The following is a 144,179-nucleotide window of genomic DNA, read 5'->3' as shown; positions in this document are numbered from 1 at the left end:
GGTACGCACGACTTTTACAACCTAACAAGTTGGCAGTGGCAGAGCATTGTATTGACACTGGTCATATTATGTTGTATGACAACGTCGAAATTCTGGCAACTACATCATCTTTTTGGGACTCGATAGTGAAGGAGGCAATTGAGATTCGCTTGACGTCGAATTTAATTGATAGTGGTTTCAACCTTGATAAATCATGGAATCCGGCACTTGGTGTATTAAACTCACAAAGACGTCGTCACAGTGCAGCTCACAATAACATACCGACATGCCATCACAGATCGACTGCGGAGTCATAGATGTAACTCGCGCATTGTGCACGTCTCTGCCGCCGACCAACGTCTCTGGCGCATTTGCATCTGTGGCCGCATGCGCAGTAGCGCGGTACACGAGTATAAGGGACGAAGCGAGCACTGGAGCGGCAGTCTTGCGGCTCACTTTGAAGATGACTGAACGTTATACTTCCGAAATCTTGGAAGAAGAAGAAGGAGGAGGAGGATTCTTGCGGCTGCACACCCTAAACTTAACAGAATTGTCTTTGCGCCGCCAAAACCTGAAGATTCACAGTTATTTAGGGTGGTCAAGATAAATGGGACACCCTGTATAAGAAATGTACGCTTGGTTTGTCCGTACATGCCATTATAAGTCCCCCACCAGCTCCAAGCGGGTTAAATGGTATGGTAACACTTCATCACTCATCCATGAAGGAGGTTTCCGTATGTAGCTGTAAGACCTATGTCCGAAGATATTGGTGTCGATAGAGGGCACTGCACAAGTGGACAACTTGTTGGAAGCCAGTGGAGAAGATTGTAATCGAGTGCCAGAGTGCCCGTGAGTGACCAAAATGTTTCTCAGTTCCATATAGAATGTTCTATAATGTCTGAGGTTGGTGGAGAACATTATAGAATGTTCAAGAATGCTATAGAATCATCCAGTAAATTATAAAATATTCTGTACACCTCCAGAACGTTATGGTATTTTCCAAAATATTCAAGAATGTCTAATGATCCACTATCCTATTGGTATCCATTGGGAAATCGATTTGGACAGTTCAAAGAAAAGTTAGAGCGATAGAGTGTGAAGTAAGTCTTATGGACCGTCCAGGATGTTGTAGATTGTCGCAGAACGTTTGAGAATATTCTCAGATATTTCACTTTTCTATTGTGGGAGACATACGTTCCACCACAAAAGAACCGCGAGATCTTCTTCTTCTTCTTCTTGCATTACGGCCTCTGTAGGACTACGGGTATCCCCTTCGTGGACTGCATTTTCCTCTTATTCTCCCAGAACCTCTTCATTCTTTCTCTTCTTCTCTCCCGCTCTTCTTCCGAGATCTTCAGCTTCCGTTTCTCCTATCGGCTCCACTGGTGACACTCTAATATCTTCCTGTGTTCTTGTCATTGAGCTCCGGCATATTGGTCGGTGTATATTTGTTCTTCCGATTTTCCTTTCCTTCGACCTTGATCCCCAATTCCAACCAGTCCTTCCGAAGTTCAGCCACGCACATGGTTCCTGTCTTTCCCCTTGTCCTCCTTGTTGTTTCCCACACTCTCTTCGTCATTCTGTCCATACTCATCCTAACTACATGTCCAGCAAACCTTGTCCTTTTGATCCTTTTGAGTCTGATTTCCCCGGATATTGTTCTGATGTTCCAGTACAATTCTTCCCTGGATCTTTGCATCCACCTCTCTCCACCTCTTTTGGGGCGTAGTATTTTTCTCAGTACTTTTCTCTCTTCTTTCTCTGGTTGTTCTGCCACATTTCTTCCTAGTGTCATCGTGTCAGCAGCATATAATACTGCATTCCTCACCGTTGCCTTGTAGTGGCTTATCTCTGCCTCTGTGGGTATATTCTTTTTATTGTATATCTTTCGCGTCATGCAGAAGGCTGACCTCTTCTTCTTTATCTTCTCTGTTATTCCCTCCTTGCTCCTGTTCCTTCCTGTTATAAATTATCCCAGATATTTAAATTTGTCCACAATTTTCACAGTGCCTTCCGGTGTTTCCCAGTCTGCAGTGGTATTTAATGTCTTTGTCTTGTTATAGGCAATCCTCAGTCCCACACACAACAGCAGATACATGCACAGGTCTACCTTGAAAATCGATTAGAGCAGTTCAGGGATATGTAGACTGACAGAAATTGAAATAAATTTAAGTAAAAGTAAATTTCTTAAGATAATTACCCGTGTATAAGGAAGTTTAATTTTAAATGAGGAGGAAATCCTCGCAGCGGTGAACTGAAAAGAAGAAAACAGAACAGCAAAGAAACAGATGGAGAACAGGAAGTGTTTAAAGTGAAACTCCCTGACAGATTAAAACTGTGTGCTGGGCCGAGACTTGAACATGTGACCTTTGCATTTCACGGGCAAGTGCTCTACCAAGTGAATTACCCAAAAACGACTCACGACAATTCCTCACAGCTTACTTTATTGCACACAAGTGAACTCAGCAATTTTTTACAATTGCTAAAAGTGTGTGGGAATTGGATATACATCCTAATATGAGGAATCCCTCGGAATTGTATCAGACCCAAATTTCGGATCCTTATTGCAACTTTGCCAACATCGAAGATATGGAACCCGAAACTATAGTAAATTACATAGAATATGAATGAAAAATATTCCTTTGTTCCTGTATTTCGATTTTATTCCTTTTCAAGCTTTTTAATTCTTTGTGCACAATATAATTACAAAATTTCAGATTATATTATAATTTTTTCTTTCGTATACTGTGTAGTAAGAGTTTGAACTGGTTTTTCTAAATTACCAGTGAAAGGGCATATGCAACTGAGCAAGGTAAAAACAGTGTGATCGTAAAACAGTTCTAGTGTATTTGAATGTACGATCTTGAGCCTTCTTTATCGTTACTGCAAATTAAACCTTCATTCGCTTAAACTGAATACGTAAACTGGTTAAGATTATTGGTATACAGTATATGACAGAGCTCTGGCGACATGCTGGATCTGTAAGTATAGCAGCTTCAGTGACAGTATTTCACGTAATTTTAATCTGCAAATGGGTAGCATTACGATGTTTCAGACGATTCAAGTTGTGTAGTATTATTCTAATCATAAACGATAAGCCATAAATACAACTTTCTTAACAGACAGGCTTTTTGTTATAACTGTCTAAGGAAGGAAGCAAAACAATCACTGTTGTGTATAAAATTTTGTTTAAAATTGTATGTACAGAGGAAGTTTCAGCTGCCCCTACCGGGTTTTATGCAACCCGCAAAGCCTTCGAAAACTATTCATATTCTCTCACTTGCTATGTACAAACTATTAATCATAAACAAAAAATGAATTAGGCCTCTTTTTTATGAAATTTAATGCAGTTAAATTTTGTTCTTGTATACGTTTTTTCTGAAGGCCAGGGATTTCGATGCGCTCAAGAAAAACGCATTTGAAGGTCTCTTTTCTACATTTTTCTTGAATAATTTGAAAAGTACGGCCTCTATTGAAAATGTACCCGCTAAAAAATTTAACTACATTACATTTCCTACAAAAATGACCTGGTATTATTTTCTGTGGGACGAATTTTTACTCCTAGCGAAGGAGGAAATACGAAAATTTTGTGCATGGTTTTGTTGCTGGTGTTGTTGGTTGCATAAAACCCGTTGATAGATGCAGCAGAATCACGCTGCATAAGGGCGCAACAATTTATGTATTATTATAAATGCGCTACTATCATATTCAAAACCGACTGATAGAAAATGTACAAAACTACACATTTACGCAGCATAGCATTGTCTTTCTCACTGTCGATTTTTTTACAGAAAACCTCTTTGTTGCTGTTTAACTTCCTACACTGATTCTCCCAAGATAATTCAGGCTAAACCGTTTTGCTAAGAAACAGTATCTCGAGAAAACCTGGACTTCCAAGTTTCAGGTATCCCTGCACAAACATCTACACTATAAACGTTGTAGTTTCCTTCATCAGTATCCAGGTTGTAATCTTTGTACTTACGTCTGTTGTCACTGGTTAGCGTGTTTTGCAGTTTCGTGTTTTGTTGAAGTGTATTGCTACTGGCTTGTGCTCGTGAAGTTGTTGCAACAATACTGTGCTGTTTCGTAGCGTTTTAGTGCAGTTGTTACTGTATGCTTGGAATCTTCTAAAATGAATAGTAATTATTCCAGTAAGGAAGAACAGTGGGAAGACGTCACTCTTTCGAAATCTGGTGATACCTCTTTTGAACTCTCGCCAAGTGAGGAGGAGTATGAGAAAGACACGTGTATACACTTCTGGAAATGGAAAAAAGAACACAATGACACCGGTGTGTCAGACCCACCATACTTGCTCCGGACACTGCGAGAGGGCTGTACAAGCAATGATCACACGCACGGCACAGCGGACACACCAGGACCCGCGGTGTTGGCCGTCGAATGGCGCTAGCTGCGCAGCATTTGTGCACCGCCGCCGTCAGCCAGTTTGCCGTGGCATACGGAGCTCCATCGCAGTCTTTAACACTGGTAGCATGCCGCGACAGCGTGGACGTGAACCGTATGTGCAGTTGACGGACTTTGAGCGAGGGCGTATAGTGGGCATGCGGGAGGCCGGGTGGACGTACCGCCGAATTGCTCAACACGTGGGGCGTGAGGTCTCCACAGCACATCGATGTTGTCGCCAGTGGTCGGCGGAAGGTGCACGTGCCCGTCGACCTGGGACCGGACCGCAGCGACGCACGGATGCACGCCAAGACCGTAGGATCCTACGCAGTGCCGTAGGGGACCGCACCGCCACTTCCCAGCAAATTAGGGACACTGTTGCTCCTGGGGTATCGGCGAGGACCATTCGCAACCGTCTCCATGAAGCTGGGCTACGGCCCCACACACCGTTAGGCCGTCTTCCGCTCACGCCCCAACATCGTGCAGCCCGCCTCCAGTGGTGTCGCGACAGGCGTGAATGGAGGGACGAATGGAGACGTGCCGTCTTCAGCGATGAGAGTCGCTTCTGCCTTGGTGCCAATGATGGTCGTATGCGTGTTTGGCGCCGTGCAGGTGAGCGCCACAATCAGGACTGCATACGACCGAGGCACACAGGGCCAACACCCGGCATCATGGTGTGGGGAGCGATCTCCTGCACTGGCCGTACACCACTGGTGATCGTCGAGGGGACACTGAATAGTGCACGGTACATCCAAACCGTCATCGAACCCATCGTTCTACCATTCCTAGACCGGCAAGGGAACTTGCTGTTCCAACAGGACAATGCACGTCCGCATGTATCCCGTGCCACCCAACGTGCTCTAGAAGGTGTAAGTCAACTACCCTGGCCAGCAAGATCTCCGGATCTGTCCCCCATTGAGCATGTTTGGGACTGGATGAAGCGTCGTCTCACGCGGTCTGCACGTCCAGCACGAACGCTGGTCCAACTGAGGCGCCAGGTGGAAATGGCATGGCAAGCCGTTCCACAGGACTACATCCAGCATCTCTACGATCGTCTCCATGGGAGAATAGCAGCCTGCATTGCTGCGAAAGGTGGATATACACTGTACTAGTGCCGGCATTGTGCATGCTCTGTTGCCTGTGTCTATGTGCCTGTGGTTCTGTCAGTGTGATCATGTGATGTATCTGACCCCAGGAATGTGTCAATAAAGTTTCCCCTTCCTGGGACAATGAATTCACGGTGTTCTTATTTCAATTTCCAGGAGTGTAGATTGGTCATAGGTAATACAGTGGTACGTCGTTCGTCGAAATACTGATTCTGCTGCACCAACTTGTTCGTTAACTGCTAATCCCAGCTGTACGATTCCTTTTGCTGATGATGAGATATTTCAACAGTTTTTTGGTAGGATTTTAATGAAAATGAGACTGCTGGAACAGCTAAATACATCAGCCAATGTGTTTCAGCACGGGATGTAATGTTTTGCCACCATCATGTGAAGAATTTCGAATTTTCCTTGCTCTAACCATTCTGCAAAGTGTTGTTCAGAAGCTTGACTTACAGTTGGACTGGACGATGCGAGAAAGCGTATCGACTCCATTTTTAATGACGTAATGTCTTACAAGAGGTTTTGTCCAATTAAAAAGTATAGAAGAATAAGAAGTGTATTATGTGGTAAATCATCCAAATCCTAAGCCAAACAAGATTTGGCCAGTTGGCCAGCACCTTCAAAATAAATTCAGAACTTCTTATGTTTCTCAACGGGACATGACGGTGGATGAATCTCTACATTTATAGAAGCGCCGACTGGGTTGGGTACAGTACATACCGATTAAAACGGTAAAATTTGGAAAAAATTCTGCATGGTGTGTGAATCATCTAGTCGATTTGTATGATCCCTGGACAAAGGGACAAAGCTGGATTCAGACTTAACGGATTTTCCAGTTTCCTCACAATTTGTTTTGACACTTGTGAATTCACTCCTGAATCGAAGTTACTCTTAGTGTCAAAAAGACAGATAGCTTTTACACAAACCCATAGTTAGCAGATTTCCTAATTTTGGAGTCCGCTGATAGCTATGGTACATTAAAAATAACCCAGAAAGAGATGCCACAATCTCTCTGAAATATAAAGAAGACGAGACAATGCTACAACACTGCGCTGGAACGGAAACAAGAAAGTGCTGCTTCTGTCAACTATCCACACTATGGGTGCGGTAGAGACTGCGAATAGGTCAAAGAAAATGACTAAGCTAAACGTCTGTGCTTTATTACAATGACACAATGAGAGGAGTTTACAGGGTCGATCAGAGAATGGCATTGTATCGAATACGCAGAAAGCAAGGCAAGAAGTAGATCAAGAAAATTTTCGACCGTTTACTGGAAATTTCTGTGTGGAATTAAAAATGGTTCAAATGGCTCTGAGCACTATGGGACTCAACTGCTGAGGTCATTAGTCCCCTAGAACTTAGAACTAGTTAAACCTAACTAACCTAAGGACATCACACACATCCATGCCCGAGGCAGGATTCGAACCTGCGACCGTAGCGGTCTCGCGGGTCCAGACTGCAGCGCCAGAACCGCGCGGCCACTTCGGCCGGCCTCTGTGTGGAATTCTTTAATTTTGTATAGGAATCCTGGAGGGAAATCGGATTACCTGGAGTTTATGTTGAAACTCTCATAAAAAATAGTTGAGAAATCCAAAGCGATCGTTACGTCTCCTAAACCCGACCGACCAAGATAAACGTCCTATCCTCGGGGGTTGACAGGATTACATTTCCAAAAAGTCATTGAACCAATAGAGAAGAAGAACAATCCGACACGAATATTGACAGTTTGCTCTAAGAAGCAGGCTGCACGTGGGAAGCGCTCTAGACGCAAACACGATACTACTGCCACGGCGCCAGATCCCCTGGTACGCCACACCGTACTTCAGAATCTCTCTCTCTCTCTCTCTCTCTTTTTTTTTTAAGTCGTCAGTCTTCTGAATGATTTCGTGCGGCCCGCCATGAATTCCAGTCGAATGCCAACCTCTTTACCTCAGAGTAGCACTTGCAACTTATGTCCTCAATTATTTGTCCGTATGGTGTTAGTATTCGACGGGACCGCTGTCGGAGAAAGCGGGCTGCCGTTGGTCGTTTGCTCGGCCGGTCGTCCTAGCCGACGACGTCTTGGACCATCAGAATCAACACCATTTTCCGAGTCTGGATGTGGTTGGACCTTGTTGGTTCGTTGGAACTGAGCAGCGACGTAGTCTCCACAGCACGAAGCCATGCCGGAGCTTTTGGCGGCGGGCACGCGCTGTTGCATTTGGAGGCGCTATGTGCGAGAGCGACTTTTCGCTTTCCTCCAAAGCAGGATCTTCAAGTTGAGTAATTAGTTACGTCTTTTTAAATTTCGACTGTTGCGATTTGTTCGGTATTTGTGAATTGTTGTTTCCTCAGCCGTTCACGCGTGTGATAACAAGTGGTGTGTGTTGTTGTCTAGAACCCGCAGACTTCTTCCGTAGTGATTTAACAGTTGTCACTTGTGTTTTCTGTATTCTGTTAAACTGGTCTTGAGTGGTGTTCGATGCCTTGATCTTGGTGAGGCCGAGTTAGAAGGTGTAGGTATCTTGGTTTACCCGACATTGGCCGATATTCTCTGTTGTTTGTGCAAATGGATCTGACGGTTGGAAATCGGTCAGATTGTCGGTCGGAGTGTTAGTATGTCTGTCGTTCGGAAATGCCTGTGTCATGTTTGTCGGATTTGGTGTGTTAACTAATATATTGCTTGGAGCGTAACGGCCTAATTCCTGAAATGTGTTTTGATCTTGCCTATCATCTTGAGAGGCGGTATCTGTGTACTGTAGAGCATGTTAACTTGTTTGGCCACACTTGTATAATTTAATATAAGATAGCATTTCATGGGATTTTATTTAAATGGTCATTTTAGTATATAGAGTTGCCACCCTTTCACCATAAGAATTTTCTTAGAAGTTAAAATCAAGTTGCACCTTCGGTGGCAAAGTTGATATTTAAATTTTAGTGTTTTGTACTTGTACCATTTACATCCCTCCTACGGGGTGCATAGTTTGTGTGCTTGTGTGAATTGTTAAAACTTTTAGTTTAAAGTAATATGGTGTGTTGCAGATTTGCACCAGTGTAGTCTTTCAGAGGTTGCTGTGCGCGGTCGTAACTACGACCGTGTCAAAAGGGAACGGCAAAGTTCACAGCCCGAAAGCTCATACAGTCAAAAATTGGTTTCTTTCTGCCACTCAATAATTTGTAACTTGATATTTAGAGTGTTCTTCCTGATTATAAATTTTAAATCTGTTTCTTCCAAAAAAAAAATGCTTTAGGCACAATTAAAGAGAATAAATTACCATTTGTTAAAAAGGAATTCGCTTATAATTTCATCAGTTACTCCCTGGCAACTACTTCCACGCTCACATAATGTGACTAAATGTGATAATTTTCTTTATGAACCGCTAGTAAATAAAAGAAATTCTTAAGAATATTCTTTGAAAATAAATCACAACTCATTAACAAATTTCTCTTCTTCAGAAACGCTTTCCTTGCCATTGCCAGTCTACATTTCATATCCTCTCTACTTCGGCCATCATCAGTTACTTTTCTCTCCAAGTAGCAAACCTCAGTTATTACTTTAAGATTCTCATTTCCTAATCTAATTCCCGCAGCGTCACCCGATTTAATTCGACTACATTCTGTTATCCTAGTATTCCTTTTTCTGATGTTCATCTTATATCCTCCTTTCAAGACACTGTCCATTCCGTTGAGCTGCTCTTCCAGGTCCTTTGCTGTCTCTGACAGAATTACAATGTCATCAAGTGGTTCAAATGGCTATGAGCACTACGGGTTTTAACATCTGAGGTCATCAGTCCCCCAGAACTTGGAACTACTTAAACCTGACTAACCTAAGGACATCACACTCATCCATACCCGAGGCAGGTTTCTAACCTGCGACCGTAGCAGTCGTACGGTTCCGGACTGAAGCGCCTAGAACCGCTCGGCCACCGCAGCCGACTACAATGTCATCGGCGAACTTCAAAGTTTTTATTTCTTCTCTATGGATTTTATATTCGAACTCCGAAATTTTCTTTTGTTTCTGCTTTCTCAATATTCAGATTAAATATCGTAGGGGATAGGCTACAGCCCTGTCTCAAACCCTTTCCAACCACTGCTTCCCTTCCATGCCCCTCGACTTTTATAACTGCCATCTCGTTTCTGCACAAATTGTAAATAGCCTTTCGCTCCCTGTATTTTACCCCTGTCGCCTTCAGAATTTGAAAGAGAGTATTCCAGTCAACATTGTCAAAAGCTTTCTCTAAGTCTACAAATGTTAGAAAAGTGGGTTTCCCTTTCCTATATCTATTTTTCAAGATAAGTCGTAGGGTCAGTATTGCCTCACGTGTTCCGACAATTCTACGGAATCCAAACAGATCTTCCCCGAGGTCGTCTTCTACCAGTTTTTCCATTCGTCTGTACAGAATAAGTGTTAGTATTTTGCAGCTGTGACTTATTAAACTGATAGTTCAGTAATTTTCACATCTGCCAACACCTGCTTTCTTTGGGGTTGAAGTCTGAAGGTATTTCGTCTGTCTCATACATCTTGCTCACCAAATGGTAGAGATATGTCAGGGCTGGCTCTTCCAAGGCTATCAGTAGCTCCAATGGGATGTTGTCTATTCCCGGGTCCTTGTTTCGACTCAGGTCTTTCAGTGCTCTATCAAATTCTTCACGCAGTATCATATCTCCCATTTCATCTTCATCTACATCCTCTTCCATTTCCATAATATTGTCCTCAAGAACATCGCCGTTGTATAGACCCTCTATATACTCCTTCAACCTTTCTGCTTTCCCTTCTTTAATTAGAACTGTGTTTCCATCTGAGCTCTTGATATTCATGCAAGTGGTTCTATTTTCTCCAAAGGTATCCTTAATTTTCTTGTAGGCAGTATCTATCTTACCCCTAGTGATATACGCCTCTACAGCCTTACATTTGTCCTCCTGCCCTCCCTGCTTAGCCATTTTGCACTTCCTGTCGATCTCATTTTTGAGACGTTTGTATTCCTTTTCCTGCTTCGTTAGCTGCATTTTTGTATTTTCTCCTTTCATCAATTAAATTCCATCTCTCTTCTGTTACCCAAGGATTTCTATTAGCCCTCGTCTTTTTACCTGCTTGATCCTCTGCTGCCTTCACTATTTCATCTCTCAAAGCTACCCATTCTTCTTCTACTGTATTTCTTTCCCCCATTCTTGTCAATCGTTCCCCAATGCTCTCCCTGAAACTCTCTACAAGCTCTGCTTCTGTAAGTTTATCCAGGTCCCCTCTCCTTAAATTCCCATCTTTTTTCAGTTTCCTCAGTTTTAATCTGCAGTTCATAACCAATAGAGTGTGGTCAAAGTCCACATCTGCCCCTGGAAATGGCTTACAATTTAAAACCTGATTCCTAAATCTCTGTTTTACCATATTATTATCTATCTGAAACTTTCCTGTATCTCCAGGCTTCTTCCATGTATACAACCTTGTTTCATGATTCTTGAACCAATTGTTAGCTATGATTATGAACCAATTGTTAGCTATGATTATGTTATGCTCTGTGCAAAATTCTACCAGGCGGCTTCCTCATGTAAGACATGTATACAGAAAGGGAGTTACGTGGAGCTACAGCTACTATTGTGTCGTTCTGTGGGTATATACTGTGTAGTCCCACTGTGTGAGAGGTGATAACGACCACTAGTTTCATGACAAGATTGCTGTGCCGTAACGTTGTTTCAATTTATTTGAATAATGTTAAATATGTAGCTGTGTTCAGAGCATTAACCATTTATTTGTTTATCTACAAGGTACTCTATGGCCTTGTTTCTAATTGAGACTTTCTCAAGCTTACAGATTTTTTCGTAACACTAACATTAATGATATTTGCAATTCAATAAATGTAATAAAATACATTAACGTTTGTCAGTGAAAGTAATTTACACCATATCACTCCTACTAAAGAAATAAATAATTCCAGCCACTGCATGTTTTAAGACTTAATACCTCATATTCAAGAACAAAATACTATGTACGTGTATCCAATCCAAAGAACAGAGAACCGGTCAAAATTTATCGCTGCGGGCCACACATTGTCTTGACACCCTCTGCGTATGACGATAAGAGGCGGAAGCTTTAAACTCTGCCACAATTTCGTGTAATCCTTATAGCAAACAGCGGAGCTTTAGTTCTGCTCCTGACAGCAAAACTTTTGAATGGCTGCTTTACACGGAATACTGTCTTTAAAGACGGGTAGTTACAATAGATCTTGGACCTTTGTAAAGTCCAAGTCTTGCACCTCTCGTAACATTCTCAGGGAGGCCTCTGACGTTTTGTCGTTCCTCTTCACCTTCCCGTCTTACATTCTGCTCCCCAGGGGGTAGTGTGCGTCTAATACGGTAGCTGTAAATTACGGCGGCTTTGGTTTCCGCCAGCTGCGAAATAAAGTCAGGGTTTTGAAACAGAGAGCAGGGAGGAAGCAAAGCAGGCCTTTTCAATCGGCCGTATATCACACCAGGATCTCCGTTAACGTCTGGCCCGGGCACAAAGCTGTCAGCCGAGATCTGCACACTAGCGCCGCCCGGCGCGCCTTTCTGCAGCTTCGGTAGGCGCAAGGCGGAGGAAACAACGCCTCGCAAGGAACACTGTCTGGAAAGCCACTGTTGTACCTTGATTTATTGTCATTGCATTCAGTTTACGCTACTTTTAAGCACCAAAGCCTGAACAATACGGCAAAGACGGACATAGATCATTCTCAGCCTGTGAAGTAGACAATTTTTTTATGTCCGCTGTTGCTGTTGTTCCGGTCTTCATTCTGTCTAGTCTGACTAATCTGATGCAGCTCTCCATGCTCACCTTGCCTGTGCAACCCTCTTCAACTCCTAATAACTAGTGCTATCCACCTTCCTCCGAACCTGCTTACTTTATTCATCTCATGGTTTCACTCTACAACTTTCACACCTCACACACAACTTATTACGAAACTGGCGATTCCTTAAAGACTGAGGATGTGTTCGATAGAACACATAGATACGCTATGTGATCAAAAATATCCTGACACCTGTCTGAAAATGACTTACAAGTTCGTGGCGCCCTCCATCGGTAATGCTGGAAGTCAGTATGTTGTTGGCCCACCCTTAGCCTTGATGACAGCTTACAGTCTCGTAGGCAAACGTTCAATCTGGTGCTGGAAGGTTTCTTGGGGAATTGCGTTCATTCTCCACGAAGTGCTGCACTGAGGAGAGGTATTGATGTCGGTCGGTGAGGCCTGGCGCCAAATCGGCGTTGAAAAACATCCCAAAGGTGTTCTGTAGGATTCAGGTCAGTACTCTGTGTAGAAAAGTCCATTACAGGGATGTTACTGACGTGTAACCACTCCGCCAATGGTTATGCATTATGATCGTGTTGAAAAATGCAATCGCCATCTCCGAATTGCTCTTCAACAGTGGGAAGCAAGAAGGTACTTCAAACATTAATGTAGGCCTGTCCTGTGATAGTGCCATGCGAAACAACAAAGGGTGCAAGCCCTCTCCTTGAAAAACACGAGTACACCATAACACCACCGCCTCCGAATTTTATTGTTGGCACTACACACGCTGGCAGATGACGTCTGCCGGGTTATTCGCCTTACCCACACCCTGCCATCGGATCGCCACATTGTGTACTGTGATTCGTCACTCCACACAACGTTTCTCCACATGTTCAGTCGCTTAATGCTTGCGCATCTTACACCAAGCGAGGTGTCGTTTGGCATTTACCGGCGTGATGTGTGGCTTATGGGCAGCCTCTCAACCGTGAAATCCAAGTTTTCTCACCTCCCGCCTAACAGCCGTAGTACTTGCAGGAGATGCTGATGCAGTTTGGAATTCCTGTGTGATGGTCTGGATAGATATCTGTCTATGACGCTTACGACCCCCTTCAACTGTCGGCGGTCTCTGACAGTCAACACACGAGGTCTGCCTGTAGGCTTTTGTGCAGCATGTGTCCCTTCACGTTTCCACATCACTTTCACATCGGAAATAGTGGACCTAGGGATGTTTAGGAGTGTGGAAGTCTCGCGTACAGACGTATGACACAAGTGACACCCAATCACCCGACTCCGTTCGAAGTCCGTTAAGTTCCGCGGAGCGCCCCATTCTGCTCTCTCACGATGTCTAATGACTACTGAGGTCGCTGATATGGAGTACCTGGCAGTAGGTGGCAGCAGAATGCACCTAATATGAAAAACGTATGTTTTTGGAGGTGTCCAGATACTTTTGCGGTCGTAGGGTAATTATGTTACTGCTTTCGGTTTAGCCCAGTTTGATCAGTGCCTTCTCAGTTTCTCAATCTACCCATCTACATGTAACCTTCAACATTTTTCAGTAGCATCAGTTTTCAATAGCCTCTACTCTCTTCTTGTTTTAATGGCTTGTTTTCCATGTTTCACATCTACATAAGCAAATGCTCGAACCACCATCAGAAAAGGCATTTTAACATTTAGATTTACACTGCTGCGAATAAACATTGCGACCACTGTCCGCCGCGACGTTGGATGCCGCCTGGCGGCGTTGCGGACACGTGACGCCGTAACGGAAGTATGTAAGTAGAGCGGACACGGACGAGGGATCACTCTAGAGAAGTTATGGGCTAGGTGTGTGGAAATTCATTGAGACAAGTGATTTTGACAAAGGTCTTATTATTATTACGCAGAGCCTGTGAACAAGTATCTCGAAAACGGCGAAAGTGATCCAATGTTCACTTGCTACTGCGCTGAGAATCAATCATTAGGCGATAAATGATTGGAAATCTACGACTCTTAACAGACTAATTTACTATGTGACGGTATGAAGCAACTATTAAGGTGTTTTCACGATTTTGGTGTTGTTCACTATGCATGTGAATCTACAGGGTGTTCCAAAAAGGTACTGGCAAACTTTCAGGAAACATTCCTCACACACATATAAAGAAAACATGTTATGCGGACATGTGTCCGGAAACGCTTAATTTCCATGTTAGAGCTCATTTTAGTTTCGTCAGTATGTACTGTACTTCCTCGACTCACCGCCAGTTGGCCCAATTGAAGGAAGGTAATGTTGATTTCGGTGCTCGTGTTGACATGCGACTCATTGCTCTACAGTATTATCATCAAGCCCATCGGTACGTAGCATCAACAGGTTAGTGTTCATCACGAAGGTTTTGCAGTCAGTGCTATGTTTGCAAATGCGGACTTGGCAGTTGCCCATTTCATGTATGGATTAGCACGCGGCAATAGCCGTGGCGCGGTACGTTTGTATCGAGACAGATTTCCAGAACGAAGTTGTCTCGTCAGGAAGTTCGAAGCAATTGATCGGCGTCTTAGGGAGCACGGAACATTCCAGCCTATGACTCGCGACTGGGGAAGACCTAGAACGACGAGGACACCTGCAATGGACGAGGCAATTCTTCGTGCAGTTGACGATAACCCTAATGTCAGCGTCAGAGAAGTTGCTGCTGTACAAGGTAACGTTGACCACGTCACTATATGGAGAGTGCTACGAGAGAACCAGTTGTTTCCCTACCATGTACAGCGTGTGCAGGCACTATCAGCAGCTGATTGGCCTCCAGGGGTACACTTCTGCGAATGGTTTATCCAACAATGTGTCAATCCTCATTTCAGTGCCAATGTTCTCTTTACGGATGAGGCTTCATTCCAACGTGATCAAATTGTAAATTTTCACAATCAACATGTGTGGGCTGACGAAAATCCGCACGCAATTGTGCAATCACGTCATCAACACAGATTTTACGTGAACGTTTGGGCAGGCATTGTTGGTGATATCTTGATTGGGCCCCATTTTCTTCCACCTACGCTCAATGGAGCACGTTATGTATTCATACTGGCCGCTCTACCTGTGCTGCTAGAACATGTGCCTTTACAAGTACGACACAACATGTGGTTCATGCACGATGGAGCTCCTGCACAACAGATTCGGTGACCGATGGATTGGTAGAGGCGGACCAATTCCATGGCCTCCACGCTCTCCTGACCTCAACCCTCTTGAATTTCATTTATGGGGGCATTTGAAAGCTCTTGTCTACGCAACCCCGGTGCCAAATGTAGAGACACTTCGTGCTCGTATTGTGGACGGCTGTGATACAATACGCCTTTGTCCAGGGCTGCATCAGCGCATCAGGGATTCCATGCGACGGAGGGTAGATGCATGTATCCTCGCTAACGGAGGACATTTTGAACATTTCCTGTAACAAAGTGTTTGAAGTCACGCTGGTACGTTCTGTTGCTGTGTGTTTCCATTCCATGATTAATGTGATTTGAAGAGAAGTAATAAAATGAGCTCCAACATGGAAAGTAAACGTTTCCGGACACATGTCCACATAACATATTTTCTTTCTTTGTGTGTGGGGAATGTTTCATGAAAGTTTGGCAGTAACTTTTTGTAACACCCTGTATACATCACGTCGAAAATGTTGATTAATTATTGCATATATAAAGTGCAATAATATGATGAAACCGGTAAAGCGAGTGTTTGCAGTAATTAGGTAATCCTGACATAATAAATTACTCGTATTTTATGAACATTTAGCCTTGGGACAGCTGTTGCTGCTTTGAACTGCATAGCAGTGAAGATTGTTGAGGCCTGCGGTGAAATTTCAGTCGGAAATAGCAATTGTTTATTTTATAGCAATCGTTTATTTTTCAGACCTTGTTGCATAATAATGATTGATGTTTGGTTTGTGGGGCGCTCAACTGAGCGGTCATCGGGGCCCCTACAGAGTCCCAAGTTTTAAACAGTCCAATTTTTTTACACCATCCAATTTAGTCTCTGTCAGGAATGACGACGATGATGATGATGATGATGAAAATGAGCACAACACAAACACGGAGTCCCCGACAGAGAAAATCCCCAACCCGGCCGAGAAGCAGACCCGGGAGCCCCTGATCCAGAGGCAGTAACTCTGGCCGCTAGACCACGAGATGCGGACTTGTCGCACAATGTTACACTGCATATCTACACTACTGGCCATTAAAATTGCTACAGCTCGAAGATGACGTGCTACAGACGCTAAATTTAACCGATAGGATGAAGATGCTGTGATATGCAAATGATTAGCTTTCCAGAGCATTCACACAAGGTTGGCGCCGGTGGCGACACCTACAATGTGCTGACATGAGGAAAGTTTCCAACCGATTTCTCATACACAAACAGCAGCTGACCGTGGTGGCCTGGTGAAACGTTGTCGTGATGACTCGTGTAAGGAGGAGAAATGCGTACAATCTCATTTCCGACTTTGATAAAGGACGGATTATTGCCTATTGCGATTGCAGTTTATCGTATCGCCACATTGCTGCTCGCGTTGGTCGAGATCCAATGACTGTTAGCAAAATATGGAATCGGTGGTTTCAGGAGGATAATACGGAACGCCGCGCTGGATCGCAACGGCCTCGCATCACTAGCAGTCGAGGTGACAGGCATATTATCCGCATGGCTGTAACGGATCGTGCAGCCACGTCTCGATCCCTGAGTCGGAGACGTTTGCAAGACAACAACCATCTGCACGAACAGTTAGACGACGTTTGCAGCAGAATGGGCTATCCGCTCGGGGACCATGGCTGCGGTTACCCATGACGCTGCATCACAGACAGGAGCGCATCCGATGGTGTACTCAACGACGAATCTGGGCGCACGAATGGCAAAACGTCATTTTTTCGGATGAATCCCGGTTCTGTTTACAGCATCATGGTGGTCGTATCCGTGTTTGGCGACATCGCGGTGAACGCACATTGGAAGCGCGTATTCGTCATCGCCATACTGGCGTATCACCAGGCATGATGGTATGGGGTGACATTGGTCACACGTCTCGGTCACCACTTGTTCGCATTGACGGCACTTTGAACAGTGGACGTTATGTTTCAGATGTGTTACGTCCCGTGGCTCTACCCTTCATTCGATCCCTGCGAAACCCTACATTTCAGCAGGATAATGCACGACCGCATGTTGCAGGTCCTGTACGGGCCTTTCTGGATACAGAAAATGTTCGACTTCTGCCCTGGCCAGCACCTTCTCCAGATCTCTCACCAATTGAAAACGTCTGGTCAATGGTGGCCGAGCAACTGGCTCTTCACAATACGCCAGTCGCTACTCTTGATGAACTGTGGTAACGTGTTGACACTGCATGGACAGCTGTAGCTGTACACGCCATCCAAGCTCTGTTTGACTCAATGCCCAGGCATATGAAGGCCGTTATTACGGCCAGAGGTGGTTGATCTGGGTACTGATTTCTCAGGATCTGTGCATCCAAATTGCATGAAAATGTAATCGTATGTCAATTCTAGTATAACATATTTGTACAATGAATACCCGTTTATCATCTGCATTTATTCTTGGTGTAGCAATTATAATGGCCAGTAGTGTAGTTCCGATCTGCCTGAATAATCTACAGATATGTGTCCTGTACTTGCGTCAGAACCCGTGCCATGTATTCAAAAATACATTGCACTACGAGTTGTTGACGCAAGTACAAGGATATGAAGGTGATCTAGTTAGGTCAAAAGCAGTCATGCCACGTAATAAATTGTGAAACTGTAACAGGAAAATAAGCGGTATATAAATTTCTTTTTAAACATCAATACACTTCTCTCGTGATGAACATGTCAGCTATAGTGAACAGCAACTGAAGTTGACATGTAGAGTTGACCCGGTGGACACACCGCCTGCAGACGGACGGCACGAGCGCCTGCTGGTGTGGCAGCGACGGCGGCTCACCTGAGCCCCGCCGTCTCCGGCTGCCTGCCCCGGGACCGGACTCCTGGGGGACCCTCCGTCGTCGCAGCAGCAGCCACAGCCGCACTCGTCGGAGTGGCTTTTAGTGCCGCTGTCTCCCGCGACCCGCGGGGCCAACATTACACACACACACACACAGCGGGGTTCACATTTCCTCTCCCAGAATAGAGCCACGGCCCAGCTGTCTGTGTCTCAAAGGTAACATGCACATTTCTGTCCGTGAGATACTGGTGAAAGGGATCACGATCACGGTAATTTCTTAATGCAGATATGTGGCATAAAGGTCTAAAGTATCCAGTCATATCTTGGTAAAGCTTCGAGCGATTCAAATATTGGGATCCCCTTTAAACGCTTGTTGTTGCTCTGGTGGTCTTCCTTGCCACGACTGGTTTGATGCAGCTCTGCGTGCCGGTCCACTATCCAGCCTACATCCCTTCTGACCTCCTCACAGCACTGACACCTTACTCTTCCGAAACAGTTTTTACCAAATTGGTGATTATTTTATGCACGGGAATACGACCTATCAACTGATCTCTTATTTTAATCACATTGTCGTGTAAATGTCTTTCTCTCCATTTATATTCGGTAGCTTTCCATTAACTATCCCATCTGTTCATCTAATTGAGCTTTATCACATTTAGAAAGCTATTATGTTCTACTTCGCTGAATGGTTAGTCATGGCAGTTTCATTTCTGTACAAGCCTACACTCAAATTACCTTCAGAAGAGACTTCCCAATATTATTGTTTACACTTGATATTAAGAAGTTCCTCTTTTCCACAACAGGTTTTTGTACAGTCAGGCCGCACTTTGTATCTCTTCTACGGTGGCCATCGTCACATTCTTTCCTGCCCAAGTAACAAAGCTAATTTATCGATTTTACTGTTGTATAGTCCAGTACCGCAAGGAAGGAAGGGAGAGGATGTTGTTATGGGAGGCAAGTATTCTCTTCCTACAACAAAAATGCACGTGTAGATTAATCCAGTTCTTTATTTATATGATCTGGAAATATTTGTATAACTTGCATAGAGGCCATGTGTTATGGTACAATCTCATCAGCAATAGTTCCGCTATAGTCACTAATCTGGTCACTATATACTGTTGTAGCCTGTGATAAACTAAACCCAGTCTGGGAGTAAACTGACAGACGCTAAACTGGATGACTGGGTGAGTAAGCGAGCCCTCCGGTCAGCGGTGGTGGCCTGAATGCATGCTGTCGAGAGGGCGTTGACGGCGTGCTGCTTGTAGATGTGTCTCTGGGCTCTCTTGTGACAGGTGTGTGTGATCCAGCGACTCCTAATAAATCATCGCGCTTAATCTTTGCCAACCGGTGTGCTGTCACACTTCCTAATTCCCTCAAAATAGCCTGATTTAAACGACTACATTGCATCTCCATTCTTTTGGTTTCTTATGTTCATCATATACCCTCTTTTTAAGACACTATTCAGTTTGTTCAATTGCTCTTCAAAACCCTTTGCTGTCTCTGCCAGGATCATGGTGTCATGGGCATACTTCAGAGTTTCAGTTTCCCCTCTTTAAACTTTAATTCGATATCAGAATTTCTCCAAGGTGTCCTTCACGGCTTGCTCTCTAGTCAGATTGAATAATATCAGGAACTTTTTCTCACTCCACTCTCAATCACTGCTTCTGTTTCATGCCGTTGACCATTATAACTGCTGTCTCGTTTCTATAAAAGTTGTAGATAAGCTTTCGCTTCCTGTAATTTATCCCTGCTACCTTAGAATTTCAAAATGCATATTCCAGTCGACATAGCCAAAATATTTTCCTGAATGTACAACTTCCCTCCCATGTCCTTAGACTCTTATTACTACATAGTTTCTGAACCAGTTGAAGATAATCTTTCCCTCCCTGTATTTTACCTCTGGTATCTCCAGAATTTCATTCTACTCAACATTTGCCTGTAAATCTACGAAGGCTATAAAACGTAATTTAGCATTTCTTCACTCTGCCTTCTAAGGTAAGTCGTAGGGTCAAGGTTGCAGCGCGTGTTCCTTCTTTTCTACGGAACCCAAACTGATGTTCCCCAACGTCGGCGTCTTTGAATTTCTGCAAATAACTCGAGTAAGTATTTCACAGTCGTAATTATATTGCGGTCCAGTAATTGGCACACTTGTCAGGACCCGCTCCTTTGGAAATGGAGTTATTGCAGTCTTCTTGAGTGAAACTCCACATTTCAGAAAATGCAAAAACGTTGTGCGCTCTGACTAAATTATTGCAACTGGAGTCAGATATACGAATACATGGGTGTACCACTCCTTTGGGACATGAAGTAGAACGATCACATAGGTTCTGTCGTACGTAAAGCAGATGGCCGCTCTCGGTTTTTTGGTAATGTACTGGTAAAACGTAGTCAATCTATAAATGAGATCGCTTACGTAACATTCGAGTGACCCATACTATAATACTACTCATATACGTGATTCCTATGCGAGGTATGACCAGTAGGAGATATTCAGCGCTTACGGAGGACGAGAGCACGAACGCTCACAGGTTAATTTGACTGATAGGCAGTCGCTTGAAGAAAGACCTGTGGTATTTCGCACAAGCCAGTTCACGACATTTCAAAAATGAATAATGAAAATCGAAAAGTGGCAGAATCAATTGGCAGGTTATTTAATTGCTGGTAGAGAAATTTGAATGAAGTGGAAATAAAACTTAACACGATTGATTCGCAATAAGGTAAGAGACATTTGATTTCTGAATGATATACCAGAGGTGGAAATAAATGACCAATGGGAAAGCGAAGCGTGAAACCAAACAACAGTAGCGTGCGTTTTAAGGACGGTGAAGGGGAAGTGGTGGTGGTCGAGGGAGGAATACCAACTCGTACTTCAAGACTTAACAGCAATTAGCGATTTTGAATCTACGATGGAATTTAAGAATCTTCGAGATGAGAAAGAGAGCAAAATGAACCTTCGTAAGAAATTTTAAAATATGTGTAATGTCATATAATTTCATATCTCCTTTTGTCAATGAAATATACAATTTTCTCCGACACAGTTGCACAATTCACAGGTAGCAATGTTTCATGCAAGTATCAGTAATCTTTCCAAAGCAAATATCTGTGAGAAACTGCATGAAGACTTAAGGTAAGTAATTAATTTCTTCCTCTAAACTCTCCATGTTACAACACTTGTTAACTTGGTTTATATAGTCCAATGGTAAAATGAAGGTTACGCAGATAGGTTGATACTGAGAAAGAGCGGAACGGTGCGCAATGTAAACAGCCGCTACGGTGGTCAGGTTTATCTGCCGAGCTGTCACACCTTTCTAGAGGAACGTACAACTGTATACCCAGGTTTAGTTTGTGCAAACATGAAATGATTGTCATGGATTCATATTTGCTTCTGTTTCTTTTTTCCTTCTGCTCATTACTCCTGTAAATGATGAGTCGTATAACAACGTCTGTTAAGGGACACAGAATATACACGTGTCCCTGAAGAAGTTTCACAGTTGTTTAAGTGTTTAAATCGTCAGCTGACGGTACTGCAGGTGTAATATTTCAAGCAATCTTACGTACATATTTACGCAGCAGATGAAATTCGGTTATCCAAATACAGCAACATTTTTAAAAAATGCTGTCCATAATCAAAATATCTTATAATTACAGTGCACAATTTAATGAATATGTAAATGCTAGCGAACCCAGCAATGCTTCGCAATTGCGATACACATCCTAATCTCCTTATCCCTCCCTCTCTCTATCCCTGTCCTTCTCCCTTCCTCTGCCATTGACCTGCCAGCCGCGCCTCCCTGTATATCTCTTATCACACAGTCACTCGATCCATCTCGTCCCCCCATATCTCTCGGCCCATAAACTCCTCCGCTTTCTTTACATACACTTCCTCCCCCTTTCTCTGTCATTCTCCTCCTTCCCCTCTAACGTTATTTATCGTTATTACAAACGGAACGTGGATTGGGAATAGAAGTCAGTATGAATGGGTAAATCGGTTGGTATCACTAGTACACGGGATATAAAATTGGCCTTAGCAGCTGCTACATCTGTAGCTTTAATCACGATATTTCGCATGGTTTTAATCTAAGAATTTTCACGTTTGGCAAACTGTTTTGACCAAGTTACAAATTACTTTATGCGTAAACTCCAATTGAATCGAACGCGACTATCCGTTGTTAAGAAGTCGTAATGTATGGCGCAAGACAATTTTTTATTCTGTTTGCCTCTAGACGCTGTCTCGTTGACTTGCGGATCGTTTAGCTGGCTGCGTTGCACGTACAAAGAAAGATATTTCCAGGCCTCACTGGTGGCATTTTTTCCAAAGAAACAAATCGCGAAATGAAATCAACTGAGTGTTTAAAGCATATAAAATTACCACGAACCAACATCAGTTCAGTCTTTGCAATACCTCAAAGATATGATCATCACCGATGATGACACACTGAAATAACTGTATACTTTTTCACAAAATGTCAAAATTGAATGCGGATTTTGTTGTTGTTACGAAAACAACCGACCGTCATATATATTTTAATTGAGATTTTCATACAAAAATGCCATCCAAATTTCCTACTTTACGGTAGATTTTCTAAAAATTTTCATTTTCTGACAATTACAAACACAACAACAACAAAAATCACCTGAATCGGCCGAACTATTCTCAAGTGATGATCATGCATACATGCGGCAATTGATTTTATTTATATAGATAGTCCGATGTCTCACTGTATCCATAATTTAATTGATACCACATATGGCTGCGGTTTTCCACTGATACTTAGCGTTTGATGACCTAATACTTATTTCAGCAGCCCTGTTAACTTGAATGCATCAGATCAAAAAATATGGCAGTTCTGCTCATCAACGGGGTTGTAAGGGATCGTTTTCGGAGACTCAAAAATCTTTGTTAACCAGTACGTGAATGACATACATAAACCAGTTGTAAAGGATAAATGAACAGTATGTCAAAGGGCAAAGCCATTCAGTTTTTTATTTGGTGAAAGAGACTAATCTCAAAGAACATCACTGTCTTACAGCAAATATAACATATGCATATTGGAAATAAAGTTGAAAATATGAACGGCCTCAAAGATGAAATTCACTGGAGGCTTCACATTAGGTGAGCACTTCCGCCGTCGCTACATAATTTCTACAAGTACCAACATAATGTCCGGAAGAGGTAGGAGTCAGAACCAGACGAAATGATCAAGCTAGACGTTAATGATGAATTCGATGTATGGTAATGACAGAAAAAAAAACACATACAAACTGAAATTGAGAAATAAGTTCTTGGGTGAATTAAAACGAATGTATGTTTCAGCTCTCCACCTCGGTAGTTGAGTGCTGAAGTCTGCATTAGGCAGGGACCTATTGTCCCGGCCGCGGGCGCGAGTGCAAAAGGGAGTGTTTACACGGCTGATAAGCGCGCTTGCTGTTCTCTAAATACACCGCCATGGCGCATAATTTCAGAAAGAATATACGCTCCAATTTACGTTTGACCACGACTATGCCAGACCCAAGTCTTCTGAAATAGAGCGTTTTTTGAGGGAAGAATTTCGTTTACCTGCTACAAATGTAGTTGGGATACACCTATCCATTGTAAGTAGCCGAATGTACGTCAAGATGACCGATGAAGCTGATTTTCAAAGAATTATCAGCACTGCTCAAAGGGGCTTTAAATTTCGATACTCTGATAGTAATATCAGCGATGTAACAGTAACTCCTTCAGGCTTGGGAGTGAGGATCTTTCGGATCCTTGGACTGCCGTTTGAGGTACCAGAATCGATGGTTATTGAATCATTGCAACCATATGGAACAGTACTCAGTCATACGCGTGAATGCTGGGCTTATTTTAGCACCTGTCCGGTGCTAAACGGCGTTCGACAGGTGCGGGTCGTTCTTAACAAATTTATACCTTCATGTACTGGAGGATGTCGAGCTATTGTGATTTACGATAGCCAGCCGCGGACATGTTCTGGCTATGGTGGAAAGGGCATTTGCCCTCCGAGTGCATACAACGCCGTGTCATGCAACTGCCACATGGAGAAGCATCACAGCGAGAAGTTCCCACGCAACTGCCGATGACGTACGTGTCGGTAACCCGCCGGGAGGTGTTGCCGAGTTCGGAGCGTGACACGGACTTGTTGGTGCAAGAGCAGACCGAGTTAGGGGAGCAGATGGTGACATGGAGGATGCTGCTACACCCACATGAGGGAGGAAGTTCTTGAATCTTCACAAGTAGCACGCGGTTGGAAGTGTAGGATGAAACTGTGGCGGCAGCAACGGACCAACGAACGTCCGATCAACAATGTTTGGCGTCGCCTACGGCGGCAGAGGGCAGAGCGCGCAAACAACGATTACCGAAGCGTCGCAAAAAGCGTCGCCATAGTTAAAGTGACAAGTCCTCCCCTAGCGTAGTGGACACAGAAGTTATCCGAGCCGAAGAGACGTCTGACATGGAACACGTGCCTTTAGAGGACATGGAAAGTATTCCTCCCGACGGTGACCGGATGTTCTCTGTTTCAGACGGTCCCTCTTCATTGACAATGACTGACTCGGTACGCCCGATGGAGGTCAGCGACATTGTCCCGGCAATCACATCAAAATGCAGCAGGGAGTGTTTCTGGTATCGATGACCAATGTGACTCGGCAAAACCAGTCGAAGGGATACCGGCATTGGTATCCCAACTTGATGACGACTCACTTACAGGAAGCACACCACGGAACGAAGATACCGGAGGGCAGCCCGTTGGCAGGCAACCCTCTGCGCATGCGTAGTGGACTAAACACTATGGAGTTTATAATGATATGCCTCGAGTGTGACGATGACAACAGATCAAGCATATGAGTTGGGAAAAGCGAACATTAACACCGTAATATCGTTTGCCAAGATGTAACTTTTTTGGGACATGATTTATGCCACGGACGTGGATATTTTGCTGACGCATGAGATCTGCAATGCTGCCTTTCTCGACGTAAGTGGTTACAACACGTACCTAACGACGACTCCAGACGTAGGACGTGGCACGGAGATATTCCCGTGTGTGACCCCGATCATCTCCCTTCGGCCCGGGGTTTGGCCATGACAGTGAACGGCATTCGGATTGTCAACATCTACACATCCTCCGGATCTGACAATCGACAGCGCTCGCGCATTTCTGCTCGGAGGAGACTGCACCCTTATTCGGTGGCAGATATGATCACCTCTTGGTAGGAGGAAATTTTATTTGTGTTCTCACACCGAAGTATTAGACCCGAATTTTAACTCCTGCTACGCATTACACACTATCTGCCGAGACATGACCCTGATCGATGCGTGAAAAAAGGTCCACGGGCAGCGTGAGGACTACACGTCTCTTACTAGCCACTCGGCGAGCAGACTGGATCAGATTTATGATTTGATGGATTAAGCTTTCACTTATTGGTTACTGAACTATGACCCACAGCTTTTAAGGATCACCTTAATACTTATGCACGTTAATCCTCCCACCGCAGCGGATGTGGCGGGCCAGACCAACGTCTTACTAGAAACATTAAACACAGTGCGTCGTAGTTTACCCCTTCTGATGCTGTAGGACACACTTTCTAGAACGCATTAGAACGTAGGTCTCAGCCACCACGGGTTAAAATCTCTTCCGCAGAGAGAGCAGCCATTCGTTCCCTTAGGAATGATGATGAAGTAGTAGTTTTACCACTTGACTAAGGGAATGTCACGGTTATAATGGCATGGCATGATAACGTCCTTTTAATGGATTACTACTCAACGACCCAGCTTCCAGAAGACTATTTGTGATCCCACAGAAAGGGTTAAGCCCAAGACATTTTCACTTTTTAAAAAGAGCTCATTATTCAAAGTTTTACGTAAGGAACTTTATCCTGGTGTTGCCGTTCCGCCTAGACTGTATGGTCTGCCTAAGTTACATAAGAAAGGGGTTCCTCTATGCCCTATTGTTAGCAATTTGGGTGCACCCACTTGTAACCCGGCAAAATATTTAATATCTCTTCTCAGTCCAAATGTTGGCAAGTGTGAACATCATACCTCCAATTTTATTCGACGACTGAGGCTGGGTCCATCGGATTTATTTGTGAGTTTTGATGTATCTCTGTTTACATGAGTACCTCTGGAAGAGTCCCTGAGTTTGGTTAGAGATAAGCTGGATCAAGTGCTGGTGAAGTACTGTCGTCATGTGCTGACATAGACATATTTCTCATTTAACGGCAACATTTTTGAACAGAATAACCGAGTGCTATGGGTAATCCTTTATCACCTATAATCGCTAATTTATTTATGGAGGACTATGGCACGGAGCACTTCTGCTTTGCTGCCAACGTGTTTCCGAAGGAATCTAGATGGTACCATTTTTATCTGCTTCATCCCAGCATTAAGGAGGTTGAAAGTGATAGGATGCTTAAAAAAATGAAAAAAAAAAAAATAAAAAGAACATATGGTACTCTGGCACAGAATGTTCACCAAACGCAACGCACACTGATAGGTATCTGTATGCTAAGAGCTGCCATCCACCATACCAACGCAGTGTCGCCCTCAGAATCCTGATACGCAGAGCATATGCCTTTTCCGAAGCGAACAGTTTGAAGTAAGAACTTCAAAATTTGATGGGTGTTTTTAAGGAAAATGGGTACTCTGATAAGCAGATTCGTCGGGTATGGAGCTTAGACCATCTCAGGAGGTGCATGAAGAGTATCATAAGTCTGTGGCCTTTATTCCTTATACTGGGGACATATCGGTTAATATTGAAAGTATTTTAAGTAGTGTGTTCCGTCCATCTTTCAAGATTAGGGAATTACAAGGCTCTGTGAATGATGATTTGTGGCTTAGGAAGCCTGGCTTATAAAAAATTCCGTGTCAGTGTGGAAAAGCATACATCGGCCGTTCGATTCGTACAGTTCAAGGCACGTGCATGGAAAATCGCGTTCACACGAGGCTACAACAGCCATAAAAATCGGTGGTAGCGACACATTGCTTAAACGATGGGATGAAATTTGACGAAACTGTGAGAGCGGCCACACTTCTGGTTTTTGAAACAGTGTTTACAAAGAGGGCCTTAAAATTAGAGTGGCATATAGTTTGATTAATAGAGACAAAATGTTTCCTCTTAGCAGGACGGAGAACCCTGTACTATCCCGCATCAAAACAGAACGTTCTTCGGTACGGCCAGACCGAAATTTCGAAAATAGTCTCTGAGTGCGCTATATCCTTACTGCCAATGTTCTACTAAGGGAGGTTCCATCTGTCCAGTCTTGCAGGGCAGCAACTGTGTTGGGAGGCTCATGCAGCGTGTACATCACGGAGTCTTATATAGGACACCGATTTGCAGCCTTGGCGTCAGTTCTCATCGGGACGCAGCAGCAGCAGCGTTCTCCTGAAGATGGCGAACAGCTGGGTCGCCGAAACATTGAACCGAGTTGATTTTAGGATTCGTCAGCAAAGACGAAGAGACTTCCAAAGCTGTGGGTATCTTACCAAAAACGTTATGTTTTCATCATTACACTGACGGGAAAGACAATTGCAAAGTCAACACCAGTGACCGAAATCTACCCAACGTCTGCTCCAGTTTCTCCATGTGTTTGTAATATGTTGATTGGAACTCCATCCTTATGGGAACTTATTTTCAGTATTTTCGGTACATATATTCCTACAAAGTTAGTACCGGATGGCTATTGGATGAGCCCAATCTTATTGTAATTTCTAAGATCGAAATATAAATACAGCAGCTCAGAATACTTTTCACCATCGTTCGTAATATGAGACTGGCGGAATCAGTGGCATGAGGGTCACGGAAGTATCATACCTACAGATTTATAAGGAGGTTGCGTGTTGTCCAAGGGCTGCAGAGAGAGGTAACGAGGTGGACTAAAGACAACAGTATAGCAAGAGGATAGCTCCGATCCATCCAGAACGAATACAAGAGAAGAAGATAATAGGATAGATCGATTGGCTGACGACTAGACGAATGACAAGCTCTGAAATCCGGGCAGTGTGTCATAAAGAGCAGTTAGGTACAGTATACTAGAAGCCTTGTCCATATCTCGAGCTGTCATGCGTCTACAGCTGACATAATACCAGAGGCAAAAGAGACTTGTATGGTGTAAGGGTAGCGTCATATGGGATATTAAATGACATTCTGTGCTATTCAGAAATGATTTCTGATTCTGTACGTGCTGGTCAGATGGACACAAACGTGATGACCTATCCCCCTGCGGGTCCGGGGATTAGAATAGGCCCGAGGTATTCCTGCCTGTCGTAAGAGGCGACTAAAAGGAGTCCCTCCCCCTCAAGGGGGTAGTTAGCGCCTGCGTCCGGAGACGGACGGTTCCACGACCTCTATTTGCGGTCATTTTGCTTTTTCACTTCTCGTTTCTTCCTTCCTTTGGTTGGTTCCTTTCTTTGCTCTTCTCCACCTCACCGTCTTCCTTATTCTTTCCCCTGCAAAATCTCCTTGCCTTCTTCTCCTTGCCTTCTCATTGCCTTCTTCTCCTTGCCTTCTCTGGTCTCCGCCTCGGCGTTTGAGACAGTCTGTCCTCTCTCTCTCTCTCTCTCCCCCTCCCCCTCTCTCTCTCTCTCTCTCTCCTTTTTCCTCTTCTTCCTTCCTCCCTGTGCGCGCCTGAAGGCCGACCCACGCGTTCGCACGCGTAGCCGGTGACGGGGTAACGCGTAATTCCCCGCCCTGGGTAGACATGTAAGGCACGCGCGTACCCCCTGGTAAAGGCCAGGCCCGGGGAGGGGTGATTGCCTGAGCTGATACCTTCTGACCATGCCGATTGGTCCCTCCGTCTGTTTCTCGGGAGGTGTGACCTGAGGTGTAAACATTCACCTAAGGCGGGAGTGCCCTCTGAGAGGGTCCCCACAAGGAAGGAGCGCGCCATCGGAGACGCTGGCAATCATGGGGGATTCCTCCGCAATGGATTTCACTCCATCTCTCTCGACTTCTGCCCAAAAACGGAAACTTGACCAGCTACCAGTGACAAAAGCCTGCCCCACAGTTCCTCGTCGTTTCTCGATCTGAGGACAGAAAGGATTTTTCCTCTGTCAACCCTTTCGTTATCCAGAAGGGCGTCGATGCCATAGCCGGATCTGTCAAATCTTGTACCAGGGTGCGTAACGGTACCTTATTACTCGAAACTGAGAGCGCCTTTCAGGCACAAAAACTGTTTCGGGCCACACTCCTGTACACATTCCCTGTCAGGGTGGAGGCTCACCGAACTTTGAATTCATCTCGTGGTGTGGTCTATACTAGATCCCTCGACGGCTTGACTGACGAGGAGATTCAATCTTTCCTCGCTGAGCAGGGCGTGACGGCTGTCCATAGGGTCATGAAAAAGGTCAACAATGACCTTGTACCGACCCGGACACTTTTCTTGACCTTCGATAGTGTTAAGCTGCCATCGCGCATCAAGGCGGGCTACGAGGTCATTTCAGTTCGCCCCTATGTCCCGACACCTACGCGCTGCTACCAATGCGGCTAAATGTGTCACTTGTGGCAGGGATGCCCATGAGGGTGACTGTCCACCTCCGTCTCCTCGTTGTGTGAACTGTCAGGGTGACCATGCCGCATCCTCCCGCGACTGTCGTGTCTATAAGGAAGAACGCTGTATCCAAGAAATTCGGGTCAAAGAGAAAGTGTCCACCTCGGCTGCTCGCAAGCTATTGGCTAGTAGGAAGCCCACGCTGCTCCCAGCGGGGAAATACAGTACTGTCCTCGCCTCTCCTCCGACTACCAGGGAGGTGGCAACCCAGACATGCGATCTGACCTTCAGCACCACGGTCGTCCGTTCGGCCAGTGCTAAGATCGCGCGGTCGACGTCTCCTCTTCCTCCCATCACCCCACAGACACCAGCCCCTTCATCAGCTTCTGCTAAGACGAAGACCCTGAAGTCAGATGCACGGGCCTTCAAGAAGGAACCGTCCCGTGCAGACTTCCTACGTACCTCGACCTCCCAGCCATCGACCAGTACTTCCAACAAACGACCTTCCAAGAAGGCTCATAGGAAGCACAGTTCTCCTTCTCCGCCACGGCGCATTTCTTCTCCTGCGCCACCCAGCGGTTGCCGCCCCAGGCCGTCCTCCGTTTCGCCTGGCCGCACCGCTGGTAGCCGAACATCTGGCCGTTCACCGGCGGAGGAAGCTCCCCCTCCCGGCCATCCTCCCAAGATGGCCGATGAACCTATAGAACCAATGGACGATGACTGTCCGCCTACTGATAGCGGCGGCAGTGCTCGCTCGAAGCCAGGCCCTCAGCGGCCTTCGAGGTGACCCCTTCTTTCATCTTCTTTTTTTTCTTACGATGGCACTTATTCACTGGAATATTCGCAGCATTCGCTCCAACCGGGAGGACTTGAAGTTGCTGCTCCGCTTGCACCGTCCGCTCGTCGTAGCCCTCCAGGAAACGAAGCTACGCCCATGCGATCAAATTGCCTTGGCACACTACACCTCTGTGCGTTTTGACCTACCCCCTGTGGTAGGTATCCCGGCTCATGGAGGGGTTATGTTGCTGGTCCGGGATGATATTTACTACGATCCCATCACGTTGCACACTGGCCTGCAGGCAGTTGCCATTCGCATTACTCTCCCCACTTTTACATTTTCCATTTGTACCGTTTACACTCCATCGTCGTCTGCCGTTACCAGGGCAGACATGATGCAACTTATTGCTCAGCTACCTGCACCATTTTTGTTCGCTGGAGACTTCAATGCCCACCATCCCCTTTGGGGCTCTCCAGCATCCTGCCCGAGGGGCTCCCTGTTAGCAGACCTTTTCAACCAGCTCAATCTTGTCTGCCTCAATACTGGCGCCCCTACTTTTCTTTCGGACTCATCTCACACCTACTCCCATTTAGATCTCTCTATATGTACTCCCCAACTTGCACGCCGGTTCGAGTGGTATGCACTTTCTGATACATATTCGAGCGACCACTTCCCGTGTGTTATCCATCTCCTGCAGCATACCCCCTCTCCGTGCTCATCTCGATGGAACATCTCCAAAGCAGACTGGGGGCTCTTCTCTTCCAGGGCGACCTTTCAGGATCAAACCTTCACAAGCTGCGATAGTCAGGTCTCACACCTCACGGAAGTCATTCTCACTGCTGCTGAATATTCCATCCCTCACCATACTTCTTCTCCACGTCGCGTACCGGTCCCCTGGTGGACCGCAGCATGTAGAGACGCTTTACGTGCTAGTCGACGTGCTTTACGCACCTTTCACCGCCACCCTACAGTGCCGAATTGTATCAATTATAAACGATTAAGTGCACAGTGTCGTCGTATTATTAAAGAAAGCAAGAAAGCCAGCTGGGCTGCTTTCACAAGCACCTTCAACAGTTTTACTCCTTCTTCTGTTGTCTGGGGTAGCCTGCGCCGGCTATCTGGCACTACGGTTCACTCACCAGTTTCTGGCTTGACGGTCGCGAATGACGTCCTTGTGGCTCCTGAGGCTGTCTCCAATGCCTTCAGCCGCTTTTTCGCAGAGGTTTCGAGCTCCGCTCATTACCACCCTGCCTTCCTCCCCCGCAAACAGGCAGAGGAGGCTAGGCCACCTAATTTCCGCTCCTCGAATCGTGAAAGTTATAATGCCCCATTCACCATGCGGGAACTCGAAAACGCACTTGGCCGATCACGGTCCTCCGCTCCAGGGCCTGATTCTATTCATATTCAGATGCTGAAGAACCTTTCTCCTGCGGGTAAAGGTTTTCTTCTTCGTACTTACAATCGCATCTGGATTGAGGGACATGTTCCCGCATCCTGGCGCGAGTCTATTGTTGTCCCGATTCCTAAGCCGGGGAAGGACAAGCACTTGCCCTCCAGTTATCGACCCATCTCGCTTACCAGCTGTGTCTGTAAAGTGATGGAGCGAATGGTTAACTCTCGATTGGTTTGGCTGCTCGAGTCTCAACGCCTACTTACCAATGTACAATGTGGATTTCGTAGGCGCCGCTCTGCTGTTGACCATCTGGTTACCTTGTCGACCTTCGTTATGAATAACTTCTTGCGGAAGCGCCCGACCGCGGCTGTGTTCTTTGATTTGGAGAAGGCTTACGACACCTGTTGGAGGGCGGGCATTCTCCGCACCATGCATACATGGGGCCTTCGCGGTCGCCTCCCTCTTTTTATTCGTTCCTTTTTAATGGATCGACAGTTCAGGGTACGTGTGGGTTCTGTCCTGTCAGACACCTTTCACCAGGAGAATGGGGTGCCACAGGGCTCAGTTTAGAGCGTCGCTCTCTTCGCCATAGCGATCAATCCAATAATGGATTGCCTCCCAGCTGATGTATCAGGCTCCCTTTTCGTGGACGATTTTACCATCTATTGCAGCGCGCAGCGTACGTGTTTCCTGGAGCGCTGTATTCAGCGTTCTCTTGACCGTCTTTACTCCTGGAGTGTCGCCAATGGCTTCCGTTTTTCTGCCGAGAAGACGGTCTGTATTAACTTCTGGCGCTACAAAGAGTTTCTCCCACCGTCCTTACGCCTCGGTCCCGTTGCTCTCCCATTCGTGGAGACAACAAAATTTTTAGGTCTTACATTTGACAGGAAACTTAGTTGGTCTCCACATGTGTCATATTTGGCTGCCCGTTGTACCCGTTCTCTAAATGTCCTCCGTGTTCTCAGTGGTATGTCGTGGGGAGCGGATCGAACCGTCCTACTTCGCCTATATCGGTCGATCGTCCGCTCCAAGCTGGATTATGGGAGCTTCGTATACTCCTCTGCACGGCCATCCATCTTACGCCGCCTCAACTCCATACAACATCGGGGTTTACGACTTGCGATCGGAGCGTTTTATACTAGTCCCGTCGAGTTTCATGCTGACGCTGGTGAGTTGCCACTCACCTAACGGCGCGATATACTGCTTTGTCGGTATGCCTGTCGGCTACTGGCAATGCCCGACCACCCGTCTTATCGTTCCTTTTTTGATGACTCTCTTGACAGTCAATACGGGTTGTATGTCTCTGCCCTGCTACCCCCTGGAGTTCGCTTTCGTCGCCTCCTTCAACGCCTTAATTTTTCACTCCCTGCAACCTTTCGAGTGGGCGAGAGCCACACGCCACCTTGGCTCCAGGCTCAGGTTCGCGTCCACCTTGACCTCTGCTCGCTCCCGAAGGAGGTTACCCCCGGTTCAGTCTACCACTCCCGTTTTATCGAACTTCGTTCGAAGTTCATTAATAGGACCTTCATTTATACAGATGGCTCTAACACCACTGACGGGGTCGGGTGTTCTTTTATTGTCGGGGCACAAAGTTTCAAATACCGGCTCCATGGCCTTTGTTCGGTCTTCACAGCTGAGCTCTTTGCCCTCTACCAGGCTGTCCTTTACATCTGCCGCCACCGACATTCTGCATATGTCATCTGCTCCGATTCCCTGAGCGCTATCCAGAGCCTCAGTGATCCGTACCCGGTTCACCCTTTCGTGCACCGGATCCAACGCTCTCTTCAGCAGCTGGTGGACGTCGGTTCTCCGGTTAGCTTTATGTGGGTTCCTGGCCATGTCGGTATCCCTGGGAACGAAGCTGCAGATGCCGCGGCCAAGGCTGCGGTCCTCCAGCCTCGGACAGCTTCTTGTTGTGTCCCTTCGTCAGATTGTAGCAGGGTAATTTGTCGGCGCATTTTATCGCAGTGGCATGCCGATTGGGCTGCACTTACAGACAACAAACTTAGGGCCCTGAAACCTCTTCCCGTGGCTTGGACGTCCTCCTCACGCCCTTCTCGGCTGGAGGAGGTCGTTTTGGCCCGGTTGCGAATTGGCCACTGCCGGTTCAGCCATCGCCATCTGCTGACGGCTGCGCCGGCGCCGTTCTGCCCATGTGGGCAACTGCTGACGGTCCGCCACATTTTAACGGTCTGTCCGGATTTTAACACCCTGCGTCTTGATCTTGGCCTGCCATGTACTGTAGAAGCGATTTTAGCGGATGACCCACGAGCAGCTGCTCGCGTTCTTCATTTTATCAATTTGACAACCCTCTCAAAGAACATTTGATTCTGCTGTTTTCCTTTTTTACTCCTATGCCTGTCAGTCTGTCTTTTATCGTGTTTTCCGTTTCGTTGCTGTTTTAAACTTGTGACTCGCGGTGCATTCCTCACGTAGTCTGGGCGCTAATGACCGTTGAAGTTGTGCGCCCTAAAACCACAAAAAAAAAAAGTGACGACCTGATGAAGGTTCACAAGAGGCAGCGATTCTCTTAGCTCTCCAGTTCCTGGATTAATGTTGTGGGGACCTATCAGATATGACAACAGGACTGATTTGGCAGACTGAAAGCAAATATTTCGCAGCGACGACAAACCGTCGTGTAATACCGTTTACGGTCGGGGTATCAAATGGCGTATTTCAGCAGGATAATGGAAGATCCCGCACTCCCGTTCACACGGCTTACAGTCTGTTCTTGCGTACAGCAAGTTATATTTAACAGATGTGATTGATCTAGAGGCGATACATGATTGCTTTTTGTATAAATCCATGATCAATTTTGAGTTCCATTTAAAGAAAGTAAGTGTAAATGTAAATTTTTAGAATGCGATTAATCTATAATACAGTCACACAAACCAGAATCCTTTCCGATCGCTATTTTCAGACGGGAACTTCGATCAGTTAATTTAATGAATAAATCAAACGAGAGGCTAGCCTCCATACTTAGAATTTATATCAGGACAATTATAAGATTGCGTTACACGTCTTGTGAAGATTCAGTACACGCCCACTTGGGAGTGATTTGCGTAATGTCGTGATTCCCCCGCCTAACTTGCATATTATTTAAGAGCCCCAGTATAGCAAACACAAAGATAGTTTCCAGCCATAACAATTCAAACTTTTTCGTCTTAGTTAGTCATGAGCGCTCTCTATACATCTTTATTGTTGAACAATGCATGTTCAAGTTAGGAGTGAGTTGTTCATGGTGCACATAATTTAAAAAAGAATTAATTATTGTCTGAATGTATTTGTGTGTAGGTAACTTGTTAATGAAATCATAAGCGAGAAACCGTTTGTTAAGACAGATAGATACCGCACAACCGTCACAATATCTTTTTCTTTTTGTCGAGATTCGAGACCCAAGTTACTTAAGTTCTCAAGTCCTCGAATCCTAACAATTAATACTGACATGCTTCTCATGAAGTTTACTATTATGAACGTCTTTTCCCTCTCGTTCGAGGAGGTATTTCATACTACTGGCGGATGTATACTATTACACCTACACCGCTAAATTAAATTTTCTGTATTAACAGTTCTCCATGCAAAGCAGTACACTTCACTTTCATTTCTCTTCTGTAGAGGTCAAATTGCTCTTACGAAACGTAGTTAACAAGCTACTCACAACCATTCCGTATCTCTTGCTTCACACTGCCACCGTAAGGTCGCAAGAGTTGCCCAGCAGCGTCATTCCTCTTCATTACTTCATATTTTCTTGGAGGGTTGAGGAAGTTGCGCTAACGTCAAACTTTCGCTAACTTTACAGGCTTCAGGAGTCTCTCCATTGAGAGGGTGGTCTTGCCGAAGAACTCTCTGCCTCTATGGCAGTTCCCGCTATAAAATTTCCGCACGTCAAGTTCTTTGATAACCAGCGCATCAATCAAAAATACTCAGTCCTGAACCTTCGTATGGCCTGCTGTGTCGAATACGGTATGGAAAAATTTGGTAACATCTTGAACATCGTTAGGATTCTCGTTTTATTTACGTTACCATCAATGAAAAGTTTCTATCTATGCATTATCAAACTGATTCTTGCTTGGGAAATCCTGTTTTAGTATACAAGGTAAAATATAAAAATCAACTGTGTTTTTAGACATAAGTAATTTCTTTAACTAGATGAAACATAACTCTTGGAACCAGAAATAGAACTAGGAAAGTATTTAGTAGACGTGTCTGTGAATAAAGAAATTATGCCTGGAGTTCAAATTGTTGCCAAAAAAAAGCATCACTTCATTTAACATAAAAGCTAATAGAGAGCTTGAGGATTGACAGGTCACGTTAGCTCAGGTGCGAATAACGTAGTTGAATGTTATGGAAATATGCGTGTTGCATCGTGAAAATTATTGATCACATGGCTTAGTGGAATTACCTGTTTATTACTTTAGGCAGTACATTCATTTAGTTTACTAATTTTGAGAAACAAGGGGCGATCTGTAATAGTACATTAGTGAAGATGAACTTTTTTGCGAAGTTCATTAATAACAAACTTTATTCTCTATAACATGTTTCGGTAAATATGACTTTAGAGCTTTTCAATTGCAGTGTCATTAACACTGCAATGTTATTACGGTGGACGTAACCACCACTTGCACTACTTATGCTACATGGTAGAAGCCCACTTTAACCAAATGACTGTGTAAGCCCAGCAGTTATCTTTCCACATTTTATAATAAAATTTTTAACTGTGTTCCCATTTCAGTACATTGTCATTACTTTGAATGCAGTCACAACTTACACTACTACTTTAATGACACTGGAGAAGCTCAGCCTGCAATTTTTGACTCTTGTGTTTTAAGATTTGTAAGCATTTCAAATTTATTGTAACTGGTATTGGAGTAGCGTCTTTGATTCATAGTCAGAACTTCTTCGGTTTCGGGTTCGAATCCCGCGCTGCTTAAATTTTGATTGACAATCAGTACTGGCGACCGAAGACTTCCCGCATAAGAAATCACCCTCATCTGCCGACAGCCTTGTGAAAGAGGGCAGAGGAACGGACAGAGGTTCAGGGCACTCTCTTATCCTAGAGGTGTGAGACTGCTCCAGAATGTGGAAGAATCAACAGACGTCAACGGCATGATGATGCAGAAGGCAATGGAAACCACTGCATTAAAGACACGTAGCGTGTATCCACACGCTATGTGGCCTGTAAACGAAGAAGTTTCATGATGATCTCTCCTTTAGCAAAAAATTCCGGAATACTTCCCCATTCGGATCTCCGGGAGGGGACTACCAAGGGGAGGTTACCATGAGAAAGAGTGAATAATCTACGAAATACCAACCTTTGGCTGTGCATGTACGAGCAGCCCATAGTGGCTAGCCTTCACGCATTCCTTTGTATATACTTTGTGACTAAAGCCCTTCTGGCTCTTATATGTGACATGTAAGTACTGCCTCCGTCTTTTATTGTTAGCCAGTACTTACACTTTTTATATAAAAAAATGTCTTTTCCTGTGAATTTGTAGCTATGTTATAGGCCATTTTAATTGTTTTAATTCTGAGAAAGGCGCTCTTAGATGTGCTGAAACCTGGTAACTAAGAGTAAAAATAATAGTGACCGAGGGCTCATTTGTTTTAATTTTCATTTAGAAACGGTCACTTAACCCAGTTGCCACGTTTAAAACTTTGCAAACAAGGTATATGTGACTTGGCGTACGTGGCACTAAGACATATAATGCTTGAGATTTTGTTATTGGAACGTCGGTGCTATGACTCATCTATTTGTGAGAAATTTGGGGATTTTGGTTGCTTCGGGAGTACATCATCAGATAAGAGAGACAAGTGGCATGTATGGACGAGCGTTGTCCTGTTGGAAAATGGCATCATGATACTGTCGCATTAGAGGCAACAAACAGGACGCAGGATGTCCGTGACGTATTATTGTGCCGTCAGAGTTCCCTTAATCACTACCAGCTGTGACCTGACACCATACCCGCTGGCTTTCCACTCCATAATTCTAGGAGTAACACTGTCGTGCCTCTCCAAAATATTGGAAAAATTGGGTCTGTCCCCAGGTCACCACCATACTCGCCAATGACTTCTATCTGAGGCGTGCAGGGATGCAGTTGATCGCTGAACACAGTGCGACGACATTCATCAGCAGTCGATGCCCCCTAGCAACAGAACATCTCTAAACGTAGCCGTTTGTGTTTCGTCAGCGGCAGCCTACACCTGTGACCCAAATTCCAACTGTTGGTGCGGGGCGACACTAAATGCTGTAGGGAAGCGTTACTTGTTTTCGAATGGTAGATGTGATGGAGTTACCACGTGTTTGGTGCGCATTACTGGGATCCTCCCTAATGCTGGCCCAGAACCTTGGAAATTAGTCGTAGTATATCTCTTGTCACGGTCACGTGCACTCCAACATCGGTCCTCTGTCACATCCGAACGCCTAACATATCTGGCTGTTGCACGATTCGACCGGCCGGCAAAACAGAGACCCACAGCGAGGCCCCTTTCAAACTCTGTCAGAGGCTGATAACGATGCCTCACACGATTACGCGACGTATCCGTTTCTTTCACAGTGAGCACTCAAAACATGACGGCGTTCACGCCCTTTGCATACCCTACCGGGTCTGGTAAAAAAAGTAGACAAGAAAAGGTCAGTGCACTCTGTTGTCCTTCTACCTGTCGCCGAGCACTGCAACTCTATAATCATTTACGTATCTACAATTGAACGAAAACAGCCCTCGGTCACTATTCTTAACGAATTAACGGGTTTCAACACTGCTATGAGTATAATGTTACTTATAATCCGTCTTGATTGCAAAATTTTTTGTTCATATGACCGGTTTCGGTTCATTCAGAACCATCTTCAGATCTGATATTTCAGTTACAGGAGTAACCCGTCCAAATCCAGCAGCTTTCACATACTGCGTGAGATGTGACGCTGATTGCTGCTATCCCATCATACATTATGTCTGTTTTTGCACTGCTATGAGTGTCTTCCTCAGAATTTAAATCAAAGAATGGTCTATAACATGGTCACAGAATTATGACTAAAAACGTATGATACAGAGTATAAGTACAGAATCATCGTGAAAGACTGGGGAGCCACTAAAGGCTGCTCGTTACTTGCGCGGTTGCAGGTTGCAAACGGAGCAGCTCTTAGTGGCTCGCCATCACAATTTTTTTTTTTAACTTTGTGACTAATGCCCATTTGGCATTTTTATTATATTATAGATGACATATACGTACTGTCAGTCTTTCACGATGATTCTGTACTTATACTCAGTATCATACGTTTTTAGTCATAATTCTGTGACCATGTTATAGACCATTCTTTGATTTAAATTCTGAGGAAGACACTCATAGCAGTGTTGAAACCCGGTTAATTCGTTAAAAATAGTGACCGAGGGCTGTTTTCTTTCAATTGTAACTATTCACGGTCTCTGAACCTACAGCTATGTACAAAATTTTGTGATTTACGTAGCTGCCGGTTATGTGAACGTCTACGAAGTTACAGTGTCGTATGTCCAATTGTTTTTGGTACTCCACTTTTCCTGTCAGCTGGTGTACTTCTGGAAAGTTCTAAATGAGAGTGAATTTTATTAGAAGAACTGGCACACAGACTATTGGTCCTACATCCCTTATTCTACTTCTGGAAAGTAGATAAGTGAGTAACTCGTAAGAACTTACTCAGATTTGCCGGTTTTATAAGCTATATTGTATTTTCCCAGAAAAGTAGAATATACCAAGGCACCATGTGTATTTAGTCAATTTCGCTCCGAAAGAAACAGAACTACTGCACGTTCGTATAAGACAGAAAATCACGAATAACTGAATCATCGTTAGTAAATTTGTAGCTATAAGCATCAGTTAATCGAAAACTTGGCTGATTAGCGGGTATGTTTCCGGGATACATTATCAGGCGACGATATTATAGCTTATAGTGTACATAGACACTGAGTCTTTTGCGTGGGCAATCTAAAGATGGTCGTTCAGCAACTTAAACTAGTAATCAGTTGTGAAGTGATGTAGTGTAACAACCCCACTTCTCAGGGGTTGTGATATGTCAGAACGACCGAGAGGTATGTTTTGGGACAGAGGAATGACTCATCAGAACATGCAGAGAAACACAGGCAAGTGTGACATTGACTTCATTACATCGAAAGTACACAGCCGGCCTTGTGGTGAACTCGGCGATGGTTCCACGCAGCGTTCGTGGGTCAGCGACAAAGCAAATTCCGGAATATGCACCGTCGGCGTCCAGCTGCCCAGCCTTGCAGGCGAAGCGATCCTACTCGTGCCACTTATAAGGGGCCGCCACATGCGTTAATTATGCCAGTGGCCCGGAACATGGCTGACTGCTCCCTCAAGCGCGACTCGTGGACTCCATTTAGAGCGCCAAAGGGAAGCAGCTGACCGCTGTCTTCCTAGGGAGCCTTAGCAGTCTGACCGTCAGTCCGGGGCAGCCTGTTCAGTGCCTACAGCCAGCTCTGCACCTGAGAGGCTGCGACTTCTCTCCCTGGCCCCGCCCCTGTAGACGGCAGCTTGCGGTCCGCCGGACGATGTCACCCAGACATCACAGGCCAGCAGCTCTCTCGCACCTCTCGCCGGTGTAGCTCTCAGATGCGATGCGCCCCGCCACAGCAATGACGCGTCCATGCAGCGAAGGTTGAAGATAGGTTCAGCGGGCCGGCTGTCCATCGATATCTATCACCAGAAGGTGATCGTGGTTGGCCTGCAACTTAAACAATCGTCATTCTTTCCGGTTCTAGACGCAAACAAAATGACGACATGACTGCCCGATTTGAGCTTCCGGGCTCGCTTATTTATACGTCTTTTCCCTAAGGCTCTTACGTAGTTCCTCTGGAGGAAACAAGTGGAGTGCACTTTAAGAATTACGTCAGCTCTCTTCGCCCGCTTCGGCCCCTACACACAAGTCAGTAAGCGCGTTTGGGTTCTTCACAGCACGTCAGTGCCCTGTGCTGCCCTGATTTCCTCACAGTTGTAGACAGCGCCCGTCGGGATGTGCCTTTCCCCCTTCGAGTGGTGTCGTAAACTTGCCTCGCAGAATCTTTTTCAGAATAGCAACACTGCCCGCGCCTGTCATCTCATGTGCCAATCAGTGGACCCTGAACTATTACCTTTCAGAAACTTCTGCGCGAAATATACAAAAATTCCCCAAATCCGCGACTGTACTTATTCGTGGTGCAGCAGTATTACGACAATTACGTGGTTTTACATGGAAAATTTTTAAAGGTTTCAGTAAAACGTTTTTCAGTTTTGTAGAAACGTAGTCATCGTGTAACACTTGGTGTCACCGTGGTTAAATGTATCCGTTCTAGCCCTCAAATATGTCAGCTTTATTTTGCAGGGTATTCATGTCCTTCCTTTTTCCAGATATTCACAAAACTGTAGATTGTTATACACAAAGTTGGTTTCGGTGTATGAGACGTAGTTTTACTCACACAGGCCTGCTGCCAGTTAACCGAGACAGTTGAATACTAAATACATAGAATAAGGGCACATATAGTTAGGATGGGCCCACTGGCTTTGGTAATTGTAGGTTACCCTCTCTTCTTTTCCAAGGTGACGATATGTGGTTCAACCCATAAACCATCGATAATAGACACACCAATTAGGTAGTGATTCATATGAGCAACCTACCCTTGGTCTTTGATTAGTTATCAAAAAGTCCTGTGTCCCGGCTTCGAAATCAGCTTAAATTTTGATTAATAATCACCATTGGCGGCCGAAGACTTCCGGAATAAGAAATCACCCTCATTATGCCAACGGCCTTGTCGAAGAAGGCGGAAGAGAGGAGAGATGCTCAGGACACTGTTGTTCTAGGGATGGAGAACTGCCCCTGAAAGAGAAAGAATCAGCAATGAACAACGCCATAAGAATCCAGAAGGCAATGTAAAAGACACAAAAGACGTATGTACAGAACATGTGGTCCGTAATAGAAATTGTTTTAGGATGATCTCCCCACTGCCAAAATATTCCGGATTTGTCCCCAATTCGGACGTCCGGGAGGAGACTGCAAGGAAGAGGTGACCATGAGAAAAGACTAAATAACCAACGAAAAGATAACGTCCTACATGTCGGGGCGTGGAATGTCAGAAGCTTGAAAGCGGTATGGAAGCTAGAAAATCCGGATAGGGAAATGTAGTCTAGTTATGTTAGGGGTCAGTTACGTGAAATGGAAAGAGGACAAGGATTTCTGGTGAGTTGAGTATAGGGTAATATTAACAGCTTAAGAAAACGAGAGTAGGATTCGTTACGAGTAGGCATGTAGGGCAGAGAGTGTGTTACTGTGAGCAGCTCTGTGGTAGGGGTTGTTCTTATCAGAACCGACAGCAAACCAACACCGACAACGATAGCTCAGGTGTACACGCAGACCTTCGCAAGACGCTTGAAGTCCTCTGAGGCTATATATACAGCAATAAGGAATAGCTCAGCAGGCAGTACGTTGAAGAAGAATGGATACCTCTAAAAAGGGCAATGATAGAATTTGTTAAGAAAAACATAAGTACAAAGAATGTAACTGAGAATCCAGGGGGGTGGGGGGTCCAGTATTAGAATCAGAATTTAAGACAGCTTTGAAGAACTTAAGATTAAACAAGGCAAAAGGGATAGATAACATTATATCAAAATTTCTAAGAACATTGGTGGAAGTGGCAACAAGACTACTATACACCTCGGTGTGTAGAATGTATGAGTCTAGCGACATACCATCGGACTTTGGGAAAAATACCATCCACACAATTTCGGACAGTGCAAGAGCTGAAAAGTGCGAGAGTTATCGCGCAATCAGCTTAACAGCTCATGCATCCCAGTTGCAGAAAAGCATAATACACAAAGGAATGAAAAAGAAAAATAAGGAGGTGCTATATGACGACTAAAGAACAATCAAGACATGTTCATAGGATTTGTCGACCTGGGGAAAGCGTTCGATAATTTGAAATGGTGCAAGATGTTCGAAATTCTGACAAATATAGGAGTGAGCTGTAGCGAGCGACGGGTAGTATACAATATGTACAAGAACCAAGAGGAAATAATGTGAGTGGACGACCAAGAATTCATTGCTCCAATTAAAAAGGATGTAACACAGGTATGTAGTCTTTCGCGCCTAATGTGCATTCTGTACATCGAAGAAGCAATGATGGAAATAAAAAAAGGTTCAGGAATGGAATTAAAATTCAAGGTGATAGGATATCAGTGATACTATTCGCGGATCACATTGCTATCCTAAGTGAAAATGAAGAAAAATTACATGATCTGGTGAATGGAATGAACAGTCTAATGAGTACAGAATGCGGATTGAGAATAAATCGAAGAAAGACGAAAGTAATAAGAAGTAGCAGAAATGAGAACAGCGAGAAACTTAATATGAGGATTGATAGTCATGAGATGGATCAAGTTAAGGAAATCTACTGCCTAGGCAGCAAAATAACCAATGACGGACGGAGCACGTAAGACATCAAAAGCAGACTGGCACTAGCAGAAAGGGGAAATCCTGGCTGAGAAAAGTCCACTAATATCAGAAAAAGGCCTTAATTTGAGGACGAAATATCCGAGAACGTACGTTTGGTGCACAGTTTTGTTTGCTAGTGAAACATGGATTGTGGGAAAACCGGAACAGAAGAGAATCGAAGCAACTAAGATGTGTTGCTGCGCAGACTCGGAAAGGAAAGAATATCTGGAAAATACTGTCGATGAGAATCAACAAGATAATCGGATATTCGTTAAGACATCAGGGAATGACTTCCATGCTACGAGAGGGAGCTGTAGAGAGTCAAAACCGTAGAGCAAGACACAGATTGGTATACATCCAGCAAGTAACTGGCGACATAGGTTGCAAGTGCTACTCAGATGAAGAGGTTGGCGCAGGAGAAGAATTCATGGCGGGCCGCGTCAGCCCAGCCACAACACCGATGACTCAAAAAAATAATGTGATTCCTACATGCAGTAGATCTGTGTCATAATTTTAAAATAGACAATATAGGAAACAACCGATGTGACCAGTAACGCCAGAATATGAAAATTTCTCTCTGTAATAAAAAAGTGAGGCGATTGTTTGGTTAAATAGTATGTTGTTCTAGGGGTCACACTGCTTTCGTCACAGTATCCGTTGTGCTCAACGTACAGAGTATACCGTCAATTGTAATAGAAGTCTACTGATTTTTATCCAAATTCAATTTTAACATCTTGTTCCAAAGAGTTTTCTGAGACTTTTCAATTCTACTTTTTCTATCAATTTCATTTCGGACATATCACCAGTTATCATGGAGAGTGAACAACTTCTGTTCCAACAATTGCAATACAACGTCGCAGTATGAAATTTTGTTGTATATATTCGAGGTAAGTCTGCATGGGTTTTGTAGTTTTTGAGTTCTTTATTTCTTAGCTTCTCGATTTAAAACTGCTGGTTCAATAATGTCTGATAGTGAATTTTACTTGCGAGATTTTGACGTATTTTATGGTTAAAATTTGATTGCTGAATCGTAACTAGTCCCTTCCATATAGCGCGTCTTCTCACATGAAATTTGGAGCTCAGGTTCTCTCGCTATTTCATTGTTCTTCTCTATAAGTTGGACTGCCTGTGATCTGTTATTGGAGAGATCTGCTATATCATCAGCAAATGCTGTAAATGAGTCTGAGAATATTGAAGATATATCCTTTTCTGTAAAGCCCTGCTTACGTTAACAGCGCTATCTATTTTCAAGCAATATTATCCATTTCCGAGCGGCCTTGTGACAATGCCTGAGTCACCTAGCTAAAGTATGAATATACCCACGTTGTCTTGGTTATGCTTCTTAGGGAGACAAACTTAATGTTTTTCTAGTCATTGTTTAACGCGGTGTTTGCATTATAGTACACTTTCATGTCTAGAGTTTAGTTCTCTGATTATGTGTTTAATGGATCTGTCCGCAGATCACAAAACTATGGTACTTCTACAGCTTGGAGAAGACTACCGCTGATGAGATGAACTGATGACTTCACAGCGTCTGCTGCCGACGTTCAAAAATGTTCAAATGTGTGTGAAATCTTATGGGACTTAACTGCTAAGGTCATCAGTCCCTAAGCTTACACACTACTTAACCTAAATTATCCTAAGGACAAACACACACACACACACACACACCCATGCCCGAGGACTCGAACCTCCGCCGGGACCAGCCGCACAGTCCATGACTGCAGTGCCTGAGACCGCTCGCTAATCCTGCGCGGCAGCTGCCGTCATTCTTTGACACATTACGGAAAGGTATATAATCTTGTGGTTAGAAACGTTACATGTTAAAAGCCGGAGATTAAAATAATCTACTAAGACCCGGATTCGATGTATCTACCTCAGGACTAACATAGCAGTACAAGCGTCCGCTAGAGTTCTCAACTACACGTTCTGGTGCAAAACGTTGCAAGCTTGTTATCAGCATGTTTTTCTCAACTTCTGTTTATTCGACACAACTAACTCAAGTAATAGTAAATAAAATTAGAATTTTTTCGGCTGAATCTTTTACTAAGTAGCTGACTGTAAGCTTCGCTCTCCACTCGCAATTTGATGTTACATTGCGACTAATTTTCTGTTCGGGGAATTTAGGATTGGTTCGTTTTTGGAAAATACTTTAATCTCTTATGGGATGTTCATTATCATTAGTTTTCTAGACATTCATGAAATATTTTCATTACAACTTTAGAAGATAATAAACACAATCTACAATTCACACTAACTCTGTCGACTTCACTAACGTGTTTAAGACTTCTTTAAACAGTTGTTTTCACTGTACCGAGAAAGCATCAAATTTTTGTTTGTTTTCCAAATCATGATGCGAGATACTGAAACACCCTCTAACACGAAACGGCGATTAGAAATTAACTTATTCGACGGGAAATTGCGAGAATAGCTCGTGCGAATTTCACGGACACTTGCAGTGACTCGTCACAATGACGTTCACAGCGGATTCAAATCAATGGCGCCCGGTGTGATGGCGAACAGGCCTTGCCGATAAACGTGCGTCGATAGACTGGGAGCGTTTCCGATCAAAACGGGTCAGTGTTGTTTGCTGCAAAGCGTGTGCGTGGCGCTGCCGTGAATCTGCCGCCAGTCCACTGTGAATTCGCGCTGCCAGTGTTGACGTTCAGTTTATTACTCCATTTCCTGTGCTGTACAGCACTTCTGTTTCGCTCTATAAACAATATGATCTGCCTAATTCCCACGTTATTAAATTTTAATTGCATCTCTCTATACGCTGACTCCTCGTTTTTCCAGCTGGCACGTGGATGTAATGTATTTTCAGTTAAAATTGTTACAAAACTGGAATAGTTGATTGCGACGTAACCGTGTAACGTAACTGCGTGGATATAAGACGGTTGTGGCAAATAATGATGGGGAATATATGAATAGTTTTAATAAATTACATACATCGCATTCTGATAATAAAAAAACACGTGAAAACTGTCGCAAACAACCTCTCGAATTACATTTTTAAAATCTAGTATTTGTCTCATCTTTCGTTTCTGCTGAAAAGCGACTGCATTTCGAACATCTACAGTACCACATACCTTCCTATAAAATCGTTGACTAATATTACGCGATCTAAAATAATTTTTCTAACCAGTGTGGATTTTAAGTTAATGCTGCAGAAATGTACGTTGGAGTGAACATTTCCAATCACTGAACACATATGGAAATAAGACGCGTGGGCGACAGTCGGAATTGCGATATTTTCTCCATTTGTCACCATAAGTATTTTGATCGCCTCTTTCCGACTTAAGAATATTTTACATGAATCCATTGTACTGCCTCAGTTTATGACACCATAAGACATATGAAAGTAAACATGAAAATAAGCAAACTCTATATAATAGGAGTCACTGTGCATACTATTATTTAGCATTCAGATTCTGCGAAAGCTACTAAAAATTATATTTTCGAGATGTATTTTGATCTTCATCATCTGTAACAATCTAAAATTTTCAGATTCTTCGATTGATAACTTTGTGAGGATAAAATGTCTTAACAGTTATGTTTCATTACCAGTGTGTCCTCTGTTTTATTGCAGTCATGGTATAATCGTAATTGCCGGCCGGTGTGGCCGAGCGGTTCTAGGCGTTACAGTCTGGAACAGCGCGACCGCTACGGTCGCAGGGTCGAATCCTGCCTCGGGCATGGATGTTTGTGATGCCCTTAGGTTAGTTAGGTTTAAGTAGTTTTAAGTTCTAGGGGACTGATGACCTCAGATGTTAAGTCCCATAGTGCTAAGAGCCATTTGATCCTTTATAATCGTAATTCCGTAATCCACGGTATGTTGTTGTTGTGGTCTTCAGTCCTGAGACTGGTTTGATGCAGCTCTCCATGCTACTCTATCCTATGCAAGCTTCTTCATCTCCCAGTACCTACTGCAACCTACATCATTCTGAATCTGCTTAGTGTATTGATCTCTTGGTCTCCCTCTACGATTTTTACCCTCCACGCTGCCCTCCAATGCTATATTTGTGATCCCTTGATGCCTCAATACATGTCCTACCTACCGATCCCTTCTTCTAGTCAAGTTCTGCCACAAACTTCTCCCCAATCCTATTCAATACCTACTCATTAGTTACGTGATCTACCCACCTTATCTTCAGCACTCTTCTGTAGCACCACATTTCAAAAGCTTCTATTCTCTTCTTGTCCAAACTGGTTATCGTCCATGTTTCACTTCCATACATGGCTACACTCCATACAAATACTTTCAGAAACGACTTCCTGACAAATCTATACTCGATGTTGACAAATTTCTCTTCTTCAGAAACCATTTCCTTGCCATTGCCAGTCTACATTTTATATCCTCTCTACTTCGACCATCATCAGTTATTTTACTCCCTAAATAGCAAAACTCCTTTACTACTTTAAGTGTCTCATTTCCTAATCTAATCCCCTCAGCATCACCCGATTTAATTTGACTACATTCCATTATCCTCGTTTTGCTTTTGTTGATGTTCATCTTATATACTCCTTTCAAGACACTGTCCATTCCGTTCAACTGCTCTTCCAAGTCCTTTGCCGTCTCTGACAGAATTACAATGTCATCGGCGAACCTCAAAGTTTTTACTTCTTCTCTATGAATTTTAATACCTACTCCGAATTTTTCTTTTGTTTCCTTTACTGCTTGCTCAATATACAGATTGAATAATATCGGGGAGAGGCTACAACCCTGTCTCACTCCTTTCCCAACCACTGCTTCCCTTTCATGCCCCTCGACTCTTATAACTGCCATCTGGTTTCTGTACAAATTGTAAATAGCCTTTCGCTCCCTGTATTTTACCCCTGCCACCTTCAGAATTTGAAAGAGAGTATTCCAGTTAACGTTGTCAAAAGCTTTCTCTATGTCTAAAAATGCTAGAAACTTGGGTTTGCCTCATCTTAATCTTTCTTCTAAGATAAGTCGTAAGGTCAGTATTGCCTCACGTGTTCCAACATTTCTACGGAATCCAAACTGATCTTCCCCGAGGTCCGCTTCTATCAGTTTTTCCATTCGTCTGTAAAGAATTCGCGTTAGTATTTTGCAGCTGTGACTTATTAAACTGATAGTTCGGTAATTTTCAGATCTGTCAACACCTGCTTTCTTTGGGATTGGAATTATTATATTCTTCTTGATGTCTGAGGGTATTTCGCCTGTCTCATACACAAACAGTCGTATCTGCATCATCACTTAGATTTCACAGTGAAGTATCATCTGCAAACAGGAAAATTCTAACGAATTGTTGACATCATTTCAGTGAATTTCCAAGAAACTACCTAATAAAAAATAGGCGCGTAGGTTTTCAGAAGAACTGTGTGATTTGGATTGCGTATCACATTCTTCATAAGTCATATTTACAAGGTAAAACATTAGCAGGATTGCAGATTACTATGAAACTCAGGAACTTTCTTAAAGACAAATGCATTGAGCAAGCATAGACGAAGAAAACACAAAGAAAATTAATTCCGTTCTGTCTCCATTGTTAGCACCTTGCGATACTGCAAAAGCAAGTGCTAATGATAGTGAATATTAAATGTGTTCAAATTCGAGCAAATGGTAGCGGTGAACAACTGTATCAGAGGAATTATCAAAGGAGACTGATGGTTCAAATGGCTCTGAGCACTATGGGACTTAACATTTTATGTCATCAGTCCCCTAGAACTTAGAACTACTTAAACCTAACTAACCTAAGGACATCACACACATCCATGCCCAAGACAGGATTCGAAACTGCGACCGTAGCGGTCGCGCGGTTCCGGACTGAAGCGCCTAGAACTGCTCGGACACAGCGACACTTAGCGATGTGCCGTCAAACAAGACAATGTGTCTGCCGTGTTGCGCGTACTCTGTCTGTTACAAGTACGGAAGGGCTGTACATTTCTCCAGCCGCATGGTGCTCTATGGAATTAGCAGTTGTCAATTCGCTTTTTAAATGCTTGCAGTGTGTCTTAGCTGATAAAACTTTGAAATTGTATTTCTTTCGTTGTATTCTTCCGTAATTAAAAAAAAATTGTAAGCCATGTTTCGACGCCTCGGACTGGACCGTTCCAGTGTGAGAGTTCTTAAACAACGATTGGCAGTAATCTGCTTGGCCGGAAGAAAAGAGGAGGGTGCAAGATTCAGGCAGCGATGAACGCAGGTCTTGTCTCTGAATGGATCTCTGTTGGCTCCTGCCTTCGCTCATGCAGCCTACCGGATGTCCGGAGTTGTGTCTGCTGAAGCACAACCCTCGCCCTGTACTTAAGAGAGGCAGTCGGGAAGGCAACACGCTGCACGTCTCATGCTTATAATTTACAGTGAGAGTTATTATCAACACCGATACCGTACCAAAATCTTTGGTCAGAATTTAGTTAGATCACTGCAGTTATCTGTCCTAGGTCCACAAGCGCATTGATAGATCCATGGTTTTATCAGTCTAACAGTCAGGCAAACAGTCACTGAATACTTTTAGTTAGAAACTTACGTGTATTTAAGAATGCCAGTTTCGTCTACAAGGCGTATTTCCAAACCGTTCAACTAACCGTGGGAACCAGTATGTTCAGTTGGTGTAAGTTATGTATTGCAGCTTGATGAATTTAATTTAGTACTGTCAGATACCTGCATTTCACGTCCTTGTTCATCCGCTTGCGTGCATTAATTCAGCTTGATTGTTAAAGGTGTGCCGTCCGGTGTGGCCGAGCGGTTCTAGGGGCTTCAGCCTGGAACCGCGCCACCCTTACGGTCACAGGTTCGAATCCGGCCTCGGGCATGGATGTGTGTGATGTCCTTAGGTTAGTTAAGTTTAAGTAGTTCTAAGTTCTAGGGGACTGATGACCTCAGATGTTGAGTCCCATAGAGCTCAGAACCATTTGAACCATTTGTTAAAGGTGTGTCTGTCTCCTAATTAACTTCCTGAGTCTGTTTAACAATTCCACACACAGGTGGAGTTTTATAAGTATTGCACTCTGGATTGAAGTATTCAAATGGTTCAAATGGCTCTGAGCACTATGGGACTCAACTGCTGAGGTCATTAGTCCCCTAGAACTTAGAACTAGTTAAACCTAACTAACCTAAGGACATCACACACATCCATGCCCGAGGCAGGATTCGAACCTGCGACCATAGCCGTCTCGCGGTTCCAGACTGCAGCGCCAGAACCGCGCGGCCACTTCGGCCGGCTTGAAGTATTCACCTGGGAGCTGAGAAGGAACTTTGCTTTGGGTTACTGAGATGGGGGGACGTTTTGTTCTGGCCAGTGGTGACTAGCCCGCTCCACTGACTTTCCATTTGTTTGTATGTGCTGTTTCTTGTCAACAAACGACGCACAATGCCGCGTGCAGCAAGTAAATCCATGGATTTATCAATCGGAGGCGTGCCCTAAGATTGCCTTTAGACGTGCGAGAGTTGCGGAGCTCGCCGGGGCGAGCCTTCCCCAGAGGCCCACCATCCATCCGCCTGGCGGCCTCTGCGGGACACTTTATACGGCCGCTCGGCCAACGGCGCCGCCCCTCGCAAACTCTGCTGATTCCGCTGGCGCCCGCTGGTAGGTCGGAAGGGCACGGACCGAGGCGTAAACTGCACCAGATATCCGATCTCGCAGACAGCAGTAGCGGCGCAACTAAGCCTTAAGTCTGGTTCAGCTCACCTAAATTGCCATCTTGCTACACTTTGCGCCGCGAGGAGCCAACAGCTATTCCTTCGCCTCGATCCCACCAGCTCGCACCATTACCGGGACGAAATATCGTCGCAGACAAAAGAGCTACAGCTAAATGTATGTTTTTGCTGCTGGCGACATTATTTTCCATTCGTATAAACTAACATTTTCTTTGTTGATTACCCTATGTGCAAATGTCAGTTTTCTGTTGAATCGTAACATATTATATAAGAGACAGTCGTATAAACTCGATAAAAATGGGAAAAATATTAGGCTGGTGCATAATTTTGTAGTGTTTTTGTTATGCATGTTGGTATTTCTGTTACGGGTTTCTTTATCGACAGTCATTTTTTATCTGTGGTTCACTGTTGCTACTTGTGTTTAGATGTCATTTTGTCATTTGGACATAGTGAGTGGAGCTGCGGACGCTAAAAAATGGAGCGCCAAGTAGAGAAATCGGAACATTTATGACGTATTCTTCTGTTTGAGTTCAATAGAGGGGTGACAGCAGCTCAGGCAGCTAGAAACATTTGCCCCGTGTGTGGACATAAATTCAGTGGACAGAGCACGACAAGAAAATGGTTTTCTCGTTTTAAGGAGGACAGTTTTGACATCAGGGACTTTCCATGGTCGCCAAGAACTTCGGGGTTTGATGAAGATCGTTTAAACGCGTTAATCAACAACGACCCACGTCAGTGTTGAGAATTCGAAAATATGATGAACTGTGATCATTCCATCACAGTGCGACATTTGCTAGCTATAGGGAAGGTTCAAAAATCGGTTATATGGGTACCGTACGCTCAAGGCCAGAATCACAAAAATCAACAGGAGACCGCATGCGCAAATCTGCTTGCACGTCATCAGTTGGCTCTTGAATAACACCGACCACTCCTGTCGTGTATCGTTACTGGTGACGAGAAACGCTGTCTTTCTTCTAACATAAGGAAAGGGAATAGTTGACCGGTAACAAAGCATCAGCTCCCATTACAAAGACCTACGCGCAGCCAGAAAAGATAATGTTATACATCTGGTGGAACAGTGAAGGCGTGATGTACTCCATCATCAGGTGAGAAAAGCTACGCTGCTCTCGCCGATAACTGATTCCACTAGAAAAAGACTGCGCCTATACATGCATCGGAAGTACAGCAGCGCATGCGCTAAATTGAGGGCGTGAATGATGCTGCTCCATAATGATGCCAGCCCGCGTTCTGCTAGAATGACTAAACTTTTACGGGAATTGTGACGGTAAGTCAGTCCGAACCCAACTTATTCAATTGATCTTATGTCCTCAGATTTTCACATTTTCCGCTCTCTATCGAACTAACTCAAGAAACTTTCTTTCTGGATAGAAATGTGACATGGCTCGACGTGTTCTTCTCGTCAAAACCACTTGATTTTACAGTCGTGGAACCCGAAAGTTTCCTCAGCGTTGGCAGACTGTTGCAAATAATGAAGGAGAATATACAGGGTGAGTCACCTAACATTACCGCTTGATATATTTCGTAAACCACATCAAATACTGACGAATCGATTCCACAGAACGAACGTGAGGAGAGGGGCTAGTGTAATTGGTTAATACAAACCATAAAAAATGCACGGTAGTATGTTTTTTAACACAAACCTAGTGTTTTTTAAATAGAACCCCGTTTGTTTTGTTAGCACATCTGAACATATAAACAAATACGTAATCAGTGCCGTTTGTTGCATTGTAAAATGTTAATTACATACGGAGATATTGTAACCTAAATTTGACGCTTGAGTACCACTCCTCCGCTGTTCGATCATGTGTATCGGAGAGCACCGAATTACGTAGGGATCCAAAGGGAACGGTGATGGACCTTACGTACAGAAGAGACTGGAACAGCACATTACGTCCACATGCTAACACCTTTTCATTGGTCTTTTTCACTGACGCACATGTACATTACCATGAGGGGTGAGGTACACGTACACACGTGGTTTCCGTTTTCAATTACGGAGTGGAATAGAGTGTGTCCCGACATGTCAGGCCAATAGATGTTCAATGTGGTGGCCAGCATTTGGTGCACACAATTGCAATCTCTGGCGTAATGAATGTCGTACACGCCGCAGTATATCTGGTGTAACGTCGCCGCAGGCTGCCACAATACGTTGTTTCATATACTCTGGGGTTGTAGGCACATCACGGTACATATTCTCCTTTAACGTACCCCACAGAAAGAAGTCCGGAGGTGTAAGATCAGGAGAACGGGCTGGCCAATTTATGCGTCCTCCACGTCCTATGAAACGCATAAATTTGAAAAAACGTAGGTTTGTGTTAAAAAACATACTACCGTGCATTTTTTATGGTTTGTATTAAACAATTACACTAGCCCCTCTCCTCACGTTCGGTCTGTGGAATCGGTTCGTCAATATTTGATGTGGTTTACGAAATATATCCAGCGGTAACGTTAGGTGACTCACCCTGTATATTGATTACTGAAGTCTGTGTTATGTGTATTTGTTGTGTTTATTAACCTTATGGAGAAACGCCATGAACTTATACACCAACCGAACAAGTAAACTGTTTATTATTTGAAAAGTAATAGCCACACCTGTGAATACATTTATTCCACTCTGAGACATGATGGTCGTTGCATTCATGAGAAAATGCTGGCAGTTGCCTACGGAACCATAATTGTAACCAGAAGTGCAAAGTCGTCTGAAGTAAATTAAAGTCCACCAATCTCTTCATTCAGGGTTCCAAAAATATGGAAATCGTACTGGGAGAGATCGGATCTGTATGGAAGATGTGTAAGGGCTTCCCAGAAAAACACTTGCAGCGTAGTCGAAACAGCTTTGGCAACACGTGGGTGCACCACGGGAGGAAGACATTTGGATCTGCTTCTGAGGAAGAGGTGCATGCCTGAGCGCGATCATGGTTCCATAGGCAGCCAGAGACTTTTACCCATGAAGGCACAGACCATCTTGTCTCCCAGTGGGATACATGTATTAATAGTGTAGCATATCAGGGTCAGAAAATACTAAGCGAGTTGCAAGAGAGCTGCATGGGAGCGGGAGTGTTACGGGTTGCGAAGCAAAACACAGCCAACTGGCGATGCAAAGCAGAGTCAGCTGAGTGTAGAGTGGCAGCAGCTGACCCTGCAATATGATAGTGGAGGGATGGAGGCCTTTCCTCAGTTGCCTTCACTGAAGTGTTTAGTGTATATGCCTTAAGCCCTAAACCGTCTGGGGCGTATAGGTAGTCAGACATTCATGTACTAAATTAGCCTCGTCTTAGTGTCACAGCCTACATCACAAGCCTGTGGCACCTGGGACGACATTAGAGAATGTAGTACACGGCAGCCTGCTGGCTGGAGGAAGTTCACGGCCAGTGTCAGCTGCGCTGGAGTGCCGTCATCACTGTTGCAGTCTGAGACATCACTGACAATGGCACTCGAGGGATACCCCGCTCGGTCCCACTCTTTGCACCGTCAGCAGTGCCAGATGTGTACTGTTTCACATAAGAGGTAAATGGACGTCTCCACCAAGATGTTCCTGATGTACTATGACCAGGGACCGGAATAAAGAAATTAATTGAACAAATCTGCTGTCGTCCTGACGTCAGTGGGTCATTTAACACTGGTGTCAGAACAATTACATCAACTTCTGAGAGCAACATGTGAAACTACAGCCTGTGGTAAAGTAGGTTAAAAGAAGAAGGAGAAAAAGAAGGAAAAAGAAAGAAAATTTTATTTTGGTTTGGTCATGAAGAAGTAGTTTGATGGTCGAGCATTTTATAATGTAGATTTTATTGCAAGTAACGAACAGTGAATTTGTCTAGTCTTAGGGGTAATGGAAGTCTTGATTGGTTAGTGCCTGTTAGGTGTGCACAGTGTAACCTTGAGGATCACTCAGCACAATGTACGAAATTACTTCCAATAAAATGATTTACATGCAATCCTTGGGGACATATGGCTAGGCAATGACAGGAGTCAAGATGGTTCATGAATAGATGTAAGAACTAAATTAAGGTATTTTGTTTTCTTGTCTTGTGAATGTTAGTCCTCCAAATGAGTGTTGTCACGAACAAAACTTCGAGAGAACCAGAGATACAAGAAGCAGTACACATATTGTTAGAAAAGGTAGCACAATTAACAGCGGATAATACAGAACCGCGTGGTAGTAGAATCGTGATCATCACAAGCGGTTGAAGATTTGCCAGTCGCAAGTTTAATTGCGTCTTTTTCTGGTAAGGCAACCGAGGATTTGCAAGCCTTTTGTTTTCCACCTGTCTCCTTTAGATATTACTACCCCTTAGCCGGCCGCGGTGGTCTCGCGGTTCTAGGCGCGCAGTCCGGAACCGTGCGACTGCTACGGTCGCAGGTTCGAATCCTGCCTCGGGCATGGATGTGTGTGATGTCCTTAGGTTAGTTAGGTTTAAGTAGTTCTAAGTTCTAGGGGACTGATGACCACAGCAGTTGAGTCCCATAGTCCTCAGAGCCATTTTGAACTACCCCTTACATGTTCAAGTAAAAACACATTTTTGAGATCAAATATCGCCTCTATAGAAACCAACAGAGTCTACATACAGTTATCGTGTGAAACTCAGCTCGAGATTAAAAGGCTATAATTAGTGGAGAGCAGGTAGATGCTGTGTTTCTCGGTTTCCAAAAAGCCTTAGATGCAGTTCTGACTTGTCGTCTAGTAAGAAAATACGTGCTTATGGATGTTCGGCGTTAGACTGATGAGTTCCTATCCCAGAGACGCCTATACGTCCTGTTGGTGTGACATAATCAGTAGCAAAAGAAGTACGTATCTGGTACGGTTTGTTAGAGCGTACATAAACTATCTTACGAACATTGTTACAGTAAGTCACCTAAGACTGTAGATTGAGGATATACCCATATACAGGGAGAAACTCGTTAGGAAATGCAGTATGGTCTGATGATCTGTGCAGTATCTGGCAGTTGATATTTAACGTAAGTGAATGGAAAGCGAGTAAGTAGACGTAAAAACATAATACTATTTTACTATGCTAAAGGAGACTATTCGCCAGCCGCAGCCACAACCGTAAAGAACTTTGGAGCATCCATCCGGAGGTATTTAACGTGGAACTATTGCGCAGACCTATTGATGTGGGAGGGAGATGCCAGATTTGGATTTAACGGATGAGTTCCCAGTTAGTGTCATTCACTCACCTAGACAATTGCTCGAAGAATAATTTTTCAACCAATTCATCAGTATTATTCGTTGATCTGTGTCTTCTTTTTTACATCACATAACACTATATCGCAATCAGGTGCTTTAACTTTATGTCTATGGAAACTAATTAACCTAAGAAAGACGTATCTATACGCAACGGCATACACTCTCAATGTGACTACTCACAGCATGACGCTGATGTCAAATGTTCGATCGATGTATATGTTTGTGAATTTTTTACAGTGCTAACAACACCGATTACGCAGCCGTTTTGCTTTTCGTGCCAGCAGTTTGATTCCATCAAACGCCAAATACGGTATGATCCGTACTTGCGTGAGGTATAGCTTTTTCCGGTAGGCTAACCCATTCTTTCCACTGCTTTCTCATACAGGCACCATTTCTCATCTCCTGTAACGATGTTCACAAGGAATGGTTTGTGCCTACGAATAGCCGAAGGGTAACATACGGTTACCACCGGAAATATGCTGTTATCGGAGAACAAATATGTGAGAAAATGTTCCTGTTTATTTAAAAGACTGAGTGAAATGTAGTATACCTCTCTCCTTCGCTTTTCCTACAACGCAACCATGTCTGTTTTCTATTAACTACTTTTCCGTATCTTTTCTATTGCCAATGCCAACTCTCTTAGCGTAAAAGAGCGCGAATATTTTTGCTTGCAAGATCTTTGAGATAATTTTTCAACGTGGTAAGGAAAAATGAGGCAGCTGATACCCCACTTTCAATCAGTCTTTGTCCTCCAACAGGAGGATTTTTCCGCTGGTTTCCATCTCTTCCCGCTGCATCAGGGCATGTTACTCATATAAAATAAATAAATCGATCGGTAAAATTTTGATAGTTTACCTACGTAAAACTGGAATAATGCGGAACTAATTTTACACCTCAGGCCAGAATTAACTTGCAAGAACATTTTTGATGTGTTTCAGTAGTGCAACATGGGGTTTCCATGTAACGGAGACACTTTACAGCATATTCCTCCGTGCTGTCACATGCACACCGATTCGCTAATTTTCATTGGTGTCGCTTAACACATATGGTACCCATGTACCCAATTTTTGTACCTTCCCCAATGAACGCAAATGGCGTACAATTGTTCAACGATCACGTTCCATCATTTGTGCTAATTTATACATGGTTGGCGAGAGTTATTTTGAACCAGCTGATTTAGGTAGTTTTTGTTAAAAAATGTTTTTCCGGGACGTGGTTCACTATACAAGTCTAATTTTCCTTCTCGAACACGAGACTACTATTTCAGACTTATGCTGCCATTCTTTCGACAAATGCCTACGTCCCGCATACATCCTGAATTCTTCTCGCGGTTTCCGCAGCGTTAGGTCCTCGGTTAAACTCTAAGAATGAAACGTGTTGTAAGTGTTCATTTTCTTCTACTTGACGCTCCATACTGACTAGTCCTCAAAATGAACAAATCGATCTATTAACAATGTAGAATTTCCGCAACTCCAAGCGGAAGGAAAATAGTCGTACAATGAAACAAGGTTCAAAATGGCTCTGAGCACTACGGGACTTAACTTCTGAGGTCGTCAGTCCCCTAGAACTTAGAACTACTTAAACCTAACCAACCTAAGGACATCACACACACCCATGCCCAAGGCAGGAATCGAACCTGCGACCGTAGCGGTCGCGCGGAATCAGACTGTAGCGCCTAGAACAGCTCGCCCACCCCGGCCGGCAATGAAACAATGAGAGCATTACAATGCAACAGTGCTAAACTAATGAAGAGCGGCACAAACTTCCGCACCGACACAATGGTATGTATTTAATTTCTAAGTATGAGGTATTGAGGGGGGGGGGGGTCTGAACTTTACACGGAGAAGCCGTTAACGTCGTTGAAATTTTTTTGCTTTTATCTAAGAAATAATGAAAGTAAAGTGTCAACTTCACTGCACTTTGGTGTAATTGAGGCACTGACTTCACCAATTTCGCCAGAAATTGCAAAACATTTTTGTCAGTTAAATGTCATGAACCTTGCATTCGCTTATATCTGCCTAATCAGACTCTTATTCATCAACATTCATCAACGTATCTTGTGACACCACACCAAGGAAAGGAAATAAAACGATAAAAATTATAAGTACTTACATGAAATAAAAATTTGTCCAGAGACTTTGGTGCGGAAATTTACACATGAATTTTATATGTGGTACGTGGATTGCCGAAATGTGATTAACAGTTTATAATGATTCATTTATATAGACATATTTTCCCCCGATTCTTGTGACTCAAAACATTTTGCTTTAAGACCACTGTTGGTCATTGCACGAATAGGGACGTGGATTACAGGTCGTGGTTTTTAAATTCTTAGAACATTGAATAATTGTGAAACAGGTAAAATAATAACACCCTATTTTAGTCACCTTGTTACTTTGCACGCTTTTATTCCAAATACAGGTACTTCACTCAATGTTATCAGTCTTTAGGTTATTTTTCAAATTTCTTCAGAATACGAGTAGCAATGAGTATGTTATCAGATCAGTTCAACATTTGGTAATGGTACAGACAACTTCTGTCGTTTAAGTAAGCACTGACATTGAAAATTATTTTTCATAGTTTAAAAGTTTTTCTCCTGTTCAGCGGAAAACGACGTATACGATACCATTGCATTAAAACTGCTTTCCGCATTGTCCAAACCACTGTTTAAATATCGCGAATATTTTCTGACGTACTTTGCCTTCCACAAATTCTGCATTTAAAAACGGGGTTCCATATGTTGTCCGATAATATTATTTGCGTGGTCAGCATCACTTGCGAACGTTTCACCGTTATTAATGTTATCGGAAAACCCGTTCGAATACATTCTATCAACTGAGAATAGCGAAAACCTGAAAACAAGGAATAACATTGCCTATCCGTTTTACAGCCATACATGTTATTACGCTCTTCACATGTGTAATTATAACTGCATGAATTTCTTATGAAAATTGTCTCATTTCATTGCCGTTTCGATGGTCAAGATATTCGTCACCTTTTATTTAATTAAAAAGTAAAATAAATACTGTACTTGTTCGAAATTCCTACCGTTGTATCCATTAGACGGTATGTCATTACCAGCTAGCCTCATTCGTTCAGAGATGAGATTTAAAGCTTCAGAGACATGGACAATTTTAGATGTAATAAGTGCTAGAAATTTAGACGAAAAAATTATTAAATAAATCAAAACACATCCACAACTGTCAGCTGCTACTGCACAGTAATTCACAGGTGAAAAATTACTTGACCACAATGCTAAATATACTGACTTACCTCCGTCATTTACGTGACATATTCCTGAAATAGAGAACATTCGGACACCAAGATCCGACTGTAGGTTCGTTAATTATTGTACAACATTCTGACGTGGAAAATGCTGCGTCTTGCGACAAATGCTTGACTCCGAATATTGACCTGTATGGACAGTGTCCCCGTACGTTAAGGTAGAAGCTGAATGATGATGATTAAGTGTTAGTCTAGACCTACATCAACAACTACGTACATACTCCGCAGGCCACTGTGCAGTGCAAGGTGGAGGGTACCCTGAGCCATTACTAGTCATTTCCTTTCCTGTTCCATTCGCAAACAGGCAAAAAAGACTATATAATTATATATGCCCCCACGTGAGCCCTAATTTCTCATATCTTCGTGGTTCTGTGGTTGTGTGTTGGAATCAGTAGAATCATTCTGAAATCAGGTTGAAATGCTGGTTCTCTAAATTTCTCAATGCTGACCCTCGGAAAGAACGTCACTTTCTTTCTAGAGATTCGCGTTTGGGATCCTGAAGCATCTCCATAATACTAGAGTGTTGTTCGAACCTACTTGTAACAAATCCGACGTGGTGTGGTCCCCAACCCTCGAGTACTACTCAAGAACAGCGTGAAGTATGAGGTCTCCTTAATAGATAATCCACACTTTCACAAAAGTCTCCCAGTCATCTTCCCTAACACAATCCTCACATGCTTGTTCCATTTCATATCACTTTGAAACGTTACGCCCAGCTATTTTAACGACGTGACTGTGTCAGTCAGGACACTACTAATACCGTATCCGAACATTAAGGGTTGGTTTCTCTTACTCATTCTCATTAACTTACATCTGTCTGCATGTGGAGCTAGCTGCCATTTACCACACCAACTAGAAATTTTGTCTAAATCATCTTTTATCCCGCGACAGTCACTAAACTACGACTCCTTTCCGTACAGCACAACATCATCAGGAAACAACAGCAGACTCCTGTCCTTTCTGCCCGTCAGATCATTCATGTACACAGAAAATGGCGTTCCTATCACTCTTCATTGGAGCACTCCTGACGTTAGCCTTGTCTCTGATGAGCACTGGCCCTCGAGGACCACATAACGGGTTCTTTTGCTTAAAACACGTATGCTCGTGTCTTCGTTGACAGTCTGCAGTGGGACACAGTGTGGAATGCTTTTCGGAAATCTGCCCGTTGCCATTCATCCATAGACCGCAGAGTACCATGTGAGGAAAGGGCAAGCTGAGTTTCGCACGAGCGTTGCTTTCTAAAACCGTGCTAATATGCGGTCACAATCTTCTGGGTCGCAAGAAAATTTGTTGTATTCGAACTGAGAATATGTTCAAAAATTCTGAAGAAAATTGGTGTTAAGGACATTGGTCCCTGATTTTTCGGATCTGTTCCTTTACTCTTCATGTATACAGGAGTCACATGCCCTTTTTTCTATTCGCGGGGGACTTTGCCCTTGCCGAGAGATTCGCGATAAATGAAAGCTAAGAAAGGAGCTGACGCCGCAGACTATTCTTTGTATAACCGAGGGTGGGATTCCATCCGGACCAGGTGACTTAACTGTTTTCAACTCTTTCAGTTGCTTCTCTGTGCCAGGGATGCTTATTACTAAGTCGTCAAACGATGATATATTTGTACACTTCTCCTGCGTGCACAATTTTTTTAACGAGAAATTTAAAACTACTACTTCCGTTTTACTGCCATGCTAGACTGATCAATAAGTGACTGGATATAAGCCTTAGACCTGATCAGTGATCTTACTTAGGACCGGAGTTTTGTCGAGTTCTCGGCCAGATCTTTTGCTACAGGTATGACAGTGGCAGTTGTACACTTTGCGCATAGTTGTTTTCACAGAAGCACGAAGCTCTGCTAACCTTCGCCTGTCGTCATTTGTGCTTTCTCATTTGAACCGAAAGTGCAACAGCCTTCGCTTAATACATTTGATTACTGTTTGTTTAATATATTTTTTGTTGATCGCAGCGGAACAGAATGGATTTTACGTTATTTGACGTCATAGTTCTAATACTGCCTTATAGCATTTCTTTTCGTCTTTGCTTTATGCTTCTTTTCTGCGCACTCTTGTTTCATTAGGGTGCTAGAAGTCACTACGTGCTATCCACATCTCCAGGCTGGCTGGCTGGTTGGCGGTGGCATTCACTTCAGCGAAATGTTCCTCTTTCCTCTCTGGATGGTGTGGAGATTTCATTGTGAGCTAAGCATTGTAATTGAAAACCTGTCTAAGAAATCTTCCTGAAGGACTCCTGTATAATTTTGGATTTTTTTGAACGGTTTATAGCGATCAGAAATTCTTGGACTTTTATATAAGCCGTCGGTATTGGGTTACAATAAGAGCTGCGAGTTTCTTTCTAGCTGACCAATCTTCGAATCTTTACAGAGCTGCGCTTTCGTATTGCGAGTTGCATATTCTGCAACACTGGCAGCATATTCTAATGCAGCCCACAGGCCGCCGAGTGCGCCGGCTGTTCAATGTTGGAGAACGAGCCCCTAACTATGCTGAAGCGTCATACCGTGCATATGTCTAAGACGCGTAGTTCTTTTGTCAGTATCAAGCTCTCAACAACGGCGGCCCCACAACACGGAGTGTGTATTATATTTTTTTCACGGAGGCTGGAAGGCGCAGTGAAGGTTCGAGATGCCCTTTCAGGGCTTCTTGTCCAGCACTGCGTACAATGCAAGAGGAAAACAATAACCTTCTTACTTTTACCTCTATAACAGTAAATGTTTGGTAGGCGGTGTTTGGGACTGAAGGCGAGGAGTGACATGCGTCTCATAAGATCTTTAGCTATGCCCCATCCGATGACGTCGAAAGTAGGGAGCTGTAAGCAGAGTAGTGTCTTTACCTGTGATATACACAAAAAATACAAAGTTTCTTGTGCGCGAGAAACCAAATTTCCACCAATCGAATCCTGAATCGATTTACACTTCACTCCAGACACACTTTCTCAGTATAGTCTTACTTATTCTTTCCATTATTCTTCCATCACGGTTAAGTGTCCGAGATATGGAGCTCTGTAAATTCTTGCTCCATATCGGTCTGTCATCGCTAAGGCCTTTCTTTTTGACAAGGTTTGCCATCAGGTCAGTGTGTTTTAAAGGAGAGTGTGAAGTTTTGGTTTGGGGCATGTTCCTTTGGTTTTTATTGTCTATTTCTCGGGAAAATACCTCATTCTGGATGATATTTGTTTGCCTTGTTATTGTTAGTTCCCCTTTGGATACACCTTTAGGTTTGATCAGTGATTCCGTTCCCAGATTTATTGCAGGTGATTGACACAACTGTACTTTTCATCGTCTCAGTACCAACAATATTCTTCTAAGAGGTCTGCCTGTTTGCTGAGACGAATGACTGTAAGAAAGTTGGTGGATGTGTATCTGGCTCCGCCGCACAGTATCACACAGTATACGTCAATATCCGTATTTCTAGTATCTTATTTTCTTCAAGGTTCGGGGCATTTTCTACTCAAATGCTATTTTGAGAATAACTGCCGCATGCATGCAGACTGGAAATTTCTGCTCCTAAATCGTAAGCGTTTTAGTCTCATAGGATTCCTTCATCTACTCCCTTAGGCTCATATCCTGAATATGGAACTATTTATTGACATACTACACACCTACCATGGACGTATGCCCTAATTGTTAGTACCACGTAGGATGGTACTGTTCTGACCAACTTTCAAGCGAGTAATTTTTTCCTACTCCAACATTCCCTATTAGGAATATTTTATTGGCGCTAAGATCTACAGAGCATCTATAGCTGACAATCTCTTCGCTATAGTTTACTGCAACGTACAGCCCATTGGTGACAGTATAGACTCCAAGCTTTGATACTCTTAGGTTGTTGCTTACTTGCACCGCTCTCTCCTTACTATAAGTGCACCGTTCCGCATACGTTTGATTTATATACGACGCCTTGTTCCCCACTGACGAATTTTTATTTCGTAAGAGCTATCCAGAGCTTCAGCATGTAACTGATCTAGATAGTAAATATTTGCATTCTCTTGGCTGATATTCCATGACACCTGTTCCATGTCATATGCAATAACATATTGTCGCATTGTGATCACGAAGTACACGTAGGATTTACGTTAACAGGTACTGGCACAGATCGCCAGTTCTCAGGTCTATAAACCTAGATTAACTAAACGCATAACCAGTGAATACCAAGGGGCTCATCATTTTCCACTTTATCCAGTGGCTAGGTACGCAGGAGTTATGTATGGTACGTATGGCACACAGAATGCTGAGGAAGCGGCAAGCATAGCCCCCCTCCTTTTCACATCTCGAATTTTAGTTGCAACTGACTTCTTTTGGTTAGCCGCCACAGTGCAGACAAATTTTATGAAGAACGTATTTTCCACTTGGCTACTGTATCAAAATAGTACTTTATTAAGTACTGTTGTTTACTTTCGAGAGTTGCTCATTCTCAACTGCCTCTACAAACATAATGACATAACATATTTTAAAAGAAGATAAAATATAAAAAGCACCGCAACTGCCCTGCGTGTAGTGTTTTCTCAAAAATAGAGTGGTTATTTATAAAAGATGTGGATATTATGTACAGCACGGTCATCAATGCTAATTTTTTCGCTGATTCTATATATAATCTCTTGATTCCTAATCTTATCAGTCCACCTTATTTTCAACATCCCTCTGTGGTATCTCATCCTCAATCGCATCGATTCTCTTCTTTTCCTGCTTTTATATGCTGTGCTCGAAATGTGCATTCTCAGAAATTTCTCCTTCAGATTAACACCTACGAGGTGTGGCTAGAAAAAAACCGGACTAGTACTGGTGAAACAATAAAACGAATGCAATAAGGCTGAAAATCGCGTGGCCTGTCACGTGACTCTCGCTCCGCCTACTGCTCGAGTTTCATCTGCCTCCTGCACTCAGTCTGCCCGTGGCGTCTGTTTTAAGTAGTTGACGTTTTGTCTGTGCGTCGGAAAATGTTGAGTGTACAGAAAGAACAGCGTGTTAACATCAAATTTTGTTTCAAACTAGGAAAATCTGCCAGTGAAACGTTTGTAATATTACAACAAGTGTACGGCGATGATTGTTTATCGCGAACACAAGTGTTTGAGTGGTTTAAACGATTTAAAGATGGCCGCGAAGACACCAGTGATGACACTCGCACTGGCAGACCATTGTCAGGAAAAACTGATGCAAACATTGAAAAAATCGGTAAACTTGTTCGACAAGATCGCCGTTTAACAATCAGAGCAGTGTCTGAGTTAACAGGAGTTGACAAGGAAAGTGTCGACAAGATCGCCGTTTAACAATCAGAGCAGTGTCTGAGTTAACAGGAGTTGACAAGGAAAGTGTCGAACAAGTTTACCGATTTTTTCAATGTTTGCATCAGTTTTTGCTGACAATGGTCTGCCAGTGCGAGTGTCATCACTGGTGTCTTCGCGGCCATCTTTAAATCGTTTAAACCACTCAAACACTTGTGTTCGCGATAAACAATCATCGCCGTACACTTGTTGTAACATTACAAACGTTTCACTTGCAGATTTTCCTAGTTTGAAACAAAATTTGATGTTAACACGCTGTTCTTTCTGTACACTCAACATTTTCCGACGCACAGACAAAACGTCAACTACTTAAAACAGACGCCACGGGCAGACTGAGTGCAGGAGGCAGATGAAACTCGAGCAGTAGGCGGAGCGAGAGTCACGTGACAGACCACGCGACTTTCAGCCTTATTGCATTCGTTTTATTGTTTCACCAGTACTAGTCCGGTTTTTTTCTAGCCACACCTCGTATATTTGATACTAGCAGATTTCTTTCTGCCTGAAATGCCATCTTTGCCAATGGTAGCCTACTTTTTATGTCCCACTTTCTTCCTCAGAGGTCATTTTGCTTTCAAGCTGGCGGAACTTCTTAGCTCCGTCTATTCGGTGTCACTAATTTTGCAATAAGGCATTTCGCTAATCTCATATCCGCTACTCCTCCTTCCTGATGTCATCCTTCAGTTTACTCTCAATCCATATTATACAATTAGACGGTTCATCGCTTTCAACAAATCTTGTATTTCTTCTTTATTTTCACTGATGATAGCAGTTTAATGCCACTCCTGACCCTTTCTTTTATTCCCATCATTGCTTCTGCGATGTCTAGACTGAACGGTAGGGAGGAAAGGCTAAATCCGTGTCTTTTAAGCTTTTTAATCTGAGTGCTTCATTCCTGATTATCCTCTTGTTGCTCCATCTTGGTTTTTGTACATGTTGTTTACTACCCGACTATGTTTATCACACAATTTCGAACAACTTGTATCGTTTAACATTGTCGAACGCGTTTTCCAGGTACACATACCCTATGAATGTTCATGATTTATCTCTAATCTTGCTTTTATTATCAAGTTGAACCACTCCAGATTCATATGACGTCGATTGTTGTTATCCGAAACAGCAGCTTAACTTCAATTTTGATAGGACCGTGACCTAATAGATAAGTGATAATTGCATTTAGCTGCTTCGGTAGAAGCTCGTAATCAGAGTGCTGCTGCTCAACAATGTTCACACAATGACATAATATCTTGCAATAACCAATGGCAAGATGTTTTAAACTATTTGACTTACGTATTCATTTCGGACACAATATGATGCAGACACTATTTTCGTATCACACTTCTACGTACGGTTAACCTCACCACAAGTCAGAAAATTTAGTATTCTGTCACACAACGGTCATCACACACAATCCTCCCTGCAATCCTATATGTCGCCAACGTTGCTGATATGTACGCGAATATATGGCGCACTGTAAAACCTTCGTAAAACATTTGTCAGTATCATCATATGTCACGAATCGGTAATGTTTTGCTGCGATTCAACCCACGGCAATGGGGCTCACTCATCCGATACTACACAACGGGTAGCTCACGGCTTCGTCCGGACTCGACGGAATCCAAACTCTAAACTTGCAGACTTGACTGATCGATACTTCAGTCGCTTAGTGATAGCGGCCCTTGACAATCGATCCTGCCTACCATCAACTTGTGTGATGGAAAAAATGTGTTTATCGTTGCCCAATGGATCGCGGCTTCCTTACGATGTGGGACGTCAGAACTGCCTGTTTGGTGAGTTTCCGAAGCAAATCTGATCGCCATCTGACAGATTCTAAGTTTTATTTTCCATTCTTCTGTATATTTGTGAGAGGAAGAGGCCAAGATTGGAAAAGAAGTTAAGAAATACCCTAGCCCCACATTTATTTAATGTGTTCACTGAAGAATATATCGAGTCATGAAGACAGAGACGAAGGGATAGAAACCAATGCTGAAAGGATACATTGTATTATGTTTTCTGATGGTGTTAGTTGAGATTCCGGAAAAGAAATGATTGGGAAGTTGCAAGTCATTCAGACATTGTTAATATATGGCTATTAAAAGTGTACAAACGGAAAACAAAGTAATGTTAGTACGGATAAGTATGAGAGAAATAAAAACCAACGTAAAAACCGATGACCCAAGAATTGAGCAGGTGAAACAATTTTGTTATGTCGGTAGTACAATCAAAGAGGAAAATAGTTGCTTCATGGATGTAAAGATGGATAGCATTGCCAAAGCAGGCATTTATGATTCAGAAAAACATTTAACCAAAAAAACTTTGAATGAAGATGTCATTATTTATTCATTTTCACTGAGTACAATTTTTTATGAGAATGAACGTTGGACGCTGTATAAACTGCGAAATAATAAACTTGAAGCAGCTGAAATGTGGATCTGGGCGGAAAGAAAAACCAACTACAGTTCTTGGGTGAAGTCAACGAAGAAAGAAGGTTATTGAAGGTAATCTTCTTTCCGCAAGTTTTCTACACCATGAGGTGTCCATCGCATCCGTCCCCATCCCCTACCTTGCCGGTACACCTCTTGTATGGCCCTGTCCTGCATGGCACGCCTCACTCCATGTTTCGAATATAGCCGGGGTCTTTCCCGTTTCGTGTGTCGTGGAGGTCTCCAGTGCCATATTTTAGAAGATCATCTTCCGGCATTCTGCTAAGATGTCCATACCTCGTCAGCCGTTTACTTTCAGTTGTGTACAATATCCTCATCTCTCATCTCTTCTCGTAGCACTTCATTTCTTATGTTGTCTCTTCTTGTTACTTCACAACTGAGTCTCCGAAAGTACATTGAAATTGCCTTTAATTTCTTCTCAATGATCCTAGATGGTTCAAATGGCTCTGAGCACTATGCGACTTAACTTCTGAGGTCATCAGTCGCCTAGAATTTAAAACTAATTAAACCTAACTAACCTAAGGACATCACACACATCTATGCCCAAGGCAGGATTCGAACCTGCGACCGGAGCGGTCGCTCGGCTCCACACTGTAGCGCCTAGAACCGCACGGCCACTCCGGCCGGCACATTGATCCTACAGACTACCCACAGTGTCAGCCCCATACAGATCAACTCTCTCAACTATAATTTCATGTATGCTCCTTTTCAAATTTTTTGACATTGTTTAATTCAAATCATGGAGTGTAAATGTTTGTTACATTTTTCTTCCGTATTCTGCCCTTTACTTCCTCTTTGCTTCCATTTTTATCCCAAATGATTGTTCCTACATATTTATAAGGTCGAGTAAATTTTACTATAGATCCATCATCCATAGCGACGTCACTTCCTGTACCTCCAACAATCAAGTATTCAGACTTTGTAAAGTTAATTTTCATGCACCACCGCTCATATTCTTTTTTAAGCATTCTTACCGTACGAGACACATCCTGTTCTTTCTCGGGGAAGAATTCCTGATCGTCAAAAAAGTTTAGGGAGAACAGGATATCGTCACCTACTCTAATTCCCGTGATATTTCACTTGCTTTTCCATTTTTCCAGTCCTTCGTTCAAAAATATATTAAAGAGGATACCGCGCTAAGCAGCATGCTTGTATCAGTTTTTTACTAACCTTACGTTTCTGTGACAGCAACTTCCCATCTTCAAAACAGCAAGTATTATCTGAATACATCACTCTAACAGCTCACACATAAAATTTATGAATGCTGTCGTTATACATTGCTGCCCACATCATAGAAAATGGTACATTTCATAGGAAAGGAAACAGAAAATAGACAAAATTTGCTGGGCATGTAATCAGAACTAATACCTTCAGCCTTATTTAGAAGGAAAACTGCTGAGAAAGAAGGAGGAGGAGGAGATTACTGTTTAACGTCCCGTCGACAACGAGGTCATTAGAGACGGAGCACAAGCTCGGATTAGGGAAGGATGGGGAAGGAAATCGGCCGTGCCCTTTCTAAGGAACCATCCCGGCATTTGCCTGAAGCGATGTAGGGAAATCACGGAAAACCTAAATCAGGATGGCCGGACGCGGGATTGAACCGTCGTCCTCCCGAATGCGAGTCCAGTGTGAGAAAGAAGGAAGAGGACGGATTACGATGACATAATTGGAAGACACAAGAAGAGGGTTGGACGTGACCGGTGGAATTGAAACTAACAGTTAATAAGACACAAGAGAGTGGTTGCGTATGCATATACAGTATGCATTTAAGTACTGTTACGTATGGGGGTAGTTTCCAAAAATAGTGTATCTAACTCAACATCCTATTGTTTCTTTAAGGAATTCAGATTGTTGTCTGCTTTCGCCTCATTGACTACCGTGATGCTGGGAAACGTGGGGCATGGCGCCCAGTGAATGTGCTGTGCGGGTTGTCGGCTGAGTGAGTGTAGGCGGGCACATCGATTTCTGTTTGGCCGGCAGAGCGTACGGGATCGGCCTCGAGGCGCAGAGTGCTGCGCTGTGCGGTGCTGGATTGGGCTGCACGTGGAATGCCCAGGCAGGCAACAGCGTGCTCACGTGGCCGGAAACACTCCAGGGGCGGCCCGGTGAAGCCACGAGAGCCCGCAGCAGCGGCCGGCTGGGCGGGAGGCTGATCGGGAGTGCTCGACGTAACGCGAGCGCCACCTGCATAGGGACAGCGTTAATTTTTTCGTTTCGCTACTGCTGTTTCAAGTAATATGAAGCAGTAAGTAACACACCTTACATCACGGTAAATGAAGGCTTTTAGTAGTAAATATATAGCTTGATGGCGTACTGAACTTTCTGCTTCAGGGGATTATGAATCTTGTACGAGGTGTGTTAAAAAATAACGAGATTTTCATTTATCACGAAAAAAATGGTTCAAATGGCTCTCAGCACTATGGGACTTTACATCTGTGGTCATCAGTCCTCTAGAACTTAGAACTACTTAAACTGCCCGAGGCAGGATTCGAACCTGCGACTGTAGCGGTCACGCGGTTCCAGACTGAAGCGCCTAGAATCGCACGGCCACAACGGCCAGCTTTTTCACGAAAGAATTTTATTTAATCATTCACATTTCTAAGACAATTACCCACGAGCTCGATCAGATATTAGCCAATACTCCGCTCCGCACCATCATCATCCACTACCAAGAATTAAACGTATAAATATATTTGCCAAAATAAACGCAAAATATATCTCTTTAAAAAATATAAAAATCCACTTAACCCCTTCCTGGGAGCCAGTCTCCATTCCTTCCGAATTAATTATGTAAGCATAGATCAGATGTATCTGCATCATTTGCGAAATTTATTCCAAATTAATTAATAAGAGACTTAACCAATTCCTCAAGAGAGATTTAGACCAAATTAAAAATTAGAAATAAGAAATCAGTAATAGACGGAACTGATAGGCCATGACACTCAGAACAGGTCAGAAAACTGTTGAAGAACCGACGAAAAAAATCATACGAAACTTAAAATACCGTAAAATCTCCACGATGGCGAAGTCTTACTGAAGGTTGAAATTTAGCGCAGTCTTCAATCCGTACGCTCTTAATAGTTTCCATAGCGAAATTCGAAACCTAACAGAAAATCGAACGAGATTCTAGTCACATGCAAAGTGCAACAGTGGCAAGACAACAATACCTTCACAGTTCAATATTACCGATGACATTGCTACTAAAGCTGAGTTACTGACTACCATCTTAGTAATTCCTTCGTCAAAGAAAACGAAATCCATATTCCAGATTTCAAATCAAAAGCTGCTTACAACGTGGGTAAGTTAGAAATAGGTATCAGTGTAGAAAAGCGACTCAGTTTACTTAAGTTAGGTATTCTGGGCCAGACTATGTATCATTTACATTCCTTTCAGAGTACGCTGATATAAAATCAAAACGTTTCCATCTGAGGGCTTTCCTGCAGCGTACATGGAATGTAGCGCGACTCCGACGCGGATACATGAGCACCGACAGGTGGGCTTGGTATTAGTGTGGCATTCGTGTCTTTCCGACGGGCGTTCGGTAAATGAAGGAACGTGAACTATGGCGATGTTATTAGCAAATGCTTTTAAACGGGGCCAAAGTGCGGTTATTCTTTTCTTGGCTCCCGAAATACATACCAGTAAACACCCGTCTTAGAATTTAGAGTAGGAATGGGGCTGGATACGCGCTGAAAACCACAGCTGTGGAGAAGTGCGCTAAGGGTTGCTGTTGCTTCATGACGACGCACGTCCCCATGTCGCTAATGTCGTAACGCAGAATTTATGCTAACTCAAGCATTCTCCCTATAGTTCTGATCTCTTCATTTGCGAAAGGCCTTTAAGGGTCGAAGGTTCCTGTCTGAAGAGGATGCGCAGCACGCATTACGGCCTTACGCAGCAACACACGGTGCTACACCAAATGGGCATCTCCGACCCTTTACGATGATTGATTGCCTCAATGCCACCTTCAGTCCCCCTGTAACACATGTCCTACATCCATTCCTGATTTTTTCCGCGCAAAATAACATCTGCAGATAGCGAACGTCGAGTTTACAGTGTTCTCTGAGGTCGTCACACTACGATGCTCATTTGTTCAAGCTTCTCAGTGGCTCCAACAAGTGTCAGGAGGAGTCAGAAGTTGCGAGCTTTTGTCGTCGACGCCATAAGTCACAACATACTCTGAATAAACTTTTTGGTTCAAAATGGTTCAAATGGCTCTGAGCACTACGGGGCTTAACATCTGAGGCCATCAGTCCCCTAGAACTTAGAACTACTTAAACCTAACTAACCTAAGGACAGCACACAACACCCAGCCATCACGAGGCAGAGAAAATCCCTGACCCCGCCGGGAATCGAACCCGGGAACCCGGGCGTGGGAAGCGAGAACGCTACCGCACGACCACGAGATGCGGGCAATACACTTTTTGCATTTACGTAATGCTAAATGGTTGTACATTACGGAGACCCTCCATTCAGAACGCTATTATTAGTTTTAACTACGTTTTTCTTGAACTGTTTTACGTGTTGAGTATGTGCTACTTTCGGCAGTTAGCATTACGAAATGCTTCAGCGTAAAACTGCTAATAATTTAAGTGTGGAAGTGCTATTTTCGTACAATATAGTGATGATATACATAGTTTACGTACAAAAAATCGTGGTTTACTATAATTAAACTTTAGATTTTATAATAAAGCGTAGATATGGAGAAAACTTCGAAAATGTCAGGTTAAAGGTTAGAATTTTCGATTTGAAGGATTGTCAACAGAAGGAATTTTTAAGCTTCTGGAGGCATCTGATGTACGTAACTGATTTGAAAATTGAAGTCCGCAGCTCGTGGTCGTGCGATAGCGTTCTCGCTTCCCGCGCCCGGGTTCCCGGGATCGATTCCCGGCGGGCTCAGGGATTTTCACTGCCTCGTGATGACTGGGTGTTGTGTGATGTCCTTCGGTTAGTTAGGTTTCAGTAGTTCTAAGTTCTAGGGGACTGATGACCATATATGTTAAGTCCCATGGTGCTCAGAGCCATTTGAACCATTTTTTGAAAATTGAAGATGGTGATGAGAATCTTCCAGCAAGTGCAGTGGATAATCCATTGGCAGAGGGAAGGAATGAGGGGGGTGGAAGAAATTGAAGCTAATGAAACAAACACCAGGAACAGAGTCACTGGATCAGGAGAGGATGAGGGATGAAACACAAACATGAAGGCATAACGCTAAGTATTTGAAAATGATTATTACTCAACATTTATTTGAACAGAATCTAAGTACACAGCAATTTTAAATACCATACTGTAACCTCCCCCTCACTTTTCGAGCTTAATGACAGTAAAATTAAAAACCGCGTGTACCTGTTGTTGTTGTTGTTGTTGTGGTCTTCAGTCCTGAGACTGGTTTGATGCAGCTCTCCATGCTACCCTATCCTGTGCAACTTTCTTCATCTCCCAGTAGCTACTGCAACCTACATCCTTCTGAATTTGCTTAGTGTATTCATCTCTTCGTCTCCCAATACGATTTTTACCCTCCACGCTGCCTAATGGAAATTTGGGAAAAGCAATCGTCACTGAATTTTATCTGTCGGTAAAGGGGGAGGAAAGGGTTACATCTAAGTGAAAGGCAAAATGCATATGAAACTGGTGGAAATTAATTTTGAAAAGGGGTAACGTTAATAAAGAAAGCAAATGTGCGGTCGTTACGTTAACAATTAACTGGCGTTAATTAGATATTTGAGATTTGGGGAAAATTACGGTCGCCAGTCCTATGGACAACTACTATAATAACTGAAAAGAAAGGTTATTGCACATATAATTAGCACTACAAGCGTGGCAACTGAAGGTTGACATGTGTTGTGTAAAAACTGAATGTTTGTCAGAAGTAATAAATTTCGCTACACTCTGACTTAATTTAGCAAAAGAATTAAGCAAACCGGAAAATTGAAAGTTAATTTAGTGACTGAAATTAATAGTGAGCTTTGTTTCTGAAGCACTATGAAATTCAGTAAAATAAGGTTAGTCTTGCCCTACCTCAACAATCATTTCAAAAGCTACTTGAAGCTACGCAATTTAAAAATAAGGTATTTAACTTTGAACTTCAATTAAATGATTCTGAACAATTAACAATAGTAAAATTTAGTACGTACCAAGCTGAGTTGCAGTCACAGGTAAGCTAAAATATGGTAACAAAACACGCACTCTTAATTTGTGCTTGTGTAATCTAAATAATGTAGCCAGCTATGAATACCTTAACTGAACTTTGAAATTAAAGCAGTGAGATCGAACGATATTACTTTAAGGCTGGCGTTTGAATTTCAACGACACTCGGGTTCATTCCGGAAAAGGAAGGGAACTTGCTTGGTAATGCAATTGGGACAATGAGCAACAAAGTTTCATGTAAGTTGCTGTAATTTAGTGAGGCAAATGGAACAATTTTAAAAGCTAAGGTCTGCCATACAGTTCTGAAACCTTACGTGTTTCTAGTCTTCCTTGTTGGTTGTCTGAAGGTTTGCAGTCGTCGATCGGGGAGGTGGCGACGGTCACTCATTGTCGGCCGTCGCTGTTGCAGAAGCTGGATGTTGGCGCGCCTTCTTCTCTACACGTTCACCAGGCGAAACGGGATCTTGATGTGCGCCAGCTAATGCTTCCCGTCCGAGACACCGTGTCAGAAACTATCTTAGCAAGTCGAGCGCAATTACATTCTGCCAAACCCCGAAAGCGCGGCAACTCGCGGGAGCGTCACACAACACACCTGCTCAACTGCCCTATTCCCGCCAGACTCTGCCCGCGCTCCACGCGGCAGAGTTAACACTACCAAAGATCCTAAACACTTTGGTTCTCCACACGACCTATCGATGTGATCGTTCGATAGCATAGGCCAGACCCAGCGTAAAAATACAAATAATATTTACAAAACAAACCAATTATATATATATATATATATATATATATATATATATATATATATATATATATATATATATATATATATATATACGTTTCTGTGTGAATGTCGATATACTTTAACACTGAATATCTGAGATTAATGTTTCAACAAGAGTGAATATTTTATAAAATGCATATGTTTCAAGTTGAACTAGGTTTTCACCTCAATTCAGCATATAATTTGTTCTCTTACATTCAGTTTGAACCTAACTTTCATACCAAATACTCCCCAGTCCTATTGGAGGTTGAAGAAGTCTGATGATTTCTTCTTGTGTTGCCTCTGTTCCGACCTTTTTGTAGACCTCGCACGGTGTACCAACAGAAAATTTGTTCTACATACTGGACAGCCTCTAAACACCAACCCAAGAGAAATTAACAAGCATTGGGTTTCAAGTGTAGCAGCTGCTCTTGTAGGTTTCCCAAGATTGCGTGTATGTTGTCAAAGTACCACAAGGTATCCACTAATTTCTGAAGACATATCTAGGGATAGATTTCATACCAAGAAACAATCTTAAAATTGTGGATGGTAATGCTGTTTCAGTTGAAAGAAAAGCATGTGATAAATTTCAGAATGTTAGACCAATGTTAGACAATTAGCAAAGCTTGTTTAGAAAATGTAAGACCAACTGATGTTACAGTAGATGAGCAGCTGATACCATTTCAAGGCCATGACAAGATTACACAGTTTGTTCATGGAAATCTACAGTCTATTGGTCTAAAAACCTTCGTTGCAACCTCTGTCTGTGGCTTGCCTCTGGATATTCTGCTTTGCGAGAGTGAATGAGGACAAAATGATGAGGACAACAAAAACACCCAGTCATCTCGAGGCATGTGAAAATCCCTAACCCCGCTGGGAATCGCACCTGGGACACCGTGTTCGGGAAGCCAAACCACAACCGCGACACCACCAGTGCGGACTTTCTTTTTTGAACTGGCATTATGTAGGTATTCGGTTTCCCATGATTGTACCAGCAGCAACAGATTTCCCTCAGACAGTAATGTTTCTAATAATGGAACGGACGTATAATATGAGTCCATATAAAGGCTGTTGTTCTTAGGCAATAAATCAGCTTATCAGAAGATTTATCTGGTTTTATGTACTGATCAAAAAAGTATGTCAAGATGCATATTACAAGGCTGCAGGGATTTTACTATTCAGTGTGTGCTAAATGAAAAGTAAATCTTTGCTTCACTTCTGCAAACAACCTTTTATTGGAATTTCATAGCAAATAATTAATTGATGCATTTGATACATAATAAATAATTTCTCTTCTACAAACTATCCTCCTACTTTGCACTGTATGCAGTATGTATTAGTAGTGTCCAATGAAGCACATATGCTACATACTACATACAATTACTATGATAAGCAAGAGTTTCCATTTTTCCTATTTTTGTGCCAAATTCTGCTACTTAGTATCTACTGAAACTAGTAAAACTGAATCAAGTCAATTTTTTTCATCAGATATGATCTCGGGTCTGAAGAGGATGCTCATAGCGATTTTTCCTCATTGGTACGCCGATTCTGGACTATAAGGACTTCAGACGGTTATCCTTTAGTCAGCGCCTATAGCTCCATACTTAACATTATATTCTGATCAGCCTGAACATTATTATCACCGAACTACTATAGATAAAAGCCCTTCCAAGCGATAGAGTCACCTGGCGAGGGATTGGTAGTCAAACATGCACAGTGCATGTTGCATCATTGAACGTGCTTTCCGTTTGTAGAATGGGGAAGGCGCACAGTCTACCTGATTTTGACAGAGGGCAGATTGTGACGGCCCAGATGATCGGCACGAGCATTTCGGAAACTGGGCACGTGACCATTGGCGCAGTACCAGAGCGTTGCATTGTCTTACGAATCCCAACACTTGGTTCATCAAGTTGGTGGCATGGCGCTAATCCGTCGCTTTCCAGTGGACATCTTGATACCTGTACTAGGAGACAAGCTGGCGGGCCACCATTATGCTGTGGGGAACATTCACGTGGGCATAAAAGCGCCCAATGAAGCTCGAGCAAGGCACCGTGACGGCCAAGGAGCATCGTACACTGACTGTAGTCCATGTACACCCATTCGTGGCGATAATGTTTCCCAACGAAGTGGCATCTTTCACCAAGATAATACGCCATGTCGCAAGGCCAATAGTGTGTGAGGAAAACATTGGCGAGTTCCAGTTGATGTGCTGGCTCTCCAGCTTGTCAGATCAGAACCCGATCGAACACATCTGGGATGTGATTGACCAAGGTGTCAGAGCACATTGCTCTCTCTCGCCGCCTTTCCGGAATTTCTGCGAATTAGGTGACTTGTGTGTGCAGATGTGGTGCCAGCTCTCTCCAGCCACCTACCAAGGACTCGTTTCTTCGATGCCACAACGAATGCTTGCCAATGGTGGACATACCGGCTGGTAGGTAGGCTGTGAATGTTCTGGCTGATCAGTCTACAACTGCTCGCTGGACCATTGATCCATACCTGAAGACTGGTACATTGCACAGATCACACAAATACTCATGAAAGCAAATGAGATTAATCCGCTGAACTACAGTTCCATATCACGGACTTTGATTTGTTGTAGGATTTTGAAACATTTAATGTGTTCGAACGTTATGAATTGGCTCTAAGGAAACTATCTACTGGCAGTCTCCAACGATTCAGAAAATATTCTTCTTGTGCAATACAAGTAGCTGTTTATTCTCATGAAGTAAAATGAGTGCTATCGACAGGGGATCTCAAAACTGGTTCCGTATTTCTAGATTTCCAGAAGGCTTTTGGAACCCTTTCTTACAAGAAACTTAATCAAATGCGCTCCTGTGGAGTACCGTTAAAGTTCGATTAAACGATAATTCACACAAATCTGCTTGCCGCCACTTCAACTAAATACCTAGAGATAATAATGAGGAAAAACTTAAACTGGAACGACCACGTCGATAATATTGTGGGAAGGCGAATCAAAGACTGGGTTTTGTTGGTGGAACACTTAAAAGATGTAGTGAGAATGTGGTTCGATGAACCCTGTGCCAGGCACTTACGCGTAAACTGCACAGTAGTAATGTAGATGTATATGTCGATGTGATTTTATGCTGCTCTTTCTTACTACAGGCGCTGTTAACAAACAATGACTTGCCAGAAGTCACCATAGTTCTAAACAAGGTAATCACCACTGTGCAGGTATATGAAACACCAATGGTTAATGCTTGCGTCACGATAAAACTTTTACGCCTCCATGTGGCAGACGCGCCGCACCTCAGGTAATACCACATTACGTATGTCTCCCAGAAATAAAGGCCTATGATTGGAGACAAGATCCCTCGCCCCGTAATTGCGGTGATAATGTAGCGTGCAGGAGAAGCTCAGATTTACCAGTTTAAAGGCTAGGCACAGACCTGTGTTGGTATGACTGATACTCTGTATTTTTTAAGTTGTTTCATCCCCTACGACGACGACTAAGTGTCAGTTTCAACCGTCTTGTTCATACAACAATTTGAGTGATTGGTCTGTAGGTTTCGTACACATAGGTAATATAAATTTTCAAGTTGCCACAATTTTTTTGTGGTTTAACGCCAAAAGATTTTTTTCCAAATTAGATGAATGTTTATAATGCGTTTATTCCTTAATTATTAATAAGTAAGTCACGGACTGTTGAATCATAGTTCATGAGATTAATGCAACTTTCATAGGAGGGCGTTAACAGTCGGATGGGTAGTGACTATAGGTTTTCTTTGTTTCTACACCTGTGTTCAAAGCGATAAGGGAATCACAGATGAGAATGTTGCAATCGTTCCAAATAAGCATATCAGTACATACTCATCGTAGAAACGCTGGACGATGTGTATTAAGCTAAAAGGGGTCTATATCAAAATAATAGTGCAGTTATTAGTTTGAAAACAACATATCTTTTTCTTCTGCTCTCTTAACAAGACGTAAGAAGTATGTTTTTCTGATTGACGGAAACTACAGAAAACCTAACATTGAGGTGTCTGGTTTTCTGCCGGTTATCAGCGTAGTTCTTCCACGATATTTCGACAACATGACCCGTTATCCTGGTCATTGGTACCTGCATGCATCACATAAAGACAACTAGTCACGCTGACATCCTGCAGAATACTAGATACCGCAAGATGTGAACGTATCGCCTGGAAAGGCTGAAGAATTACAACACGGAAAACCTATCCTGAAATGTTATAACACGGTTGGAATATCATTCTTACCATAAAACGTGATTATTATCTTATGCACTGTGTTAGCTTCCAGCTTGAACATGGTGGTACATGGATTATATGGATTATACACAGATGATCCAAAACTTCTGGAACGCAGATCAATAGTGATTCTGCTTGCCGTGGATTCAGCAAGTACCTGATATGTTTCCAGAGGTTTGTGACACCCAATGCCTAAGCACAGGTCACACACTTATCGTAATTTACTGGCGGTTGGTTTGTGGCGTGGAACTGGCGCCCGGTAGCGTTCCAGTTGGACTTCATCGAATTTGATGGCCAAGACATTAACGTGATTTCACTATCATGCGCCTCAAATCATTGCAGCACGATTCTGACCTCGTGCTGGAAGATGCCACCGCTGTTGACGAAGACATTAAGCGTAGAGGGTTACAGGTGGACCCAAATAATGTTCTCGTAGTCCACAGCTGTCATGGTGACTTCGAATACTACCGCAGATACCGTGGAAGCCCAGGTGAATTTCCTTCATAACGTAATACTTCTCCAAGTGGCCTGCGTGCGTGGCGCGCTGCATGTTCCGAGCAGTCGTTTACCTGGATAACAGCGTATCTGTACACGTCCATCGACCGGGTTTAACAATAAACGGGGTTCATCCGACCAGGCGACACGATTCCATTGACCCTTGGTACAATCTCAATGACCCGTGCCCACTATAATCATCAATGACGAAGTTGTTGGGTGAGCACGGAACAAGTTCAACGGTGTGCTCTGACCGGCGTGCATCAAAACCCTTGTTTCTGCACCAGCACTGTATTCTCTCGTCGGATCTGCCACAGATCACCTATTATCCTGCTTTAGCGAACACGCAAACGTACGATCCCTTTGTTCTGTGATGAAGTATGGACGTCCAGTTTCTGGAGCTGGTCGATTGTTCGCGTGGTACTGTCGTGAGCATCTATGGGAAGTGTTGAATAGTTGTTTCACTATCCTTCAACCACTTTCCATAGATGCTCACGACAGTAGCACGCGAACAGTGGACCAGATCCGCCGTTTCCGAGGTGCTCGCTCCTAAGGACTAGGCCACAAGAATTTGGCTATCTTCAAAGTCACTTAAATCAGCGGATTTCCGCGTTTGCGTCTCTTATCGTCGCTAGAAAGATTCCCCGTTCGTCTCTTCTTCGCTCACTTACTTGTCTTACCGCGTATCGTGCCCCCAGCGCCACGAGGCAGCATGCAACCTCACTGTGGGCAGTGGCCGTAATGTTTTGGCTCATCACTGTATATTCCCTTTCTCCACCCACTGCGGTGGTTAGTTCGAAAAGTATACAACAGTAAGAGTAATCCAGTCAGGAGTTTCTAATAAGTAACTCTCACGTTCTGTCAGCAGTTCCAAATGAACAATGTACCATACTACTTATCCATTACCTTTCTTCACTTAAGAGTATTAGCAGTAGATAACACACTCCGCAGATTCTGATAAGAAGCTCCCACATTCTGGCTTTTCGAGTTTGAAGAATATCTGCCGTGAGCGTAATGCACGCAACACCATAAAAAGTGATCAGTTACTTTGCGGCGGCGCGGTGCGTTCCTGCTGCATATAAAGCTCCACTCACATTGTTGTGAATCACTTCTCACATGCACGCCTTTCTGAAGTTACTGAAATTCAGTTCTCAGCCGGAAAAAGCTGCAGAACAAATAGCTGCGCACCTCGTAACCACATGTCGCACTAGAAATTGTTTTGTTGGTGGAAGGAATTGTTACATTTAAGTATTTATGTGCGTAAATTTAATAGCTCGCTCAAATGTTGCTATAATCTATCTCACGTAACAAAATGTTCACTTCGAGAATAAGCAACAAGCCACTGGGAATTTACTTAAATAAATGTCACCAAAATTCTCAAATTTCACACCGTACATTAAATCGAATTCTCTTATACACTTTAAGGTACTTATCAAACATTTTGGTACAAAAATAACAATATTTATAATTTTCATTGAAGCACCTATCAATAGAACTCATCACAATGAGATCCAAACCACGACTCTACTCATCTCTCTACACAAAAGAAGCTTCTAGTTCGCAAAATATGAAAGAATATATTAGTTTCTGATTGGCAGAGGAACATCACAGCTAACCAGAAAGCAACATCAAACCGCTCAATCCCACCCATATAAACAGCACCAATCAAAATTTGTCACTGAATCACAACAGTAAATTAACATAAATTTTGAAAACCTACAAATGTAACATTAATTCCCTCTTAACGAAGCTACTTTACCGAAATCATAATCCCCAGTACCATAAAATGATTATTCTATAACAAATGACTAACACGTTATTCTCGAACTTTCCTCATTAGACCAGTTGAAAGTTTACTACATTTTATAAAAACCTTACATAAAACATTTCACATTCTCACCTTCATTCACTCCCATAACTTAGCACTACTATAATAGTAATTAATAAATAATTAGAAAATTAAAAAGAACTGCAAATAAAAATGACTATTTTGACTGCAGCTCGAACAGTTTCCGTCAGCTAGTAACATCTACTAGATCACATAGAAACTACATTCGCTTGGGCATCTGTCGCCAGCTGTTCTACGCGGGACTCATAGTACACGCCTGTTCACATACGTCCGATTTCAATAGGCGCGATGTGAGGTGCTACGCCTCAATTTAATGTATGTACAAATTTATAGAACTGGAAACTACAGCCAGACGGTTGCAGAGCTAAAGATATATTAATCTTTCAGCATAGTTTCAACAAAAAATTTTTCTTCAGAGGGGAATGGACTCGTGGAATCATATTGGCAAAAAGAGTTGTTGGTGCGAAGAGGCTCTTGTCTAATACAGTGTCCATGTCAACCAGAAATATCAACATTTAAAATGCATGATTGCTGGTGGTATCTCAATACTGTAGGGCTTAGTCGTCATACGTTTGAAATAAAACACAAGTGCTCTTAGATGCAAGTGGCGTGTAGTATAGATTTGTCATACAACAAAGCCCTATGAGTTTCTACGTTCTCCAACGCAAAAGCGCAGACATTTTTGAACTTGTCACTGTACAAATGATTTCTGCTGTGTAAATTACACCATGATGAAGTGATTTTACTTGCTGTCCCCCCACGTGTGGTTACCAGTTCGATTCCCGGCTATACTTGACAAACGTATTAAATAGCACTTCACAATAAACCTGAATAAGAATGAAAAGCTATGCTGGACACGTTGCACATACAGTGTTGTTGTAAGTCTTCTAAGACACTTAGAATGAATTATTAGGAAACATTTATCAGTCAATTTTATTAAGTGATACTTTATTTTTGAGCGTCGAGCTCACCACAATATCATACGGATTAACTTGGGTTGTACTACAGTTAGAAGAAGTTTTTCTATCTAATGCACTCATCCAAGAGAACTTACCTCACGTCACGTTTTACGACATTACATACTTAAGTATGAAGGTATATTCGTAAAGAGAGTAGCGTTTCGGCAGCTTAGTACACATATCTTTTAAAAAGTCTTTTGTAATATATGACTTGAATGCCGGAGCATTCCTAAATATACTCCTGGAAATGGAAAAAAGAACACATTGACACCGGTGTGTCAGACCCACCATACTTGCTCCGGACACTGCGAGAGGGCTGTACAAGCAATGATCACACGCACGGCACAGCGGACACACCAGGAACCGCGGTGTTGGCCGTCGAATGGCGCTAGCTGCGCAGCATTTGTGCACCGCCGCCGTCAGTGTCAGCCAGTTTGCCGTGGCATACGGAGCTCCATCGCAGACTTTAACACTGGTAGCATGCCGCGACAGCGTGGACGTGAACCGTATGTGCAGTTGACGGACTTTGAGCGAGGGCGTATAGTGGGCATGCGGGAGGCCGGGTGGACGTACCGCCGAATTGCTCAGCACGTGGGGCGTGAGGTCTCCACAGTACATCGATGTTGTTGCCAGTGGTCGGCGGAAGGTGCACGTGCCCGTCGACCTGGGACCGGACCGCAGCGACGCACGGATGAACGCCAAGACCGTAGGATCCTACCCAGTGCCGTAGGGGACCGCACCGCCACTTCCCAGCAAATTAGGGACACTGTTGCTCCTGGGGTATCGGCGAGGACCATTCGCAACCGTCTCCATGAAGCTGGGCTACGGTCCCGCACACCGTTAGGCCGTCTTCCGCTCACGCCCCAACATCGTGCAGCCCGCCTCCAGTGGTGTCGCGACAGGCGTGAATGGAGGGACGAATGGAGACGTGTCGTCTTCAGCGATGAGAGTCGCTTCTGCCTTGGTGCCAATGATGGTCGTATGCGTGTTTGGCGCCGTGCAGGTGAGCGCCACAATCAGGACTGCATACGACCGAGGCACACAGGGCCAACACCCGGCATCATGGTGTGGGGAGCGATCTCCTACACTGGCCGTACACCACTGGTGATCGTCGAGGGGACACTGAATAGTGCACGGTACATCCAAACCGTCATCGAACCCATCGTTCTACCATTCCTAGACCGGCAAGGGAACTTGCTGTTCCAACAGGACAATGCACGTCCGCATGTATCCCGTGCCACCCAACGTGCTCTAGAAGGTGTAAGTCAACTACCCTGGCCAGCAAGATCTCCGGATCTGTCCCCCATTGAGCATGTTTGGGACTGGATGAAGCGTCGTCTCACGCGGTCTGCACGTCCAGCACGAACACTGGTCCAACTGAGGCGCCAGGTGGAAATGGCATGGCAAGCCGTTCCACAGGACTATATCCAGCATCTCTACGATCGTCTCCATGGGAGAATAGCAGCCTGCATTGCTGCGAAAGGTGGATATACACTGTACTAGTGCCGACATTGTGCATGCTCTGTTGCCTGTGTGTATGTGCCTGTGGTTCTGTCAGTGTGATCATGTGATGTATCTGACCCCAGGAATGTGTCAATAAAGTTTCCCCTTCCTGGGACAATGAATTCACGGTGTTCTTATTTCAATTTCCAGGAGTGTATATAAGTTGCTTGAATGATGAGAACCAAGTATCTAATAGTGTTTCAAAATAGAGGCAACACTGTTTCCCATTGCAACAACAATTTATCACACTATACACAGATTGCATCTCAGTAGGAATTTTATAACAACACTAAACTTCTCTTTCTCACGTTTAGCAAAGTTTTCCTCTATCTGCTGATCTTTACATATGCGTCGAAACTGAATTTAAGATACATAAATGAAATTCATCTAAATACAGGGTGTTACAAAAAGGTACGGCCAAACTTTCAGGAAACATTCCTCACACACAAAGAAAGAAAATATGTTATGTCGACATGTGCCCGGAAACGCTTACTTTCCATGTTACAGCTCATTTTACTACTTCTCTTCAAATCACATTAATCATGGAATGGAAACACACAGCAACAGAACGTACCAGCGTGACTTCAAACACTTTATTACAGGAAATGTTGAAAATGTCCTCCGTTAGCGAGGATACATGCATCCAACCTACGTCGCATGGAATCCCTGATGCGCTGATGCAGCCCTGGAGAATGGCGTATTGTATCACAGTCGTCCACAATACGAGCACGAAGAGTCTCTACATTTGGTACCGGGGTTGCGTAGACAAGAGCTTTCAGATGCCCCCTTAAATGAAAGTCACGAGGGTTGCGGTCAGGAGAGCGTGGAGGCCACGGAATTGGTCCGACTCTACCAATCCATCGGTCACCGAATCTGTTGTTGAGAAACGTATGAACACTTCGACTGAAATGTGCAGGAGCTCCATCGTGCATGAACCACATGTTGTGTCGTACTTGTAAAGGCACATGTTCTAGCAGCACAGGTAGAGTATCCCGTATGAAATGATAACGTGCTCCATTGAGCGTAGGTGGAAGAACAGGGGGCCCAATCAAGACATCACCAACAATGCCTGCCCAAACGTTCACAGAAAATCTGTGTTGACGACGTGATTGCACAATTGCGTGCGGATTCTCGTCAGACCACACATGTTGATTGTGAAAATTTACAATTTGATCACGTTGGAATGAAGCCTCATCCGTAAAGAGAACATTTACACTGAAATGAGGATTGACACATTGTTGGATGAACCATTCGCAGAAGTGCACCCGTGGAGGCCAATCAGATGCTGATAGTGCCTGCACACGCTGTGCATGGTACGGAAACAACTGGTTCTCCCGTAGTACTCTCCGTACAGTGACGTGGTCAACGTTACCTTGTACAGCAACAACTTCTCTGACGCTGACACTAGGGTTATCGTCAACTGCGCGAAGAATTGCCTCGTCCATTGCAGGTGTCCTCGTCGTTCTAGGTCTTCCCCAGTCGCGAGTCATAGGCTGGAATGTTCCGTGCTCGCTAAGACGCCGATTAATTGCTTCGAACGTCTTCCTGTCGGGACACCTTCGTTCTGGAAATCTTTCTCGATACAAACGTACCGTACCACGGCTATTGCCCCGTGCTAATCCATACATCAAATGGGCGTCTGCCAACTCCGCATTTGTAAACATTGCACTGACTGCAAAACAACGTTCGCGATGAACACTAACCTGTTGATGCTACGTACTGATGTGCTTGATGCTAGTACTGTAGAGCAATGGGTCGCATGTCAACACAAGCACCGAAGTCAACATTACCTTCCTTCAATTGGGCCAACTGGCGGTGAATCGAGGAAGTACAGTACATACTGGCGAAACTAAAATGAGCTCTAACATGGAAATTAAGCGTTTCCGGACACATGTCCACATAACAACTTTTCTTTATTTGTGTGTGAGGAATGTTTCCTGAAAGTTTGGCCGTACCTTTTTGTAACACCCTGTATACAGCTTCGACACCTGGAAAATTTTCATAACGTGAAACAGTTCCAACCAGTAAAATTGAAACATTACACGTCATTAATGAGTTAAGTGATCGTTACAAAGTTTTTATCCTCAACACTGCCAGCACGACCAAGTCAACATAATAGTTGCATAATTTCGCTAGTGACAATATTTCCAAGTAAAGAGCCTTGCAACAGAGACTAGTGAGTGGAGGGTTAGGAGAAACTGGGTGTGACATTGTTTTCAACAATTATTTACTACAATTTTCGCGAACATTTTAAAAACCAAATATCGTGAATAAGAGAAATAGTTATAATATAACTCGACACAATAAATGATACACAGTTTCAAATAGTTGATTCCAATGACTTAGGTCAGTTGAACGTATAATTGAATGAGTTGAACGCCCCAGCTAGTACATAAATAAATGATTTTGAGAATGCACCACCTTAGTCACGAAAAATTCAATACTCCATTCACGAACAAGACTGCCTCAGAGCTTGTATACCCAAGGCAGCCCTCACTATGTGTCTGTTTACCAAAAGAACAGATCTGCTTGCACTGAATAGCACCGGCACAGTAACCAGACCCAGCTCCCGCTAAATTACATTGGCTGAGTGGTTCAGCAGCGCCCAACAGGTTACACCGCCAACAGGAAGTCTTTCTTCTAACCACTTGTGAAAACATGAAGTTTAGTGGCAGCGGCACTGACACCGACACCAACCAAATAGTTAACGCAGCAGTGCGGCGAGCGGCCCCCTGCAGGGAGGCGAGCCCACTCATCGACCTTTGAAGACGGGCAACTGGATCACAAGGGAGGTCGCCACGTGCCCAGACGGCGTCACACTCGCACCGCTCCGGACGCAGCGCCACGCCGAATCTTGGCGAGGCGGCGCGAGGATTCAAGTCGCCGCAACTCCTAAAGACTTAATGTCGGCACAAGCTTCTATCATTAAATGAAAGGATTAAGTCTTCGAATTATGTTGATTCTAAATATAACTGCTCGCTGCAGTCCAAATGGCAAGTGACAAAGTTCATTTTGGTTGTCTTCTACATTTCGGTAACGAGACATGAACGTAAGGATTATGCCCCTACCTGATTACACATATGGTTGTTAAGTGATATTGTGATCTCTTCGCTGCGGCCGCTGCTGTTTCCAGTTTGTCGATTCCCCCTTCTTTAATATCACTAAAGACGCATTTAATGTTACTGAGGGTGGTAAATGAGTTATGAATCGCTATAATTTATCATACTACTCAAATCAGTTCCATCTACTGCAGTTAATGGCTGGATGTTCAATAGCGCTGGATATTAAACTCACACTAGCACCAATGTCATCAGTTCTTATGGGAATAAAACAGGCGATCGTTTATTGATCAGGAATCTCAAAGAATTGAGCTTATTTTACACTCTCACTTTAAATAATTGGACATATTCTTCCTCTCTCAAACTGTTTGTGTAAATGTCCTTTCAAACACAATTATTTCTTGGTGAAGGGCAACACATATTCTTTAGGAATTCATTTAAAAAGTTGTCCAAGGAACTCCAGCAGTCAAGACTTACTTTGTACTAACATCTACCGAGATGACAAATTTTACACATTTAATAACTGAAGACACAGAGTAGGTGAATGAGCCCGCGACCATGTACGGCACTTTATATGTAAAGCTCCGTCTTGATCACACAAATTTTACAATTAACGATTACCAGTTTCGGCTGCTGCAACTTCATATTTGTTACAAATGGAAAAACAGTAATGGTAGGGCAAGCTGAATCCGTAACAGACCTAGCTATACATAAGAAAAATAAAAACAATTTTCTTTCATGATTAACAGCCATGCATATCATCATCCATACATACCATAAAATATTCTGAGTAGTTAGGAACGTCAAAATCTGTGTAAGTAGGTACATAGTAAGTGCTGGTGGTGGACTGGATGCGTCCAGTAGTTACGCAACTAATTGAGACCAGCAGAGGGCACCACAGCTGGGGCACAAGAGTAACCAGTGTCGCAAATTTAATAGTTAAAATTCAGTATGTGTAGTCATCAATAAAATTACGTCGTACGTCAAAACGAACGTATGATAGTAAAACATGATCAGACATACATTATGTGGAATTAAACCCATACTTAAAATCCACATAAAATGTGTAAAGAGTAATAATCCGAAGCTCGTAGCCTGGCAAAATAAATAACACAGAACTGCGTAAAAGCCGGAATAAAAAGTTTAAAAATAATATCACATCTCAAATCTAAATCTTTCAGCATGACAAAAAAATTAACTATATGGATTTGAAGTATAGATATAATCCCACAGTTTGTATGTCAATTTAAGTTTTATTTTCAGACGCTCACTGTGAAATATGAAGTTTTTAATTAATGATTACTCGAACCGCATTTTAACTATCAAATTAATGATACTGGTTACTCACGTACCCTAGCTTCAGTGTCCTAACTGGTATCAGTTATTGTATAAGTTCTGGGCGCAGACAATACCTATCTACGTATATTGTGACGTTCAAACCTACAGGAGAATATTGTGAGGTATGTATGGCTGGTATGCATGGCTGTTAATCAAGTAAATACTTTTTATTTGTCTTATATTTCACTATCCCTGCTTGAGTTAACTGAACTTAGTTGGTCACACCACTGTTTTTCTATTTGTAACAGGTTTGAAGATGCCAGAGGCCGGAACCAGGCATCAATTAGTCATCTAAAACGTCATTACTTTCTCTCTCTCTCTCTTTCTCTCTCTCCCTCTCTCGGCTTCACTGGTATACACATTGTCTTTCAGCTGTCTGCACTCTTTTTATATCACATTCCACACCGATGATTAATTACTAGTGTGCCTTACGTAACTTCTTCTACTTCACGTGCATCGTGCCCTTAAACATCCCATCAAACGCCATTCCTCCTCTCTTACGCAGCACGTCCTCCAGCTTTCTGCATTTCCATGATGCCCAAGTTATAGAACAGTGAAACACATGTCTGTAAAAGAACTAAGAATGTAACACTAAGTAATAAGGAGCTTCCGTTTTTTCACACAGAAATTACTTTGTAGAAGTGATGTCAATATACCTACTAAATATTAAATGTCAACTGCGTAAATGGACCATACGAGTATCTGTAATTTGATATAGCTGAACAATAACGTAAGCAAAATATTCTGAAAATGCGGAAAATAATGAAAACTTGATACTGAATATCATTGTTGCATTCGATGTAAGATAATCTTGACCTTAGAAAACGCGATGCATATCATATGTCATTCCAGCGTAGGAAATTTTATACTGGGCAGACATGTCGCAGCTTTACGAACGGTGGCGTTGAACACCATCGATATATACACTTACATCTACCTCTACATGGATTCTCTGCGAATCACATGCCTGGAGGAGCACTACCTGAACAGGAGACACTTAACGTTTTTCATAAACTGAAGTTTTATTCTCAGCACCACCGTTCTGGGTTGTGTTTTTAAGGTGGCGATACAGATTTGTACGGCAGACAGTATTATCAACAGCCATATAGGATTTAAATAAGAGGGGAAATGCGTCATACATGGCCGACCGATTTGGCTCGTATTTGGTAGTTCGCCTATGTACAATCTGAAATGAAAAACTATTAGAACACTGCCGGACAAAGAAAAAATCAATTAATATACCTGGAAAGACGACGTCATTTCTGATCCGGTGATTCTGTATCCCACCTGGAGTGTAGTAGTCATAGTGATAATCTTTTCAACGTCGCCGGCCGCTGTGGTTGAGCAGTTCTAGGCGCTTCCGTCCGGAACCGCGCTGCTCTTACGGTCGCAGGTTCGAATCCTGCCTCGGGCGTGGCTGTGTGTGATGTCCTTAGGTTAGTTAGGTTTAAGCAGTTCTAAGTCTAGGGGACTGATGACCTCAGATGTTAAGTCCCATAGTGCTTAGAGCCATTTGAACCATTTGTTTCAACGTCATCCAACAACAAATAGCGTAGTGGCATAGCCAGATGGCTTAGTGTGGTGCAAAAGTGAGAAGAAAACTGGCAACCATGTCACCGAGACGCACGCGTGCTTCCTATAAACAACTGAGCCAGTTTGAAAGCGGTCAAACTATACTTTCCGAGTGGCGGGATGTTTCTTTCGGAGAACTGCCATGCAGATTGGACTTGATGCGTCAGTTGTGCATCTATGCTGGAATCAGTTGACACGTGAATATTCTCACACCCCGAGACGAGGCTCGGGGCGTCCATGCAGCACAGACGCCCGCGAGGATAGTCGTATTGACAGGGCAGCAGTGGCATATCTTACAGTTACTACACCACAGATAAGAGAGCTTGTGAGCGCAGACAACATTCTGTTGAAACCGGTTATTAGCAGTGCGACTACGTGCACGCACACATCTAGCCTGTTTCCGATTCACGCCACAGCACTGACTCGACTGGTGCTGTCAGAGGATCACTTGGAAGACGGAATGACGCGCTGTGGTCTTCACCCATGGAAGCACATTCCACCTGATCGCAAGTGATGGTCGCTTGCACATACAAAGCAGACATGGTGAGCACTGTCATGTAGAGTATATCCGTAGAAGACACACTGGCTCCACCTCAGGCCTTACGGTCTGGGTACGACAAGCTACAACTACTCTCGTTCACTTTGGTGTTTCTGGAGAGTACACTAACCAGCACTCGGTACATGCAGAATGTTGTTAGAATTCTTCTATTGTTGTTCCTACGGGATAACGCTCACCCAAACACTGCCTGTGGAGCTAAATGTCCTCTGCAAGACGTGCAGCAACTTCCCTGGGTAGCACAATCTCCTTGTTTGTCTGCAGTCCTACAACTCTTGCAGAACTACGAGAAAGGTCAAGCAGTCGTGGCATAACATGTCCCAGGACAGTGTTCGCCATCTTTACAATCGACTGGATATCAAAGTCAACGCCTCCACTGCCGCCCATGGAGGCTACACCACGAACTAATACGGCTCTTTCAGCAAGGGGTCGATGCCTGATAGCTAAGAAACGCTTGTGCTATTTATCTGTAAATGTAATCGTTTCATGTACTCCACATGCTTGCCGCAACAATATATCCTGAGTGAATTGGAAATTTCTGAAAGAAAGTACTACCTTTTTCTGGCAGTGTATTTTCGCTCAACAAATCTCCATTTTTGAAAAAAAAACATCCCTGAGGTTCTACGCTGGGATGGGATACTGTGCCATGTACGAATTATTTTAGTTATTAATTCCTATTTTTTTATCTATGCTAACAACTAGTTGTGTGTCTTCGACTGGTTGGATGCAGCCCGCAATGAATCACTCCCCTGAGTCAACCTCTTCATCTCAGAGTAGCACTTACAACATAAGTCCTCAATTATTTGCTAATTGTATTCCAATCTCTGTCTTCCTCTACGTTATCGCATCCGTGCTATTATGCAGTTCACCCTCTACAGCTCCCTCTACTACCATGGAAGTTTTTCCCTGATGTCTTAATGGATGTTCTACCTTTCTGTCCCTGCTCTTGTTAGTGTTTCCCATATATTCCTTTCCTTGTACACTACTGGCCATTAAAATTGCTACACCACGAATATGTGCTACAGACGTGAAATTTAACCGACAGGAAGAAGATGCTGTGATATGCAGATGATTGACTTTTCAGAGCATCCACACAAGGTTGGCGCCAGTGGCGACACCTACAACGTGCTGACATGAAAAAAGTTACCAACCGATTTATCATACACAAACAGCAGTTGACCGGCGTTGCCTGATGAACAGTTGTTGTGATGCCTCGTGTAAGGAGGAGAAATGCGTACCATCACGTTTCCGACTTTGATAAAGGTCGGATTGTAGCCTATCGCGATTGCGGCTTATCGTAACGCGACACTGCTGCTCGCGTTGGTTGAGATCCAATGACTGTTGCAGAATATGGAAATGGTGGGCTCGGGAGGGTAATACGGAACACCGTGCTGGATCCAAATGGGCCTCGTATCACTAGCAGTCGAGATGACAGCATCTTATCCGCATGGCTGTAACGGATCGTGCAGCCACGTCCTGATCCCTGAGTCACCAGATGGGGACGTTTGCAAGACAACAACCATCTGCACGAACAGCTCGACGACGTTTGCACCAGCATGGACTATCAATTCGGAGACCATGGCTGCGGTTACCCATGACGCTACATCACAGACAGGAGCGCCTGCGATGTTGTACTCAACGACGAACCTGGGTGCACGAATGGCAGAACTTCATTTTTTCGGATGAATCCAGGTTCTGTTTACAGCATCGTGATGGTCGCATCCGTGTTTGGCGACATCGCGATGAACGCACATTAGAAGCGTGTATTCGTCATCGCCATACTGGCGTATCACCCAGCGTGAAGGTATGGGGTGCCATTGGTTACACGTCTCGGTCACCTCTTGTTCGCATTGACGGCACTTGGACAGAGGACGTTACATTTCAGATGTGTTACGAGCCGTGGCTCTACCCTTCATTCGATCCCTGCGAAAACCTACATTTCAGCAGGATAATGCATGACCGCATGTTGCAAGTCCTGTACGGGCCTTTCTGGATACAGAAAATATTCGACTGCGGCCCTGGCCAGCACATTCTCCAGATCTCTCACCAATTGAAAACGTCTGGTCAATGGTGGCCGAGCAATTGGCCCGTCACAATACGCCAGACACTACTCTTGATGAACTGTAATATCGTGATGAAGCTGCATGTGCAGCTGTACCTCTACACGCCATCCAAGGTCTGTTTGACTCAATGCCCAGGCGTATCAAGGCCGTTATTACCGCCAGAGTTGGTTGTTCTGGGTACTGATTTCTCAGGATGCGTGAAAATGTAATCACATGTCAGTTTAGTCGCTTAGAACTTAGAACTAATTAAACCTAACTAACCTAATGACATCACACACATCCATGCCCGATGCAGGATTCGAACCTGCGACCGTAGCAGTCGCTCGGTTCCAACTGTAGCGCCTAGAGCCGCGCGGCCACTCCGGCCGGCGTGTCAGTTCTAGTATAATATATTTGTTCAATGAATACCCGTTTATCATCTGCATTTCTTTTTGGTGTAGCAATTTTAATGGCCAGTAGTGTCATTGTTCTTCACTTTCACCGAAAATAACAATGTCATCAGCGATCTGCTAAATGGAATGAACAGTCTAGTGAGTACAGAATATGGATTGAGAGTAAACAGAAGGAGAATGAAGGTAATGAGAAGCAGCGGAAATGAGAACAGCGAGAAACGTAACATTAGGAGTGATCGTCGCGAAGTAAATGTAGTCAAGGAATTCTGCTACGCAGGGAGTAAAATAACCCAAGACGTAGGGAGCAGAGAGGATATCAAAAGCAGGCTAGTACTGGTATAAAGAGCATTTCTCGCGAAAGGAACTGTACTAGTATCAAACATTGTCCACAATTTGAGAAATAAATTTCTGAAAATATACGTTTGGTGCACAACATTGTATGGGTGCGAAACGTGGACTGTGAGAAAACCGGAACAGCTGATAATCGAAGTATTTGAGATGTGGTGCTACAGATGCATGGTGAAAATTAGGTAGACTGATAAGGTAGGGAATGAGGAGGTTCTATTCAGAATCAGAGAAAAAAAGGAATATGTGGAAAATACTGACATGGAGAAGGGACAGAATAATATGAGATCTGTTATGGCGTCAGGTAATGACTTCCATGGTTATTAGAGGGAGCTGTAGAGAGCAAAAACTGTAGAGTAGACAGAGATTTTTATAAATCCAGCAAATAATTGAGAATATAGGTTGCAAGTGCTACTCTGAGATGAAGAGGTTGGCACAGGAGAAGAAGTATGGCGGGCTACATCAAACGAGTCAGAAGACTGACGACTCGAAAAAAAATATAAAAAACACTGCTGTGAAGACGGGAATTCTATGCATGTCATCACATAAGGGCAAGAAACGAAGCCTTGTAGCAGTTGTTAGTATACATTAAAAATTAATAATTAAAATAATTCGCACATGGCTCCGTGTCCCATCCCATCGTTTAAGTTGCCCTGTACTTATAAGAAACTAATTGTTAATTCAGACCTCGGTTTATGGAAGTGATCAATTGTAAAATCGACTCCTTACAAACTGTTTTCGTCACTTACTCCAGATCCTGTAAAGTGACAAATTTTGTTTAGTAAACATATCTTGAGTACATTGTAAACCCATACTTTGCTGATAACAAGTTTAGTCTGATATTGGATTCCTGAAGTGCACGAACTAATGTTATCATATGTGATAGCATAATTATATACAGGAGGGTCAACAGACTTCCACGGCCAAACTCCCAGCTGTGTGCCGGCCCGCCATGTGATGATTATTTTTACCGCCAGCGTAACAATCTTTTTTCGATGCTTCAAAATTACAAAATCTGCTTCTGGAAATTGCACAATCGGAAGGTTGCAATAACGATTCAGAACCGATTTTTCAGACAGTGTTATTGAATGCGTGGTGTGTATCAAAATGAATTGTCGAAAAAAATCTGTTTTCCGCCGAATTTTGGGAAGGGACGATGTACAGTAGTTGCGCGAGGATTCCATCCGTGGTTCTGCGAGTGTGGTTCGCATGTTTATGCAACAAAAACCATCCGTGTAGTTGATCGAGGGAAACTGAAGACATGTGCCAGTCTGAGTGAAAGAGACATTGTAAATCTCCCATGATTAAATACTTAACTGTTTACTAACGACAGTCGTTTGTGAAATTTGACTAACTTGCTGTTATTCTTTATTGAGTTAATTACGTTATCATTTCCTAGGTAGCAGTTAAGTAGCAGTATAGTGTTTCTCCATGTTTACTGCTGCAGCCGTGGCCATAAAGTTTCTTCCTGAATTCTTCACTCTGCGCCGTGATGTTTATTTCGTTCAGGAACGCGTGAAAGTTATAAGCAGACGTTCATAACTCTTCTGTAGTAAATCAGATTAACGATGCAACCTACACAAAGAGTAGTATTGGAAAAAAGAAACAGCATCAGGAATCACCAATAAGTTAACATCGAATAGTTATGAGATTTCGTAATATCGCCAGTGAAGATATTAGGTCGAGGATACCAAAGCTTAGCAAGATATCAATCAACCCTCATGCCACTGATCCATCTATCACGCTAGGCAATGTTCTAGGGGCCTCAATTTCTCCGTCAGACTAGAAAACGGACGAGATGACAGCAGACTACGTAGTTGTAACAACCGACAATGGTTATTAAAATGCCAGCTGAGCACCGCGGCTGTTGGAAATCCCCCGTTACGCCGATGTTTCTTCATTGAACTGTTAGCTCTCCCAACAACAGGAGTAAGTGTACCCCCACCGCTTACGTCATCACTGCCGCTATAAAGCTTCCAGTGAGATGCTGGCGTCAGTGTTTACTGATACGAGCCGTAAAAGAGCCGAGTAACGCGAGAACTGGTCGTAATACTAGCACTTAGCGGCCACGGCAGCTGTACCATTAGCCTAATTGTCTGCTTCGTTCCTCGCTTGCTCTCATTACGCAGTTTCGAAATTGCGCAACTTCCGTACGCGGTCTTCTTGGTATTCCGTTTTGGTTCCCTGAAGTGCACATCCATTGAAAAAGTGAAAAACTCTCCAGTCTTATTTTTACATTTATAACAATATAAATGTGGTAGTATTTTCCATTAACTGTTACTTATAACACCAAAACTATTCCGAAAATATTCTGAGATTTTTATTTTAGATCCTTTCTTCCACGTTTCTAAATGGTTTAAATCGAAGACTTACTCTTAGGCAAGCAAGAAGTATGCATGAAACAAAACACGTTTTCCCTGAAATACTTCGAGCAGAATAAGAGAAAATAATAGTATCTCAAGAGCACTCAACCTCCTTTCAGTTGTACAAAGAAAGTGAATTAGTGAGACTTTATTTTTGCCACCTATCTTATTGTTTTTTGCACATACATCTGTTGATTAACGTATTGCTGAAATTTCTTTGTAACCATTACTGAACTTTATCTTTTTTAAATGTGACCATTACCTTGATGCGCTGTAGCTCTCAACCTATTAACATCATTAGTATTTATAACAAGTAAGACAACTAATTTATGCACATGTCACTAATGTAATTCAGTATTTGAAAGTGTAACGTCTCGAAAAAATAGCTTAAAGATACATTGAGATTCCGTTGGGCTACAAAAGAAAACAATGAGTGACTGGCAGCAATACGTTCATGTTAGAGGAGGACACCTATTGTTCAGCTTTGAGTACAGTCAACTGAAGAAGGAACGTGCAGTATCCAGATAAACTAGCAATAAGCCACAAGCTTGGAATAAGCCACAAGCTTAGCCCATCTGTTGTTATAACTCAACCTTTATATATTTTAATTTAAGTTTTGAGGACTTCTGAAACAGTCCATTTGTTAATAGCAAAAATGCAACAAACGTCTAAAAATGTATGTTTGGGGCACAACGTTACGTAGAAGTGAGTGATGTACTATGGGAAAACCAGAGACGAAGGGAATCGAAACGTTTGTGATGTGGTGATCCGCAAGATAATCAAATGGACTGGTAATACAAGAAAGCCAACGTCCTTGACGCTGTGGTAACACCGGTTCCCGTCAGATCACCGAAGTTAAGCACTGTTGGCCGTGGCCAGCACTTCGATGGGTCACTGTACGGCTCTGGCGAGTGGACTTGGCAAGTAGGATGAACTCATCTGTTGTGAGGCCAACTGACAACGGCTGCTAGAGCGGTGTGCTGACCACACGCCCCATCCACATCCGGCGACGCCTAAGGGCTGAAGATGACACTGCGGATGGCCGGTGCCATTGGCACTCAAAGCCTCTTCGGACGGTGTTTGTTATTGTTTGGTAATAAAAGAAATTATTTCCTCATTTTTTGAGAAACGTTATATGTGAAAATCACTGAATGGAACAAGCAACATAATGATAGGACAATTGCCCAGATAGCACGCAATAATTTTCCGTGATACCAGAGGAAACCACACAGTGCCAAATCTGTAGGGGATGACACAGATTGGAATAGATCGAATATACCGAACAATTAATTGAGCACATAAAGTGTAGGCACTACTCCCAAACGAATAGATTAGCACAGAAAAGAAAGCCGTGTTGCGCCGCATGAATACTAGTGAGAAGACTGGTAACTTCTTCCTCTCCCCCCCCCCCCCCCCCCCACACACACACCCACTTTCCCCAGTAGCAGCCACGTCAAACAAGTCTATGAGTTTTCATACATTAAATGAGTACCTGTAACAGGAATTTTTGAACTAGGTTATGTCATAGACTTTCTCAAATTAAAATTTGCGTCATAAAAACATTGATAAAACTGTAGGCAATAATGATCTCGCTATCTCGTGGATGCTAACAAAAAACTTTTGCTCTCACTTTAATTAGTAAAAAGTGTAAAACTGAGTCTTATGCAGAAAAAGATTTAAATAATGTTAGGTTGAACGAAGATGCTGTAACATAGTTCCCACATACAGATTGCTGAAATTCAATAAAAAAATTTATTTTGCTTTGTCGTACTCTAACATGTGTGAGACTGGTTCTGATCTACGAGTGTAATCCCAAAAGTAAGGTCTCCCATTTTTTTATACATACAGAACTCTGTTTGTGTGGCAGTTGGTCACACTGTTATAAAGAGTGCTTCACGCGCTTAGTGTAAACATGAGCACGCCGGACTGAGGCGCTCAGTCTTGGCTTGACAGCCGTTGAGAATGGAGCTCCCGTTGGATGTTACCGCCAAGTGCGAGTTGCGCGCAGTTATTCTGTTTTTGAACGCAAAGGGCACTGTGCCGATTGAAATCCATCGCCAATTGACGGAAGTGTATGATGAGTCGTGCACGGATGTCAAAAATGTTCGTAAGTGGTGTAGAGAGTTTGCATCTGGTCGGACCGAAATTCACGAAGAACAAAGGAGCGGGAGACCGTCAATTTCTGAGACGACAGTGTTGAAGATTGAGCAAAGCATGCGTGAAGATTGGCGGATCACCCTGGGTGATCTCCGCACGTTGGTTCCTGTGGTTTCCCGAAGCACCGCTCACAGAATTTTAACGGAAACGTTGAACTACCGGTTCATAACTTTCTGAACAGCATAGCGGCGAGCTGGTATGATATGGGCATACAATAACTGCCACAGCGTCTACAAAAATGCATCAATAGAAGTGGTGGCTATGTGGAAAAATAGCTAAATGTTCAAGCTGAAAACTCATGTAAGCCATTGTAGAAATAAACAGGTCTATGTACTTATATAAAAATAGGAGACCTTACTTTTTGGCCGGCCGCGGTGGTCTCGCGGTTCTAGGCGCGCAGTCCGGAACCGTGCGACTGCTGCGGTCGCAGGTTCGAATCCTGCCTCGGGCATGGATGTGTGTGATGTCCTTAGATTAGTTAGGTTTAAGAAGTTCTAAGTTCTAGGGGACTCATGACTACAGCAGTTGAGTCCCATAGTGCTCAGAGCCATTTGAAACATTTGAACCTTACTTTTGTGACTACCCTCGTATCTTCCTACCACAATTGCTCAAGATCGCTCCGTGAGTGTTTTAGGAATTTGGTGTTGAACCATCTCACGCGTCCAGAGTTCAGAAGAGTGCAGCGGTACAGACATTGATGTAATCAGACAATGATCTTAATGGTGATTCCACTACACTCCCCGTAAAGGAAACGTTATCGCTAACAGAAATTAGTATACGGGTTCTGACGTAACTATGTATTAGGAACAAATGAAAAATCTTACATTTTCTTTAGTCAGGTTTACATTTTCTCTAAGTATGAGTTATTAATTATAATACGTACATGATGGTAAAGTACTGATATTGGATGTTCACAACTGTGAAGCGAAATTTCTAACTATTCTAAGGCTCTTTAATAGTAAGAAGGTTGATGACAATGTCAGGGGATCGATAAAATACAAATTAAATAATACTTGGGCCAGATATAACAATCAAGCTAAAAAGGCACAATTAAAATAACTAATTAATGGATGGATGTCGGTAAAGAGCAATCAGAAAGAAGTACAGAATAAAAAAAAACTTTAAGAACTCCAAGGTGTCAAGCACGCTACAGTGGGTGATCAGTTCTTTTCGTTATATCGGATATCTCGCGTTTCTGATTCAATCAAGCCCGACAATCGTGAATATGCTTAACTACAGGTCACGGTTGAATGTACAAAAAAAAATAGGAGAGACAGAGACGACTGCAGTTCTGAGTGGCAACTGAATATCGCTGACGTATTTGCCTTTCGTCAGCGGCGGCAGTGGCGACTCTCGGCGTGAGCTGTGAGCTTGACAGTCAATTTTAAATCTCTCTCGAGTGTTGAACTCCGGTATGATACATTTCCTATGTCTTCGGTGAAGCCGACACTCCTAGTTTTTCCCTAGCTAAATTAATTGGCACGGTACACGCTACTTGGCTGGAATAGCGCATATGTCGTTGCCCTCAAATCACACGCAAGCGTGAACTGCCAGTGCTCAGTGCGATTCTCTGTACTAGGAGACTTTGCGGATTAACGCATAACGAATTAAGACGAGCCTGTGAACAAGTGTTCACATAATGATTCTCGTAACCGTCTCAGCACAGCGAGAGTCGCCTCGCTCAAACACCCGACGATTTGCTGCAAGAGAAACGAACAAATTCTTTTCTGTACATTGGCCTATACGAAATCTGGTGGCCATGTGTTTTCTTTCTAGCCAATACGAGCGCTTGTACTTGTTATGACTCCACCCACTAGAGTTTCTGTGGCCTATCACAGGTGTCGTTTCTTTCGTAGGGCAGAGTTTAGCTTTTGCTACGTAATACTGAATAAAGAATTTTTTTCTTTATGGGAGTTTTAACATAGGTAGCTACAGTAAGTCACTAATGTTACGAATTTGGTTTCTCCAGACGTTTATCTGCCATCTCCGGCTAAGTTCCTGTAGAAAGGCACTCCGAGGGGTCAATATTAAAAGCTGGGACAAGTGCGTCTTTTGCCGCAGCCAGCCTACACACTGGCTCCGGCGTCTCATTGTGTCCGCTAGGTGTCCCGCTGTGAAAGTTTCTGCCTAACGTGGGATGAGCGTTGTGTCATGAAATTCTCCTTCGCTCAGAACTGCATCTCGCACCTCAGGTCTGGGAAACTACGTGTATCCAATTACAAGTGTGAGTGTTAGTGGTTTATATGCATGAAATGCCGATTTATTTATCCTATCAGCATGTCAATAAAATTCCTACAGTTTCACATAAATATGTCATGTGATGTATCGATGTAATCAGACTTATTTCATGAACACAATGTAAGGTGTTTTATTTGTTTGACACGTCGCAGTACGTACTGGATGTCAGCAAAAAAAAAAAAAAAAAAAAAAAAAAAAAGAACACCCGGCTCGGCACATAATGGATGTTTCCATGTGGTTCCAGCCACGACACGACTTTCCACGGGGAACCACGCTCTCCAGTCTTGTCATCAGAGCTGCCCCAGTGTGGCCCGCTCCAGCACAGCACGCGTAATTCAAATACCGCGCTCACTTCAGTTCAATTGAGGGTATGTTGTGCCACGAAAAGCAAGACCCAACGGTAACTAACATCAGATTAATGGAAGGTAGCTCCTGTTGCTAATAAGAACTTCGTTACATGCACGACTGCTTTCTGCCTTTACGTTAGACTATCTTCAGATCCACTTGTAAATGACGTAACGTAGAGGTCAAAACCTGCTACAGACTTTCTAAAGTTCACATTAGTAACTGAATTGCCAACCCGCACCAGGTCTGGTTGACAGAGGAGATACAGAAGATCCAAAGAAGAGCGGCGCGTTTCGTCACAGGGTTATTTGGTAAGCGTGATAGCGTTACGGAGATGTTAGCAAACTCAAGTGGCAGACTGTGCAAGAGAGGCGCTCTGCATCGCGGTGTAGCTTGCTGTGCAGGTTTCGAGAGGGTGTGTTTATGGATGAGGTATCGAATATATTGCTTCCCCCTACTTATACCTCCGGAGGAGATCACGAATGTCAGAGAGATTCGAGAGCGCACAGAGGCTTTCCGGCAGTCGTTCTTCCCGCGAAACATACGCGACTGGAACAGGAAAGGGAGGTAATGACAGTGGCACGTAAAGTGCCCTCCGCCACACTCCTTTGGGTGGCTTGCGGAGTATAAATGTAGATGTGGATGTAGCTGCTGAAGAAGAGTACCGACTTGGAAAAAACTAACAATAAAATAACTTAGACTTCGGTGCTGTGTCAGCCGTATTAAACATGTGACCTGGTACAGCAGTATGAGGGACTGGAAGTCGAAACCAACGAAGTGCCTTATGTTACAGTGTTCTTTCAACTAGGCTACCCTGAAATACGCACCTTCAAATGGTGCCCTTCAACAAAATACTATTCCTCATATTTGTGTAACAATTTCTTATATCTCTTTTAGTATATGACGATATGATGCGTGATTCATTGTCATATTTTGCAACACTTCATGAAGTTCTGAATGCTGAACTGGAATTATTACATACCATGACAAAACCGTAAACAGCATCATCATACCTAAAGATGGCAGTCACGTGCTGAGACTGGCAATGTGGATAACTTTGGATATAGTAAGTTACTGTATAACCATGTAAAAAGTCATACGTATCCACTGGTCAATGTCAGTTTTTGTACAATAGAGCAGCTGAATGTTTGACAGAGACATCAAGGAGGCTATTTAGGTCTATAACACTGATGGTCATTACAATTACATCATTATAAAGGAAGCATAGAGCAAACGACAAATTGGCATAAGGATTTGCAAATGAATAGAATTTCAACTAAACCTCTAAATGTAGGAAGCAGTAGTTTATGTTTGCCCTGTATGTAAGTAAGGGTTACACAGCTGATTTCTCATGCAGAAACCGTGTTTGAATGTTGGTTGTTCGTGAGGAGATGGTGTTATTCGTATTATGCCTCGTGCAAGAAGCATAATTATCTGCTACCATACGTCTGAAACCAAAAGTGGCTGGGCATGGCCTTTCGAGATTGCGAGGTACCGTATCACGATAATGCTGCCTGCTTTGGTTGGCATGCCACAACTGTCATGCGAAGACGGAGTCGATGAGTTCAAGAAGAATATAATGGCACGCAGAATCTCGGACGCCAAGAGACCAGCTGCCGAGAGAGGTCAGACATATTACCCGCTCTGCCGAGCAGGATCGTACACCTGCTTCACGTGCCGCGAGTGGAGATATTAGCTGGTTTCCAATAAGACGATGTCCAGAGCACCATGGACTCTCAGCTTGGCGCAAATTGCTGCTGCCTCCTGTGACGCAGCAACAGGAAAAGGCACGCCGCAGTGCAGCGCCCAACGACCATACTGGAGGGTCACCGCGTCGTCTATTCCAGGGTGTGCACCAATAGATATATATATCTATTCGATACTATCAAAAATCGCCATACTGGTTATCGATGTCTGTGATTAATCGAATGAGATACATCCGTATTACGAAGCACAGATGCCAATAATTTAGTTTTAGATTTCAGGTTACAACTTATTTAAAACTGTGAGGCGTTCGTTCTAAGAATTAACAACAGATTAAGGTAGACCATATTTAGTTATATATTCAAAGCAATGGCGACCTTCTTGGGTACAAGTTGAGTAAACAGCTGACGAAGTCGGTGCAACTGCTGGGCTAGAAGCGGAACTTCACAACACAAAGCCATTAATATAAACACACAACGGTCAACGAACAACAAGAACAGAAGATGTTTCCACAATTAGATTTAAAATGTATTTACCAAGCTTGATTTCGCGAGAGGGGATGTTACGGAGACACAGAATTCACAACAACCAAAATTTCTCTAAGATTTTGAAAGTAGAAAACTGTAATTACAATTCTTGCTTTGTAAATGTTTCACTATTTACAAGAATGATGAGTTGGGTTTTTTTTTTGTTATGAGTTAAATGCCGATAATAATAATATTATGCAATTATAACACCATAAAATATGGATTCTACCGATATATCAATTGGACAAATGTGTATTACATTCTTATGTCACTGATTCCGATATATGGATGTTTCGATGTATAGTCCGATATTCCGACTTCGGTCAGTTCAGGCTAGTCCTCGTTGCATGACACCACTACGATGGATTTATGCGTGCATGGAGGCTCCGAGCAGAATGACTTACCACATTACATTCATCACAGTGCGAACCCAGCGCCTGGCGCCTGCCATCGGCCACACAACATTACGACCTCTTTCATTTTCGTGACTTCAAAATAAACTTCTCCAGACCACATACAATGGAGTGACAGAAGTCATTGGCTAGCTATTGGCTGTAGTATCGCGTACACAAGGTGAAAAAGCGTGGTGCACTGTCGGAGCTGTCACGTATACTCAGATGACTGCTGTAAAACGGTTTCTGACTTGAAGTAACAAACTTTGAACACGTAATGGTAGCTGGAGTCAGACGTAGGGACATTCTGTTTCGGAAAACGTTAGGGGTTCCACTACTCCCAGGTCCATGAAGTCAAGAGCATGCCGAGAACATCAAATTTCAGGCGTTACCTCTCACAACGGACAACGCAGTGACCGTTGGCTTTCGCTCCCGAGAGCAGCGGTGTTTGCTTGGCGTTGTCATTGCTAATAGACAAGCAACATTGGGTGAAATAACAGCAGACATCTGCGTGGGACCTACGACAAACTTATACGTTAGGACAGGGCGGCGAAATTTGGCGTGAATGGGGTACGCCAGCAGACGACCGACGCGAGTGCCTATCCTAACAGGATGACATCGCCTGCAGCAGCTCTCCTGGAGTCGTAACCATACTGGTTGGACACTAGACGATTGGAAAATAATGGCCTGATTAGATTAGCTCAGATTTCAGTTGATAAAAGCTGACGGTAAGGTTTGAGTGTGGAGCAGATCCCACGAAGCCATGAGCCCAAGCTGAACAAGTCAATGGTTTACCCATAATGGTGTGGGCTGTGTTTCCATGGAGTGCATCTTGTCCTCTGATCCAATTCAAGCGATAATTGACTAGAGGTAGTTGTGTATGACTATTTGAAGACGATTTGCAGACATTCATGGACGCCATGTTCCTGAAGAACAAATAAGTTTTTGTGTATGAGTGTGCGCTACGTCACTGGGCCACAATTTTTCGTGATTGGTTTGAAGAACATTCTGGAGAGTTCGAGAGAATGTCTGTGCCAGCCACATCGCCCGACATCAGTCCCATAGAACGTTTATGGGACATCGTGTGGTCAGTTCGTGCGCAAAATCCTACTTGCGCAATTATGGACGGCAATAGAGGTATCAAGGATCAATATTTCTGTAAACGACTTCAGTGGTACGTCGATGTGCTGCACTACGCCGGGAAAAACGAGGTCCGACATGATATTAGGAGCTATCCCATGGCTTTAGTCGCTTCAAATAGCTCTGAGCACTATGGTAATTAACTTCTGAGGTCATCAGTCCCCTAGAACCTAAAACTACTTAAACTTCCCCAACCTAAGGACATCACACACATCCATGCCCGAGGCAGGATTCGAACCCGCTACCGTAGCTGTCGCTCGGTTCCAGACTGTAGCGCCTAGAACCGCAGGGCCTCTCCGGCCGGCTTAGTCAAGTGTTCGAGTGTTTCCCTGGCTACCAGGTGTTCCAGATATGTAACCCATTGCTAACACCTGACGAAGTCTTACCGAGGGACTGGCACGACACGGCTCACCTGCCTGTACGACTGGAGGACGGCTCTGGCACAGGGTTCAAGCAGTATGAGCATGGGAAGATACAGGTTACAGCCGTTGTTGCCAAGAGAAGCGGCACGCCTGTGTGATAAATTCCGCATCCGATATGTCCCTAAATTGCTTACAAATTTATGTATTCTTCCTGCTATACTAACTATGAGTAAAAAGTATAATTTCCTAATTTGTTATCCTTTCTGGTATTACAGTTTTAATAGCAGCGCTATAGTGTTGGTATTTGTACAAAAACTAGGTGTGACTCTCCTTTGTGAATGTCCGGTTTCAGGCCCGTCGGTCCCTCCAGTTACATGTGACCCAAAGAGAAACGTTCTTGGAGAGGTCACAGTACGCTCTCAAATAACACTAAGGCATCACACAGCGTTCAATAAGATGGCCGAAGATGAGTACGACTACATAATATTTATCGATAAAGAGGGCGATGTTACAGTCCACCCTTCCGTAGACGATAAACTATCGAAACTTTGTATGTTTTAAGAGCCGTGTGGTAATTTCGCACTTCACTTGTATACGCACGAGCGGCAGGAACAGTGGTGGTGGCAGAGGTTTAGGCAAATGGCCCGCGTCAGCGGCGAGGGCGGCTAATCCCTCGTTGCCGGCCCCATTGTTTCAGTTTCATTCTTGGCTTTCCCAGCCCGGACGCGGCAATCGATAGTCCGTCATCTGCGAGCTGCGGAGGCAACGCGGCGCCGGCGCGGCCTTGTAATCACTGCCGCCCAACAAAGCTGCCGCGGGCGGCGGGGGCGGTGCTCAGGTCGATAATCGCGCAGAGCAGCCACAGGTGCTCCCGCCAATTAACGGCTGGCCGCGGCGGTGGCGGCGGCGGCGGCGGCGGCGGCGGAGGCCGGCGCGTGTTGCGGCACGCCGGGACGGGCGCTTGGTTCCTGTCGGCACCAGTGAAGCCCGAAGCGGACACAAAGCGCTGCCCCAGCTGTCAGACCACTTTCTACTTCCACAGAGTCAGAGGGAGTTTCATCTATGCTAAACGAGAATCATCGTGGATTGCGAATACAGACAGTTAGCGCACAGATCAAGGATCTGAATTCTTATTATGTACACTCCTGGAAATGGAAAAAAGAACACATTGACACTGGTGTGTCAGACCCACCATACTTGCTCCGGACACTGCGAGAGGGCTGTACAAGCAATGATCACACGCACGGCACAGCGGACACACCAGGAACCGCGGTTTTGGCCGTCGAATGGCGCTAGCTGCGCAGCATTTGTGCACCGCCGCCGTCAGTGTCAGCCAGTTTGCCGTGGCATACGGAGCTCCATCGCAGTCTTTAACACTGGTAGCATTCCGCGACAGCGTGGACGTGAACCGTATGTGCAGTTGACGGACTTTGAGCGAGGGCGTATAGTGGGCATGCGGGAGGCCGGGTGGACGTACCGCCGAATTGCTCAACACGTGGTTCGTGAGGTCTCCACAGTACATCGATGTTGTCGCCAGTGGTCGGCGGAAGGTGCACGTGCCCGTCGACCTGGGACCGGACCGCAGCGACGCACGGATGCACGCCAAGACCGTAGGATCCTACGCAGTGCCGTAGGGGACCGCACCGCCACTTCCCAGCAAATTAGGGACACTGTTGCTCCTGGGGTATCGGCGAGGACCATTCGCAACCGTCTCCATGAAGCTGGGCTACGGACCCGCACACCGTTAGGCCGTCTTCCGCTCACGCCCCAACATCGTGCAGCCCTCCTCCAGTGGTGTCGCGACAGGCGTGAATGGAGGGACGAATGGAGACGTGTCGTCTTCAGCGATGAGAGTCGCTTCTGCCTTGGTGCCAATGATGGTCGTATGCGTGTTTGGCGCCGTGCAGGTGAGTGCCACAATCAGGACTGCATACGACCGAGGCACACAGGGCCAACACCCGGCATCATGGTGTGGGGAGCGATCTCCTACACTGGCCGTACACCACTGGTGATCGTCGAGGGGACACTGAATAGTGCACGGTACATCCAAACCGTCATCGAACCCATCGTTCTACCATTCCTAGACCGGCAAGGGAACTTGCTGTTCCAACAGGAAATGCACGTCCGCATGTATCCCGTGCCACCCAACGTGCTCTAGAAGGTGTAAGTCAAGTACCCTGGCCAGCAAGATCTCCGGATCTGTCCCCCATTGAGCATGTTTGGGACTGGATGAAGCGTCGTCTCACGCGGTCTGCACGTCCAGCACGAACGCTGGTCCAACTGAGGCGCCAGGTGGAAATGGCATGGCAAGCCGTTCCACAGGACTACATCCAGCATCTCTACGATCGTCTCCATGGGAGAATAGCAACCTGCATTGCTGCGAAAGGTGGATATACACTGTACTAGTGCCGACATTGTGCATGCTCTGTTGCCTGTGTCTATGTGCCTGTGGTTCTGTCAGTGTGATCATGTGATGTATCTGACCCCAGGAATGTGTCAATAAAGTTTCCCCTTCCTGGGACAATGAATTCACGGTGTTCTTATTTCAATTTCCAGGAGTGTATTTATATATTTACAGTGATTTCTAATGAACAATGTTTCAAAGCTACAAGCAAAGTTTACAAATGGGGTGATGCCCAAACAGCGGGATGCACCTATTGTTTCCTCCCAAACGTAGAGCAGAGCCTAGGAATAAAGCACCTGTATCCCTCAAGAAACCTGGCAGACGTCGTAACGGATCCTGAAAATCATGTCACCTACTGATAGCGAATTGGGCTAATACAGAACCGAATATGCCTTTCGTGGAGAAGACACGCAAGGACATACTATTTGGAGATGTCTGCGATACGCTGATGTTGTTGATACCGTGCTGTAGCAAGTGAACCCCCACGGGAGACGTCATGTCAGCTAGACGCTGCGTTGCGAGACAACGTAGCAGACATTGGACAAGCTCGTCAATGCTATTTCAAGAAAGGCTTGCCTTATCAATTAACTCTCCGTACTCTGCACAGCTGGTGTTTGAAACGGAAAAAATAACAAGCAACGCAAAGAAGAAAGCTGTGGTCGCAAGTTGCAGCAGACGAACGGCCAATAGGATGAACTTCTTTAACCTTTTACTGCATACAGAGTTTTATTCACGTAAACAATTAATTCAAATAGCAACTTCCTGACAGATTAAAACTGTGTACCGCGACAAGACTCGAACTCAGGATCTTTGTCTTTCGCAGGCAAGTGCTCTACCATCTGAGCCACCCAAGCACGACTCACGCCCCGTACTCACAGCTTTATTTCTGCCGGTATCTCGTCTCCTACCTTCCACACTTCACAGAAGCTCTTCTGCGAACCTTGCAGAACTAGAACTCCTGGAAGAAAGGATATTGCGGAGACGGCTTAGCCATAGCCTGGGGGATGTTTCCAGAATGAGATTTTCACTCTGCAGCGGAGTGTGCACTAATATGAAACTTCCTGGCACATTTAAAACTGTGTGCTGGGCCGAGACTCTAACTCAGGATCTTTGCCTTTCGCGGGCAAGTGCTCTACCACTCCAAGAGCGCTAGTTCTACAAGGTTCGCAGAAGAGCTTCTGTTAAGTTTGGTAGGTAGGAGACGACATACTGGCAGAAGAAAAGCTGTGAGGACGTGTTAGCTCAGATGGTAAAGCACTTGCCGGCGAAAGGCAAAGTTCTCGAGTTCGAATCTCGGCCCGGCACACAGTTTTAATCTGCAAGGAAGTTTCGTATCAGCGCACACTCCACTGCAGAGTTAAAATCTCATTCTCGAATTCAAATAGCAATTATAATGAAAAATTTTGCCAAATCAGTGGTTTCCAGATATCTAGATAGGCCCCAGTTTGCCCTTGAGACAATAATTCTGATACAGATCCAATAATTAAAAGAAAAAAAGTAGGATTAAATAACAATTCTCTGAACAGCTTTCCGTTATGTTGATTACTAGTTACACATCAGATGGCAACAGCCGATTGACGCTAACGCAACTTTCATGGGATTATCGTATCATGATTAACAGCAGAATGATCGTTACAAAATAAAACGGCAGAATGCAATTTACATTAATGCTAATTTCATGGGATTATAGTAATGCTATTAAAATAAAATGCTTTCGCTGCTAATTATCTCTAGGACTACACTAAAGACAAACTGAACAATGAAAAACTGACTGACAGACAATAAATGACACGCCTGGCAAATGCATTCGTATCTGAATAAATAGAATAAGAAACTTCAAACATGCAGGTTTTTCGTGTGAAACACAGCTCAGCTGCTGCCTGAAAAAGACAGGCAAAAATTACATAGACAGAAATTCTTTTAAGTTTGTGAACCTTGGACCAGTCAACGACATTTGCAAATACAAATATATCTGAGCTGCAGGCAGCAACCAGATGCAGACACGAACGGCGTACACAACAGGCAGCGTGGGCGACTGCCGCTTGTCCCGTTCAACTATCAATTGTCGGCCCGACCAACAGTGTGAGGTATTCAAGTCTCAGTCTCCCTCAAACAGTATTAACTTCAAAACAGTCAACTGTCGTTTGATATATCTGGAGCTTCAGCTAACGTAAGGTCTACTAAATAAGAAAGACATGCAAGGCGCCGAACTCGTAAGTTCAAACTAACAATCCCGGCTCATAAATACAGCAAATCGTAAGACATTTTGCTCATTAAATCGGGCGTCCCAATAAGATAACAAATATGCTACAATAAACCCAAAGCAATACACTTAGAACAATAGATAAAACAACCTCAAATTAGTACCAAAACACTTTAAACAAATTGTTACTGCCTCCAAGGCAGTACCATGGAAGTTATTCGATAATGTCTTAAGAGATATCCTATCATCCAGTCCTTTCTTCTTGTCCGTATTTTCCACGTCTTCCATTTAGTACTTTTCACATGTTCCTCCTTTCTTCCCTGATTCTGCAGACAGCCTCCTCATTCCTTATCAGCCCAACTGATTTTCTGCATCCTTCTGTAGTACCACATCTCAACTGCTTCGGTTCTCTTCTTTTTCAGGTTTCCCAGAGTCATTGTTTCACTATCATACAATGCTGTCCTCCAAATGTACGTTCTTAAAAATTTCTTCCCCAAATTAAGGTATATGTTTGCTACTAGACCACTCTTGATCAATAATGCTGTTTATGACAGTACTAGACTGCCTTTTATGCCCTGTTTTGCTACATCCGTCATGGGGTACACTGCTACCTAGGTAGCAGAATTCCTTATTTTTGTCTACTTCGTCATCACCAATCCTGATGTTAGGTTTCCCGCTGTTCTCATTTCTGCTGCTTCTCATTACTTTCTTCTCTCTTTGATTTACCCACACTCCACATTGCATCCTCATTTGACTGTTCAGTCCATTCAGTAGATCCTGTAATTCTCACCCACTTCAACTGAGGATACCGATGCCACCCGACAGTCCTATCACCTTTAACTTTAATTTCATTTTTGAACGTTTATTTCCGTCATTTCTTATTCGATGTATACACTGATCAGCCAGAACAGTATGACTATCTTCCTAATAGCCGGTATGTCCATATTAGGTACCGGTAACAGCGACGACGCGTCGTGACACGGAAGCAATGAGGCCTTGGTAGGTCGCTGGAGGGATTGAGCGTCACATTTGCACACACAAGTCACCTGAATCTCGTAAATTCCGTGGAATGGGACGATGAGCTCTGACGTCAGGTTCAATCACATCCCAGATGTCTTCGATCGAGCTCAGATGTACCAAGTTGGGCGGTTCAGCACGTCAACCGGAATTCTCCACTCCGGTCCTCTAAGAACTCAGTCGCACTCCTGGCCTTATGACATGGGGCATTATGTTGTTGAAAAATCCCACTGCTGTCGGAAAACATGATAGTCATGAAAGGGTGCAAATGGTCTGCAACCACGGTACGATACCGTTTCCTGGGTTTTTAACAAAAAATCAGTCTTCAATATGGCCTTTACAATGCATTAACGAAGAAGAACATCCGAGCAGAAATACCCTGAACATAGATTTGTCATCACAAGCAACCGAGATAACTAAAAAATACGGGATGGCACTTACACACATGTTACGTGCTGTAGCTATTGATTTCAAAGTTAACAGAATACGAACAGCTTGAGAACAAAGCTCTTTTCAAACATTGATATGAGAATAAATATAATTCGGCTTTCAGACATAGCCAGGGTGCGGGAATTATATTACTAATACAAAAATTCTCATCTGTTTCTGGAGGACTCGGCAGAAGAAAACAAGCGGCACGAAACTTAGATCTCTCGACCAGCTAGGATTAACACGATGGCCACAGGATACAACAATAAGAATAACTGACAAGACTCCAAAACAGTGTCCCACTGTGTCACCAGTTCAATGCAGACTCCATATAATTCCGTTTCACAGAATTCCAAGATAGCAAAAAAAACGGCTCAGAGCACTATGGGACTTAACTTCTGAGGTCATCAGTCCCCTAGAACTTAGAACTACTTAAACCTAACTAACCTAAGGACATCACACACATCCATGCCCGAGGCAGGATTCGAACCTGTGACCTTAGCGGTCGTGCGGTTCCAGACTGTAGCGCCTACAACCGCCCGGCCAGTTCGGCCGGCTCCAAGATAGCACACAGTTGCCTCATCTGCTCTTGAGGATGCAAACAGAGCCCTCCGAGACACGCCTGCCTCTGTCAATAGCAAGCCGGACGACGCTCCTACAGAAGGAACAGCCATATTAGACACACTACAGCCGACTGCCCCGACGTCTGTCGCCACAGTCCGCGTCACTCGTGGGACCTACTTGGGAGCCACCATACGATACACGGCGCTACTTCCGAAGCGAAAACCACGGCAACGCGCACTAGTCGAAGTAGGCTCCCGATCTGCTGCAAAAGAAACCCTCTAACGGGAAAATTTTGAGAGAAAAATCAAATTATCTATGAAGCTAGAAGGCGTAGCAAAACAATCGCATTCCGCGAAAGCTAGCCGGATGACCCAGAAACGACGTGAGTGACAATGAATATAGACTTCTTAAATAATAGGGAAAAGATTACGATGTATAAAACTAATAAATCAAAAATAACAGATAACTAATTCAAGTTTCAAAGTTTTCAACAAGTTGGTGCTAGTATTTTTCAGTTTACTATATTTTTGTTGCAAATCTAACCTTTAAATTAAATTTGCAGCCCATGACCAATATTACTGAATCTATGCTTTCAAAACTCAGTAAACGAAATTTGGAAAGGGAAATAAAGTTCAGGACGAAGAATAAAAACTTTAAGGTCAGAGATGAGAAATAACTTGAAATATCAGTTGAACGGAATGAACATTGTCTTCGAAAGAGATCATAGGATGAGAATTAACGGAAGTAAAAGAAACAAGTAATGTAGTCCCATTAAATCAGACAATGATCAGGTAACGAGAGTAGAAAATGAGACACTCCATATAGTAGACGGGGTTAGCTACCTGTGGAGCAAAATAACTGACAGTTAGCGAAGAAGAGAAGATGTAAAATACAGCCTGACAATAACAAGAACACAGTTTCTGAAAAAGGAACTGTTTTACCATGTTATAAATTTTAATATTAGTTAACCTATTCTAAAATCACTTGTCTAGAATGTAGCCTTGTGCGAAAGTGGGACTTGAACGATAATGTAACGACAGAGAAAAATACTGGATATTATGTCAGCAGATTGGACTGCTAATTAAAAGCTACGAAAATGAATTGGAGAGATAAAAATATGGAGTGGCAGAAGAAGTGATTGCTTCGTTGAGAAAATCCTGATAGCAGTAAAAGCCTGTGAGGTAATGAGGGGAGGGGAAGTGTGATGGGTAAAAATTGTAGAGAGAGATCGAGAATTGATAGTAGTAAACAGGTGGAAATGGATGTAGGGTAAAATAACGCATAGATGAAGAGGCTTACGTAGGACAGAGGAAAATGGCATCCTGAATCAAAGCAGTCCTTCGATTACCACAACAACAACAACAACAACCGTAATCAATGTAATTTTGTCATAATACGAGTGGTGTTCAATAAATAACATAACACACTTCTTTTCTGACACCTGGTTGCTTTTATTCAGGATTTCAATACACCACATTATTACCCACTCTAAACTCTACTGTTCAACATAATCTCCGTTCAATGCGATGGCCTTACGCCACCTTACTGGGCGGGCCTGTATGCCCGCATGGCATCACTCTACTAGTAGACGTCGGAGGCACCGTCTTTCTCCATGAATAACGTCCCATTACCTGTACTGCTTCTCGTGAAGTGCATCCTTCACTGGACGAAACAGATGGAGGTCGAAAGGCGCGAGCCCCGGGCTGTAGGGTTGATGAGGAAAAAAGAGTCCAATGAAGTTTTGTGTGCTTCTCTCGGGTGCGCAAACCCGTGTACAATTTTGTGGCGTTGAACAAGCCGAAGTCGTTCCTTCCGTTGCCTAATGGTACACTTCAGAGATATTTGCTGCACAATGAGAATGACACCTTCAGAGTCCCAAAGATCGTCGCCATGACTTACTGGTTGAGGATGAGGCTTTTAATTTTTCCTCTGGATGAGAGGTGGCGTGGCGCCACTCCATGAATTGCACATTTCTTTCCAGTTCGAAATGGTGAACCCACGTTTCGCTGCCTGTGACTATGTTCGACAAAGAAAATCGTCACGATCAGCCTCGGAAAGCACAGGTAATTCCTCGCAGATGGTCCTTCGTTGCTCTTTATCGTTTTCGATTAGGTGGCGAGGAACCCAGCACGCACACGTTTTTGAGTACCCTAACTGGTGGACGAGTGTGCCAATATTAGCAACAGAGACGTCCAGTTGAGCTGCGAGGTGATTGACTGTGATCCTTCGATCACCTCTAATGAGACTGTCCGCACGTTCCTACAGTGCAGTAGTCACAGCTGTGTGCGATAGGCCAGCTCGTGGGAGACAGGACTGTTTGCGCGACTTTGTTTAATGATGACAAGCGTGACACCTCGCTCAACGAATCACCGTGCTTCTGTTGACTGCTAGGTATTCGTGACACTCTACAAGCGTCTATGAATATCTGCGACGCTGTGGTTTTCTGTCAAAAGAAACTCAATGGCAGCTCCGTGCTTGGAACGCACCTCAACTACCGACACCGATTTCAAGTCTATGTATAGTGCCGCCACGCTTCGGACCTTCATGAAATAATAGAGGCTGAAGCGGGAATATTCCAAGATGTCATACAACAAATCCGCGTTTTTTCAACCGAAACTGGCCAAAAAAGTGTGGGATTGCTTATTGAACGTCCCCGTACTGATCAAGATATGGCATATTAATCCAATAGTCAAATAAATATTTCGTGAATTGCGCAACGTGAGTTTCTCTCATGAGTATGTGAAGTGTTGGTTGAACAATTTAACATAATTACACCTGAGATGCTACAGTCCCCATTGACCCACAGTGAAAGAAAATCCCCATAAGACCGTGTGAATTGATTAGGGGAGGAGGCCAAAAGCGAGGTCATCGGTCTCATCGGATTAGGGAAGAACGGGGAAGGAAGTCGACCGTGCCCTTTCAAAGGATCAATACCAGCATTTGCTTAGAGCTATTTAGGGAAATCACGGAAAACCTAAATCAGGATGGCCAGACGCAGGACGGAACCGTCGTCCTCCCGAATGCGAGTCCAGTGCGGTAGGCACTGCGCCACCTCGCTCGGTCAACTAGCTGGTTGTCAAAATTAGATAAGCAAAACGATGCTAGATAAATGACATTGTGCTCGCCTCGTATCGATGAATGCAAACACGGCCTAATCTAATGATTTACGGCAGCTAATGATGGTTGTAGTAGTGGCTGAGAATAATAAGTTCGGCGTGGCAGCTGATTTATGCTCCAAGTTGTAGACATCTGACTCGGCACCTATAAGACCAAGCCTACATTATGCATTTGTTATTATTTTTTGAGGCTTTCATGCAGGGTTAGTCTTTTGGTTTGATTTACTAGTCGGGTATGCGCATTGGATTATTAAACAGTCTAAGTCATAGCCTTTGTCAAAAGACACCAGTAACAAATAGTTTTCACTCTTTGATTGAGAATGTAAAATGGCTCTGAGTACTATGGGACTTAACATCTGAGGTCATCAGTCCCCTAGACTTAGAACTACTTAAACCTAACTAACCTAAGGACATCACACACATCCATGCCCGAGGCAGGATTCGAACCTGGAACCGCAGCAGCTGCGTGGTTCCGGACTGAAGCGCCTAAAACCGCTCGGCCACCGCTGCCGGCGATTGAGAATGTAAATTTGTTAAGTGCAATTTACTTTACCAACATTTTTGTCACGTAACTCATCATCAGAGTGTTGGTGACCTCGACATCAATATGAGTTCTCTGTTATGTTCCTCAAACCACAGTAACAAAATCCTTATCTTGTGAAACGGTAGTTGATGTGCTGGATGATGCTGACGGGTAATACCGCTGTATAAAGGGATGCGGGTGTTCACAATAATGTCTATGGAGTCCACACAACAACGAAAATAAAAAATAGGTTCAAGAGTGGAGTTAAAATTCAAGGTGAAAAGATATCAATGATAAGATTCAATGTTGATATTGTTACTGTCTGTGAAAGTGGAGAAAAATTACAGGATCTGCTGAATGGAATGAACAAATGAGTACAGAATTAGGACTAGGAGTAAGTAGAGTAAAGTCGAATGTATGGAGAAGTAGCAGAAATGAGAACAGCGAGAAAATTAACATCATGATTGGTGATCACGAAGATGATGAAAAGGAATCCTGCTGCCAAGACATGAAAATAACCGATGACGGACGGTGCAAGGAGGATATAAAAATCGGAATATCACTGGTAGAAAGGGCATTGCTGGCGAAAAGAATTGTACTTGTATAAAATATAGTTCTTAATTTGAGGAAGACATTTCTGAGCATTGTATGGCAGCGAATCATGGACTTGATAAAATCCAAACAGAAGAGAATCGAAGCATTTGAGATGTGGTGCTACAGAAGAATGTTGTAAATTAGATTGTCTGATAAGGTAAGCAATGAGGAGGTTCTCTGCAGAATCGGCGAGGAAAGGAAGATGTGGAAAACAATGAGCCGGCCGCGGTGGCCGAGCGTTCTAGGCGTTTCAGTCCAGAACTGGGCGACTGATACGGTTGCAGGTTCGAATCCTGCCTCGGGCATGGACGTGTGTGATATTCTTAGGTTATTAAATGAAACAACAAGTTCACTGTTACCAGTCACCGTGACTGGTGACAGTGAACTTGTCGTTTCATTTAATGTCAGTAACAGTCACGGTAAAGCCTAACCTAAAAATGTTCGCATTTAAAATTCTTAGGTTAGTTAGGTTTAAGTAGTTCTAAGTTCTAGGGGACTGATGACCTCAGGTGTTAAGTCCCATAGTGCTCAGAGCCATTTTGAAAACATTGACAAGAATAAACGACAGGATGGCAGGATATTTGTTATGACATCACGGAATAACTTCCATGGTAATAGAGGGAGCTCTATAAAATAACAAATGTAGAGGAAAACAGAGATTGGAACAGATGCAGCTAACAATTGAGGACGTAGGCTGCAAATACTATCCTAAGATGTTGGCACAGGAGAGGATTTCCTGTCGGCCAGCATCAGTTCAGCCAGACGAATGATGACGCAGAGGGTGAACAGATGATATGTTGTCTTTGATTACTACCACAAGTGCCATACAAACTCGGGTGAATGTTACTCTTAGCATAGGACTGCCGCCACTGGCTTGTCTCCCTGTCACGGTGCATGTTACGAGCAGCCCTTCGACTGCATGACGGTATATATGGACACAACCGTCGATCTGGTGTGAAAAAAAAGCCCGAATCATCCGTCCATGTCAAGTATTTTCATTGATCCACAGTGTATTCTCGTTGATCTCGTGCCCACAACAATTGTAATTGACGATATCATTGCGTAACATGGGAACACATACGGGCCATACACTGCGGAGTTCCATGTTCAACAACGTTCAACAGTGACGAAGGTTCCACTCCGAGACAGTTGTGCCTGTACCATAATTGTCCTCCGTCGTGATATCAGCTACAAGTCACAGCCTATTCTGCTTTACAGAAGCAATCCTACGATATCCAAGGGATTCTGCGGTATCCACGTTTTTTGAGGAGGCGTGGATGTCAACCAACATGTCCCTTACGGGTGGTTTAACCGCCTTTCAGCCACTTTGCACAAATGCTCACGACAGTTGCAGGCGAAGAGACGATCAGCATCGCCGCCTCCCAGTTACTCGTTTCCAGGCGCCAGGCCATAACAATCTGTTCTTTATCAAAGTCACTTATGTCTGTGGATTTCACAATTTTGTGTCCGATTTCCGTCGCTGATATGATTCGCCATTCGTCTCTGCTCCGCTTACATTCTTCCTTATCTCGTCACGTGTCCGCAACGCCACGTGGCGGCATCTAATACCGCTGTACTCAGTGTTCATAATGTTTAGGCTCGTCAGTGTATTTTCTGTAGCTGACCAATGGCCATTCGCATGTGACCTGTTTTCCATGACCTGTATCGTAAGGGAATCTATAAGTTGCACAAGCACTACTGCCACTAATCCTTCATTCGTTTTCCATAGCGTTGAATTGTCGGGAAGCTAGGTGAAATGCTGTGAAATAATATCACTGGACATTATTTATACTTCCTGAACCTGCTATGTAATAAACTGACATACTTATTACATCTATACATATTATAAAAATGTTTGCGTGTATGTATGTACGTATGTACACAGTGACACTTACTGAACTGTCTGAAAAAAGAACGTAAATTAGTTACAAACTACGGCGGGCACACACTTTATTCAACATGTAAACGTCATTACAGATGTTCGGATTTAGGTTATGACACGTTTGATATGACTGTCATCATTGGCGGTGACATGCCGCAGACGAATAGTGAATTTCTGTACGACCCGCTAAGTGTCGGAACATCGATGCTGTCGTTAACCTCCTGAATCGCTGTTTCCAGCTCAGCAATGATTTTCGAGCTATTGCTGTACAGCATAGTCCCACAAAAAGGAGGCCCGTGTGTTAAGGTCCTGAGAATATGGCGGCCAATCGAGTTCCACGCCAGTGGCCTCTGGGTACCCCAGGGCCAGAATGATGTCCCGAGAGTGGTGCTCCAGGTCATCAAACACTCTCGTGCTTCGACGGGCTCCGTCTTGTATGAACCACATCTTGTCGAAATCGGTCACTTTGCATAATGGGGATGAAATCATCTTTCAAAACTTTCACGTACCGCTCGGAAGTCACCGTGGCATCAAGAAATATCGCACCGATTATTCCGTGACTGTACACGCCACACCACACAGTCACCCACTGAGGGTGAATTGACTTCTCGATCGCGAAATGCGGATTCTCAGTTCCACAAATGCGCCCATTTTGCTTTTTGGCGAACCCATCCAAAAGAAAGTGGGCTCCGACGCTAAACAAAATCACGCATGCGCATACTAATTCCCATTCATGCCCCGCAGCCAATCGTGCACTTTTAACGTCCTAACTCAAACCGTTCTGTAGTTATGACGATTTTATTTAATATACTTCAATAATTGTCTCCCTGTATGTATGTATGTTCCACATCTCCTCCTAAACCACAGGACAGGTTTCAGCTAAACTTGGTACACACATCACTGTCTTGAAAGAATGACTGTGGGAATAAGAACCATTTACGTATGAATGAGGGGGATGGAGGCGAAAAGTAGTGTAGCCCACGATGCGAAAAAACCCAGACTTTATTCTTCCAGTATTTAAGACTGACAGCTCTTAGTGACTTGCAATAAATTTTACACATATTTTCAAACCTTTACGAAAGTAATTGTTGCTGACAACTCCCACAAAATAATGGAAGGAAAAAAGTTTATCGTTTCCTACATTTCCGCTGTTCATGCAGTAAAATTGCCGCACCACTCAGTATCTTCTAATTTATTACTACTTTACTATTAATGCTTTTTTCAGACAGTATTCACATATATCACTGAATGTTCCTGCAAAATTATGTCATTACACGACACATAGTTCGTGAGATATGACTTTATAAATACTGAGATGCATCAAAATCTGCCGCATCATGCATGACGTTTAAATTTATTACTGATTGCTACTAACTGTATTCGCAACTCATTTTGTATACAGTATCCACATATGCCGCTGAATGTATACAAAATTATATCATTGTACGACTCATAATGTAGGAGATATGACGTTATAAACATTGAGCAACTTGAAACGAAACTTCAGAGCGAAATTCACAGGAGGTATCAGCGAAATATGTGTACAAATATGAATGAGAAATATGAAATATGTGTGAAATGTGCTCATGTGGGCTAATCTGCGGGGAAAAACTCATAAACCTCTGGTTCAATTTAAACCAGACTTGGTTTACTGTAAACATATTGAGGGTAGAAACAAACAATGTCGTACTGGGGGGCGGGGAGGGGGGGCGGGCGATAACGCGGAGAGAGAAAGGAAGAGGGAGACGCGGGCAGACAAACAGACGATGGTAAGGAAGATATGGATACAGACAGGGGGAAGGAGGAGATAAATAGAGAGACGATGGAGAAGATGGATAGAAAGAGGGCAGACAAGGAAAGATGGACAGAGAAAAGGGAGAGGAGGAGAACGGATGGAGGGAGAGGCCGGCAGAGGACATGGACACATAGAGGGGGAAAGAGAAGAAGGACTAATAGAACTCAAATGAATACATATATTGGAAACGACTGGTACTCTACTAGCTGCAGAAATAAAAAAAAAAAGGAAGGAGGAAGGAAAGTTAGTGTTTGCGTCACAGTGGGTCGTCATTGGAGACGGAGTACAATCTCGGGTTTGGGAAGGATGGTGTAAGTAGGCTGTTTAGGTTTTTTTATTGGTAACGCCACCTCTGTATGAAAATCACTGGCTGTGCTGTGTGCAGTCTGTGGCTGCTTTGCATTGTTGTAATACCCGCCATTGTAGTGTTAGGCAGCTGGCTGTGAACAGCGCGTAGCGTTGCGCAGTTGGAGGTGAGCCGCCAGCAGTGGTGGATGTGGGGAGAGAGATGGCGGAGTTTTGAAATTTGTCATGAACTGCTATATATATATATATATATATATATATATATATATATATATATATATATATATATATATGATGATATCAAGGTAAATACATTGTTTGTTCTCTATTAATATCTTTCATTTGCTAACTATCCCTATCAGTAGTTAGTGCCTTCCATAGTTTGACTCTTTTATTTAGCTGGCAAGAGTGGCGCTTGCTCTATTGCAGTAGTGGGAGTAACCAAGATTTTTGTGAGGTAAGTGATTTGTGAAACGTATAGTTTAATGTTAGTCAGGGCCATTCCTTTGTAGGGATTTTTGAAAGTCAGATTGCGTTGCGCTAAAAAAAAGATATTGTGTGTCAGTTTAAGCACAGTCGTGTAAAAATTGTTCTAAGGGGACGTTTCATATGTCGACCCTTAGCCGAGGATACCTCACTGGAATCTTCAGATTTTTTTTTCTTGTAGTTTGTTGTAGCTTTTGTTTATTGCTAGCGCGTAATTGTAGAGAATTTCCTTTGTAGTTGCAGTCTTTCATTGTCGTACAGTAAAACAGGTGTGGCACGCATGTAGATTTGCACCAAGTATTTTGCAGCTGCAATTAACTAGATATTATTTTCAGTGTTATGTTAATGTGTTTTCTTATTTTTGCTCTTCAAATTGTGTTTTTCTGTGTTGTCGTGTGAAATACTGTGACAATAATGGCGTGTGAAAAACGTAATACTAGGCTCCAAGGTAAACTGCGAAATGACAGTGAAAACGAAAGCAGTGTGTTAGCGCCACCGAGTAATGAATTAACTGATGTTCAAAGTAATAATTTGGTAATTGTGCATAGGGAAATGGAGCTGGCGGCAAACAATGGCGTAGACAGTGAAACAATTAGTGAGCAGGGAAGCATTATCGATCGGTCGGTCGGCAACAGCTCGCCTCAGGAATCCGAAATGACAGGACACAATTTCGCAAATACTGTAGATTCAGGTTCTGGGTCATCACCGTTTTCTCAAATGAGTCAAGACACATTTTCTGCTTGTCAAAATGTGAATGTTGCCGGTGAAAATGCACTGCCAAAAAGCATAGAGAAACAGATTCCAGACACTAATACATTATTATTGCAATTAATGCAACAAATGGAACAAAATCAGAGACAAATGGGACAAAATCTCAAAAAGTTATACACAGTGGAACAAAATCTCAAAAAGTTAGACACAATGGAACAAAATCAGAGACAAACACAGCAACAGTTAGACACAATGGAACAAAATCAGAGACAATCACAGCAACAGTTAGACACAATGGAACAAAATCAGAGACAAACACAGCAAAAGCTTCAAAAGTTAGACTCATTGGAACAAACTCTTGAACAAACACGTGAAGATTTAACTACTGAGTTACATAACATTGAATCGAAATGTCAAAAAGCCTATAATGATGTAAAAACACAAATTTGTGAGCATTTTCAACCTATTTTTTCGCGGCATGAAAATGCATTACAGAATCACGAAGCAGCCATAAAAGAACTGCAAACTATTGTTCATGAAAATCATGAGACCTTGCAAGCTAAATTTGACTCAGTTGCATCTACCGATTCGGTTACGCAACTTGCAAAAACTCAGGAAAACTTAAAGGACACAGTAGATACTCTGAAATTTGGTTCAGAAAAACACACTGAGGAAATAAGTACACTATCGGATAAAGTAGCCGAACTTTCAGATCAGTTCACTAACTTATCTACGAAGGTAGATGATGATCTGAATGAATCAACACCTGTAGCCTTCACTGACACTGAAGAGTATGAAAATTAGAAAATTCAAACAAAATCAAATCAATTCAATACACAGTACAAAAGAGAAATCCGCGAAGTACAAGATCAGCTGACACAGGTAATACAAGAATTACGTATTTCAGAGGACACTCGCGCCCCAATACGGGAAGAGGGACATAGAAATACGGAACAACCACAAAATAATAACATAGGACACTTCGGAAATTATGAAAGAAATTGGCAAGGTGCACCGAATTTTGAAGTGGAACCGCCGAAACGACGTAACAATGACCGATATGCGACTCACCGACATGATGACTTTGACTATAAGCTGTTCATTACTACACGTAAATTCAAAACGTTTAAAAATTCTGCCAACGACATTCATCCACAAGCGTGGCTCCATCAATTCTCTCATTGTTTTCCTCCCAACTGGTCGTTAGAACACAGATTAGAATTTATGTGTGGCTACTTAGAGAATGAACCAGCTGTAAGAATGCGATCGGTCATTCACGATTGCCACAGTGAAGGAGAATTTTACCATGCCTTCCTCTCAGCATATTGGTCTCAAGCTACACAAGACCGAGTAAAACATAGCATCATAATGATGAAACATTTCGAACAATCTGAATTTTCCAGTCTTGTGAAATATTTTGAAGACATGTTGCACAAGAATCAGTACCTGTCAAACCCATACAGCCCCTCAGAACTCATTCGCATTTGCTTAATCAAATTACCTGAACATTTACGACATATTATTTTAGCAGGACGTTGCAAAGACGACATTGAAGCTTTTCAGGGACTGTTACAGGAACTGGAAATTGACACTGACAATCGCGGAACGCGAGAACAGGAACACAACAATTACAGGTCACATCTGTCACAATTCCGCGATGACAGAAATAATACACGACAAGGCTATTCTTATAACGTAAATCGTGACCAAAACAGACACCACCCATATGACAACCGTTGGCAGAGTAGTAATAATTACAGGGAAAGATCACCTCTCCGCGGTAATGACTATTACAGAGACAATCAGAGAAACAGACAATATGGGAACCAAAACAATTATTATCAAGGGAGACAGAATAACTTCAGACGCAACAGTTCGGCGCACAGTTACGATTCAGGGAGAAATTCTCCACCACGTGACGGACAAGGAAGAAACTACGGAACCCACCGACATGACGACAGGCGATATGATCGGAACGACAGACCTGAATTGCATCAGAACTGGCGGTATTTAAACGGGGCAGGGCCCTCTCGTCACGGTGAATTTGTAGAAGTTAGGTCTCCAAATCCCAATAACGACGGGCGCCAACAAAGAGACAGACAATGACTCGCACAGCAGGCAGCCGCGTGCGCCCGCTGGCTCCGAGAAAATAACATAAGACGCTAGCCTTGAGAAAAATTCCAGCATTCTTTACCGACGTATAAAACATGACAATTGCTTTTCAGTTGAAAGTCTGCGTACTATGAAGAGTAAAGGATTGCACCACACTTCACATGTAAAACTGCTTATTGAAAGATAATCTGCTTTTTAACTTTGTCTTTGCCATAAAACTTTTCACTTCACATTTCTAGTATGCTTTGTCAGACTTAAGAAACTGTTAACATGCAACAATGTTTGAAGTTAAATATGCAGTCTAGAAACTAGGAAACATTTTTAAACAGAAATTACGAATGCATTGTTATTGTGAACAGGCGACACACTGTTGTATTTGTACATTCTTGCTTGTTAGTTGCACGATTATAACGACTATAAGACTTACTTGCTTAGAACATATACTGGTACTGCTAATGAGATTTTAATGCAACATTTTGGTTTACTTGAAAATACATTCTGGATTTAAAGTACTGTATGTGAGATACCAGATGACACAGTGATTAGTTTATGTAACAGCTACACGATTTTATCACGACGCTACTAATGTGTGACACAATTTACATTGTTGCTTTTGTGCTGTATCTGCTTTATATCTGCACAGTTTTTCTGAATTCTTCTGGAAAGTAAAACAGGTTTTAGTAGTAACCTTTGTAGTATAGCTACAATGAGACAGGGTTTTCCGTAGCACAACAATACGTTACAGTACAGTACTTTCTTCATCACAACAATAAGCGTAATAACTACGATATCTATACGCAAAGCATTTCACTTTTGTGTATCATGAGGTAAGTACATTGACTTCTGCAGAACTTAGCTTTCGGAGGACGATAACTACGACACTTCCACAGAATTATCTTACAGCAAGACGCACATTTAGCGCTACAGGACACGCATTTGAGAGATTAATTTTGTACTTAAGCCATTTATTTTTCAAGATTTTTGAATTGCAAAGAAGGTTTTCCGTGATACATTTCATTCCATTGCAATAATCTATAACACCTGAGGGTATAATTACATTAATCCTCAGAGGGGTACACACCTACTTTGTGTACCATGTGTTTGGCAAGCACAAGGAGCCCTAGCTAATATGGTATTTGCTTATACAACTTTACACATCGGTACCATATTTCTGTAACACACAAATTACACAGCTATCTGATCATTTAACTGAGAGAGACAAACATTTATTTTACTACATCAGTGACAAACGTTTACGTAATTACACCGTTGGATAACTTCACACTTACGAAATTGTATGTTGTTTATACTTTGTGAACTGTTCATATTTTCTCAGAAACATTGTGATACTATGAGAGCTTTGAATGATGTATTCAGTATGGGATCACGATTTTTAAAGTACCTTTGAGGTAGATGACACTATTGAAATGAACAGAGGATTCTTTTTAGGTTTTGACATTATTGCAGAAAGCTACGACGTTTTTGAGATTTGACTGAGGTGTTATGATGTTATTTTTACGACGACGATGTGTATTATGCTGTTGAGGTATGTTTATGATCAATAAGCTGATGCTATATAAGGAATGTGATTACGTGTTTATGTGTATATGAATAATGAGTAGTGGTTAAGGGACTCTGGTGTGTGAAAAAGGTTGTTGGAAACCAAGAATCGTACTTTAAGAGTTATGAAATGTGTGTATATGCGTGAATGTATCACAATGCTGGCGAAAATTTTTTGGACACTGTTATATTTATAGGATTTTGTTTCTACAGATTTGCAGCGCTAATTCTTGACCTGTGAAATATTTTTTTTATGAGACTGTCACTGTAGCGGAAACTGCTGTCGTAAATATTTCAGTAAGAAAGGTACGTGACCGTGACGTAATGCGTTGCGAGCGGCCAGGTGTACCAGCCACCTGGAGAAACAGCCATTAGGTGAAAAAAAAAGAAGAAGGGGAGGCCATTAACCTCGCTATTGACATTCCTTGTAGAAAGCACCGCTAATACGACACGCTCATTACTTGGAAAGATACTTACATCTGCACACCTGTTTATGACAAGCGTCTTTCTCGAGAATTGAGAGAATTTTTACTGCCTTATGAAATGCCATATGGCTAATGAATGATGTTTCATGCCGTCCTTTGTACATATTTGCTCATTTTCTTTAATATCTAGTTTCTAGCTGCACTGCAGCATTGGTTAAAATAAAATTTAATATATGTACTAATATAGTTATTTTATGCCTACAGATCGAGTCAATAAGAAATTTATGTTCTACTTCCAAGAAAACGAGGGCACATAAATAGACATTTCCCTTCACAGGAATTGCATAAATAATTTCTTTACGATTTAGTAACTTATCTGCTAGTGTAAGTTCTCGTGATGCATCACTCTAGTGTTAAGATGTGACATAGGTATTAGACATGGCCATTTTTAGTGTAATACTTTTTCTGCTTGAACTTTGTCATGTTTAGGTATAAGTTATGCTGTTTGCCAGGAATAGTGCTACTGAATTTTAATTTGTGTTACTCTTCTAAGCCAGTTTTACTACTGATTTATTTTTCTTGTTTGCTGCTCATTGCCTTATATTAGTTGTAATTTATGCTGCTTGCTTCGCCATTTGTCTTTTTGATCATTGCTGTTTGTGTTAATTGTTTTGTGCTGCTGCATTGCCTCGTCCCTTAGTTTAGCATCTGAGCTCAGTAGATTTAAGTTAGCTTACGAGGGGTAGACTATATAAGAACCTAACTATGGAGAATAGGGAAAGAATGCATTGAAAGTTATATGAAAACGATTTAGGCCAAAATGAGTATTGTACAATGAGCCACAATTATTTTGAAAGAAATATGGTTAGAATACAGAAAAGAGGTATAAGTAGGACTTTTTGGGAATAATGATGAATGAAGGGAGATCTCCGAGAAGTAAAGAAAGTTTTGTTTGCAAAATACTGCAGTAAAACAAACACTGTCCTTTCCTTTTGTATTATTATGCTATGTGATTGTGTACCCTTGTGTATTTGTGTACTTCCTGTCTTTAGTTGTTTATCTGATAAGACCTATGTTGTAGAATTTTTCTAATACTATGTTATTTACTTTGTAAAGATGTTTAGACATTATTTATTCTGGTTTGTTGCTCACATGTGAAGGTGATGTTTCAAAAGTTCTTCTGATCTTTTATGTGTTTACTTATGTCATAATTCCTGTAACACTGATGTATATGCTTATTTCTATTCTTTTGTAAAGCCCCTATTACTACAAATGTTATCTGTATTGTTATGTTCTTTAATAATGTATTTTGTACCTTTGTAATTGTATTCTTATGTTATAATATTGTAATTGACACCAGTTCTTCAAATTAAGTATCATTTCACTGCACACGTGTCTGTTGGTCATAGTATATGGACAATATGTGAGAAGTAGGGACTGTTAGTGTTTGCACGTGTGTTAATAATTCAGCAAGGGACTGGATAACAGCATTGCTGGTTCTGAGGACAATTCCAAAAACTTTGTGAGTGCACAAGTGGTGGTTATGGACTTGCTACATTATCCGCAAGACTCTTCGATGGTGATTGTGCACCTGCACAGTCGCAGCAGATGGCTGCTGGCCATCTCTACAAGGACTACAGTGGGTCTACATCTTTGATGATCCACCAATACCATTATCTCTACAAGGACTACAGTGGGTCTGCGTCTTTGCTGACTCACCAGTACCATTATTTCTACAAGGACTGCAGTGGGTCTGCGCCACTGGTGGCCCACCAATACCACAATCTCTACCAGGGCTACAGTGGGTCTACTCTGTTATGACCTACCTACGAATATTCTTCAAAACTTCGACTGACTCTGCGGTGGGTTTACTCTGTTGTGGCCCATTACTTGTCTGCATGTCAAGAGTCAGCACTGTCTTTCCGTTGGAAGGACACTTCTTCTTCAAGACTGCATGGAAATCCACTACTTCTGTGTGCATTCTCTTTTACTGTTCAGACTTTAAAAAAAAAGAAAAACACTGTAATTTTACTGTGATGAATCAGGACTGTCTTTATAGACCGTGAGAAAATTTTAGCTTTTGACCAACATTCTATCAATAAGTGTGTGCCTTTGATTTCTTTGTTATTGTAATTACGATTATGAAAAATTTTAACAAATATGTATTGCCCAGTGCCCAAAACCATTTGTACATTTTTTTGTGGGGAGCATGGGGGCTCTGTAAGTAGGCTGTTTAGTTTTTTTTATTGGTAACGCCACCTCTGTATGAAAATCACTGGCTGTGCTGTGTGCAGTCTGTGGCTACTTTGCATTGTTGTAATACTCGCCATTGTAGTGTTAGGCAGCTGGCTGTGAACAGCGCGTAGCATTGCACAGTTGGAGGTGAGCCGCCAGCAGTGGTGGATGTGGGGAGAGAGATGGCGGAGTTTTGAAATTTGTCATGAACTGCTATATATATATATATATATATATATATATATATATATATATATATATATATATATATATATATATGACATCAAGGTAAATACATTGTTTGTTCTCTATTAATATCTTTCATTTGCTAACTATCCCTATCAGTAGTTAGTGCCTTCCATAGTTTGAATCTTTTATTTAGCTGGCAAGAGTGGGGCTTGCTCTATTGCAGTAGTGGGAGTAACCAAGATTTTTGTGAGGTAAGTGATTTGTGAAACGTATAGTTTAATGTTAGTCAGGGCCATTCCTTTGTAGGGATTTTTGAAAGTCAGATTGCGTTGCGCTAAAAAAAGATATTGTGTGTCAGTTTAAGGACAGTCGTGCAGAATTGTTCAAAGGGGAAGTTTCAATGGATGCGGAAGGAAATCAGCCGTTACATTGCAAAGGATCCATCTCGGAATTTTCCTAGAGGGAAAACGCAGAAAACTTACATCTGTATGGCCGGACGAGGGTTTGAACCGTCGTTCTCCAGACTGTAAGTCCATTGTGCTGACTACTGCGCTGGGATCATTTCAAGCTATTCTAACTTTATTGATTTCAAATCGTCGACGTATTCATTTTATTTCTGTGCATTTAATTTATTTCAAAATATTTGGCAGTGCTAGCATATTGCCCCCAGTGAATAATTCATCAGGGCGACATCGTTAAACAGTAATACATCACGGTCGAAAAATTTCGTTATTTCTGTGTTTCAATAACCTCTCCATTGGGTTACATTCGATGACCACTTACCAATTTATGTTTGAAAATTGAGAGGAAAACAGGAAATTAATGAGCAATATAAGGCTGTACATAACAAAACGTATTGAAATAGAATGATTCGCTATACTTAGAGGAATTTAGTGCTACCAAGATTTACAGTACAGTAGACATTTAAGATAACAAAATTTTGTATATTATGTGCAGAGGGAGACAAAATTTTTGTTGGCGTCGGGAGCATCAGTAGGGTTCTGGAAGGAACATATTAGCCTCTGTAGGCTGTTGCCCAGGGGAAATATTCTAGGGAGGCTCCTTTCTCATCGAGAAAGCTCGGCAAATAGTGCGGTGTCCAGACGAGTTGTCGATCCCGTCTACGTGCACAGGTTTTCTGTCACTGACTGTCACCTTATCCAACGTTCCTAGCAGTTGTCAATACGCTCTAATTGTATGAAGTCTGTACTGGAACCACAAATCACAAGAAAGTGAGTAAATTTTTCAACCACTTAGAAATTGGTTATTACTACCGATAGTTGTCTCAGATATAAGAATGCTTCTAGTAAGTTAAGGGTCATTTATTTTATTGTTAAACACATCATTTTAACGGCTGAACAGCACATTCCAAGTTATTGAACTTAAGTGACTCGAACGTTGTAGTTTTCACTCGCATCAAGGGCCGTACTCCTCTTTCCTCCACCACCTCTCAATACACCGGTTACCTCTAAAACAACGAAACAACGAAGCTTTTACGTGGTGTTCTTATATGAAAATTTTCTGGTATTTAGAATACTTAGCAAGCTCTACCGGTACAGTTGTGTGTAGTAGGCGAACATGGGCACGGAGTAACTGAGACTCTGCACGACAATGTGACTGTTACGATTTTTCCCTGCTTCTCGTAACTGAATTGCGGTTCACGGTAATTACGGGCTTTGTGGTTTCAGTGTCACAACTGAATAATATCAGCCACCCTAGCAACAATTGTCTTCGAAATCGTTCTGGCCTTTCGATCGAGTTAATCTGGCAAACTGAAAGAGAAGTACTCGGCAGTTAGCACTACCAATAGAAGGCGTTCAGATGTAAAAGTGCAATGATGGCTATGTGAAACAGCATCACAGAATGGATTTATTAACATTCACGAAGAATTTCCAGATTATAAAATCTCATTCTTTACAGATGGTTTTCAGTGTTTGTATGTGATTTTCTATATGACGGATTGTTCGAGAATCGTGACTAATCCTTGTTAGTGAAAAAATAATCTACAGTAAATAAAGTACTGTTTCATGTGTAGTCAGCCCAATAGATTTAAGTTACTGCTGGCGTGAAGCAGGTACTGGACTTCCTCGACTACTTCTACAACTAGAGCAAAATTCTCTTAACTGATCGCTGAAACTGGGATGCCTAGGGAAAAGAATTTAACTCTTCCATTTCCTGAACCAACAGTGTTACGACGGTTTAAGCTGTTCTCCCTCTACGCTGGGGATATTCTATCGAGAAAGAAACAGCACTTAACTGTTCGCCGCCTTTTCTCTGTGACACATATTGATTCTAAACGGTGAACAGCTACTGCAAAACTGCTGAGACTATGGTATAAGAGGGTGCTCTCTGCTATAAGCTGACGGATTCATTCTACTGGACAATACTTATCATAATACACTCCTGGAAATTGAAATAAGAACACCGTGAATTCATTGTCCCAGGAAGGGGAAACTTTATTGACACATTCCTGGGGTCAGATACATCACATGATCACACTGACAGAACCACAGGCACATAGACACAGGCAACAGAGCATGCACAATGTCGGCACTAGTACAGTGTATATCCACCTTTCGCAGCAATGCAGGCTGCTATTCTCCCATGGAGACGATCGTAGAGATGCTGGATGTAGTGCTGTGGAACGGCTTGCCATGCCATTTCCACCTGGCGCCTCAGTTGGACCAGCGTTAGTGCTGGACGTGCAGACCGCGTGAGACGACGCTTCATCCAGTCCCAAACATGCTCAATGGGGGACGGATCCGGAGATCTTGCTGGCCAGGGTAGTTGACTTACACCTTCTAGAGCACGTTGGGTGGCACGGGATACATGCGGACGTGCATTGTCCTGTTGGAACAGCAAGTTCCCTTGCCGGTCTAGGAATGGTAGAACGATGGGTTCGATGACGGTTTGGATGTACCGTGCACTATTCAGTGTCCCCTCGACGATCACCAGTGGTGTACGGCCAGTGTAGGAGATCGCTCCCCACAACATGATGCCGGGTGTTGGCCCTGTGTGCCTCGGTCGTTTGCAGTCCTGATTGTGGCGCTCACCTGCACGGCGCCAAACACGCATACGACCATCATTGGCACCAAGGCAGAAGAGACTCTCATCGCTGAAGACGACACGTCTCCATTCGTCCCTCCATTCACGCCTGTCGCGACACCACTGGAGGCGGGCTGCACGATGTTGGGGCGTGAGCGGAAGACGGCCTAACGGTGTGCGGGTCCGTAGCCCAGCTTCATGGAGACGGTTGCGAATGGTCCTCGCCGATACCCCAGGAGCAACAGTGTCCCTAATTTGCTGGGAAGTGGCGGTGCGGTCCCCTACGGCACTGCGTAGGATCCTACGGTCTTGGCGTGCATCCGTGCGTCGCTGCGGTCCGGTCCCAGGTCGACGGGCACGTGCACCTTCCGCCGACCACTGGCGACAACATCGATGTACTGTGGAGACCTCACGCCCCACGTGTTGAGCAATTCGGCGGTACGTCCACCCGGCCTCCCGCATGCCCACTATACGCCCTCGCTCAAAGTCCGTCAACTGCACATACGGTTCACGTCCACGCTGTCGCGGCATGCTACCAGTGTTAAAGACTGCGATGGAGCTCCGTATGCCACGGCCAACTGGCTGACACTGACGGCGGCGGTGCACAAATGCTGCGCAGCTAGCGCCATTCGACGGCCAACACCGCGGTTCCTGGTGTGTCCGCTGTGCCGTGCGTGTGATCATTGCTTGTACAGCCCTCTCGCAGTGTCCGGAGCAAGTATGGTGGGTCTGACACACCGGTGTCAATGTGTTCTTTTTTCCATTTCCAGGAGTGTATTATGGCGCATTTTAACTTCGCTATCTACTCTTCAACATCGTAAAACAACTCGTGTGCGATTTCAAAGGCAGTTACAAGATCTCCTATACAAAAATTTTGCAAGATAGGTCGATAAAATCAGCGGGTAGTGGCCATGGAACAATTAATAACACTGATTATATCAAGTATTGAGATTGATACACATGTGGTCAATACATCACTTAGTTTCATTGTTTGTAGGTTCACTGAAGACACGCAAGTATGAGGAACTGAACCAAACTTATTTCCAAATTTCTGTCGTCATACAACAGAGAGCATAATTTAGCGCAGGAGCACCGACATCACATGGACCCACCACTTCAGCAACTGTCAACTAGACGGGTTTTCACCATAGTAATGAGGAAAAAAAATGCTCTGGGTTTTGGGATAGGATAGCTTGAAACTCTAGAAATGCAGCGTGAGACGCCGTCTCCTGCATTACTGAATCAGAGAGCAGTGGGGGGAATGCGGTCAGGCTGTCCGTTTTCCTTTTGCAGCATGACTACACTGTTAGAACCGTAGACAGAGCAACTGCAGAATTCGCTAATGCTTTTGTACCTGTTAGATGAGATTGTTCTGCAGATTCATAGTGAGGATGTCCTCACTGCTGCTTTCGTTAATTTTATGGCTGTTCAAGGCTTTCTACGATTTCGCAGTCTATTTCGTCAGGAAATACACGAAATCCCTGTAAAAGCAAGTATCTCCTTTCCAGAAAACTCATTTTATTCACATTTACCAATTCTCTGAAAGCACTCGTTGAGTGCATCAGTTGTGGCCTCCGTAATAAGATAGAAATGTATGGTAGAGGTGGTAGACAGGCAGGACACATAGTAGAGTACAATCATCATTGATGGATCAAAAAGTGACCGACACTTCCTGTTAGTGTATACAGAGTCAACCAGAACCCCACCGACAATCCTTCAGAGGATTTTCGGGGATACCTTCTGAACATTTTACACAGTGGCATCAGAAGTTTAACGTGTGTGTCTGAGTATCAGCCTGGGGCACCGTAGCTCCCAAACGAAAGATCCGATTTTAATGAGGGTTTTTTTTTTTGTTTTAGTTTTTGTTAGCTATGTTCCATGAAAATTTGTTCAGTGGTTTAAATTTCTTCAGTTAAATTAAGTAAAGTGTTTTCCGCTGGCTCGCTCCCTTGATATTCGCTACTTAATACCTAAGGGCTACGTCAGGTTACGTAGTACCAGTTTATATAACACAAAAGCATCTCAATAAAATTCCGCGAAAACATATGTTTATCTATTACTCTTGACCAACAACGATGATTGTGGTCTCTTGAAGTCACCTGTTTCAGCACTCACAAACCATAAATGATACATTGATTCGTCTGTCAGAGATAAACATGTGCTCTCGCAGACTTTTTTGTAGTTCTTTTTGAAATCTACAATTTGCCGTAAGTGTTTAGGCAGCCTATTGTACGAGAGCGCAATAGCCGCCCACTACCTTCCGAATTCATTTAGAACTATCGCCACTGCTTTTTGCTTATATTATCTAAATCAGCTAAACACATTCTAAAACATAGTCAATGATTAAGTGTGTGAATTAAAAAAATAAACACGTAACCCGCAAAATTGGCAATGCTAAAATAGGATGACAGTGTTTAATGCATTTCGTTACTAACAGTAGCTTCAAGGGAGATTCGCAAAGTATTTTAGATGTGAAAATATTATTTTAAAGCCCGCATCTCGTGGTCGTGCGGTAGCGTTCTCGCTTCCCACGCCCGGGTTCCCGGGTTCGATTCCCGGCGGGGTCAGGGATTTTCTCAACCTCGTGATGGCTGGGTGTTGTGTGCTGTCCTTGGGTTAGTTAGGTTTAAGTAGTTCTAAGTCCTAGGGGACTTATGACCACAGCAGTTGAGTCCCATAGTGCTCAGAGCCATTTATTATTTTAAATAATAAAGAAAGAGACATAGAAATAAAAAGTATTCAAGTACTGATTCTCCATCTATGCAGTTTTTCTAAAGCCCATCTGTCAGGAGGATTAAGAAAGAGCTTTCTTTGGCTGAGTTCACAAATAGCAACTGCCAGCAAGCTTTTTACCCGATTTGAGGCCACGTAAATTTTGCATTTCCAAAAGTACTTTTGCCTAAATAAACGATTGATTTTTCCACAGCGGGTCCTTGCAACTTGTGGTCACTAACAGCCCAACTGTAAGAATGTTTCAAATGGCTCGAAGCACTATGGGACTTAACATCTGAGAACTACTTAAACCTAACCAACCTAAGGACATCACACACATCCATGCCCGAGGCAGGATTCGAACCTGCGACCGTAGGAGCCGCCTGGTTCCGGACTGAAGCGCCTAGAACCACTCGGCCACAGCGGCCGGCCAACTTAAAATTATGGGATTAATCTTTCGACCATGCCATATACTCTAAGAACTTGAAATCTCAGATTCTCTGGCTGTTTTGGAATCCACCCGTTTTCGCCTTTAAAACTCCCTCCAATCGATTTGTCGTCGAATTCTAGAAGTTTCTTTTCCAGTATTTACCCTTCTTTCAGTTGATCTCTGCAAAGTCCATTCCATTCCAGTTTTTAGTAATACCCATAGTACCATGGACCAATATCAAGTTTAAAAAGCATGAAATAAAACTTAAATTAAAAATTTAAAAAACCCCGTCACAAATAACCTCTAAAAATTAAAAGAAACATGTATTCCCCCTTTCAATTTAATATAAGTAGTAATATTTTTATCCAAGCGTCGTCGCATCGGGGGACTGCTAAATCTCGACTGAGAGTGTCTGTGTCCATTTTAAAAGTACTTCAAGCTCTTTGCTCGAAAAGTTCTGATTCTACGTAGTCGGGTACCCATTCGTTTCTACATTTGACAGATAAATTTTAATTTTGCCGGTGTTCGGTTAACATAGGTCTGCTGTCAATTAATGACTTGAATGAACTGAAGTCACCATTTCCAATGAACTTAGCTTAGCGAACGTCACATTTTTCTTGAGAGCGCTGAAATATGATCAGAACTGAGACACTTTCCATCCCCCCACTGGATCTCTCATGTGCTTTCCGACAGTTTTGTTCAATCAGTTGTTTCTTTTCATTATCGGTACCCACTTTTTTACATCCATGGCAATGTTTTGACAATACTTCAAGATACTTATGACAGCTACACAAGAAGTTTTGAGTGATAGCCCTTTTTCTCCCATGATCCGTCAAATGCTATGCAAATGTCGTTGTTACTATCATTTTCTTAAACTGCTTCCATTGTTGCACATTTAATTGCTTCTTCTGCAATTACTTTTACTGTTTTTCCTAAAGCATCTCCGTATCTTGAAACTTTAGTATGCCGGAATGACATATTCTGACGTTCGTCTCAGAAAGGTTATTGTTTTTACATTTTTCATATGTCTAAAATTCTTTCTTACTCTCACAGTTCGAACAAAGGTCTTCCAAAGTAAGAACTAAACCGATTCCTTCGAAGAAATTTTCAGAAATTAATATCTCTCCACCACACAAATTACAGTTTGATTAAAAATTGTTTTTAATACACTCAAACCTATTGTTAAGCTGATATCACTGGTAAAGGTTTCACTGCACACTTCTTTACAGTTCACGGTCTTCTTCTTGGAAGCAGCTGGCAGTGAAAAACTTTACTCAGTTTTGCCTGCCATCACTTTATTCTCTGAATGTAATCATACTACGGAACAAATTCTGTAGTATCTATTCTCCTTATTTCTTCTCTTCTTATATATTTCCCTTGATTTAATCATATTAAAGAGAAAAAAAGTGAGGAGCAAGTCCAAACATACACAACGAAAGCTTTAATGTGGCTGACAAAGCGTGAAATATACCAGCATTATAGCAAAGAAAGGAGGTGATGTCACAGCAACCAATGTGGCCAAGCTATGCAGGAAGATGTTTACATAAATCACCGCCTTCTAGAACAAACAGTCCGTGACATATCGTAACTGAGCAACTGCTTACGGAACCGACAGAAATGACTTGTGCACAAATCACCGCCTTCTAGAGAAAACAGTTCATAAAATATCGTAACTGACCAAGTACTTATGGAACCGACAGAAATTACTTGTGCAGTAAATTGTTTCAAAATACATTTAAAGTACTTACAATCATCCAAAATCAACGAAACACACATAAAATCAAAGAGAAAGCTCCAAACAAAAATTTTCCACAAAAAAATTAAAGTCGAGATTGTATACCCACACCACCTTTTGAGCTCCCCAAAACCCGGAGCCGCTGTAGTATGGCTGGAAATAATAACTTGTTATTGAAATTTTCTCAACCGACCGTTGCGATACTGACTGCTGTAATACGAAATTTGGACGTCCGTTGGAAGTTTTCATTTCATTTGGCATCTTCACGTACAGAATTAAAGTGATTTTTTTTAGACGCTCCGGACCTATTCTACTGGCAAACCAGGGTAGTGAGGGACAACGGTAGAATTCTACTGACTTGTCCTTCAGAATTCGTAGAAAGTCGTGTAAGTTGTGAGGAACACGAATACGTCACGCAGAGCGGAAGCGGGCGGCGCTCCTCAGACACGCCGCAGCGCGCCTCGACCCGCGACCGCCGGCGCCGCGAGCTGTTCATTAACAGTGGTTGACCGCAAGCCCCCCAGCCACTGCCGTGGTGTCCGCCGCAGTGGCCAATCACACGGCAGCTGTAGCCACACCATGGCCCATCGATTCTCCGCCTGGGCTATAACCCTTGGCGTCGTCGTCCCATATTTCTTTTCATTTAGACCATAAGTGTCCAACAAAATTTCTAAGTAGGCCAGGTTGTTAACTTCTTTAACCATGGCTGGCCAGAATAAAAAATACTTTGTAAAACTATTAAACTAATGGAAGTAAAATACAACGTTTCTGTGTAGACAGGTCAAATTTGTTCATATTAGAATATTACAAACATAAAGTGAGAATTAAAATTAATGAAATATAAAATGAATTAAACGAAATCTTAGTGATACAAATTGAGATTAGTTTGTACAGTTTCTCCATATGTGGAGATATATTCGATGTTGAAATTCTGAGAACTGCTCAACCTGCCATCTGTTAGCGCAGATAAACACTGAAGAGCCGAAGAAACTGGTACACCTGCCTAATGTCGTGTGGGGCCCCCGCGAGCACGCTTAAGTGCCACAACACAACGTGGCATGGACTCGATTACTGTCTGAAGTAGTGCTGGAGGTAACTGACACCATGAATCCTGCACGGCTGTCCATAAATCCGTACGAGAGATTGGAGATCTCTTTTGAACAGCACGTTGCGAGGCATCCCAGAAATGCTCAATAATGTTCATGTCTGAGGAGTCTGGTGGCCAGCGGAAGTGTTCAAACTCGGAAGAGTGGTCCTGGAGCCACTCTGTAGCAATTCTGGACGGGTCGGGTGTCGCATTGTCCTGCTGGAATTGCGGAAGTCCGTCGGAATGCACAATGGACATGAATGGATGCAAGTGATCGTACAAGATGCTTACGTACGTATCGTATGTCAGAGTAGTATCTAGTGGTATCAGGGGTCCCATATCACTCCAACTGCACACGTCCCACACCACTACAGATCCTTCACCAGCTTGAACAGTCTCCTGCAGAGATGCAGGGCCAACGGATTCATGAGGTTGTCTCCATACCGTACATGTCCATCCGCTTGATATAATTTAAAACGATACTCGTCCGACTAGGAAACATGTTTTCAGTCATCAACAGTCCAATGTTGGTGTTGATGGGCCCAGACGAGGCGTAAAGCTTTGAGTCGTGCAGTTATCAAGCGTACACGTGTGGGCCTTCGGCTTCGAAATCCCATATCGATGATGTTTCGTTGAATGGTTCGCACGCGACACTAATTGATGGTCTAGCACTGAAATCTGCAGCAATTTGCGGTTGCACTTCTATCACGTCGACGTTGGTCCCGTTCTTGCAGGATCTCTTTCCGGCAGCAGCGATGTCGGAGATTTAATGTTTTACCGTATTCCTGAAACTCACGGTACACCCGTGAAATGGTCGTACGAGAAAATCCCCACTTCTTCGCTACCTGGGAGACGTTGCGTCCCATCGCTCGGGCGCCGACTGTAACACCACGTTCAGACTCACTTAAATCATGATAATCTCCCACTGTAGCGTCAGTAACCGATGTAACAACTGCGCCAGACACTTGTTGTCCTATATAGGTGCTGCCCACTGCAGCGCCGTATTCTACCTCTTTACATATCTCTGTATTTTAATACGCACGCCTATGCAATTTTATTTGACGCTTCAGTGTAGATTTTTCATTTATCATTCATGAAAGAAAAGAAAAAACTTCTCACAGATACATGTGCTTTCGAGCAAAGACACCTGATCAAATGTCAGGCAATAATGGTAAGCTGTCTTAAGGCGTTCATTAGTTTAAAGGTCAATAAGACCCAGATATATGTGTAGCATGGCATCTTCAGCCCTAAACTTGAAAGAATTTTGGATCAGTTTCTTGATTTTTAAAATCTGCGTCTCTATACTCAAACTCATTCCTTATTCTCGTGTCTAATAACAGTGTCTCTTGATTTCGAGTAAACAAGTCTCCGACTGCCCCAGCAGCCTTTTACCTACCTATTTCCCGATCGAGAAAAGTTTGTCAATAAATGCTTGAATATATCCACACATTTCTACACATAGCTTCTTTTTACCTTGGAGTTTTAGATTTAGGTCACCGAGATATTTAGTTACTTCAACTGAAAAATCCGCGGCCATGCTGCCACCACCTATAGCTGGAATAGCCGGCCGGTGTGGCCGAGCTGTTCTAGGCGCTTCAGTCTGGAACCGCGCGACTGCTACGGTCGCAGGTTCGAACCCTGCCTCGGTCATGGATGTGTGTGATGTCCTTAGGTTGGTTAGGTTTAAGTAGTTCTAAGTTCTAGGAGACTGATGACCCCAGATGTTAAGTCCCATAGTGCTCAGAGCCATTTGAACCATTTCTTTGTTCAGAGCCATTTGAACCATTTTTTTGTTCAGAGCCATTTGAACCATTTTATAACCTGAATAAGTATGCTCATGTACGACCCCATTGTAAACAGATACACATGCGGTCACACATACTGCCAGCCACACTGTGACACACTCACGTGTCGCTTGTGGAACTATGGGATTAAATAATTAATCTTTGTTCCGGAATTAAAATGAATATTTACATATCTTTAATCACCCGCTTGCGAACACTGGAAAAAATGCGAACTTGGGACTATTAAGCAACGTCCCCACTGCATCAGCACAGAATGAGTCCGACTGAATGACTTAACTGAAACAAAGAAAGCCAGCGAGCGTGGACGAACACACCATCTCGTCTCGATCATGTGGCACGCAAGAAAACGCGCGGCAGGTGCAGAAGAGGTCAGCTGGTAGGCAACCACCCCTTCGCCCAACATGCATGTTTGTGTGCGCCCGGGCTCAATCGATAGAGCCGATTAATTTTAAAACATTGTCCCCGCTTCCCGCTATGAAAAACGCCATCTTCGTCGGGCTATGGTGGCCGGGACTCTTCGTGGCCGTGGACCTCAACAACACTGATCTACACTGTAGCAGCTACATGTGGAAACAAAGGGAAAAAAATCTGCTCTAAATCGAAAAACACTGAAAGCTGAGTTCCAAATTACAAAAAAAAAAAAAAAAAAAAATGGTTCAAATGGCTCTGAGCACTATGGGACTTAACATCTCAGGTCACCAGTCCCCTAGAACTTAGAACTACTTAAACATAACTAACCTAAGGACATCACACACATCCATGCCCGAGGCAGGATTCGAACCTGCGACCGTTGCGGTCACGCGGTTCCAGACTGAAGCGCCTGGAACCGCTCGGCCACCAGCGGCCGGCATCCAAATTACAACTACATATCCTGGTCTCAACATGAGACTTAAAAGAGCATATAAGACGCACAGAAAATAAAGCCATAAACGATACAGAATTAACATTATCTTGAATGGAAATTTTATGTTATTCTGTTCGCCGCCACTACACAGTTCACAACAGTTGAGTAATTGGAGGGGGGAAGCAGCGAGTGGAGGGGCAGCGTGTCTGTATACGAGACCTGTTCAGAAAGTAAGCTCCGATTGATTGCCAAATTGAAACCACAGTGAACATCAGAAATGTTTTACTTGTAACAATTAGCTACACCTTTCAGCTACTTCTCTACGTAGTCGCCGTTCTGACTTAGACTTTTGTCATAGCGTTGTACCAACTTTTCAATAGCCTCATCATAGAAGGCAGCCGCCAGTGCTTTCCGCCAATTCTCCACGCTGGCCTACACCTCGTTGTCTGTGTCAAAATGTTGTCGTCAAAGACAGCGGTTCATGTGACCAGAGATGAAACTCAGGGGCAGACAATTGCGGACTGTATTGTGGGTAATCTAACATTTCCATTTGCAAACGATGCAGGAGCATCTTCATTGCCCCTGCAGAATGCGGCTGAGAATTGTCTTGAAGGCGAAACAGCACGACAGTTATGTAATGTTAGCTGCATAGCTTCAGGCGAAATTTCTCACCAGGCCCTCGTACTTGGCGGCAGACACTATTTTCTAGACATCTTTACGCACTCACTGCGAGCTCAGAAATGAGAAGAGCGACGTGATGCTAACTGGGGTTATACTAGAGACACTACCCAACACATCTGTGCAAAGCTTTATCGGATTTTCATAGTCGTTTCCATTTCGCGACCGATCGGAGCTTACTTTCTGAACGCCCCTCGTATTTGATACATACATATCTTAGCATGTTACAATTTTGTGAGAAAATGTTGCAGTGAAAAACTCGCAAGATACTCACATCTACTGAGGGTCTCTCAACCTCAGATAAACTCATAGAGTGGCTGCCGATTCACATCTATCAGTGATGAAACTGTATGGGTGTCATTCACAGCAATTAAATCCTGGATTGGAGGCAGAAATCTTTTTCTTTCAATGCCCTTCTAACAACATAACGATAAAATCAATCTGTAGGTTATTAATCAACATTTTGTAGCACATAATGATAAAACCAATGAAGGAGCTTAATAAGTAACACAGTCTGAACCAGACATACGGAACTCATTATTTGTTTCAACAAATCCGATACAAGACTGCGAGCGCGCCACATACTGTATCGGCTCAGGTCAACGTCCACCAGAAGAAGACAAATTACGTCTGCCTCTGCATCTTCCACTTATTTTTAAAAACCGGGAAGTGAGACGGCGGCAGAGACAATATTACTCGAGCGAGCGCCTAATGGATATGGTTCAAGGTGTCCACTTATAGCTGCTGTGTGAGTTACGGAGCTATGTTGTAGAAGGGGCAGGTAGGATAACATTCCATGTGGGAAAAATATATCTAAAAACAAAGAAGCTGTAATTTACCAAACGAAAGCGTTGGTATGTTGATAGAGACAATAAAAAGTAATAAAAAAAACACACACACAAATTTCAAGCTTTCGCAACCCAAGGTTGCTTCGTCAGGAAAGAGGGAAGGAGAGGGAAAGACGAAAGGATGTGGGTTTTAAGGGAGAGGGTAAGGAGTCATTCCAATCCCGGGAGTGGAAAGACTTACCTTAGGGGGAAAAAAGGACAGGTATACACTCGCACACACACACACACATATCCATCCGCACATATACACACAGAGGCAGACATATGTAAATGCCATATATATGTCTGCCTGTGTGTGTATATGTGCGGATGGATATGTGTGTGTGTGTGTGTGTGCGCGCGAGTGTATACCTGTCCTTTTTTCCCCCTAAGGTAAGTCTTTCCACTCCCAGGATTGGAATGACTCCTTACCCTCTCCCTTAAAACCCACATCCTTTCGTCTTTCCCTCTCCTTCCCTCTTTCCTGACGAAGCAACTTTGGGTTGCGAAAGCTTGAAATTTTTGTGTGTGTGTTTTTTATTACTTTATATTGTCTCTATCAACATACCAACGCTTTCGTTTGGTAAGTTACAGCTTCTTTGTATATATATATATATATATATATATATATATATATATATATATATATATATATATATATATATATGTGTGTGTGTGTGTGTGTGTGTGTGTGAGAGAGAGAGAGAGAGAGAGAGAGAGAGAGAGAGAGAGAGAGAGAGAGAGAGAGAGAGACAGAGAGGGAGAGTTGGGTAGCAAGGAACCATTGTGTGCACGGTGTGCAGGTCTTTATTCACCTACGGGAAACAGTCATAAGAGAAAGCCCAAAAACCTTAAGAACAAACAAGACGACGCCGTACTTTTAAAATTGATTAAATTTTTAGCTCCATGTATCCTTGTTAGGAAGATCAAAAGAATGTGCAAAACATCATAAAACCAAATTGTTTTATACCTATTTGCAACGAAAGAGATATGCAAATATTCTTTCCATAGATCCTAAGTGATGTGGTACTCGTGTATTTGGAATGAGTCAGTTCTGAAACATAGTTTCGATTTAGAAGTAATAACACACTTTTTACTACCATCTAAATTTATTTTTCATAGGCACGTTGGCCAACTTTGAAAGATATTAGGAACTGCATCGTGTAATACCAAGACGTAATTGTAATTTTGTTTAAACTAGTGATTTTGGGCAACTTCAGATCATCTTCAGGTGACAAAAACTGAATATTTTTTATTACCCTGAGATAGTCTGAAGCTGGCCAAAATCGACAGGATAATTCAAACAAAGGTATGAAATATACTATGCAGTTCTTCATGGTACTGCATAATTACAAGCTGAGGTAAATAAGATTATTCTTACGCTATTGCAGCCACTCATCATCAATTATGAAGCAATTTTCAACACTCACTTACTTTAATACAAAGGAAAAACAACGCAAGTATTTCATGTCTAGTTTCGGGTTGGGACCCAGTTTCAAATTATCCAGATAATCAAAATGGCGTTTCCCGAAATATGAGTACCATGTCAAGGTAGTATACATATAACAAAGTGCTTTAGAGGAGCAGTTATTTGCACGCTCTGTAACTGTTCATATACACTTTGTTATACGTATATGTTTAAGTTCAAAGATTGTTCTGTTTTCATATGGTACCAGAAACATCTTGATTCTGCTTCGCACCTTTATCTGACCTACCAAACTCTTCAAGACAATGCAACTGGCGTCGCTGTTTGAAAAAATATGTAGCACAAATGTGGCAAGGAACAACGTGATTCCTAAACAGTTCCTCATGTTACTCTCGCGTATCACAGACAATATTATTCTAGCACTCAGAAACGAAGGCTATGCTTCTGGTCATTTTCGAGATTTTTAGATCCCGTGCCAACAGCGTTTCAGCATAACGAGAGTGACGATTTCAAGTGCTTGCCCGTGTTACTCTGCCATTTTCGCGTCATCTCTAGGTATAAAATAAAACGTCCTGACTGACTGGCTGACTCATCAACGCCCAGTCCAAACTGCTAAAGACAGAAACTTGAAATTTGGAAAGGACCTTGGTCGTATACCGTAGACTTCTTTCAGTGAGGCCCTGTTCGAAATTTCACCTGGGGTGAAGTAGGAGATGGAAGATTTTTAGAATATTTTGAACCTAGAACAACCAAAAATCTTATTTGGGTTCGCGGCAAGAAAAAATGTACTTCTTCCGTCAATTTTTTTAAATTTTACCACTATGGGGTTAAAACAGCGAGTGAAAGCTTTTCTTGAAACTGAGTCGTTATTAAAGTACTACCAAAATATTTTTAAAGTTACATCTATGAAAATTTGTGTTTGACTTCATTACAAACCAAAAACTACGTGTTTCAGTATTTTTGGAAAATTTAACACCGAAGGGGGTGAAAACGGGTATGAAAACTTTTAAGAAAATATTTTGTTATATTAAAACATTTTAAAGCTAAATAAATGTATGAACACTGGCATTTCCATTCTCGCTTAGAAATAAAGAAATAGGTGTCAAAAAAAAATATGAAAATAAAAACGTCCGACTCAGGACACCAGAATCGTTTTTTGGTCAATACACTCGGAAAAGACGTGCTTCTATGGCATTAATTAGTACGAAAAATTTAGAAAATGTTGCAATTTGTGAATATTGCTGCAATACAAAAAAATCGATTAGATAAAAGCAAAAACAGCAGTGCACAATACAGTCTATACCAGCGAAGCAGCAGGTGCTAAGCTAGTGTATATATAGAATTAGATACACTGACAGTTATTAAGCTTGAAAATGGTCATGAACCGAAACTAGTAACGAATTTTGCAAAATAAATGACATTTGAAGGTGTCATCATGAATTCTATAAACTATTTGGCGGCTGAATATCTACAACTGCAAATATACATAAATACAATGACAGTTAGTTCCACTGTGAATACAGATTTATCCACTCTCACCGCTTGCATGTAACTACTGGATGTTTACTATGGCAACAAGTTCTATAAGAATTCTACGATATGTCACATTAAGGTACCTATTCACCGAGGAGCGCCGTGGTCCCGTGGTTACCGTGAGCAGCTACGGAACGGAAGGTCCCTGGTTCAACACTCCCTCGAGTGAAAAGTTTTAATTTTTTATTTTCAGACAATTATCAAAGTTCATGCACTGAGACATGATCAACTTTGCTCTCCAAAATTCCAGGACATGTTCAGATTTGCTTGGACACATGCAGGATTTGACGGTCTACACACGGAAAAACTTGAAAACTTTAAAAACGTTTGCTTTGACAGAGCACAGGGAAAACTGTGCGACTGTGAAACTGTTGCATTCATTTGTTGCCGTTTATGCGACAAACTCAATGTTATCATCACTTTTTTGGGAGTGATTATCACATCCACAAGAAAACCTAAATTGGGCAAGGTAGAAGAATCTTTTTACCCATTCGCCAAGTGTGCAAGTTAGGTGGGTCGACAACATATTCCTGTAATGTGACGCACATGCCGTCACCAGTGTCGTATAAAATATTTCAGACGTGTTTTCCTGTGGAGGAATCGGTTGACCTATGAATTTGCGATCAAATGTTTTCGGTTCCTATTGGAGAAGCACGTCCTTTCGTCTACTAATCGCACGGTTTTGTGGTGCGGTCGCAAAACACAGACACTAAACTTATTACAGTGAACAGAGACGTCAATGAATGAACGGTCAGATCGTAACTTTGCGAAAATAAAGTAAGTAAAATTTTTGCTCGAGGGAGGACTCGAACCAAAGACCTCTCGGTCCACAGTTGCTAACTCTAACCACGGGACCACGGCGCTCTTCGTGTTATATAGTCCTAGATGTTGGATATGTTACACTTGGACTACTCAGTTTTTATATTTTGTTTATTTTTTCATAGGTCCACACAACTTCTTCCTGTTTCCTCGATTGATCTGTGTTCAGTTTTTCAAGGCCTATCCACTGTGCCAACTTATAACTAAATCTGAGGGGGGTGCGATGGGGAGGTTCCCTTGTAAGTGCCGATACTGGCAAAGAAATTAAATTTCTTTTATGCAACTGGTTGCTTATCATTTCATTATATGTAGCTGGAAAAGTTGAGAGGAGGATGTAGTAGCCCACTAAATAGCCTAGTAGAGTTCAATGATAGCAGTGTTATATAAGGCTCCATGGGCGCACTCCGGAGCGGCAGTACGCTTAAGCCCAGAAAGTGGTATTTGTGCAGTTATCCAATCTTTCTTCTGTTGTTCATAGGCCTTGACAAGTAAATCAAACTGCAGATTCTGGGCGCAGGACGTTCAGCTTATGAACGCTGCTACTTGACGAAGTAATTCAACAGTAACTCCGTTCGAAATGCTTTTGCTGCACCACCAACAATACACCTTGCGGGCACCAAGAAGCCGCCAATAATGTACTCCGAGGACACCGTGAAACCGTTATTCACGGAAAGCTAAAAGTCATTCTCTATCGCTCACATCACCTCGCAGCATCAAGCATAAATGTGGGCACACCAACTTCTACACGGTACTTGAGATCCACCAATGGACCTGGATGAGTACCGGATTACCTTAAGAAATGACAAGCTTTTAAATTTATGGAAATACAGAGCCCTAAGCATTCATTAAACGTCTGTGACAAGCTTATACAAATCAGTGGGGCGCATGGTGTGCTACAAAATCTCTGTGTCGAGCTTTGTATGGAACTCTGACTGAGCAGATCTGTCGATTAGTCATCCCTGGAGTATATAAATGACGTTATTGATGCACTCGGTAATGATTCATGCCACAATTTACAACTGTCTAGTTCACAATCCACGTGTCGTATTTGGGAATCTCCAATGTAACATTTCAAGCAATGGCAAATT

The sequence above is a fragment of the Schistocerca nitens genome, chromosome 2 (genome assembly GCF_023898315.1).
Source record: "Schistocerca nitens isolate TAMUIC-IGC-003100 chromosome 2, iqSchNite1.1, whole genome shotgun sequence".
In the NCBI taxonomy this organism is placed as follows: Eukaryota; Metazoa; Arthropoda; class Insecta; order Orthoptera; family Acrididae; genus Schistocerca; species Schistocerca nitens.
The sequence above is the reverse complement of the archived record's forward strand: the minus strand, read 5'-3'. Positions refer to the sequence as shown.